At 35.3% G+C, this 144,179-nt stretch overlaps 3 protein-coding genes across 3 annotated transcripts; 2 read left to right on the forward strand and 1 right to left on the reverse strand.

Moving 5' to 3' along the window:
* Window positions 1–3,537: 3,537 nt before the first annotated feature.
* On the reverse strand, window positions 3,538–105,701 carry LOC126977194 (protein zerknuellt 1). The gene is made up of 4 exons (XM_050825911.1): window positions 105,486–105,701; window positions 93,357–94,123; window positions 68,933–69,174; window positions 3,538–5,196 (listed from the first exon to the last, which is right to left on the reverse strand). The coding sequence occupies exons 2-4, from the start codon at window positions 93,997–93,999 to the stop codon at window positions 4,777–4,779; spliced, it is 1,305 nt and encodes a 434-aa protein (XP_050681868.1). The 5' UTR covers window positions 94,000–94,123; window positions 105,486–105,701; the 3' UTR covers window positions 3,538–4,776.
* LOC126976946 (uncharacterized) lies at window positions 61,764–65,417 on the forward strand. The gene is made up of 2 exons (XM_050825548.1): window positions 61,764–62,023; window positions 63,020–65,417. The coding sequence occupies exons 1-2, from the start codon at window positions 62,021–62,023 to the stop codon at window positions 65,351–65,353; spliced, it is 2,337 nt and encodes a 778-aa protein (XP_050681505.1). The 5' UTR covers window positions 61,764–62,020; the 3' UTR covers window positions 65,354–65,417.
* Window positions 105,702–125,989: 20,288 nt separating the features above from the next.
* On the forward strand, window positions 125,990–139,721 carry LOC126977421 (homeobox protein Hox-B7a-like). The gene is made up of 3 exons (XM_050826225.1): window positions 125,990–126,397; window positions 137,159–137,328; window positions 137,884–139,721. The coding sequence occupies exons 1-3, from the start codon at window positions 125,995–125,997 to the stop codon at window positions 138,010–138,012; spliced, it is 702 nt and encodes a 233-aa protein (XP_050682182.1). The 5' UTR covers window positions 125,990–125,994; the 3' UTR covers window positions 138,013–139,721.
* Window positions 139,722–144,179: the final 4,458 nt, after the last annotated feature.

Below are 144,179 nucleotides of genomic sequence, written 5' to 3' on the forward strand. Positions count from 1 at the left end.
CCTTACCCGTCTTTTCCAGCTCTCCTACTCATCAGGCGTAGTCCCGAAATTATGGAAGGCGGCTTTAGTGCACCCGATCCCTAAGAAAGGTGTACGCTCAGATCCGTCCAACTACCGCCCCATTGCCATTACCTCCATTTTCTCCAAAGTAATGGAGTCAATCATCAACCGCCAGCTCTTGGGATACCTAGAGGGGCATCAGCTGATCAGCGACTGCCAGTACGGTTTCCGTCAGGGTCGCTCAGCTGGTGATCTTCTTGCGTATCTCACCCATAAATACGCGCAAGCGGTTGAGTCGAAGGGAGAGGCGTTGGCGGTGAGTTTGGACATAGCGAAGGCCTTTGATCGGGTGTGGCATAAAGCGCTTATAGCGAAACTGCCATCCTATGGGCTTCCCGAGAAGTTGTGCAAATGGGTCACTAGCTTTTTGGCTGATCGGAGCATCAAGGTTGTTATCAACGCTGCATGCTCCGACTTAAAACCCATTAACTCTGGTGTCCCGCAAGGCTGTGTGCTATCTCCTACGCTGTTTCTTCTGCATATCAATGATATGCTGCAAATCAGCAATATTCATTGCTATGCGGACGACAGCACGGGGTATGCTTTCTACACCGGCCGTGCCAACATGTCCTGGGATAGCGTCGACGAGAACCGGATCAAACTTGTGTCTGAAATCGAGACTATGCTTTGCAAAGTCTCGGAATGGGGTCGACAAAATTTAGTCCAATTCAACCCCAAGAAGACACAAGTTTGTGCGTTCACCACTAAAAAGTCTCCCTTTGTCGTATCCCCTCGATTCGAGATCACTCCTCTAACTGCCACAGCCTGTATTGGCATACTTGGCGTCGATATATCGAGCGACGTTCAGTTCCGTGGTCACTTGGAAGAGAAGGCCAAACTGGCCTCTAAAAAGCTTGGTGTACTCAGTAAGGCGAGACAGTACTTCACTAAAAGCCACCGCCTGCAACTTTATAAGGCGCAAATTCGGCCTCACATGGAGTACTGTTCTCACCTCTGGGCGGGTGCTCCCCAGTACCAGCTTCTTCCATTTGACCGCATACAACGAAGAGCGGCTCGAATCATCGACGATCAAGTCATCTCCGAGCGGCTTGAATCTCTAGCATTGCGTAGATATGTGGGTTCTCTCTGCATCTTTTACCGCATTTATCACGGGGAGTGCTCAGAGGAGCTGTTCGGGTTGATTCCAGCGGCCAAATTCCACCATCGGACATTACGTGCAAAGTACCATCCGCATCACGTAGACGTCTGGCATTCCACAACCGCGCGTTTTCTTCGAAATTTCTTGCCTCGCACAGTCACTTTGTGGAATCAACTACCGGCAGCGGTCTTCCCGAACAGATACGACTTAGGGACCTTCAAGAAAAAAGCATACTCCCACCTTAAAGGCCGGCAACGCATTTCTTGACACAGCTGTTGTTGCGGATGTCCATGGGCGTTTGCCTCACCTCTCCCCATCCCGTGAGCCTCTTGCCCGTTTGCCCCCTCTCATATAAAAAAAAAATCTGCGTTTGGAAGACATATTAACACTGAAAAAGTTTAGAACTGGCCAGTCAGAAACATTGCTAATGAGAACTTTTTTTGAATTTTAATTTTAGAACTCTTTGGTAACCTGATGTAGTTTAATGCGTTCATTTGTCATTTGTTTTTGTGAAAAGGCAGCAAATCTAAAACTCTTGTTACACGTGAAAATGAACCAAACGCGAGAAAATTTTCGTTCAATGATTTATTATGACCGTCGTTGTGGGCTTAGGTACTCAACAACAAAGCTATGATAGGGTGCGATTAGCATTTCTTAATAAAGCCTCATCTTGTTTATCATTTTCTTAAAATTTTCAGTGTTACCTAGGTATATTTCGAAATCTTTGGTTCATACACCGTATTAACACACTGAGATTCTTTAACACAAATTATGTTGCCCCAAACTAGACATAGCTTGTGCTTTGGCAAGACAATGATATATTATTTTATACGATAAGAAGGTTGCAACGTTTCAAAAAATACATATAACATTCGAAATTCAAATAGTTTCGATTAGCTAGAAGTGCAAAACTTTTAGTGTTCCTCATGTTACCAGATACGTATATACATATATACGCTAATATATTCTAAGTCTATGGTTCTATCTTTTTTAACTGAAATAAGGGACGAGACGAGCAGGATGTTCAGCTGCTGGTAATTGATACGCCCTGCCCATTACAATGCAGTGTCGCTCAGGAGTCAATTCAACCCAAACATTTTGAGCGGCACTACAATAATTGCGCTCGTCACCTTGAGAAATAAGATATTGACTTTCAGCTCGGTAATTTTACTAGCGACGACATCCTTCAGACCAAAACAATAATGCTTACACATTACATTACAAGCTTCACGGCAGATATAGGCGCCATTGTCGTATTCATAATATAGTCGACATCCTGTAGGAGCGTCCCACTGGTCAATCCATTTCACCACGGACGCTTTTGATAAAATTTGAGATGATATGTGAAGTTCATTCTAAAAAGGTCGCTATAAATAGTAATAAAACAAACTGTTTACATATATATGAAAAACTATTTAATATCTCCTTCTACATACAACAAAATGCACAAACCGCCAAATAACTAATAAATAATTTTACACATACAAAGCAATTTCCTACTTCTCATTGCGAGGACATCCGTTCAACTTGTGATTATTATTTACAAACGTTAATATTATTAAACCAATATAAACTAAAATAAAGGATGAACTTTAAAATACAATAACTAATACAGACTCAAACTGACATTTGAACGTAATTCAAGAAAAACGCTTCAAACCACAATCATGTCGAAATTGAGTTAGGAACACAAAACTGGTCACGTGATTCATCTTATCGGGCTGACAAAAAATGGCAGCCCTACTGTCACTCATTAAATGACAACTTGACTTAGTAGCCCAACCCACATGTATGGAATACACTAATATTTATTAAACTTTACGCACGAATTCCTTAAAATGTGATGTTTGTGGCTTCGAACGTTTTTCAGGAACTAAGTCCATTTAGAAGAAAGAACTTAGGAACTTAATACAAATTATATTAATAATAATTATAAAAACAAATTATTTTAAAACGCAGCTAGGATTACCTACCTAATAAATCTACTATTGTTAAAATATTTACAGGGTAAGTAATTGATTAAATTACATAGTTAAATTATTAATAATGCAACACTGTCGTTTTATCATTAATTAATTAATTAATATGACTTAGGGAAGCTTATACCCCTTAACATCGGCTGTGCCATATGGCCAATTTCCTTTTTGTTATTGGTATTAAATTTTATTCTTAAGAGTATTTAATTAATTATTATTACAGTTCGAATTTTCAACCGGAAACTTCGTGTGAGCCATTTAAAATAATTATAATGCTTGGCGCCCAAATATTTTGTTACTAAAATGTATATCAATAGTCTTAGCTTATATAACTTATGTATAATATATTCTATTATTTTTATAACCGAAATGCAATTTAAGATAAAAGAAACAAATACCATTAAAGAAACTGAGGGTATCTCAAAATAAATTATCTTGAGCGGTGTTATCCAATTCACAATACAAGTATCCGTGTCTTATTAACTGCCTATAAGTTTATTTTTTGAGCGAGTGTGCGTGACATTAACACAAAGTGACATACATATCGCGAGTGTGAAACATAGCTTGTTACAAAGTCATAAACCATGCCTGTTGACATCGGTTATCATGCAGTACATAGAGTGACGTGCCATTAAAAATAATTATATCTACTACTAGGCGAGGAAAAAACATATTGTGCTTTCCAAATATTTGGCTTTACATTGATTTATTTTTAAATGTTTTCCCCCACTATAGGGATAATAAATTAATATTTTTTTTGTACCAAAATTAATGTACGATTCGGTATCAGATGGTTGGCTTTAATAATAATGACTCTGTGAAGGTGCTCTCTATAAATAGAAAAACAGTTCAATAAAAGGCTCAATAAAAATTCTCTCAAAAGCAGATTCTGTCCGGATGAATGTGCTCCATACTAAATGATCTAGAATCTGGGATATGAAATTCGATCTGAATTCATGAAAGCCTAGCCCTCTAAAAGACAATATTAGCTTCACAGAGCTGATCTGGGAGAGAAGCTGTAACACGGATTGGCAAAGTAAACAATAAACTTGAAACTTGTCACAGTGATTGGGACAAGTATTTTCATCATCATCATCAGCCGGAAGACGTCCACTGCTGGACAAAGGCCTCCCCACGACGATCGTTTCTCCGCTGTCCTCATCCAACCTATTCCGGCGATCTTGACCAGATCGAAATGCTACCAACTTATAAGATGCTGCTTTACCATATTTGAACTTTATATATGAATATTTTAACTTTATATTCGTAAGAATGAAAAGTATACATATATTTACATTCTTACGAAATTACATTCGCCCCATCCCACCCATACATTTAGGTTATAAAAATAGTTTGTTAACTATTAAAGATGAAACTACAAATGTTTGAATATGCTGATGTTTAATAATAAACTAAATGATAATGATTCACTTACTATTTTAAGTAATCATCTACGAATTTGCCAAAACCTACCTCCTTATCATCAATCATGTTTTAATAATTTCCATCTGTACTCCCCAGAATACCATCAATGGAAAATACTACAAAAAATAAATTAAATTAAATTCACACATTTTCCACATTAACATTCCGTGAATTATCTATCTAATCGTATACTGCCTCAGACATTACATGTATAACCTACAATTCAACATCTCTACTAAATGAGTCAAGTTTAAGCTCGTTCATGTCTTCTGGACTAAAGCTCTTAACAGATACAGTTTCAGACAAGTCAGTACTCGATAATTTGTTCGTAATCTTAGTAATTGATATTCTACTTTCAATATCATTAGAATCACATATTGTTTCTAAAACAATTCCCTTCTCTACTCTCCTTGGTTTTGGTATTACATTCTGCACTGGTTTTGTCTTTAATTTCTCGCTCAGTATCTTATTGCAGTTTTTCCTCGACATGTCTAGAGCAAGTGGATCGTCTTTGCTTTCTTCTTTCTTCTCTTCTGGGCCCGGTTTGTTCTGCAGCTTCATCTCAGCCACTTCTGCGTTTGTGATGTTATCCTTTTTCTTCCATTTCGTTCGACGATTTTGGAACCAGATTTTTACCTGGAATGATAAATTGACTAATAAGTCTTGATATTTTTTACTATTTACTTTTTTTACTATTTTTTACTTTCTTTGAATACTACTCTGTTACATATATTACATCTATTTCTTGGAACAACTCGTTTAGTGAAAGATTATAGTAAAATTAATAATCATGATATCAATATAATATACTTTATCTTATTATTTTCTAGTTTAGTTTTAATGGAGCTAGAACCAGAGTTTGGTTGAGGAAATAAATTTTTTGTAAGCTGCACTGTGGGTGTTATATTCAAATTAGTATTATATGTTGTGATGGTTTATTTCGATGGCAGAGATAACGTTATTAGCTCTTCGGAGCAAGTCCAAGATAAAAGCAGTCTAAGACAATGAAGCGACGTTGATAGAGTTTCACTTGATTGTTGGCCGATTCTAAGTATTGTCTCGATCGATTGATGATCGCCATTTTAGCTTTGCGTTCCATATGGCAGCAGGCTCTACACAACATTCTTCAAGAGCAAGACCAGCCATCGTCCCCATGGAAGAGGGAGAAGAAGGAACCCGCCTCTTGCCACCGCCACAAGCAACAACAATTCAATGAGGTTTTTTTATGAACGTTACAATAAACATTTCTTAGTTAAGTATAGCATGCCATAAAATGAGAAATACAAAGATAAATAATTGTTAAAATAAACCAGCTTCAATAGAAAATCAAACTAAAATGGAGAAATTAATTTTCACTAAGCTTAAATTAGTAAAACATGATTAACAAAAAATATTTTTACTGTAAAAAAGCAAGTCAATTGCTATAATTAATAATCTATTGACAGATATTGGTAAAAATATATAATAGATAGACTCTTTTTTATAAATAGATTATAAATTTCTCATTTTGAAAATATCTTACAAAATATAACTTACAGACCCTAAAGTCCAGAAGGAAACTTCTTGGGCTAAAACATTATATGGATTATGTAACAACAAATATGACTGCAGTGATTTAGTACACAATCTAAACTTCCAGGTCTAAAGAGTTGTATGTCAGCGCAGTGTACGAAAGCGTCCCCTTTTTGCAGTTAGCCCAATTCGGACCAACTCCGGCAAACGCGCGCCTCTGCAGCGCCTATTTAGCACATACAATGAAATCTTTTCAGATATTGACATATTAGGTATATCGGAACTACAATTCAAATCAGCAATTAATAGCACATTGAAACAGCATCAACTTAATTAATGTTTTTAAATTAAATTAAAACTTGAATCTCATTGTTATTAAATTAAATATTCTCATTGGAGACTTATATCTAACCTCGTAATAATATTGCAAGCAACATCTGTTTGTAATAATCTCTTGATTACTGCGTTATTAGAGTCTGCTTTTCTTTCTTGTTATCTAACACTTATATAGTAACCCGTGGACATTGTCGTTGGTTATGCACTTAGTACTACTTATGTTATTTCTTCCTCTAATGTAATCATCTAGTGTGTAATTGTTTTGTGTCCCAAATAAAATAAAATAAAATATCTTCAAATATACCCCACGATAAAATTTTATTCTGATTCGTGTGCGTTTCTATTAAACCGTGTTTTATTAACTATTATTTATTTTTGATTTTGAATCTTAAAACGATGATAATTTCGTAGCAACAGTTCATCGACTTTATGGTGCGCACATGCGCATTGACTTTGGTTCCAAGACACTACCGGTTATTGAACATTAAACAAACGCCAATCCTGAAGATCCCGTAAGAAAAGTGAGACAGACTTTACTATAAATTATTTGGAATTGTTATCAGTGCTTGATAAGGATGCTTCACTTCAATTGGGATTTTGGAATAGTAAGAAGATAGATATAATGGAATGGGATAATTAATAGGATACCTAATCAAAGAATCCACTACATACATACCAAGCTGATAAAAGCGTGTTAAAATTCCAGACTGTACGTGTGTGTCTACTACTAGGACTCACTGAGCATATTTTTAACAAATATATTAAAGCTTTTTTGACAAATAAGGCTTACTATAGTATAGTAGATTATATAGAAGATAATGATGCATGGTTCTTGTCTAGTTCTGCGCAGGCCACATAAAATTGTATAATATTATAATATTGCCTGAGCCTGTTCTAAATAGTTGCTATATGATTTAAAAGATGGGCTGCGAGTATCTTATCAGTTCTTCTCTTCATGTCAAAGCCCTTTACGAACTATCTTGTCACTCCTATGATAATAGTTATTAATGCAACTGTTGTGTAATAAGGGGATATTAAAACACGAAACGATAATAGTATCACATGAATGTTTTAATACTAATATTCAACAGATGCATGCAAGACTTTATCTACACGCATAATATAAATCTTCTATAAAAGATTCTGAAACAGTAAGCTTACTCTTAATATTTCAAAAGCCAGTTCTAGTAACCATTACATCATCCAAACGAGTGTTGTTATAATGTACTGAATTTCATTACAACACTCGTTTGGATGATGTAATGGTTATTAGGACATGGGCTGTTATAATGTTGGCAATAAGCTAATTGCTTTAGAATCTTTAATAGAGGATTTAAAGCATGGGTGTAGATAAATAAATATAATTCTATTCTATATTTTTGCAGGTAGGACCTTTAACGAGGAGTATAGTTTATCGTCGAATCTCCGGTCGTATCCATGACAGTGTGTACGGCCTCGGGGTTCATCAACTAATTAGCTAACTGTTTGTTAACTGATACATCGCAGCCTTTAGCCCCCATTATCTATCTACATAATCTATCTATATGATATTAAAGTTTCTGATTCGGATATTATTTCGTTATTTTTTGAGGGTTGTCTCTGAAAATTCATTGAACATATTACGGTCATTTTTGGGGTCAGATAAAATATTTACGTGACCTATTTTCACGCCATTTTTTCAAAATGAGTTTTGCTTCATATTTATTTAATTGTCTTCCACTAAGCTGTAGTGTTTGAACACTACTTGTGAATCTACTGGACTGCTCAGGCTTGTAAGGACGTTGCTTTTTTATGATAATAAGGGACGAGACGAGCAGGACGTTCAGCTGATGGTAATTGATACGCCTTGCCCATTACATTGCAGAGCAGCTTAGTATTCTCAAAAAAGGATCTCAGGATTCTTGAAAAACCCCAAAAATTCAGGGCGGCATTAACATTGCGCTCGTCACCTTGAGACATAAGATATCAAGTCTCTTCTGACCAGTAATTACACTAGGTACGGCGTCCTTCAGACCGATACACAGTAATACTTATAAATTACAGGTTCACGGCAGAAATAGGCGCCGTTGTGCTACCCATAATCCGGCCGGCATCCTGTGCAAAGGAGATTCCCACTGATCAACTCTTAATTTAGAATTTTTAAGAATATATAGTATCGCTGTATTTTAGTGGACAGAAATGAATCGGCCCTTGCTCACTAGTGGGTCCCAAAAACAAATTAAGACTATTCAACACAACGCAGGAGCCAAGTGTTGCGTGCAGCGGCAACGTACAAAGGTCAATCATAATTGTTTTTCTCGAAACTTCTATTTGATTAAATCTAAGTTTAATAAAAGTTTGTTTATGTTAGTTGACTTCTTGACCCAGTTGATTTTCCTTTACAAACTCATACAACAGCCTTACAGACTAATTAAATGTCGAATACATACTTATTAAATTTAATACAAATAAATATCACTTAAAATCTCCCATTCAACTTATGTGTATTTTTAATAAAATATTTAAAGTAGGTCATAATAATTATATTTTTAAGTTTTATAAAAGAATATAGATTAGTAGTTAATTAATTGTATTTGTAAATTGATATTAGCATTCACTGTTGTGCATACCTTAAAGTTGGCTATATAAATAGTTATTATTGTAATTTTATTAGTTATATATATAAACTGAAATCATACCATTGAATGGTTTTATGCCAAATTTTTATGTTTTATTTTTGGATTTTATCAAAAAAGTATTAACTATTTAGTGACAGAATCGTTAGCGATAACACTTTCACTTTGTTGGTAAGTATCGCTTTGAATGTTATAAGAATAGGGTTGTCAACGATAATATTAAAATAGAATATTGAAAATTATGAAGTCTTTCAAAACAAACAAACCCTTAAAAGAATACACATAAAACGTAGTTTTATATTAGTCAGTTCACGATGACAAGCTCAATAGTAGCTATATAGTATTTAGTTTTAGGGCATACCTAAAGTTAAACAGATTTACCCAGTGTTTTTGTCAAAAGTAAAGTTTTAAAGTTAAGCAGAAATTTATTTATTTGCAGGGAGGGTCGTTAAAAAAAATATTTACATAATATATAACTAAAATTATTATCGACAATGAGTTCCATACAAGTTGTTAATAATTTTTGTAACACAAAGCATGCTATGATTACCTTTAATTGTAGGAAAAGTTAAATTTTATATAATGCAATGTAATTATTAAAACTGTGACTACTATTTCTTATGTAGGTGATCCATTAAATAAATAAATAAACAAAAAAAAAACTTCAAGTTAGTAGGTACCTATAGACCCAACTTATAACAATTACAATTTTGAAAATTATCTCAAAAGAGTACTATTTCCTTATTTGTATGTTAAATTTACCGATTTGTTTTAACAATGATAAAACAATGTAATAATATGATTAAAAAATAATCTATGTAAAGTAGTTGGTAGCCCTGTGTTGAATTGCAGTAACTAAATAACTATTGGCTGACTTATAGAGACATAAAGTGTAGACAGACCTCACGCTGAGTAATGTGTGATTACACTTAATGTATAGACGGAGCGTTTGATTGCAAGAATCAATTAAAGATGCAGTTAACCTTAATAGTTCGTATTAAGCTTTCATACTTTCATCGTTACGACTTAATACTTTATGGTTTTAGTTTTAATGTTTCTTATTTCTGTTTAGTACTCAGATGTCAGACCCCTAAGCAAGCGACTACCATAAATACGTACAGTCCATTAGTTTTGTTTTAGATACGGGTAAATTAATGAGATTATAAATAAAACTTTAATTCTTGGCATATTAATGAGTTTATTATTACCTATTACATAATTACTTGATGGGTCAATTATATTTTACAAACATAACAAGAACTTAAAGTTTACAACTCCGAAACCTTCTTAAGAATTTTTTTATGTAAATGTTAAGTGATCACCACCGCCCACATTCTCTTGCAACACTAAAGGAAACACTGGAGCGTTGCCGCCCTTTTAGAGAGGTGTACGCGCTTACAAAGGTACCTATGTCGTATATAGAGCTTGTTTGTACGTGGAAGAAAGTTTCTTGAAAACCACACTGTGCAGGAAATGTGTGGCATGCCAGATGGTGGGGATGATATCTTAATTTGTGGCGTTGTGCGAAGGTGGAATTCGGCGGCAGGGATCAGGTAAAACAGCTCTTCGGAATACTCTCCGTGATAAATGCGGTAGAAGACACACGCAAGCCAAGAAGCAACTTCCCTACGGAAAGCCAAGTGATCAGAATAACATGTAGGTAGGTACCCTTTATCCTTTTCTGTGTCAATGTTTGCAAAATTTTTTGATGACCGGTTCAGTAAAGGCATGAAACCCTCATATTAGCCTTGATAGACTAAGATCCCATTGCTCTTTACATAATTTACTTTAAATAGACGTAAAATTTATTAAAAAAAATGTATAGTTGCAATTTTTGTCAGAAAAGTATTTATACTCAAATTAATTAAAGTTGCGGCTTATTTTTATAGGTAACCAATCGCTAATACATGGCATACTCCCTCAACGTTCATTTAAAATTAGATTTATAAAAAAACACATACCTGCAGAATCAATCAGTGGGATCTTGTATTATGTATATGACACTTTTTAACTTTAACTATGCCAAGGAATACGACGGTGCAACACATTCCGCAGTCTATGTTAAGTTTAGAGTTACTGTTGACGTTAAATTTGACTTAAACATATATATACTATAACAACTAATATGATGCAACCTTAATCTCTCTTTGACTAGGGCTTGGCTGATATGTATGTATGTATGTATGTCAGTTCCTGTCGTTTCCCAGCTGGAGCCAACAGTCAGCATTGACCACAACGATACATCACGCACAGTCATGTCCGGTCCTCGTAATTGCCTCGCTAATTAATCCTGTTAATTTGTCACATTTGACTTGCATATATATAACTACGTATTGCGCACTATGGTGACCAAGTAATCACACTTTACGACAATTTAAAAACGATTTTTTTTTGAAGTGAAAACGTCTTTTGGCGCATACACAACATTTCCTAGGTTAGGCTGAGCCGTCTAGCTCTTAGGTAAAAGGCTAGATCGGGTGAACTCGGTAGCGCCGAGTGTACCCGAGCGAGAAAGATTCAGTCAGCTGCTCTTCGCTGTTATGTCGCTGTGTTTTTTTATGACAATAAGGGACGAGATGAACAGGACGTTAACAACTTTAATAGTAAAAAATATTTAGAGTTACAATATTTCTTTCTTTCTTCTTAATGTATGTATTACTTTCATTATTGTTAAAATTTCTTTTCTTTTTCTGTGTTTTAGTAGTGCCACTATAATATCAACACGTGGATAACGGTGCGGGTCTTAACTAGAAATTTAGTATTATACTATGCAATTGTAAAATGTACTGTGGGTACTGTTTGTTATTCCAAAGAAATTGAAATAAATAAATAAAATGAAATAAAAATATATTAATCACTCGTCTGCTTATTTTAGAGATGTTCATGGTTAAAATAGTTGCTCTATATTTGGAGTTAACTGTGCCGATGTAAGTTACGAAAGTTCGAGAAAAACTAGATCCAGATCTAGTGCTGCCAACTGCCAAACACAAACAAAGCAAGCTTTCGTTGTATATTTGTACGATCTTTTAGGTTTCTATATCAAAAAAAATATTGTATCCATCTCAATGTAGCGATTCATTTTGTTTTCAGAAGCACAAGACGGTATCGAGTTGAATTAACAGGAAATGTAAGATGCTTCTCATTCTTCTATTGACCAAGATTCATGAAAATTTAGAGAGTAGTGATAAAGTAATTATTAATTGATATCTATCCACATGAATGCTAAAGAAGCAAAGGGCGACATATAAAACGTTGGAGGGATGACCATATGAGAGTGGCTGGCACAGATTGGATAAGAATGGCGAGAGAGAGAGAAAGATGGAAGTCTTTGGAGGAGGCCTATGTAGAAGGACAAGCTGTTAAAACATCGTAAGATAGGATATAGTTAAGGATCTACATATATTTATAAACAATGTTATTATTAGTAACAGCAATAAAAGCTTATTTTATTTGATTTTTTTATCTATGAACACACAGTATGAACATCAGCCTACATTGAACCAATCACGAATATGATATATACATTTTTGTAAATATTAATTTAGAGTAATTTTCTTGCTATTTTTAGTACAGAGTGCTCAGTGGGCGAGTTAGGCTTGTATCTGTTTTTTTTTCATGAAAATAAGGGACGAGACGAGCAGGTCGTTCAGCTGATTTGATTGATACGCCCTGCCTATTACAACGCAGTGCCACTCAGGATTCTTGAAAAACCCCAAAAACTCTGAGCGGCACTATAAGTGCGCTTGTCACCTTGAGACATAAGATGTTAAGTCTCATTTGCCCAGTAATTTCACTAGCTACGGCACCCTTCAAACAGAAAACAGTAATGCTTACATATTACTGCTTCACAGCAGAAATAGGCGCCGTTGTGGTACCCTTAATCTAGCCGGCATCCTGTTTGGATCCGTCCTGGATAATACTAATCGCGTGGTCACCATACACCCACGAGTCACGACACTACAATACACTTGCTTGCAAACACACGGATAATTATTATTGATTGCGCTTAGTCCGGTGAGGGGCGCGGGGGCGGGGGACACTCTCGCGGGGGACGAGCGCGAGAGGAGGGCTTGATACAATATCGGTTATGTGTTACATGTCAAAGCCGCGCTAATTGTGTCTCGCTAGATATATAGTGTTGGGAAGCGATTATCGATATTATTACAAAATACGCGAAAGTTTTTTATTGATGAGAGTAAGTGACAAACATAAGATCCACCTGATGTTAGGCTGCATCATATGCGAAAAACAATAACAATTATATAATTCGAATCACATAATTCTTCGCAAATCTTCCTTAACAAGTAGTGTTACCCCTACGAACACAGCTCTAAATGTATCATGTGCCTGCTATCTAAAAATTAATAGAATGACCAGAGTAACTTCCAATAGTGGACATAATAAAGATAAGGTAAATACGACTCCGATAGATATGAAATAAAAAAGACCGTAGTTATAAGAAGCGGCTGGGATCTCTCAAATTGAGTAGTGTTAAGTATGAAGTATCAACCAAACCATGAGGGGTGATCATTACTTAAAATTATCAACTTCCAAACATAAATTATTTCAACAAGAACAACAGACGAACAATGTATGTATTTAAAAAAAATATCATGACTGAACACGTTCTTTAGATATTATCTACGATAGATATATTATTAATTGGACCAAAACCAATTGAAGGATAGATAAATGGTTGCACATTTCTAGATCAGACTTTGTTCCACCAAATAATTACATTAACATTGCAACAGTTAAACAATAACAATTACATTTAAACAAATTGTTCAGAGTCAGTCATTGGAGGATATCTTTTCAAACAACGCACAAAGATCAGATTTATAAACAGTTTTCCCTTTTGATGTTAGTGTACCGCTTACATGGCGATTCCCTTAGGCGGAAAACTTAATTTCCAATGAAAACTCGCTCGTATTCTCAAGTAGTTAAATATGTATTTGGCTGATGGCAACAAGAATTAAAGACACAACATGCTGTACAACTTAACGTATATGTTTGCACGCGGATAATATTCCAGCCTTTGTCTCGATATCGGATGAAATGCAAATGTTTTCATGTTTCAACGTACAAGGAATAACTCTTAGATTTTATTTCGTATAAGAATGTATTAATATAGATCATTTGAAAATATAATAGCAGATATAGATATTATAAATAAATAAATAAATTCTTTATTGGCATACAAAACATTACAAATATAAAATGTGATGAAACAATAGGCAAAAGGAAAAGGTCTTTATGTCTCAATCCAGCGCTGTTTTTCAGCCATCCCCTCCTCCGTAAGGTGTTGAGTGGGAGTGAATGTATATTTATCTTGAAATTTTTTTTTATAGTATGGGCATTCAGCCCCAACAGCTTTAGTCAGATTTGTTGATAAAAACAATATTATGTTTTGGGAGTGCGCATCCGGTGCTGTGTCAACTCTTAATAACGCACTTTGTGTCTTCAGATTGAAACTAGTCGTGTTTATTTTTAGCTCAATGTGCAATCTTTTATATTCATAAGATTTATAGCCAGATTATTTTTATGTCTTTCAAGTGTTTGTTTATAGACCCCAGAAGACCTTTCTATTTCTTATTTGATTGTTGGAATTTACAGGTAATCCTAAACTGTAAATACATTTCCTTGTTCTTTATAAACATGGCTCATTATTGTTTCGTTCCCTAGGGATAACCATCGGGCCCTATCAACTCTACTGTTCGTCTGTCTCTCTGGCAGCGGGCTGTTCTCAAAAGTCGCATAAGTAAGACAGAGGAAATTTTGACAAACCTCAATATCTCTTCCCCAAATTACTATATAATACGGCCTTATTCCGAGACTGAGCATCGTGGTCACTTGGACGAGAAAGCCAATATAGCTTCTAAAAAGCTTGATGTACACAGTAAGGCGAGATAGTGCTGCCATACTAAAAGCCACCGCCTTCAAACTATGCGTAAGGCGCAAAATCAGCCTCACATAAGCTGTTCTCACCTCTGGGTGGACACTCTCCAGTACCAGCTTCTTCCATTTGACCGTATACAACGAAGAGCGGCTCGAATGAATTTTATTTGATGATCAAGTCATCAAATAAAATTATATGTTAATAACACCATTGTTACAAGTCGAAAAACAAATAATTAAGATGATCTTATCTCAGATTGGCTTGATGTGGGTTTGAGGTGGGTCTCTGCATCTTCTACCGCATTTATTACGGGGAGATCTCAGAGGAGTTCTTGGGGTTGATACTATCAAACAAATTCCAGCACTGGACATTACGTCAAAATGCGTATCATATCGGCGTCTGGCATTCCAAAACCGCGCCTTTTGCAAGGACCTTCTTAGTTCGTACCTCAAACAGGCACGTATCTGTTGACCTGTTGCGGATGGCCATGGCTGCGTCACCACCATCACGTGAGTCTCTTGCCTGTTTGCCCCCTCTTACATACAAACGTATAGCTAAATCCAAATGTTTCCTTTGCAAAAGTATTTAAGTACATATTGCTTTTATGTAGTCCGGTAGCAGCCTTTGTATCCGAATCCGATTCGCACTTGACATAATATAAGTAAGCCTTTGACTTGATAGTGTGCACCCAATTTCACATTTCCATTGTGGCTCCGATGTCCTGCATGAATGATTCCACCGAAATGATCTATTTCATAAAATCAAGCGGTCAATTTACGTATCCACGCTCAGTCTATGTTTATATAGTTATATTATTGTGCCGTATATACATGGCTGGATATACTGCATGGTAGACTGAGAAAAGGGATATCTATAGAAATCTAACTGACATCTAAAGAAATGAAATAAACAACAACAAATAAAAATAAACTAACATCTATAGAAATGACACTTTAAAACGACATAGTACAATCAGAAAGATAACTTAGATAAGGCGAATATAATACCATCTTTGTGCTGCAAAAGACGGCTATGCGCGCTATTTATAACCTTGGTGCTAGAGAATCATTAAGAGAAAAATTTAAAGAAATCAACATTTTGACTGTAGTATCTTAAAATATTGTTGATAATGTTCTCTATGTTCATAAGCACATTAACGAATTTGCTAGAAACTGCGTCAATCATAATGTTAACATGAGGAACAAACATAAACTTGCTATGCCTACTTCTTAAGTCGAGGTAGTAAGACTTTTATTGGGTGATGTATATATGCTTTTATAACATGAATCCAGAAAATGTAAAAAACAACTATGTAATCAAATTCAAAAGAATTGCTAAGAAATGTTTGTGTGGTTACGATACTAAAAATGATTTTCTTAATGATACCACAAACTGAGAAGGCAGTGAACGCTGTCAGGCTATTTAATTAAAAAAATATTGTACCAGACTACATAATATATTGTAACTAAATTAAGAAAAAAAGCCCGCTTTCTTTCAAAGTTTCTTGCGCCCGTTTTTCTCAGGTCTGTGATAGGTACACTATTTGGAATGGGTGGTAATTTTTCACGTTCAATAAGTGGCCTTAAATCCTATTTTGAATAAAAATATTTGAATTTGAATATATATTATTAACAATATCCAAAATGTACATTTTTAATAGATGTGGAATAAACGGCCATATTATTACTATTATAGTGGCTATTTAGTTGGGAGCTAAGCGGTCGTATACTGAGAAAGACTTACATGCAATTAGTGAATGAGCACTAAATCATTTAAATACTCGTCATAAATATCTAGATCTAGGAAGTGAGGCCCAGCAAATAAAGCACACACAAGCCATTCATCGTGCTATTATATATAACAAATTATATACAACGATATTATGATGCCAAATCAAGAGCATTGCAACAGTAAATAGCGCGTCAATTGTGTTTCATGCTAAAATTAACAGTTGGCAATTGAACAGAACGGAATTAGGTTAGAAGAGACGAGCAGGTGCATGAGTGTGGACTGTGGACAGGGGCTGCAGGCTGATGACTGGCGGCTGGCGACTCCAAATAGTAATCAATATCAGTCGCTATCGCTGGTCGCTTTGTACTAGCTACGTACCTTACACGATCCTATTAGTGGTTTATTGTTTTAGGGATGGCAGCGGTGGTATCGATATAGTATTTTATTAAACAGATGTATAATGATTGTCAAAAAATGCGAGTGGTGTGGGTTGAGCTTTTATCGAGCTTTTTAACAACAATATTTTTTCTACAACCAGCAAATTTTAAATGAAAGAAATATTTAAAAAAAACAGTTACCATAATTTTTCACAATAGCCGTATTGTACGTACTTATACATAGATAGATACTTATCTCTTGTGAGTAGTTTCGTTTTTATTTCAAGGAATAGTAAGGTACAGCCAACGTGGGAAATGTAAAAATTACAGAAAATACCTAGCAGCATCTAGACAAATGATATTAAAAAGGTTTTTAACTTAAGTTGACATTAAAATATTTAGGCTTTTGATATAAATATGGAATTATTATGTTTGTAATATAGTATGTATTACGTATTACCTAATGTTTCTATGAACCTACCATACCTAACCAAGACTTAGTTGTACCAAAACAACTGTGCTTTTTTGGCCACATTATAGTACGTTAAATAATGTCTTTCTAGGCCATTGTGTGTAGACTTTTTCAGACTCAATAAAGTATCTACTTATATAACCGATGGTGGCTGACAAAAATAAATGACAGATAAAAGTAGCATGACAGATAAATTTTAATAAAAACGATACGAAAATTAATCACACTTTCAAAAGATAAAAAATAAAATTAATTATAGACATGTTTTATATCTGATCATATCTCTGTGGATTAAACGTATATTTTATTCATTTTTATTAACATCAAATATTTACTCATTATTTTTACAATTCCATTTAAACTAACTGGGGTTCCTTGATCAGCACCATTAATAATTTGTCAACAGCAATGAAGCGAAGATCGTGACATTTAATATATAAATATAGTATACATATGAGAAGCCCACTAAAAATTAAAATGGTTTTAAAATTGTAGAATTATTTAAGATATATTTAAAAACATATTATATAGAATAGGTAAGGCATAAACTGTACCTATTTGCATCATTTACAATTGTAATTCATACAATGATTTGCATACTATTATGACTATATAATTTGAGGTACTTTCAAAAAGCTTTCATTTGGTCGATAATTCTACAGGGACGTTAGTTAGTTGTCGATATGAGCGTAAGCCGCGCACATCACTACACTACTTATCCGAGCGATCAGGCGGGATGACTGACTCATTAATCTAACGATTATTCAACAGAGATTTAACAAACGGCATCTACGAACTGAATATCTCTCGACCCGATTTGTTTTACAGCCAAAATAGTAGCTTAAACTCAATACTATTGAAGATAAATTGTCTGTAGATTGAAAATTTTAAAGCATTAAGCTGAAGACGAAGGTTTTCAAAGAGTGTGTGTTGCCAGTGATGACTTACGGTACGCAGACGTATTCACTAAGGGCCTGATGAGAAAGCCTATGGTCGCTCAGAGGACAATCGAGAGGCTATGCTCGGAGTTTACCTACGAGATCGAGTCAGAAATTAGGAGATCCGTAAGAGAACTAAAGTTACTGACATAGCCCAGATGATTGAGATACTGAAGTGGCAGTGGGCAGGGCAGTGTGGCAGAAAAGTCCTCAAATGGCAACCACGTACTCGAAGACGCTGTGTTGGTAAGCCCCTCACAAGATGTACCGACGATCTGTCAAGATCGCCGGAATACGTTGGATGAGGGCAGTGCAGGACCGATCTTCGTGGAGATCTTTAGGGGAGGCCTTTGTCCAGCAGTAATGGTAAAATATGATGATAAACAAAAATATAGCAATGTGAAAATAAAATTAATTTATGAAATAAAAATCAACCGTATTACTCTGTGCGTAATGAATATAGGATACCTGTTGCTGCGCGATACTAACGAGAGCTCATAAAATTTTATCGCCATATACAGGAGGCGCTAGTAAATGTTAGGCGAAATATTTTCTTTCAATTGCTTAAGAATGATTTTTAAGTTTTGTAAAATAGAAACTAGCATACGCACTTATCAAAAAAAGACGCTTCGCCTGAAATCTTACTTTTACGGGAATTACAGTCCAGGATCCAGCGTCTATCTTTGTGATTCAATGCAATTGATGTTGAAGTCAAGCTAATTGTTTTGCGTGAGTAGCCTCATTTTTATTTGACGCCCAACTTTTTCTCTCACAATGATTTTCGATTATGGTCACAAACAGGAGTGGCATAGATGAATTATATCGATTTATATGAGTGACATTTTCTACTAACTGTTTTTATTTTGTTAAAAAATTATAAAATTTATTATCAAAAATTATTACTAACCAGCAGATCTCTTTCTGTTGCTTAGTTTATATTTATATAATTTTTGACATTTTAGTTAAAATTGCGTGGGGGTTCTGTTCACTACCGCAATCGAAAGTCGTTGGAATTGAACAAGTTGGGCATCTCATCAAAATTAAGGAACTCATTGAAAATTTGCTTGAAACTGATGAATTGCAAATATAGACCCTGGATCCTGGACTCGTATATCTCGCAGTTCCTTCAAAACATTCTGGCATTATAGTGCATCCGTAAGTTGGCTTTGCTTTGCTGTTTAGTTTATACCAGGGATCAAAAATTATTTTGGGCAGGAGATCCCTTTTCCAGAATGGACTAATTAATACCTTAGAGGCTTAGACTCCACAGCCAAATTACTATAAAAATTCCATCTCTAGTTTTTCCTATTTTCTTCCCGAGTTAATCTGTTGTACAAACTTATGCAACAGTTTTTTAGAGTACACCAATGATAGCTCCTGCTAATAAAATATTAGTCATTCTTATATAAGGCACGTAACACAACTTACACTGTATCTGAAAAGTTTCCAATAAGAACTTGTGTTAATAAATAGGAGCAAATTTCGTCGACCCTCATCTTCAGTTTTGTTTTATATCCACCCCTGGAAAACTGATATTTTTGTTTTATCACAGTAAGGGACGAGACGAGCAGGACGTTCAGCTGATGGTAATTGATACGCCCAGCCCATTACTTATACTAGAGAAACCCAAAAATTTTGAGCGGCACTACAATTATTTCGCTCGTCACCTTGAGACATAAGATGTCAAGTCTCAATTCCCCAGTAGTTTCACTAGCTACGGCACCCTTCAGACCGAGACCCAATAATGCTTATACATTAGTGCATCAAGGCAGAAATAGGCGCTATTGTGGTAACCATATACTAGCCGGCATCCGGTGCAAATTAGCCTCCCACTGGTATAGACCACTTTGGGGATACCTGGTCTATTCGAATGACAAATATGACAAATATTTATCAGAGCTCTTACTTCTGTGACTACTTCAAAAGAATACTAAGACCTTTTTCAGACTTAACAATTCTAAAACAACATACCGTCTCGCTAACGTGGTCGAGACAATCATAAATGTGGTAAGGACAACTACAGCTCCGACTAAAATCGTGAGTTAAAAACTCAAATTGCAAAAGGTTGTGCGCTCGGCAATTTCCTACTCCAGAAATTACTGTTTTGATTTTTTCATTAATTGTTGTCGACTGTTCGGCCATTTGGACCACTTTTTGATGTAAACTAGAACGATTATTTTTAAAGTGATATCCCTCACTTTTGGGATTAATTAAACAAATTAGATTTGTAACCAAAATTTATGAACGATGGGGAACTCGAACCCGCGACCACGCGGGTTCCATCCAAGCGCTCTTCCACTGAGCCAACTGTTCGAGTGACGTCTTGTTCAACTTAATAACAAAATTATCAATATAAGCAAAATAGATAATGATCATATCGATACGATTTGATAGTAATTTCGATCTTCAAAACCAAGGAGAAAAAGTCGACATCGTTTTTTTTTTGAAAAATGGCTATTTATATTTCCTTAAAACTAGATCGAAGCAGCGGGCACAAGCTAGTATAAAATATAATTGAGTAGCAGGTATTGCTTGTACAATGCAACAAGAGCCAATAATTACATACCTACATATTCAAACGCGTTATATTACGCATCTGTTAATTAGCAATAACACAGTTGATTAGGTTAAGTGGGGTGACAGGGGATCAAAGGCCTGAGACAGGTAAACACTTTCTAGAGAGCTCTCGATTATAATTAGAATTGCTATTGAGTGTTGTGCTGTTCAAATATACTTATGTTAAATTATCTGTGTTCTGTGTTTAGACCGATTATACTAAGTGTTATAATAATAATAATAAAACCTATTTATATCCCATCTACTATTAAATTACATTCTTACAGTTATATTACAGTTATATCTTTGATTACATCTATTATAATAAATATTACTTATTGTTACAATTATTTACATAGATAAGAAAAAATATAATTTTTATTTGTATTAATAATACCCCTTCTTGGGTATAGGCCTCCTCCAGCTTGTTGTATGCCTCTCTGTCTGTTTCCTGCTGTCGCTTGAAATTCTTCTATCCAGCTTTTCCTATGACGTCCTATTCTCCTTTTTCCTATTGGTCTTTCCCTCATAGTTACCTCTGAGGTCCATCTATTGTCTCTACATCTTGCTATATGTCCAGCCCACTTCCACTTCTGTTTCAGAGCGTAATGTAAGACATGTACAACCTTTGTTTTTCGTCGTATCCCTTCACTTTTTACTTTATGTATTATTTTTATTTTTAGTACCTACGCTTCATTGCTTTCTGGCATGAGACCAATTTCGTTTTAATTTTTGTACTACACGTCTTGATACGTATTGATTAAGTGTTAGTGATATTTTAATTAGAGTAATAACTAAAAGGAAACGGTATAAAATAGTTAAGGGAAACGAGTTGTTCCAAAATGGGCCATATGTTATAATGTTATGATTAATAAATAATTACATAAATGTTTGTTACAGACAATAGTTATGTGACAGTACAATAGTACCAGGTGGTTGTGAAGTTAGATTTTTAATAATACGTTTTTTTTTTAATTTGTTAAAAAATTTATTATAAATAATAAATATTGATACACTTTTACACAAATTATCTTGGCCCAAACTAGGCATAGCCTGTACTTATGGGTACAATTTAAAAAATACTCAATGTACATTCAAGTTTACTATATGTATAGATTGCATTAAAGGTTTAGTTAGAAGTAACAGAAGTGTTTCCGGTGCAGATAATTCGGCTCCCAATAGATACTTTATTTAATAATTTTGGGTTTCTGCCAACACGACAGGCAAGCTGACTGTTACGTAGGTACCCACTGCATTGTTCGACCTGCAGCCAAGCGCCAATTCGTTTCACTATAACAATTCTGTCTGTAAGTATCACTTGTGTTTTAATTATGTAGAGGTATTAATTTTGAAGAAGACGATCATAAGGTTTAACGTTTTAATAAAGCACTTTTTAAAGGATAAAGCGCATGTAAATGTAACTGTTTTTACATTCGATTTTGCGTAAAATTGCGTACTTTTTTATTATTATTTTAGATAACCCGACGTTTCACGAACTTTCCAGATCACGTTTTCAGGGGGACTGTCCCCCCTTGAACGCGAAATCTAATAAATGATAAGAAAACACTATACCTCTTCGTTCTCAATCTGAGTCTAGTTAGTAAGGCTTTAGTGGGGCGATGTATATATGCTTTTACAACAGCATCCCATAAAATGTTCAAAACAAATGTAGGCACCTATTACAAAATTCAAAACAATTATTACTATAACATAAACAACTTTCTTAATTATACCACAGATTGGGTATGGAGCGACCGCCCTCAGGCTATTAAATAATCAATTTTATTGTAAGTAGGTACCATTTTACATTGTAACTACGTTGCCTTGTGCGGTGTTTCCTGGACGATACGACATGGCCTTCAAAAAATGCGCGTACTCCTGTGATTCCTCTGGTGTTGCAAAAGAATGTGGGCGGCGGTGATCACTTAGCACCAGGTGAACCGTACGCTCGCTTGTCCTCCTTTTCCATACAAAAAATATTAATAAAATTTAGTTTAAAATAAGTTTGTTACGCCAGTTCTTCTCAGTTCTGAGGCATACCTTTTCGAATGGGTAGTTTTTGACTTCCAATAAGTGATATCATATCTAATACCTAATTTCACTAACTCCACATTGAAAGAAGTAAAAATAATGTTATATTATGTCTATTTGGAACGTATAGTTACAGTACACGTAAGTACTTAGATTAAATATTATATTAAATGAAAGAGAAAATACCTACTGTGGAATTAAAGGCATTTATTTTACCAAAATTAATTCCTTTAGAATTTTTTTTGATGTCATTTCTAAAACTACCACCGCTTCAGAAACAAATGGCGCTCTGAGAGAGAAGCGGCGCAAAAAACTATCCCAGCCTTCCTTTATGTTCTCTTTTTAATAAAAATATAATATGTTGTACCTACTGTCATTGCTATTGCTATAAAATAATCATAATCTAGTCCCAAGCTGTCGGATCACTTAGATAATCAGCTATGGAGTAGCCATGTGGCCATTTTTAATAAAATATTTAATTTCATAATTATGTATTAAGTTAAGTATGACCTTCTAGATCAAACAACAGATTGGGAATGGACCGACCGCCCTCAGGCTATCTATATAGGTAAATGAGAATGTACTGTGTATGGATGTTAACCCAATTGAAATGAAACATTGCACACAAATAAAGGGCAAAGTGAGAGAAACTGTTTTGGTTATCACTCCATGGTGTAATTCACTGCAGCTTCCTCATGAATAAGGACATTAGTATGATATACTGAATTTCTAACTTAACGGTAAAACTCGCAGTAACACATTGTTGGCGCACTAGGTTGAACCGTTGACTCTCACCATGGACCCCCGGTTCGATCCTCGCCCGCCACGTAAAATGCGTTTACAGTTTTCTAATTCACTTTTTTTTAATGGAGAAGGAGGACAAGCAAGCGTACGGGTCACCTGGTGATAAGTGATCACCGCCGCCCACAATCTCTTGCAACACCAGAGGAATCACAGGAGCGGCCTTTAAGGAAGGTGTACACGCTTTTTTTGAACGTACCCATGTCGTATCGTCCCGGAAACACCGCATAAGGAAGTTCATTCCACAGCTTTGTAGTTCGTGGAAGAAAGCTCCTTGAAAACTGCTCTGTGGACGACTGCCATACATCCAGATGGTGCTGTTGATATTTATAAGATCGGCAAAGTTCTTGAGATTTCTCTGGTGTTATAAGAGAGGCTGCGGTGATCACTTATCAACAGGTGACCCGTATTATGCTCGTTTGTTCTCCTCTTCCACAAAAAAAAAGACTTCCCCGGCTCGAAGCAAATTCTCACCATTATTTACCAGATCTAATTTTTTCCGCGATTTTAACAATTTTTACATGGAAGTATTACTTCTAAAGTAGCAATAAAAAATGCCTTAACAGAGTTTGTCGAGTCCGGGTCCCCATCGTTCTATTGCAATGCCTTCCCGAGGTTACCTTATATGTACTTCGATAAATTTTATCTACACCCATGCTTTAAATCCTCTATTAAAGATTCTAATAGGTACAGTTAGCTTATTGCCAACATTAAAACACCGTTTGTCCTAATAACCATTACATCATCCAAACGAGAGTTGTAATGAAATTCTGTACAACATTAAACCATCCGTTTTCATAAAAACACTCCTTTGGATGATATTATGGTAACTAGGACTGGCTTTTTTAATGTTAGCAGTAAGCTAACTATTTCAGAATCTTTTAAAGAGGATTCATGTTATGGGTGTAGATAAAGTCTTGCAACTTATTACACAGCAGTTGCATAAATATTACTATTACCTCAAAAAAATGTTTGAATTTTCCATTACTACACTCAATTACTAGGTGTATATTATAGTCTTTTCTTTTTATTTATTGAGAATTGAACCCCTAAATCATGCAATGGCAGCTACTCAATCCACAAACATAGCTGCGAGTAAAACAGATAGCCAATGCTATTAGATTTGATAAGGAAACTGTTACAAGGAACCTCTGAATAACAAACGATGCGCGTGCGCACGATACGAGCGCAGCGCTGATTGGTCGAGTGGCTGTGGCCGCGATAATACCGCCGCGGTATTGGTCAGTTAGATTACTTCAACTATTTGGCAGTGCGTCAAGTGGGCCGGGCTTCGTGGCCAAATTTCTTGACGCACGGCACGGTGTGAATGTAAATTGCTAAATTTGTCTTACTTACATAATGTTTGTACGATGATCAGATTATTGCCTATTTTATTCCAGATCTTTGAACAAAAGAGTCAATATTTAGGTATAATTCTTAAATCTATCAACACACAGAAATTGGTTTTAAATCCCGTCACATATTTGTTCCGTCATATTGAAAGTAGGTATAGAAAATACAAGATTACAGAAAATGTTCAAAACAAAAGTATTACGTTATTCAAAATAATTGTTAAAATCATTTGTGTCATAAAGGTTACTGTAACACAAATGACTTTCTTAATGATACCACAGATTGGGAATGGAGCGACCACCCTCTGGCTATTAAATAATAAGTTTAATTGTACAATATTACTTTGTAAACATACTTTTTTGATGACAAAAAGCCCGCTGAGTTTTTTGCGCCCATTCTTCTCAGGTCTGAGGCATTCGTTTTGAAATGGGTGGTAGCTTCAGACTTTCAATAAGTGATGTCACATCCTATTTTGAATAATATACAATATTTTAATTTAAACTTAAAAAAATCACAATACAATAATGAAATACGCTATCGAAGAAAATAAATGCTCTTAAGAAGACAAAATACAGTTAGTTAATGATTACACAGTGAGGCGAGCTCTCGAATATCTATATAATCTTGATGCCGTTGAGTTTTCCCATTTATAGTAAGTACCTTCTGGATTTGCTTGTGTTATTTACACCTAAGCTCACAAATTAACACTTACATCTCAATAACTGTCACTATATATTCTTCAACATCGTTACCTATCATCTTTAAACTATTTGTTAGAAGGTAAACTTTAATCCAATTCAATCAAGAATCGATAAAGTGTTATCGAAAAACTCTATCGATAACTCGGATCTGAATGGAGAGTCGAGACCACCGTGAAATGCATTTGAAAAAATAAGTAAATATGTTTTACTTAACAACAAACGCAAAGTCGATTAAATCTTTATCACCTTCCTACTAGATAAGATTCCGAATCTAATTGAAATGTGTAATCGAGTATCTTCGGTATTGACGTAGAATCGAGTTATATCGATAAAACGCAATCAATGAATAAGCAAATTTCATCCGGCAGACAACTAATGCAGATAAATTCAAATATGAAAAATCATGTTGGTATCAACGTAATAAGTAATCGAATTGTTATTCAAACCAAACTGCAGACAAATCTACTCAACAACGACCTATTTATTCTATTTAGGTACATTAAACAATTGATATTCGAATCGAAAAAAAGAATTAGCCTTATATTTTTATACAATATTTTAAGTTTTCGCAAAAACCATTCATCCCGCAACCTTTATTAACTGTTTTTCTGAACTCTATTTGAACCAAAACAGATGAATAGCGTAGATGTGACATAATATCAGAAATAGCAAAATGCCTACTATTCATTTCAGCTGTGAGGCAAATTAAATACAATAAAATAAATCGAGGATCGATCAGCCAGTTACTCGATTAGTTTGATGATTTATGCGGACAGAGAGTTTCAGGAGAATTTTACGTCCAAACAATATAGTTATTGTTAGTGTCACGCATAAGAACTCGAAGTGTCGCAATCCATATTGTCTGAATTTTTACAATCATAAGACCGACGCGCCAAAACTGTAATTAAACCATTGGAAAGAGTAGGTCATTTACCCCTGCTCCAAATGATTCGTATTCCAATTAAATCTTAATCGAGTATCCATTGATCGTTTAATCGAATTAAATCGGGAATCGATAAGGCGTTATTCGAGCATCTCCATAGATAACGCGATGTTTATCTGGACAGAGACCACCGGGAGAGACATTTGCATAAAAATGCACCGCGTGCGTTAATTGATTGTACATTCCAATTACTTGAGACGTTATTTAATTGATTTTGTTAGTTGTGCTGCTAGTCAGCTTGGGATTCATTTAGGTTATTGTCTTTTGTTGTCAGATAAAGGAGTTTCATCGGGCAAATCAGATGCTTAGTTAAGAAAAAAGATATTTTTCTGTATGGCGTGGAGTCGTTGAGAGAGGCAGAGGATTGATGCCTTGGAGATGTGGTGCTGGAGGCGTATGGTGAGGTGGATACCTTGGACGGCCAAGCGAACAAATGTTCTACTCAACTGTTCTCACAGTTCAAGATAAAAAGCCGTCTGATATACCACCGACGCATTCTTTCGTATTTTGGCCATATAATGCGAAGGTTGAGGCCGATCTCCTACCAGATGCACCGACCAAATAAAAAACTCCGTCGTCAGGGCCGCGATGGGCGGAAGCTTTTTTTTATGCAATAGGAGGGCAAACGAGCGTACAGGTCACCTGTTGTTAAGTGATCAGCGCCGCCCACAATCTCTTGCAACACCAGAGGAAGCACAGGAGCGTTTCCGGCCTTTAAGGAAGGTGTGCGCGCTTTTTTTGAAGGTACCCATGTCGTATCGTCCCGGAAACACCGCACAAGGAAGCTCATTCCACAGCTTTGTAGTACGTGGAAGAAAGCTCCTTGAAAACCGCACTGTGGAGGACCGCCACACATCCAGATGGTGAGGATGATATCCTAACTTGTGGCGTGTCGTGCGAAGGTGGAATTCGGCGGCAGGAATCGGGTTAATCAGCTCTTCGGAACACTCCCCGTGATAAATGCGGTAGAAGACACACAATGAAGCGACGTCTCTACGCAACGACCAGTGATCCAGCCGTTCACAGAGCACCCGGGTCCCCGACAATTCGAGCTGCTCTGCGTTGCACGCGGTCAAATGGATCGAGCTGATACTGGGGTGCGCCAGACCAGAGATGACAGCAATACTCCATGTATGGCGGGACCTGCGCTTTGTAGAGCGCTAGTATGTGGGACGGCTTGAAGTATTGCCGTGCTCTATTAATGACGCCCAGTTTCTTTGAAGCCATTTGGCTTTGCCTTCTAGATGACCACGAAATTGGCAATCGCTCGAGATTTCGAGACCCAGTATTCCGATACTAGGCGAGGCTTTAAGGGAAGTGTTGTGGAAGAGCGGTGATACGACAAATGGGGTTTTTTAGTGGTAAACGCGCAAACTTGAGTCTTCTGGGGGTTAAATTGGACAAGGTTCAATTTTCCCCATTCCGCGACCTTCTCAAGAGAGGACTCGATAGAAGACACAAGTTTCTCCCGGCACTGGTCGACGATTTCCCGAGAGAGACCTGCATGACCCATGTATACGGCATCACCAGTGCTGTCGTCTGCATAGCAATGAATGTTGGAGGTGTCCAACATATCATTGATATGCAGAAGAAACAGCGTGGGAGACAGCACACAGCCTTGGGGCACTCCAGCATTCACGGGCTTCGGGTTCGAGCAATATCCGTCGACAACGACCTGTATGCTGCGCCCAGTGAGGAAGCTGGAGGTCCACTTGCACAAGCTCTCGGGAAGCCCAAATGATGGAAGTTTTGAGAGGAGCGCCTACACGAAGCTGATGGAAATAAATAGTTGACTACAAATGTGGACCACTTGTTGATGACCACGATCCTCAGTCATGAGGGAACGACTAGAGAGAGAGAAGTGTTATATGTACTTTCTAAATTAGTTTACATGATAAATTATGAAGGAATCGAAAAAATATTTTGTATCGTAATTTAAATATATTTGTTTAAATAAGTAAATTGCAGTATTCTGTAATCCGATACCTAACATAAATACGTTTCTTTTTTTCTTAATAACTCTTAATAATAACCACTTAATTTTATATTGTACACATATCAAGTACGAGTCACCCGGCAATTCAATTTTCAACGACTGCGGTAAGCTACTCAGCTACCGGTAAATGCTAATAAGACGCTTTGCATAACAATCGATTTTCGAATAATCGAGCTGATTGCTCGACCGCTAATATCGAATCGCCGCGGTCTCCCTGCCGCTCGCCGCAACTCGAGATGTTCGACCCATCATTCCACACACTATGAGAGTGACAGCTAAGTTATGGGCGTTATACGTTGATGTGTTACGTAAATTCTATTCAAACTACGAGCAATGAATCGCGAGTATAAGCTTTGCATCATCAAAAAGATAAAAAAAATACGTTGAAAAACCTACTTCATAAACTAAAAAGTATAAAGTAACCTAATAGAAATTTATTTATATACATCTGTTATGCTAACCTAACCTTTAATATTAGCAACAATCGACCTAGTTACAAACAGTAGAATCAATATTGACCAACAAACAAATTGCACTTGGAGTCTTTATAGGTCTAAGAAAGGCTTTGACACTGTCAGCCACGAAAAGCTAATTAATAAATTATATGAAATCGGTGTTGGTGGCAGTGCACTCAACTTAGTAAAGTAAATACCTCTATGATAGGTACCAAGTAGTTAGAATAGGATAGAATGAAAGCAAACCTCAACCTATTACGTATGGAGTCCCTCAGGGTTCGATATTAGGACCTCTTTTCTTTTTAGTTTACATAAATAGCGTTAGTGCTTCGGGGCTAAAAGAAGATCTAAGTCTCCATGCCGACGACATATGTTTATTCTACGTTGTTTATTTTACAAAAATATAATAAGGAATTAACAGAGTTCCATGCAATATATATAATTAAAACAGATATAAGTATTAAATAATAAAATATCTGCTCTAGAAACAATGTTGCAAAACATTATTCAAAAATATAATTCAGCGCAGGAGCAAAGATCAGAACATATAAAGCAGAGCGATTGCTTAATTCAATTAGACAATGAAAACATGGAACGCTTTGAATCCTTTATAAACAATAATAATAATAATATGTGCCACTGCTCTAGCACAACTAATATACATTCATTAGAAAATTATGAAGACCTAAGTGTATCCCTATTAAAAACTAGTCAAAGTATGGATGTATCAAGCATGCATCAAGTAGGTTTATATTATTTTCAGACAAAATTGGCCAAGGGTTTGGAGCTTTATTAAATAATGCAGTTGCAAAGAATTGTGAGGTGATAAATATATGTAAACCCAATATAACTTTCAATAACCTCATAAATTCCATACCATAAATAAATCTAAAAGATAAAACGATCATAGGTATAAAGTTTGGTAATAACACTCGTAGTATTAGAAATAAGGACCTAATTAAAAATATAGAAAAAATAATTAATATTTGCAATAAAACCAAATCTTAGGTGATGATGTGTACATTCCCATATTCCTCGGATTTGACACAGCAGCATAATAGAAAAATATTTAAATTAAATACAACTTTGTATAATGCGACATTCCACAATAATGAAAATTTAATTTTATTTGACACAAATAAATTCATTAATTATAAACTGAAAATAACCAATGGTAACCTATACCTACCATTTAGATTTAAGCGACAGCTGGCTACTTTAGTAGCTTATAGTCTTAGTCAACCCACTACTTCCTCTGTAGTGTTATTTAATAAACATGCCTCTATTGGGCATAATTGTAAAATAATCGACATACAAGCCTCTATTGGGGAATGTATTAGTACAAATGTACAAAGATATAACAATGAAGATTTTTCTTTAATTAATTAAAATTATGTTATTTGACAAGGGAGGACAACTCTTGCAATATCATACAAAATAGACAACATTCACCAAATGTAACAGTTACTGCTAGGGATAATAATAATTTAAAGCTCATAGATATTGTTCACCAGAACACACAAGGTATCTGAAGTAAGGAATTAGAAATTGAACTGTTTTTGAGCTGCTGTAACATAGATATATTATGTATTACAGAACATTGGCGTAAGAATCATCAGCTCCAGTTTAGTTTTAGAAATTTTCAAATTCAAATTCAAATATTTTTATTAATAGGATGTGACATCACTTAAAAAAACACGTGAAAACTAAACTGGAAGCCACATATTAAGAAGATTTGTTCTACGTTACGATCTCTAACAGGTGCGTTAAATGTCTTCCAGCAAATGTAAGATACATAATTTACAATTCTGAATAGAAACAGATTTTCGTATCGTTCTGGAAACACCAGGCAACCTAACTCACTCCATAATTTGGTTGTTTACTATGTTGATATTATATACGACCCCTATAGCCCAGTGGTTAGTGACAATGCCTACTGAGCTAGAGGTCCCGGGTTCGAATTCCAGTAGGTGCAAACATTTATATTATGAATATGAATGTTTGATTCCGAGTCATGGATGTTTATATATATTTATGTGTGTTGAAGTAAGTATATTGTATTAAATATATCGTTGTCTTGCACCCAGGCTTATGCCTAGTTTGGGGAAAGATAATAATTTGTGTAAGAGTGCGTGTTTGGTCAATGAAAGGGTTGATGGGTAGATATTAATTCATCCTTTTCACTACCCTCGTCTTTCTTGCAATTACCGAACATATGTTCCTTCGAGCTGGATACCCTTTGTGTTAATTTTGTCCGTGACAATTGCGTGCCGTGCACCTCCGAGGAAACCAAAGCAGAGCAATTTAGAGGGAGTTCAGGGTAAGTGGATGAAAATTTCTATTTACTATTGCCTAGCTTTAACTGACAGGTTCTCGTTCGAATCATCTTTTTTTATAATTAACATTATCTACAGTCCACTCAGGTTATCGAACAGTGTGTCACTATTATTACTATTTAACTATAGTGAGCAATGCTCTTAATTATCTTATTGTACAGAATAATTAACATCCGTATAGCATTCTGAGCATACAATACATAGGTACCTAGTAATGTAATGGCTTCGCACGTACAGCGTTCCGTCTCACCACTAATATGATTGACGTGCGGTTAATAATACATACATACATACACATGTACATATATCTAACCGCTTCGTATGTTATGAATGTTATAATTAACTAGAGAATTACTTGACACGCGGCAACTGATGAGAATTTACTTATTCCAAAATCGTACTCATTGAATAAGAAAGAGATAAGTAGGTCGAAATGACGGTATTTAGATATTTCTTCATTCAATCGATATCCTTAAATGGCGACCCGAGGTTGATAACTTTATTCATTATATCAACTTATATTTTGAACATTTTTTTAAATGGTTAAAAAAACACTTCACACGTATTGCCTACCCCCAAATTAATAAATTTAAAATTAATAAATTGTACTTACAACCTGTATGTATGTATAATAATAATAATAATAATAATAATAATAATAATAATAATAATAATAATACTTTATTTTTGTTACTGTGTTATTTTTTTTATTGAATTATTTTGAATAAAAATATTTGAATTCTTTAATACAAGAAATATACTTATAATACCGAATCAGTTTTTACATTTTGTTTTTGTAAAAAAAATTATTTTAAACTTAATTAATACATTAATTCTAAAGTCAACTAAGTAAGTACAGTTCATTCTTGTTAATTAATTCGGGTAAAAGCCTCCTACAAAGCCAAAAGGATGGGTAGTCAAGATTACTAACCACTTGTATTAATGTAGCCCATTATAAGCCGACAAATTTTGATAATTTCTTTTCCATTCCTGAATCCATCTGTGGTGTTTTTGGATTGGTATTAAGTGTATGAATGTGATAGAAAACCGTTACCCACTATAAATAATAAGAAAATAAGATAGATATTTTGAAATACAATTTCTGGATGGAATGACATAAAAAGCTAGATTTGAAATAAATTATTATAGTATTTTCCGTTGACTTGTAACTATTAAATTTGGCAAGTAAAACCGTCTTATACTACAAGTATGGCGAAAAGTCTGAAAACTATATATAAGCCCATTAACAAAAAAACAACCGACTTCAAAAACACTATTCCAAAACAATTGATATAATATGCAATAAAAAGTATAAAAGTATTATTTGATTATTGTTATTTTTTGAATTGGTGTCCTCCCGCCGCGGCCCCGGTCTCAACTCTCGCCTCCTCACGTCGCTCGTGCGACACAAGCACATCTCATCTATAACTATATATGTAGTTAGAAACCTACCTTGGCTGACACCGACTTCTTAAACAAGTTAATTTAAATTAAATTAAACAAAACAAGTTATTTATGCAAGGAACGACGCGGACGGTGCAAATTATTAAGTTAAGGGGTATCGTATGAAAGGGCTTCATGAACACAAGCTTAAACAGATTTTTAAGAATTGAACAAACCATTTTCCCTAACCTATAAGTATAAGTAGGTACTTAATAATGTGTACGAAACCGAGGGGACGAATCCGACTCGCGTTTGTCCAGTTGTTGTATTCGGTAACTTTTGTTTGAAAAAAAAATGTACATTTATTGTAGTATGTATTTTATAGCTACCAATGAGAAGCTCCAAAAAAAATATAAAATGCTAGCTGCTGCTCATGAAATCTCTCACGTTTCATTTTTTAATCTCGAATTTTGTTGGGACAAAATATCATATACTTTTCTGTAGCCCGTAGGTGCAAAATTTCATGATGATCGGATTAGCAGTTACGGCTTGAAAGCATAAGGCGTTGAACAACCAGTTAAATTATTAAAACTTTTGTGAGACATTATTTAGTAGTTGTAGACTAGTTTCGGACCATTCGGAAGTCCTTCATCAGGGTGAGTTTCAGTGACTCCCTGTCTATAACTGATATGAATGGTACGTAAAGCGGATTTAAATAAATATAATAGAATGGAAATATATTGATTTTCCGTAGGGAGTGACAATAACATAACATATTACAACAACACTTGGTGAACATCATGTTCTTCAGCTACATTAGTTCGTAAAGGGGCTTTGACATGGGGAGAAGAACTGACAAGAAAGTCCCAGCCCATCTTTTAAATCAAATAAGCTTCTGTGTTAAAGAAGCATTTAAGTATATATTTTCAAGAAAGTTTCTTTCATGCACTATCAAACTAAGAAATGGGCTTCCTTGTGTGGTGTTTCTGGGATGGTACGACTTGGGTACCTTCTAAAAATCGAGTAAGCCTTCCTGATAGGCCGGCAACGCGTCTGTGATTCCTCTGGTGTTGCAAGAGAATGTGGGCTGCGGTGATCACTTAACACCAGATGACCCGTACGCTTGTATTTCCATAAAAAAAGCCACCATTTGAGTGCCAACGCGTATACGCGTAAACTGCCAAGAAATAAGAATAAATCTGAAACAATTGTTATTCATAATTGACAGCGTTCACTGAGTAGATAATGGACAATTAAAATGTCAAGTCATCGCAATAACTCCTGCGGGTACCAAGTATCATCGAGTCGCCCTTTTCCCCCCTCGCCGCCGGCTCACCCCCGACCGTGGCTCTTCCCCCCACGAACGTGCGTTATCAGGACGCGGCGGGACAATGCGATCAATTACGATTGGGGCTCAAATGAAACACAAAGCGTTGAATTGAGTACTTTTTGAAGCATTCGCTTGCTGTTTTTTTTTTATTCGCTAGAAAAGCGATAAGAGTTGCACAGTGAACGTTAAGTATACTTATTATTGTATTACTCATGCGGGAAAAGTTGGCTTTCGGGAAATCTTGGCGCTCGTTGTTGCGGTTGAAAAGGAACCGTTTGCCCATTTTACAATTACGCATAAGTTTTTTTGTAAATGAAAGTATTGTTTGAGTGCAATAAGTTTACTTGTTAGTAACAATTATTTAATTATTAGTAACATTGCTAAAATAAGTAAAATAATAACAAAATACATTATTTTACAACCAGTTGTTGCCCGCGATGCCGTTCGCGTAGAAGCTATCTTCGTCTTCATTTAGCATGAATATATAATTGGTGATAGACTTCATGTTGTCCTGACTATGAAAAAATTTAAACAACATGTGGTCATGTCAAAAATTACTTTTAGAAAGATGACTACTGCAAAATAAAGGATTGTTAGAATAATAATAATATTTAGACAGGCTGATGATCTGTATAGTTTAATTGTTTAAAAAAGGCTAAACGCTAAGTTTCTTGCGGTCCAACTACCTTGCTCAACAGGTACCTTAATTAACCTAATTATGTAAGTGGTAGTGGTCTGGTAGTGTAAAAAACTCACATGCCAATAATATTCTTGAAATCTAGACGCAATAAAGGAATCTGAATTTTGAATTATTCATGCAAAATTGGAAGTAAATCTATTGCATATTTTTTTTTCGTTTTATCCGGACATACAAAGAGACATAAATTTATTTAAACTACCTGTTTGGTTTCGTTATAACTTGTAGAATATAAACACATACAGTAAGTATTCCTCTAAAAATATTTCATGTGTAGTGTTTACATTGTTACCATTTTATTTTATGTATAGATTTGTCTCAAGCTTTTGATATAATTTGCAAAGAAGTAAGGAGCTAAGTTCTACCTACCACCAAAGAAAAAAGAACAGCAAGCCTACTGTGAAACCAGATATGTGGCTTATGGCTGCGTTGTTGGTCCTTGAGAAGGTCCCTAAGTGGTTGGTAAGTTCGGGAATGCTAAGATTGGCAGATGATTCCGAAAGTTGGGTGTGCTTGCCAAGAAGTGTTTTGTATGGCGTGGTTATGAAATGTCAGAATAGAACTGTAAAAGACTCACACCTCTACTCAATGCTAAAAAATCAAGCCGTTGGAGAAGACCAGATCGTCGAAGATTCTTCCCGGTCATCGTTGTATGCGGTCAAGTAGAAGGAGATAGTTATGGAGAGCAGAGACCAAAGATGAGAATAGCTAAAGTGTGCAAAACCTATGATAAGTGACGAAAAGGTAAAATTTTAAAACTTTGCATAGAAAAGCGAGATCATTTTTGTCAAAAACCCACGCCTTAATTGTGCATTTATATATAGTATTGTTTTGTAAATAAAAGGACAAGATGAATTTGCTCTCATTAAATTAATTGAAGGTCTGTTTTTAATAATTATTAATTACTAGCTGACCCGGCAAACGTTGTTTTGCCATGCCACGCGATAGTTTTATAAATTATAGCCTATGTGTTATTCTGGTGTGTAAGCTATATTATTGTAAAGTTTCATCAAAATCCATTCAGTAGTTTTTGTGTTAAAGAAGTTCAAACATACATCCAGACATACAAACTTTCACATTTATAATATTAATAGGATAATTTTGTTTATACACGACACTTAAATATTTATAAAATGATCTCTTTATTTATTAAAAAAAAACAGGCTTACACAAGCAATAAATTAAGTCACATTATTAATGTCTTTGGTTAAATATCACATGAATTAATAATTCTACACATATACCTACATTTAGATACCGCAGACTATTTCCATACTTAATAATATTATAAATGTGAATGTTAGTTTGGTTGCTACGCTTTCGCGGCTAAACCACTGAATCGATTTTGATGAAATTCAGTACAGAGACAGACTAGAGCTAGGAAAAGGACATTTACGACTTTTATTGCGAAAAATAGGCTTGGAGGGGTTGAAATAGGGGATGGAAGTATGTATGGAAGTTGGTCACTATCGAAGATGACACCATGAAATTTGTATTCAGAAGATATAAGAAAAAAAATGGTTCTAGAGTTTTTGAAATTTCGGAATGTGTGAGTTTGGAAAAGGTGAAAAGATGAAAGTTCGTTTATTCGTATTCTATTTTGATTATATTTAGTACAAAAATAGAACGCTTAAAAGCTACAGGAGTAATTAAAGAAAAAAATAATGTATTTAGTATAGGGAACTAATATCAAATCCGCAAAATCTTTATGTTTTAGCAAATGTTGGAAAAACAAAATAAAGTCGTTTAAAAAAATGTATTAAAATAAGCAAGTTATAGTTAACCACGGAAAGCTAGTAAATATATATAATCAATTCATTAGGAGTAATAATAAAATTGTGGGAATGAATGCTTAACCTGATTCCGTTGAAAATCAACTCGATTAGTTTCTGGTGACAATATTTTTGATGTTTCTCAGAACCACTGCGAGGATTACGACCGATGTTGTTCACAATTGTGATTTAGTGAACACTTTTGATGTTGTTTTGAAAACTAACAGTCTCGGGAATTCGGGATAATTTTATCTATACCCGAAAATATATTTATAAATCAGTTTGTCGACAGACGGCATATTTAAATTTGTTTTCAAATACTTACCTAAACATTTTTTGACTTACTCGTGTAAGGCAATTTGACGTTTGAGTATGTTTGATGCATCACTTTACATATTATATTGTAATTGAAATGATTTGTAACTTGTCTTTATCTAAAAGAGTGGCAATGAGTTTCTTGCTACTTCTTTACATTGGCTTACCCTTTACGAAGTAGCGGTAGATTCAATAAGAAAAAATATTTTTTTTGACATTCATAAGTGTCATTTCCGTGACCTACATGAATTAAGTGATTTTGATTTGATTTGATTTAAGTTTCGTGTAGAAAAAGATGTCCTACAGCGCAGTAAAATTTTCAATAAACTTATAGCGAGAACTGTTGTGACGACTTTTATTGCGAAAAAAAGGCTTGGAGTTCTAGAGTTTTTGAAATTTCGGAATGTGTGTGTGGTCTGAAATGTATGAAAAATCATGAACTACAGAACATTTTTGAAAGGTGCTAGTGAAAGAAGGAAGACAAGTTATGCTCACTAAAATGGCATTGCTTGCGGAAGCGTCGTGTGCCAGGTCCTCTCGTTCCCTCATATATGTGCGAAGGGAACGATGGCTGGGCCATACGTCAACGGGTGCTGCTTGTAATGCCAGGTTGACTTATTATAGTTAATAAAACATTGTACTTCTTAGATGCAATTACTAATTGTGACAGTATATCACGACCATTATGTTCACGAAGCATCCTTACACAAACTATGAATTCAAGCTTTATGGTTGAAGTATCTAATATACGATAATCTATATTTATTCAAGTTATTTGAAATATTTATAGTGACGATTGAAAAACGCTAAGTTTAAGCCGAATTAAATAAAGTTTATTTGTCTTTGACTTTGAAAGTATGTCGGGCTCATGACAAATGTGGTTATCTCTTAATTAATCTCTGTAGATAAAAATATTTTATTACGAATAGTCACAAATTTCTGCTTAATCGCTTGATAAATAATAATGTAGTAAAAATCCACCAGATCTAGAAGGATGATAAAATATTATCGGTATCGAAGAGATACAAAATGAAAAAGAGGAAAATCAAACAACAGGTGTAGAGATGAAAAGTTTCTTTTAAAGGAGCACTCTAGACCCGATCATGCGAAGGAAAAGTGGAGACCCATCTAGGGCTGCCAAGATTTTTTACACCGAATAAATATTTTTTTTGGATTAATATCCCAAATATAAAGAAGACAGGGAATTAATAAAAAACATCTATTTTAACACCTATTTTATGAATATTATTAACTGTTTTCAGCTTTTATTGATAGGCTTTTAATTTTAGGGAACCCTTTATACTATCATTAGGTATTATGTATCATATTTTAAGTTACAGTACACCATTAACTCTGCTTTTATCAGATCTGGGATCATCACAAAAAATATGCTGATAAAATACAATATTTTCACCTTTTCTAATATTATATTTATAAAATAATAGTAGGCTACTATATTATATAGTAGGCAACCCTAGGCCCGGCTATGGTATCGAATCAAGGACGGTAGCTATACTATATTTTTTTTATGAAAATAAGGGACGAGACGAGCAGGACGTTCAGCTTATAGTAATTGATACACATTGCCCATTGCAATGCAGTGCCGCTGTTGAAAACCGAAAAATTCTGAGCCACCGACGCTACAATTGCGCTCGTCACCTTGAGACATAAGATGTTAAGTCTCGTTTGCCCAGTAATTTCACTAGCTACGGCGCCCTTCAGACCGAAACACAGTAATGTTTACAAATTACTGCTTCACGGTGGAAATAGGCGCCGTTGTGGTACCCAAAACTATATATAACTTACCCTTATTTGAATAATTGAAAACTTACTTAATATAACATCCAAAAAAAACAACCTTATTCATTACAATATTTTCAGAAGCACTTCTAATTTAAAACCAGAAATCAAACTGTAGCAAAACATGCCGTGTAAGATTTAAGCTGTCACATGTTCCACGAACGAAGAATTAACGAACTAATCTTTGGTGTATTGGCTATCAGTTGAATATGTTTAGACTTGGTGACTGCTGAACGCTGAGTGTCAACACGCAACGTCTAATGTCATCTATAAACAAGACTTCTGCGAACTCAGACATGAATTTAGATTCTGTCTGCTACTAATTCATTTTTTAACCGATTTCATAAAGGAGGAGGTTTTCAATTCGATTGGTATTATTATTATTCGTTATTATTTCTTTTTGTGTGAACTATGTGTTTATTCGTGAACCAATTTACGTGATTCTTTAGTTTGATGCAGAATAGTGGCCATTTGGTCCCATATAAATTTCACATAGTTTCACCCAGTACTTTTCATTTTATGAACATTAATGTTTACGTGGATGATGTTATTGTTTAGGTGAACGATGTTTTCATAAAATACTAATATTTGTATGTGCTACCTATTGCCAGATTTTAAGTCGGTGCCAAGCTAAACGTAGTTTTTTTATATATGGATAGTCTCTTACTCTACGATAATTTACAAAAATAACGTTATATAATTCTGTTGATGTTTACTTCTGTATTATAATAGTTTGATTAAAAATATTTAATGCTTGAAAATTTATTACCACTGTTTTTAAGTGTAGCTGGAAATTATAAAACAGCCAAGAAACTGTAAGAAACAAAAATTAATGCTAACCAAATGTGCTGAGTTTACTTCCTCATCACTTTTGTACCACTCATTAAGTTGAATAAGTTATAGATGAAAAAGACAAAAATGAAATAAAGTTATTTCAGATCCATTATTGTATAAAATAGCATATTTACTAAAACATAGCCTTGCCAACCTAAGTTTCTGTTGATATAAATTGATATAAATAAAAAGCATAATTTATTCTTTGTAAAATAGTAATGTTAACTTTGTAAAATAGAGATGGACATGATAGGAGAACGAGACAAATGGAGCAAAATCGTAAAAAGAAAAAGAGAAGATAAACCCAGAGATTGTAAAAGGAAAAAAATAAACAACTTAAAGATGGGATAATGACACTAGTCAAGTGGCAGGAGTTATTCATGTATCTTAAACATAACCAAACCAAGAATCAAATCTTAAACACTTATACGGTATGGATAGGAAAGCTGTCACAGTAATTGTAGGCGGAAGAGGGTCCCAACTCCTAGAGGGCTCTAATTAACCTACCTCATATGTTTGCATAGGGTTGCCACTTGTAACATTATAATGGAAGATAAATTATAGCTTAAAAAAGACTATAAGAAGACACTTTCTTTAATTTTAGATATGAGTTCATTAGCGATATAGAGACCACTGATTTATTATAATAAAAAAGCTCAATTGACTTATAAATTTATTCGAATTTTTAAGGAGTGTTTTGTTATTTATAATATAAAACTAATATTTTGTAAAAAATACGACACAAAATAATTGTAACTTTTGAGTGTCCCAGAAAAAGATATATTATATTTCAATTGAAAGAATAAAAAACGGATTGCACTCAGGGAGTGCCAGCAGAAGTGAAAACTTGAACATTAACGTTGTGCATTTTTGAATAGTTAGGGAATAATTTCGCTCGAATTGCTTTATTTATCAGTATAAAAGTACTAGCATTTTTGTGGTAAAATACATTATTAATTTATTGCCCTATCGTACACAAAAATGACAACACTTAACACTTCAGAACTATTACATTTACTTTACATTAAAATGTTTATCTCTCAGAAAAATCACCTTTCATCCATAATTTCGACGACTCTTTCACCATCTTCATTACCAGCATCAACATCGCCAATGTCTAAAACTGATAAATAATAAGTAACAAAGAAATATAAGTTTAACCATCGCGTTAGGAAGATTCGCTAATGCTTTTAATGATTCGCAAAGCCTTCGCTAATGACAAAGCTTAAAAACCAAATAATTAAACTGTAAAAATATTTCACGGACATTCGATCCCTTGACCTCGCGGTGTTTCGGCTTCGCAATCACAATGATTCAACCACTGGTCCAGGATAAAGAAAAATGGAAAATAGATGCTCCTGGTCCACCTAATAATTCTTCTAAGATTGTATAATCGAATGTAGCATGAATATTATATATTCTTTTGGTTTATATAGAATCCACTGTGATTGCATTAAATAGAATCATTTGTGGGCTTGCTTTGTGAGCATTAATTTTGTAATTTTAGTTATCATGCGTAGGTATACTATAACATGTCGTCTCATTCCCTCAAATATTTGCGAGGGGAACGATGGCTGGTCCATGTGTCAACTCGTAAACGACTCCTGCTTGTGGTGCCAGGTCGACCGGTTATAGTTAATACATCATTGTTTTTGTTTGATGCAATTACTAATTGAGACAGTAATCACGACCATCATGTTCACGGAGCATCCTTACACAAACAATAAGTTCAAGCTCTAAAGGTTGACGCATCTAACATACGATAGTTTATATTTATGCAGTTAATTATTTATTACTTTTTATGAAATAATTTATATTATTTAAACACGGCTTATATATTGGATGCAGCACCTTACTATTTTATTATGTATAAAATTACAGCTATTGTAAAATACTCTATTTGATTGAAAAGAGTGGCCGTTGAGTTTCTTGTATGTTCTTCTCAAGAGCTCAACTTTTTGCGAACATAATATGGTAAATTCTGTAATTTAAAAGAAATATTTACAGTGACGATTCAAAAGCGCTTAGTTTAAGCCTAATTGAATAAAGTTTATTTGACTTTGACTTTAGTCATTAAGATGAAATAGCCGAATTAAAATTAGTAAGAAGTAATCTTTCGTCCACAATTTCAACGACTGTCTTACAAATTTTCGATGAGGCCACGTGTCCTGACGTGAGTTTAACATTTTATAGCCAGGCCAAGAAAAGTGCTCAATACCGCTAAAGAAGTCTTCACTTAAATAACGTTTATAGTAAATATTACTTAACAGTTCGTAGACTAGAATAGGTTCAGATTTTTGAAAGTGCTTGCCTTTTTTATTTTTAAACATCAATCAACGAACTACACAGTTTATTTTGCACAGGACTATCTTTATTCCATTTTTAATAGTTTTAAAGTACTTTTCTAAACATAAACATATCCACAATTTCGTATATTATCTCAAAAGCAAAAAACAAAACTATTCCTCTCATCACACGTTTGAAATTCAATAATCTAAATATAGAAATAAAAGATGATAAATATTTAAAAAAAAAAGATAGAAGATATTTAACTAATAGATTCGACACATCGATAAAATTAGAACAACACTATGAGCACTAATTATTGTTATGTTGCCAAACATTGTCCAACGCATTTCACAACGTGTCCGTTTTACAATTTACAACTCACTAGTTACACCGCATCTATTATAATATCTCATTGAAATATTGGTTTGTACTTTAAAATCGAAATTTGCTGCACATATTGAGCTGCCAATTATAGTAAGTATCCACCTCTACTCTGTGGTTATATCTCAGAGAAAAGACTAATTGGTTTGGCATTGTTTGTAAACAATTTTAATTGTAACTTGTGAAGTGTATAATGTTTATTTAAACCTAACTTGTCGACTTACAATTGTGACGACAATATAATGTAAAAGTTAATTAATAATTACAAGCATTTAAAATATTATGAAGTACATATTTGTATTTGAGTGTTACCCAAGTAAATCAAAGAAATTATTTGTTTTTTTCAGTAAGAAGAACTTATAACGGGCATATCAACAGATTTTTCTGTGCCAAATTTAGAAGAATTTAAATATCACTTTAAAAGCAGTGATAGAATAGAATATAATAGGAATATATTTAAAGGGAGAAGAAGTGATAAGGAACTCTTAGCCTATTATGATAAGTTAAATTTATTATCTAAAGTAAAAAAATTAAGTTTACTATGTCAATATTTGGGTTACGTAGCTGTTAATATGAGATTGTGTGTGACAGCCCTAGAAGTGAAATATACGTCATTACAGTAACGAGAGGAAGGGAGAGACTCGTTCAGTTAATCCGCGCTATCCCCATTTATACATCATATTATTACCACTGCAGGTTTTGTTCCGGTATTTCGTAAAAGAATCCAACAATGATATACGCTGTATTACAACCGCAGCGGTGGTAGTAAAAGAGTGGAAAATATGAAATAGACAATTAAACCTCCGGGTAATCTGATGGTATACTCGCATGGTGTATATCATATGAATGAAAGGAGGAGTGCCGATTCTTATAATACGTGTGTGCTTTTGAGGACAGCTCAAGAGCCGCGATAGATAGACAGTTGAAATTTTCATAGATGATGTACTTGTGTTGCCGCTATAACAACAAAAACTTTTAAAACAGAATAAAATTAATATTTACAATAAGTTTTTATAGATAATGGCACGGAACCCTTCATGCACGAGTCCGACTCGCACTTCGTGGGTTTTTTTTTTTTGGATTCCCGTTTGTATATGGAAGAGTTCCTTGAAGACGGCACTATTTTAGTGATATGACTCACATATCCACATATCTCACAGATGGTGAAATTAATACTAACCAGCTGAGAAACTAATATAGAAATAATACTTTTACACATTTTCGTTAAGGATCGTACACTTGCTGTATGTCTGATTTTTTCTAGTGCTGAATACCTTTTTGACTTTATTTATGACTAGCTGACCCGGCAAACGTTGTTTTGCCATATAAAGTATAATTCACGCGATAGTTTTATAAGTAATAAAATATTGCCTATATTATAGCCTGTACATCATTTTGTTCTATTGTCAATAGTTTTTGCAGCGCACGCAAAAATAGGTTTTCGATTTTACACCTTGTGTTACAAAATAGCAATTTTATTACGGATCCCTAATTTTGAAAAAAAAAAACATAGCCAATAGCCTTCCTCGATAAATGGACTACCCAACACTGAAAGAATCATTCAAATCGGACCAGTAGTACCAGAGATTAGCGCGTTCAAACAAACAAACAAACAAACAAACAAACACTGCAGCTTTATAATATTAGTATAGATAATAAGGGACGAGACAAGCAGGATATTCAGCGGATGGTAATTAATACGACCTGCCCTTACCTGATACTTGAAAACACAATAATTTTGAGCGACACTACAATAATTGCGCTCGTTACGTTTAGACATAAGATCTTAAGTCTCATTTGCCCAGTAATTTCACTAGCTACAGTGCCCTTCAGACTGAAACACAATATTGCTTACACATTACAGCCTTCGGCACAAAAAGGCCCCGTCGTGGTACCCATAATCTAGCCGCCACCCTGTGCAAAGGAACCTCCCACTTACGGCACCCATGAGCCTGGGACTTACCTATTCTTTTTATGCCCCAGGGAAGCGCAAAGCATTTAAGGAGATCAACGAAAATAATAAGTTTCAAAGCCATGTTTTTCATCAAGTTGCGTGAGAAAAAACAATAGGTAATATATAATTTGCAGATATCAAATTAACCTGTTTCAGATTATCTGTGGCAGTAATTTTGCTTGGACAGGAACGCCGGGTATATCTAGTGCTGTAAACGCTTTCATTAGATCTGCACTTGCTCACAATCGTGACAAATTGCACACTTAACTGCTTAAAACAAAATAAAACATATGTGTGTGTGTCTTTGTATGCATAGGATACTATTACGTTGTTAAGGGGAAGCTGTTCTTTCTATTTCAATATAAATAGCTGTTGCATCTGACACCTGCTACCGAAATCCACCTTTGCACGACACGCCAAATTATGATACCATCCCCACCATCTTGATGTGTGGTGTACCTCCACAGTGCAGTTTTCAAGGAGTTTTCTTCCACTTACTACAAAGCTGTAGAATAAACTTCCTTGTCCGGTGTTTCGGGGGCGATACGACCTTGCATTGCTGCCACTCCGCCATTTCATTTGACTTATTATTGTTGTATATAAAATTCAATAAAACCACTTACATTTTTAAAAATTTCACTCATTTAATAAAATAATTGGGAATATGAAATTGAAGGTCAGATTATTAGGACAATATAACGCTGTTATTGAATATTAACGAATATGGCTGTATGTATGGGCTCGAACGCTTTGGCCGTCCTAATAATAAAAGGCATAAAGGCATTAAAGGCATTTATTAACTCAAAATTGATTCTCTGATAGAATTATTTTTGATGTCATTTCTAATATACTAGATACTACTACTGCTTCGGAAACAAATGGCGCTCTGAGAGAGAAGAAGCTTTTTGCGCTCTTTTCAATAAAAATATATAATATTGTACAGTCATTTCTATCGCTAAAACGATCATAATCTAGGCCCAGGCTGTCCAATCACTTAGTTATTCAGCTGTGGATTTACGACAGAGCCATTTTTTAATAAAACATTTAAATTTATTTATAGATAATGCCTGAACAGTGGCTGGGACTTTATTATAAAAGTGTATACATTTATCCTTAAAGCTCTTATGTATCTTATGAAGCCTACTAGAATTAGTTACAAGCAATCCCTTATTTCTAGTGTTATAATAATGAAAATCACTATTAAGAGCAATAAGGTGACGATTTTTGTGAACATATATTAATTTTTATAAATGTACTGACAATGAACAGTCATAATATTTATTTCTTTAAATTTGTCTTTGAGAGACTGTCTATAACCAAGCTATATAGCACGAACAGCTCTCTTTTGCAGAGCAAACACTATCTCAATGTCAGCAACATGACATAATGCACGAAAAACAAAAAAAAAGATAACGAATATCGCAAACGTCTAAAAATTTCTGAAAGATTTAAAGTATTATTTATTCAAAAAGTAGTAATAAATAAATAAATACAATTGGAGATTTTCAAAACATATGAGTGAGCAATCTAAAACATTTTTTTAAACCGTTCAATTTTAACGATTAAAAAAATTGTTTAACTGACTTTTTGTCAGAAAAAGTTCTGAGTTACAAGTCGCGACTAATGAAGTTTTACTTAAAAAAAATACATAATTTATTTTAGCTTCTCCTTAAACTATTACGGAGACTCGTCTAAATATGCGAAATTCATCAAACAAGCATTAATCTCTTTGATGTTACCTCCTTTGTAAAAACCACTCTAAGTACAGAGACATAGAGCATTCAATAGCCTGACCGGGTTCAACGCTTGTTTTGTATCAGTTCTATTTGAAATTGCGGACATCAAAGTAACCTCGTCTTTATCTGGTTGCACTAAAGTTTATTTTGTTTTGATAGTACTGCAGGTAGTGTGTTAGACAGGCATAATTGGCGCGAAATGGAGTGAATATGAGAGGCGGCTTAAATCGCAACAGGACGTTTTATGCTTTCGGGTATCGGACAGCCGTACATCCGATGTTTCGAATAGTAATTATCTAATAGTCGATTCAGCATTCCCTAAGGGCGATTTTCCATTATACTAGTACCACCAGAGGCAGGCTGTTTGGTTAGGGCGCATTGGCTAGTGAAATTACTGGACTAAAGAAACTTGACTGTGCTACACTTTATCTTATGTCGCTAATGCAATCCATTGTTATGGCAGTATCACTAAAATAAAAATAAAACAACTCAACTACAATTATCGCGCGAGTTGAATACAAAGTGGGAGGCTCCTTTGCACAGGATGCCGGCTAGATTATGGGTACCGCAACGGCGCCTATTTTGGCGCCTTGTTGTGTTTCGGTCTGAAGGGCGCCGTAGCTAGTGAAATTACTGGGCAAATGAGATTTAACATGTTATGTCTCAAGGTGACGAGCGCAATTGTAGTGCCGCTAATAATCCTGAGCAGCACTGCATTGGAATGCAGGGCGTGTCAATTACCATAAGCTGAACGTCCTGCTCGTCTCATTTTCATAAAAAAGTCCGTTAATCCGTTTATAAATACCAAATCAAAAATGGCGCTAAGCTTGAACTCAGCTGAGTTTTAATAATATAATAATAATAATATTAACACACTTTTTACACAAATTATCTTGCCCCAAGTTAAGCATATATAGGCTGTGTTATGGGTTACAAGACAATGATATATTTAATACAATATACTTACTTAAACATACATAAATTCATATAAACATACATAAATACATTTAAACATCCATGACTCGGAAACAAACATCCATATTCAACATATAAATGCTTGCACCTACCGGGATTCGAACCCGGGACCTCTAGCTTAGTAGGTAGGATCGCTAACCACTCGGCTATACAGGTCGTCGTAAAGTTTAGTTAGCTCAGTTCTACGTAAGTAAAGTCTGAATTGAATACACAAAAAACGCTCAATTAAAAAAAAACTTAAATCGACAAGTACTCGTAATGAAAATATCTCGTAGAATGGAACGTGTCGCGTTCAAATATAGCGCGTCATATCTACGCGGATCAATTAATGTCATTATGTTATACTGTTCATGAAGCGTGCGTGTTTTGTTTTGTTTCTGTCTCGCTCGTTCCGTCGCTCTCTGTCTTGGGACACGTCGCGACTCGCGATGGGGTTCACGATAAGGAATGCTCGTAACTATAATTCTGTGTATCGATGGTCAAAAATATCATCAATATCTGTGCTTTCCTATTTTAAATTATCTTATATATTTTACAGATATGTCACATTTTCAAATTCTTAAAGTTAATTTGAAACAAAATGTTTATAAAAATACATAGTTATACAATATTTACTCATATTATACAGTTTAAAAGGTGTTTATATTAGCATGTTATTTATTTAATATTAAATGAATATAAGATATGGATAATCGTGAGTTACTTCGTGAGTTCTACCTAGGGTCTAAGGTATAGGGATGGTCAAAAATGCAATGTCCCAGTTGCATAAGATATGGAGAGACCGTAACATCACGCGAAAAACTAAAACCAAATTGGTGACTTCGCTAGTTCTCTCCAAATTCAGTCTGTATTCGTCAGTATTTGGAGCGGAGACCTGGACACTGAAAAAGGCCAACAGAGACCGAATAGACGCTTTTGAAATGTGGAGCTGGAGAAAAATGCTACAGATTCCATGGACCGCCTTTCGCACCAACTTGTCTATTCTGAGAGAGCTTAATGTCAAAACTAGACTTTCCACTGTATGCCTTCGTAGGGTGCTGGAATTCTTCGGACACATTGCTGGTAAAGAGGGTCATAATCTTGAACAGCTGATGGTGACAGGCAAATGGCAAACATCGCAGAGGACGCAGTCCCACGGGACGGTTGGACCAAATACGATCTTCTCTGAACATCAACTAGCACAATGCTCTTCATGAAGCTAAGGATCGCAACAGATGGAGGGAAAACGTATGGGAGAAACTGATGCAGCGGGGAGTCACGAGTCACGACCCTCAGTAATGAGGAAGGCGAAGCAAGGTACACCTTGCGTCGCGAAAGTATACATAAAATTGGTGATGATCAAAAGAATCTTCAAAGCATGAGTTCTAAACACTAGCTAGTAGAAAAATAACCCTAAGAAACCTCTCATTGTTACTTTTGCTAACCAACGATGAAGCTTCATGATGATGAAGATGGTAAAGAGTAGTTATGATTTCATCTTCTCTCGAACCAGAAAGTAAGCTCATTGTTTTTCACTCTAGATTTTAACTACTTTTATGCACGAGCACTTTTCAAATAAACTTTTAGCAGTGCGGTGTAAATATTCTAATAATATACTAATTAGATTTATTAAATGTAATAGCAGAGACCTCCAACCAGAGCACCTTGTAATTGTAGTATATTATTTAAAAAAACATGCACGGATATATTATAAAGTAGTATTTTATCGATAACAAAGAAACACTTTGTACAACACTAGTCTACCATAAAACGTAGATCACGTCATTCCAAACACATTTGTGCAATTAATAAAGCGATTGCAAATAAATATATAGACTGTGTTCTATTGTTTTAAATGTTAGTTCAATTTAATTGTTGCGTATAAAAGTTTTCCGTGATAATATATCAAGCAAGTTAGCAATTAGACGGAGCGCCACCTTTTATTAAATGATACAAATAGTATAAACGTAGTACATCTAGTAGAGTAGTTTATTGCTGAATATTTTGCTTTGTGAAAAACAACCTTCAAGGTTGATGCACATACGTCAGTCAATATTAATAATCGATGTATTAGTACGCGCCATACTCTTTGGCACAAAGACTACGGGGTATCTGAATACACTCGCAAGAAATATGACAGACTATATATATATTATTAAATTGACATCAGTTCTTGAATATTTCAACTTAATATGACGTTTCGACGAATTTAATTATGTTCATCTGGATGTGTGGCGGTCCTCCACAGTGCGGTTTTCAAGGAGCTTTCTTGCACGTACCACAAAGCTGTGGAATGAAATTCCTGGTGCGGTGTTTCCGGGACAATACGACACGGGTACCTTCCTTAAAGGCTGGCAACGCTCCTTTGATTCCTCTAGTGATACAAGATAATGTGGGCGGCGCGACGGTGATCACTTAACACCAGGTGACCCGTACGCTTGTTTGTCCTAAGAGTGGGTGTTGAAATTATTGTATTGTCATCAGTCCTACGTTTGTTTCAGTGTGCTACGTTTCAATTCAATCCGACATTTTGAAGTGAGTGAAAATCGTCCACAGATTCCGTTACATAGATATATAAAGGTCAAGATAATAATATGAAGTATGTAAAAAAAAGGTCTGATCTGCACAATATCGACTGAGAGACCGGTAATGGGTCTGATTTGTGGGTCCAATGTCCAACACCAACACAATTTTTGACGTCATATTTTGATGTTCACGTGACTAACGTGTGAGCATTTATTGAGTAAATAAAAGGGGTAAAGTTAATTTGTAACGGGTAAGGCCGAGGGACCCGTCTGAAATTACTGTACTACATTTTGTAATTCTACATGAATATAAAAAGTTTGGTGAAGAAAACAAATGAAAAAGACCCACGGAAACTTTTAAGTGTTATGAGAAGATAATAAAGCGACTATAAGCGACCAAATTTAAAGGATTCTAATGAAAATGGTACCATTAAACTGATCATGTCTCCCAGAGGCATTGAGTCTCCTTAATAATACCATATATAATAGCTATGTTTGGACTTAATGGAATAATCATAGTTAAAATTATATTAATAAACTAGCGGATCCCACAGACCTTGTCCTGTACACACGTGTTAAATTCGAAAAATCGGTCCAGACGTTAGGAGATCACTACCATACGCAGGAGAATTATATATGGACTGTATTGAGAATCTAAAAAATCATCAAAATCGGTCCAGCCATTTAGGAGGTAGTTCAATTGTGAATCTAAACCATACTCAATCAACTCGAATCCACTAGAACACACACAGAAAAATTCATTCAAATCGGTCCAGCTATTTAAGAGGCGTTCACTGTCAAAACACGTACAAAAGAATTATATATAAAAAGACTAGTTGACCCAGCAAACGTTGTATTAACCATATAAAGTAATTAAAATTTTTTGGGGTATAAAAAGTAGATACAACCGATTATCAGACCTACCAAATTTATTACAACAATAATCATTGAATTCAATTGCCATCTTGCAACCCTATAGTTGATTTATGGATGGAACAGAATACTATTAAAATCGCGATACAAAAATAGTTGTAGATCATAGAAGGGCGAAAATTTGAAGTTGTATCTATTTTTTGATGCTGAATAATAAAAACGTAATGTTGTCCAAAAAAATAAAAATAAAAATTTGGGGTTAACCACCACCCTTAACATTAAGGGGGATGAAAAATATATGTTGTCCGATTCTCAGACCTACCCAATATGCACACAAAATTTCATGAGAATCGGTCGAGCCGTTTCGGAGGAGTTCGATTACGTACACCGTGACACGAGAATTTTATAGATAATATATATGTTTGGAAATTGGTTGTACGGTTTATCACTTCTTTGCGGAGGTTGTCAACTAGATCGTAACCAAAGCGGCCCCTTTTTCGCCGTCAAGCAGCTGTAGTGTGTAAGGATTAACTGTGTTTTAGTTTCAAAGGGCGCGGATGCTAGTGAAATGACTGGGCAACATCTTATGTTTCATTCAAAGGCATAAATGCATTTATTTTCTCAAAATTTATTCCTTTAGAAATCTTTTAGATGAAATTTCTAATATACTAGATACTACTACCGCTTTGGAAACAAATGGCGCTCTAAGAGAGAAGAAATCGCGCAAAAAAAATAACGCGCCCAGCATTTGAGCTCTTTATAATAAAATAATTATATGTCTTACTCATATATTCTCATAAAAATATGCAAAACATAAATATTACTAATGGAGAGTACGGGATTATTTTGCGTTTGTATGAAGTACATACATAACTGAATATTTAACTTTTATTCAAATAACCATTAGATTGTTATTATTTGAAACGCTCTGTCTAGAGATTTATGAAGGCAAAATCGACAGCTAAGTTGTTGTCGTTCGTCGGAGTGTTCAGTGATTTTATTTGATTGTTTTGTGAATTGCACCCCTCCCACTCTCAATTCGCTTCAGCAATCGCCTCCACATCCGTAGGGAGAATATAACACGGTCGACCTGCATTACTTCTTGCAATCTCTTCTAAAGTGAACTGCATTGCATGTTTTAGTAGAGGACAATGCTTAACATCTATATAATAGATTAGAGTCCTGCATCGATTATAAATTTTGGAATAAATTAAATTTGTGTAATATATTATTGAATCCCAAAAGTGAGGGATATCACTTAAAATATAATATCCCATTTCCATTAAAATATAACTGCGTTAGTTTAGGGCTATTTAAATTAAAATACAAGGAATATCTCATTAATGTCCAAAAATCAAATAAAAAGATTTAAAAAATAAGATAGTGTCGTGTGGCAATGGCAAGTTTAAAAGTTTAATTCAAGTGTAATTGTATTGTTCCTGAAAAAATAAATTAATTGCTTTAGATTTAATTAGAGAATAAATAGTTTGTATACCTTCGTGTGATTGGACTTCGCATTAGTAGCGCTCTCTGGGTTTCCACGGAAGACCAGCGATGTTTGGGGGCCCATTGGCTTCATTAGACCATAATTAGAATAGTATAACTTTTAAGAACTATAATCAGAATGAATAATGACGTCAGTAAACATTTTTCCTTTCTTTTTTGAAATTATTTAGATTTGAAAGAGCGACATCTCAAGTCAATTTCTTAATATGCTAATAATAGCATGGGGTTGAGCAGGTTATGAAATGTATTGTAGATGAAGGCACAACCTGAGAGTTGAACAAAGCATATAAGATTTTATCAATGATACGTCGCTCGAACGGTTGGCTCAGTTGGAAAGAGCGCTCGCAAAGAACGCGTGAGGTCGCGGGTTCGAGTACCACATCGTTCATACAATTTTGTTTTCAGTTTTATTTTTGTAGGTTTGACTATGTTGTGGTGTTCCAACGCATACATTACTATCTGCAGCTAAAGTAGGTTTGACAACGAAAGAATATTGATTTAAAATTACGATTACATAATATCTATTAAGGTATAGTATATAATAAACTGAGCTATTTTTATAAGACGACTTTATTACGACCAACATATCAATGATATGCAGAAGAAACTGTGATATCTCCTATCACGGACTTCGGGTTCGAGCAATATCCGTCGACAACGACATGTATGCCCAGTGAGGAAGCTGGAGGTCCACTTGCATAAGCTCGCGGGAAGCCCAAATGATGGAAGTTTTGAGGGAAGCGCCTTGTGCCATGTACGATCAAAGGCCTTCGGTATATCCAGGCTAACTGCCAGGCCTTCCCCATGCTTTCGATAGCCGCCGCCCATCCACAGATGGGCGGCGGCGGGATGTTATGTATACCAGAAGATCGCCTGTCGACCGACCATGATGAAAGCTGTCGGTCGTTGATCAACTGATATCTAGGTATACCAAGAGGTGTGAGAATTATGATCATTTCTATGAATTTGTGATAAGCTAAGTTTTATATGCATTTCATTTGATATACTGGCACGAGTACACCCAAGCGGGCGTACTCGTACCAGTATATACGCAATACACACTACAATATAAAGTTGCCGTAATAAAAAAGCTGTTGTTCGTAGGTAGTACGGTATCTAATTGGAGCCAGGAGAGCAGCGGAGACCAATTCCTTAATCTAAGTACAAGTAATATTATAACCATTTTAAAATACTCTATTGATTGAAAAGAGTGACCGTTGAGTTTCTTGTATGTTCTTCTCACGAGCTCAACTTTTTCCGAACATAATATGGTAAATTCTGTAATTTAAAAGAAATATTTGTAGTGACGATTCAAAAGCGCTTAGTTTAAGACTAATTGAATAAAGTTTATTTAACTTTGACTTAATGAGTCATTACCCCAACCAAATATGTACATCTAGTACTAATAAAACAATAATAATAACCCATAGGTACAAAGCTCTTAATACTCCCATAGGATCGAAGCCCATAATCCAAACAGTGATATAAATTAAACTTCAAAGGAAGTGGAATGCCTTTAAAGTACAATAAAATCCATCCGCCGACGGAATAAAACTGTGACGTTATTATTGTCATCATTATTCTAAAGGATTAGCCATAAAACTTGTATAATATACGGCGAGTAATAAGTGACATATTTCTTAATCCGTCAAACAACATCGGGAGACAGAAAAAATACTTAATTTCGTCTGGAATAACAGTGCGTGGGTATGTAGTGACCATGATTTGAGGCAAACGCGGATTTAATTTTATTGTATGTGCCTTAAAGACATTATGTTTGTATTGTAATGGAATCCACTGATATCTAAAAATATAATTAGAAAACATTCTAAGTTCATCATAAGTATATTAATACTTATTTAGTAAAATTATGTCAGACTTTAAAAATCCTATACATATTTAATAATTATTATGTATATATATCTTAATATATATAAATCAAGTGTCCTGATGTCTGTTTCCAGTGAAATCCTAAACGACTGAACTGATTTTAATGGGGATTACTTCTTGGAGTGCGGTTGAGTCCAACTTGAGAGATAGGATAGTTTTTATTTCTATTTGTGACCAATATTTGATTTGTATGGACATATTTTCACTATTATAATCACACAATTATTACAATTATATTTGAAGGTATGTCGTATTTTACATCGCACTAAATTATTATTATTACCGTCCGGACCGTACCAAGTACGACGCCAGACTAATTTACTATTTAGGCTATTAATTTTAATTTTAACTAAGTCAGGAAATCATGGTATCTAACTGAATAATAGGGAGTAAATCAAAAGTGGAATCCGTGCGGATGGCTTCCTAAAATTAAAACGTTGCTTTTTGTGAACGGTGAGCACCCTGCCCTGCGCCCTCCCCGTTGCACGGCTAGGGTTGCCAAGCTTACTCTTAATACTCTATGTATTGTACTTTATATCATGTAGTCGTATAACCTATTTATGCAACTGTTGTGTAATAAGGGGTAATAAAAAATGAATGTGGGTTTAGTATCACATGATTGTTTTAATGCCTAATTATCAAAAGTTGCATACAAGACCTTATCGACACCCATAATATGAATCCTCTATAAAAGACTCTGAAACAATTAGCTTACTGCTAACATTAAAAATGCCAGTCCTAGTAACTATTATATCATCTTACTACACTAATGCCAGTCATGTAATATTGTGCAAACCCATTACCATAACATTACCATAACCATTACCATAACCGACTTCAAAAACTGAAAAGTATCAAATAACTAAAAATTTAATTTAATACACCTCTTATATCTCAAACCTTTACCTTTAATATTAATAAATTACTATTATTTATATGTGCTACCTATTGATAGGTTTTAAGTCGGTGCCAAGCCAAATGTAATAAGTAGGTAATATAATGTAATAGTAATTATATAATCAACGTAGACAATAATTTTCATAAATAATGTTCATAGAATGAAAACTACTGGGTCAAACTATGTAAAATTTTTATGGGACTAAATGGAAACTATTCCGCATCGAAGCAAAGAATAATTACGTAAATCAGATCACAAATCTCAGAGTAATCAGTGTACATACATAAAAAAATACCGATCGAATTGAGAACATCCTAATTCTGAAGTCGGTTAAAAAGAAATGATACTCTTTTTTAGAATTCTGTTCTCTTTATTTACCTCTTTTGAAATCAGATACACTCCATTTCTTCTAATGAAAGTTGGCAACCCTAGTAGCACCCCGCCTCGCCCCGCGCCGACCCCGAGTGGTTCACATTAATTATGTTTAGTTAATAGGCGAACATCAAGGGCTGCTCCGTAGCAATTTTAAGTAACTTAGCTGGAGATAATTTAATTTGACTTGAAGTTAGTGACGGTTAGTGTTGCTAATTGCAATTAACGGGGATTTTGAATGAGTTTTTTGTCAGCCGTGAATGGGATTCGTGTCAGAATAAATTTTGTAAATGTTGTCAATTTGTCTGCAAGGCGTTTGGACACATGATTTACTCATTTCAATGTGAGAGACATATAAATTTGACAATTAATGGATCACGAATCGATAATTCGTTAAAAAAAATATGATTGAAGTAAAATCAAATCATAATCGGTAACAAGACTAGAAGCAACTGGATAAGTCAGCCAATCTTTGGTGTCATTGGTAGAGAGAAAACCTGTAAGGTCCATATCTCTGATCAAGATCATAGACTACTTATTGAGTTGACTTTAAAATACAGCAATACCCTTGTGGATTGTTATCTCTTTTAAGCATATGCTGTTATTCCTGCTAAACCCAGAATTTACCGAAGTCCAATAAGAAAACAAACATTCCTTTTTTATGACAATAAAAGACGAGACCAGCAGGATATTAAGCTGATAGCAATTGATATATGCCGTCCACATAACAATGCAGTGCCGTACAGGATTCTTGAAAAACCCAAAAATTCTAAGCAGCACTACAACTGCGTTCGTCACTTTGAGACACTTTACTTTTACCCAGTAATTTTACTAGCTACGGCGGCCTTCAAACCGAAACATAGATTACTGTGTACATTAGCTTACAAATTGCTTGCTTGCTTATTGCTTCACAGCAGAAATATTATATTATAATATAATTGTCCGTAGTCGGCATCCTGTACAAAGGAGACTTCAACAAATTCTATCACTAGGATTCTTTCGCGTAACTCGGTGGTTATCGTTGATATTCTGGACATGCCCTCAATCAATCCTTACAGTTGAAGAGTGTTTCGATCAAAATACTTGATGTCTCCATACGCGGGTGAAAAGTACAGAAATATCCATTTCATCGGCGAAACATTTTTGTCAATTGAAGAGCGCTAGAGCAAGCAAAATAACAAAGTACCAAAATAGCAAAGTACGGAAGAAGCAGAGAAGAAAGAAAAACATTTATAACCTTGAACTTTCCAGCAAGATTCCAGAAGAGGAATATATTGATTATATTTCAAGAGCTTGACGATTTATAAAATCTAATAAAGCGGTTTGACTAAAGAATATTTATTAGATAATATTTTATTTAAAAAACCATCTCATCCGTAACGAAATCCACTGTCAAGAACATTAACACCTTTAAAACGAAGCTATTTATTCAGTGAAATGATTAAGTTATGTAAATAATCTGTTATGTATAGACGATAAAAAACGTTTGTATTACAGAGCGTTCCGTCATTCACTCGTGTTTTCTTTGCCTAATGAGTCGGCTAACGTTTGTCGTTAGGGTTGTCGCCACGCAAACGCCGCTCGTATTAATACATTAACTTTTATTGCGTTAGCAGGGACGAATCTTAATTTCGGATCTCTGTAGGTTTTATGATGATTTTTATTAACTTATATAACAAAAAACATTTAAGAGAAAAAGACGTTTTGGTACTTTGTAAATATTAAGTCGTAAGCGTGCAATATTTGTACAAATTAAATATTTTTTCAACAAACCAATATTTACACTAAGCACACTTTATTTTTCTACTTCTGCTATACAGTCAGTCGGGAACTCCACTGATTCTTGTAACATGTCGCCAGCCTTTAAGAAATACATTTTTTATAGATGGCAAAATTATTTGTAAGTATCAGAGTCACTGGGCAAATAAGACTTGACATCTTATGTCTCAAGGTGACGAGCGCAGTTCTAATGCCGCTAGATTTTTTGGGTTGTTCAATGATCTTGAGCGGCGCTGCATTGCAATAGGCAGGGCGTATCAATTACCATCATCTGAACGTCCTGCTCATCTCGTTCCTTATTTTCATAAAAAAAACAACCTAATTGTACTTTGAACACGTGTACACATGTAACCAGCTCATTGTTCCATATAATAAAAACATCTAAGTACTTAAAATAATACAAAGATAAAATCAGTTTAGGTTGATTCTCAAAAAATATGAAATTATTTATGTATTTTATTATTTGTACATATTTATTTCTTGATAAATATTATATTCTTTGATAAATATTATTTCGAAAAATTATCTATGTAAAAACATCATCTCATCAAAATAACATAGGGACTTATTACTGATAACTGCTAAAGCTGTGTACGATTATAGTCCGTGTCTGTTATATTTACATTTTTATTTATTTGGAGAAGAATCATCTTAAATCTAGGTAAATAATGCTAAAACAGTTGTTCCTTAGAAATTTCTCACTAATATTTAAAGTTTCTAATGTGACAAGGACAGTTTTAATAACTAATAATTACTGTAAAAGAACATTAAATAAAAAGTCGAATGTTACAGAATTTATGAGCTTCATTTTAGATCATGTATTGCAGTTTTAAATTGTGCTAATTTAATTGTATTGCAATCTTAATCAATATTTTAGTCACTACATATCGAATTATTCAATGTAGTAAAAAAATTTACTACTAAGGTTTGTTACATTGCTTCTCATACTCAGAAATTACATTGGAATGGAATTTATAGCTTCAAAACCTCATCTCATTCTCATCGTTTTTAACTCCACATGTATATGGTCAAGTATGTTGACCAATTTAAATATATTGATTCGTAATCAATGCTGTGTTTGATGAGGCATTCGTGCAACGTTACAGCTGATTGATTTATTTCCGTCTGAATGTTTTATTGTGCCATTAAATGTGCTACCTCACTTATCTCATCGATGGCTACTTAAGTTTATGTGTCCGCCCAACTTATATTTGTTTTACTGCTGCGGTGATAAGCTACACCTCACATTGTTATTAACCGATTTTTATAATACTTATGTTTAGTTTTATTTTATACTAAATAAAGTACCTATACAAGAAAATTTATTCAAAGTTGTACTATCTGGTATTATTTAGAAGAAATTATTTTATAAGATCTATATAATATAATAATTAAATTAATAGGATTTAACTGTATTGTTTCATTTCTATATTATGTTAAACTAGTTGTTCGTGGCTCTTATGCTACTAGTGAACGTAGAGCATATTTATCCCGCTGTTTACATAAATCATATTCACCCTAATAATGAAAAGCATAATATATTATTATCAATAATTATTATTAAATTACTAAATACAGTTAATCTCTAAAGATACATTTTATTCATGTCTGTTAAATGCAATTTAATTTGTGTTTGAGTCTTCCTTATAAATAGTACTCCTGAGGAGTACAACAGGAAATGAAAACTTCATAGAAATTGAGTTATATTGTAATACTTTACGACACAAACACGAAATGAATCTTATTCCAATTTAGAATCGAAATCAATATCCAATTTCGACAACCCTAGAACAAGTCTCTTTCTCATATTACCTATCTTCAAACATCAACATAATTTCATCTTTATCGCAAAACCTTAAGTTCCAAATTGCAATACACAATATGTAATGGATATTATTTCTAAAGTGATCGTTAGAAGTCGTATCTATTTGTATTCGCCGGTTATGAATACACATATCAAATTAAGTGCAGCCGCGGGATTCTATGATTTATTGCAATGTGATACGAGTCAAAATTGTTACAATAAACTTTTATTGATCAAGTATAACAAGCATACGTTTAATAGCTTTATAATTAAGGCCAAAAATATCAGGTTGAAATAGACCGTTTTAGGGAATTGATATTTTGTTCATTTTTATATTATCGTTAAAAATAGTTTAGATCATGGACGTACGAGTCAATTATTAATGGTTTATAGGGATTTGCTTATCATAAGGCTGTGTTATACAGCCTACTAATAACGACAACGAAAGAAAGGTTTCTTAGCTTTCTATCTTTTTTTCTTTGTGTGAAGCCCAGTGAGTGTGTGAAAAAAAAAACCTATTTGTCGTATCACCGCTCTTCGACAACACTATCCTTAAAGCCTGGCCTAGTATCGGAATACTGGGTCTCGAAATCTCGAGCGATTGCCAATTCCGTGGCCATCTGGAGGGCAAAGCCAAATTGGCTTCAAAGAAACTGGGCGTCATTAATAGAGCACGGCAATACTTCAAGCCGGCCCATATTCTAGCGCTGTACAAAGCGCAGGTCCGGCCACACATGGAGTATTGCTGTCATCTCTGGTCTGGCGCACCCCAGTATCAGCTCGATCCATTTGTGTACCCCAGTACTCTGTGAACGGCTGGATCACTTGGCGTTGCGTAGAGACGTCGCTTCATTGTGTGTCTTCTACCGCATTTATCACGGGGAATGTTCCGAAGAGCTGTTTGACCTAATTCCTGCCGCCGAATTCCACCTTCGCACGACACGCCACAAGTTAGGATATCATCCTCACCATCTCGATGTGTGGCGGTCCTCCACAGTGCGGTTTACAATGAGCTTTCTTCCACGTACTACAAAGCTGTGGAATGAACTTCCTTGTGCGGTGTTTCCGGGACGATACAACATGGGTACCTTCAAAAAAAGCGCGTACACCTTAAAGGCCGGCATCGCTCCTGTGATTCCTCTGGTGTTGCAAGAGAATGTGGGCGGCGGTGATCACTTAACACAATGTGACCCGTACGCTTGTTTGTCCTCCTATTCCATAAAAATATAAGCAAGGCGAATTTAAGAGAAGTGAGAACTTTCACTGTTTAGTCCGTACAGGAAACTACACTTACAGAAACCAGAAGATAAGTTTCGAAGAATATCTACATTCCAAATTTTGTAATCTAGACGACTTTTAATTTTAGTGTAACATATTCAAATTATAGACAATAAGTATATGTCAGCATATAATTAGATATTGCTTATGCTACATTACACCAATAATGTCCAATTGGAGAAACGCTAACCCGAGCGAAATAATTAACTACTATCAATTATTATTACTTAGTTTTTCCACTAAAAACTAACGCATGAATAACATTGGTAAAATTTGTCCTTTTTTTTATAAATTCAGTACTAAAATGGTTATTGTTTGTATAAGAAAGAAATTATAAAAATATATAATATTATGGTATAGGCATATCCGAAAATTAACAGCTTTATTATTACGCAGAACTAAATCATATTAAAACTATTTGTTATTTTAAAGTAAGGGAGGGTTCCCTCACTTTTGGGATTAATCATGCAAATCAAATTTGTAGCCAAAATTTATGAACGATGCGGGAATCGAAACCGCGCCTATCGATACAACAATCTGGGAGTTGGAAAAGACATACTTATCAATATTTACGTACCATATATCACTCTGACGATTGTCTCAATTAGTAAGAGCGCTCGAAAAGAACCCGAGAGGTGCGGTTTCGAGGCCCGCATCGTTCATAAATTTTTGTTACAATTTTAATTTATATAATTTTATGACAATATCCATGTTTTACAAAGACAATCATGAGGTGACAACGGACAGAGCATGGAAAATGCAATTAAGAGGAAAAGAACCGCATCTATTTTGCGCCGCATAAGAGACAGAACCAACAGCATCCCTAGTGTGATGTAAACTAGATAGCCCCATACTGCGGCACGCGCAAGTGTTGTTCACCGGCCCGAACAATCTTTTAAAAATGGAGAAACATTAAAAAGCAAAGCATTTTAATAATAATAAGTATTTATTAAAGGCAAAATTACCCAGTATAGGTAGATATTAGGAAACAAATAGGTACAGTGATATTCTGATACATTATATAAAGATAAAATAGAAAAATATACACAAAACTTATAAACTATCTGGAAAGGTTAATAAAACGCTTCCCAGGCGTCTTGGTCTAGGCACCGTCATTTATTTACTATTTTTGTTTTGATGCATAGACAGCCAATATGAAAAAATATTGCTAGGCATCCCGTTACAAACCGTTTGGAGAATAAAGCAACTCTTTTTCTCATTACAGCATAGACTTCAGGCACCCTTGATTCAGCAAACATACCCGAGGCACTGCAGCACCTAGGCAATCCCATCAATATGCGAAAAGCATCATTGTACTGCACGCGCATTGTCGTGTATGACTTTTTGAGAAATTTCGTCCAAAGTTGGCAAGTGTAGAAGCACTAGCAATACGCATCAAACAGTAAGCTAAGGGTCATTGCGATCCATATTTTAAAATTTTAGTTTCCTAAAGAACCTACAATAATCTAATTTATAGTTATTATTATTATTACCAATCACGATAGCTATGTAGATATTTATTTCCTACGCTAAGTAGGTATTACTATGTCGTGGTCTTCCAACGCATACTTATTATCTGCAACTAATGTTGGTTTGACAACAAAAGAATATTGTTTTAAAATTACGATTACATATCTATTTACATTATAGAAAAAATTAAGCAATTTTTAAAAGATGACCTTATACTAGGTAGGTACAGTTTTGGGTAAAGAAGACAACCCTATCGTCATCAGAATAGGTAAGAGTTACGCGATAGAAAGAGAGGCAATTTCTAGGTAGGGTGAATCGACCGGTTTACCGATCAGTGCCTGTTCACGATCACTTTTACGAAAATAGGGAAAAACAACTTTATTGTAGGCAAATAAGCATTAAAGATGGCTGGAATCGCATGTTCTATCTATTCATTTCTCTCAAAGTAGCCATGTCGCCTACAAAATGTGCTCGTTTTCGATCAGTGAGCCGATGAATCTGAGCCGGTGTGCTTGCGTAGATATTATATTAAAATCTTACCGAAAAATTAGTGGGAAGCAACTATTGAATGGTAAGTAAAACATGTTTTTATTACAGTTTATCAATCGGAGGTGTGTTTGTAGTGGTCACGTAATGTAATCTTTCATCTAATGTAACATTTTGCTTGAAAAATTTGTAAATATATTAAAATATAAGGTGATCGCCATGGGGTATAATAAAAAGGTCTTTTTTCGATTCACGATCACCTGATCGTAAACGGGCAGTTTTGGTCAAATCTTTATTAAGCTCTTCTACCTAAATATATGGTGTGGGTGGGATTATTGTCATATGTTCAGGTCTACTTAATGGTACTTTGTTTATATGTCAGATGGCGATCGGCTAAATACAATCACTAACCTGAAAAACCAATGCATTTTAGTTGAAAAATTCTAGTGATCGAGAAACGACCTTTTATCGACTATAGTTTTTCTGCCATATAAAAAACAACATATTATGTGATCGTGGATGAGCCAGTTAGCGTTCAAGTTTATATTTTTGTTATTTGACTATAATTATAGAGATCGGGAATTGATCACTTTACGATCACGTGTAAAGTGGTAAGATTAGAAAATGCTCGGATTGTAACTATGAATAATTTATTCATAATATGATCCTATTTAAATAAGACAGTGATGACGGTGATTGGATACGAGCACAGTCTCAAAATTTTTCGCAAATTTCTACCAATAATTTATTTTAATACCTTTTAATAACAACAGGCTTGACTATAACTAATCCTTTGGTATCTTGGTGTGCGCTGCATGTATTTATTTATGCTCTTTACAGATGGCTTCGACATCAAAAACACAAAAAGACAAGACTAAAAATATAAACAAAAAATTGGTATGCTTTTTATTGTACAAAATATATATTCTCCTTTATATTCCTTGCTATTTATGATTTTCTAATTGCAACTAACAAAATAATTGATTAATAAAATTTCAAAGTAAAAGTTCCATTTGGTTTTTTGTTCCTTTTTATAAACATAACACCTATTAAAAAAGTTTATAAATTTTCTATCCCACAGGTAGGGGTATCAAAAAGACCAATTAGACGACTTTTCTCATACAAGGAGGAAGACCTAAAAAATGCTATTGATTCAATTAAAAACCAATTAATGGGATACAGAGAAGCTTGCCGCTATTACGGTGTTCCATTTGCAACTGTGCATGACCGTCTGAGTGGTAAAGTAGCTGTCAACAAGAAACCGAAAGTAGGCCCGGATCCTGTTTTAGGTGTACAAGGGGAGGAAAAGCTAACTAAATGGATTATTGATATGGCAAAATGTGGCTTCCCTTTGAATAAGCAGGATTTATTAGAAAGCGTCTCAAAAATTATAGCAAAATCTGGTGCCAAAACGCCGTTCAAAGATGGGAAACCAGGAGATACTTGGTACCAAAAATTCTTAAAGCGGCATCCGCAAATTAGCATTCGCGAGCCAGAAGGGATCAATAATGCAAGGGCGGTTTTAACAGAAAAACGCATACGATGTTGGTTCAAGGACCTGCGAGAATTTATAGAATCTATAGATGCAATGGACATATTTCAAGACCCAGATAGAATATTTAATGGTGATGAAACCGGCTTTTCTCTTTCTCCAAAAAGTGGAAAAGTTTTGGGACCGAAAGGGTATAAAAATTTGTACGTCATCAAGAAAAATAATGAAAAAGAAAACATTACAGTTTTGCTGGTGTTTTCCGCAAGTGGACAATTGTGCCCGCCTTTGGTTATATTTCCATATGTGAGGCCGCCAAAGGCATTAGTTGATAATATGCCGGAATCGTGGGTCCTTGGCCGCTCAGAAAGTGGCTGGATGAAAAGTGACGTATTTTACGAGTACATAACCAACGACTTCAACGCTTGGCTAACGAAAAATAAAGTCAAAAGGCCAATTATATTATTTATTGATGGTCATAAATCACACATGACATTTCCCTTAAGTGAATTTTGCCAAGCAAATGGCATAATTCTTTATGCCTTGCCCCCAAATAGCACGCATATGCTACAACCAGCGGATGTGAGTGTATTTAGGCCTCTGAAACAAAACTGGAAAACAACTGTCAAAGAGTGGCAGTCAGATAATATAAACCAAGTGGTGACAAAATTGAACTTTTGTTCTGTTTTAAATAAAACGTTGACAGAAACTCACTTAGCAGATATTATAAGCAATGGGTTCCGAAGATGCGGCTTATATCCTCTCAATGAAGATGCTGTAGATTATACAAAATGTGTTAAAGACACGCAACAAAATGTCGGAAGAGAACGAGTACAACATCAAAATGCATCCGAAAAAACCGCAACTGCAAAAGAGTTTGACGCAGCTATAAAAGTCATCTCAATACTTAAGTCTGAATTGGCCGAACGCAGTATAGAATCAGGACACATTCTTGAAGAAATCGAAAAAGCCAAAACAAAATGCTTACAAAAACGGCGCTCTAAGTCTAAGACGCCTCGAAATTCTGCAGCGTCAAACCAAAGCACTTCTATTATTAATATTACCAACGAGATTTTGGCAGATATAACTCCAGATAACTTAAATTTCGACAACCCAAATACGGTCCTGGATGTTGCCCAACCTAGACAGAACATTCTAATTGATGCTTCAGAATTGTTAACCGACTCCTTGTGTGTCACTGATGAAACTATTACTGAAAATATAAGCTTACATCAGCCAGGCTCATTTATATCACTTAAAAATATATCGGTTATGCCTCTTGAAGAAATTCAGATATCACATATTTCACAGCCGACCCTTGCACAACAACAACAAAGTCCAATGGAATCTGCTGATGACCAATGCTACACGGTCACTGTATTAGCAGATGTCCATAGCCAAAACGATAACCACGCAACCGTCTTAATCAATCAACAGAATGAACCCGATGAAATATTATCTTTCGATGACATTTTCGAAAAACATTTACGCTTCCCGGAGCCACCAGAATGGAAAGATAAAAAACGTAATGCATCCAAATTACCCAGTGCAATATCCTCACAAGCTTGGCGGGAACATTATAAGAAAAAAGACGAAGAAAAAGAGAATCTCGTGTTAGAGAAAAAGAGAAGACAACAGTTGAGAGCAGAAGAAAAGGAAAAGAAAACTGTGGAGAAAAGAAAGAAGAAAAAGAAGACGGTACTGAAAAAAGGAACTAAAAAAGCTGCTGTGCAATGTAGCGAATGCTTGGAAGCATTAATAAGCGATGTTGAGGATGATGCAGAAAAAAACATAGGTTGCGACAACTGTATCCGTTGGTTTCATCTTAAATGTACAGAGATGTGTAACAAATCCTATGTAGAAGCGGCAATCTCAACATACACATGTCCATTTTGCAATAAGTGTGAAACGGAAACCAATCATTGATACAGTTTATTAATTTCAAGCTCTCTAAACTGACCAATTAATAAAGTTTTAGTGCTCAATCTTATATTTGATTTTTTATTAAAAAATATTATTATGTAATTCGACTATTTTTTCTTTCGACTTTTTTGACAATGCAACTTCAACTTTAATTAAATAGCTATAATGTTCTGTTTTCATTAGTTATCAGAGATCGTAAACAGGCGAAAACTTGTGATCGTAATGTAACGGAATCTGATCGTCAACTGAAAAAAACACACTTTTCGATATTTTGTCATTTAACAAATAAACCTACATAGAAACGTACGAAAAAATATATTAAATATGTAGGTTTAAGGTTTCTTTATCGTTAAAAAAATACAATAACGTATAAATGCCTATATTTTATGACTAACGTTAGTTTGAAGATGTCAAATTGACTAACTGATCGTGAACCAGTCGATTCACCCTAAATAAAAATGTAGGTTAGTAGCGCTGTGCGATCTGAATTACACCTTATTGTGTGGCTGCAAGAGTCCCTATTTCTTTAATCGATTTTGCATAGTGAGACTCCTGTACTTGTTCTATTACATTAAATTCTTTGATTTAGTTTTTAAGCCTGATTACTAACACAATATGGATGTATGTTATCTGTTATTTAATAAATTATCATTATATAACATGACGTCGCTCTAAAATTTCAATAACCTAAAAACACCTGAATAATCGAAGTACTAAAAACTTTTAAACGAACTATTAGTCATAATTAAAATGCGACATAACCTTTTGTACAGCGCCCAGCTGTTTTATCCCACGCCCTCATTAGAGGCCGTAATTGACTCCGTACTGAAAAGCGAACACGAGGCCCTGCTCCGACAAACTGTGGGGTGACAACCCTATTTTATCGTACGACCGTTCGATCAGAACACAATATGAGTTAGGGTGTTGTATTATATAGATTCGATGAGCAAAGAGTCTATTAAAATTGACATATTTTGCCTGAAAATATTAAGGTATTTTTACTGAATAATTAGTTACTTATATTATACATATTATATAAGACGAGCCCTTGCAATAGTTTTCAAAAATTCAAATAAGAAATACGAGTAATAATAAAAATACCTATTTTAGACTTACTTCACTCACTTAAACGTGTCTGATCATTTACAAAAAAAATGTATTAATATCTAAAACGAATGGGTATATCTAAAAGACGGACTAAAATTATCTAACATAATAAATCTCAAAAATAAAACCCAAAAACTGCACATACCAAAAAAGAAGAGGACACTGTCAGTAAATTTTCCCAATTTTTCGACCTTTTCAAAGCTGTCATAGTTCATCTAGACGTATAAATGTTCATAGATTTTTATTTGTATATTTAATTCAACAATCTAATGGAGCTTTTCGGTCCCTTTATGTTGACTTTATGGTGATTGATCACCGCGGTCCAGGCTCTCTTGGAACACCAGAGAAATTACAGACGAGTTTTTGGTACCTACCCATAATTATATACTTTAGATATTAATAGCTATTCAAGCGATTTAAATACAAGTTAAAATCGTTTCACTTCTCATAAAACCAATTAACCATTTTTTGAGGACAGTTAAATGGGATGGCAGTGACAGATGTGTGGATGTCACCAAATGTGGCCGGGGGCGGGTTGCTAAGTGTGAGGTTTAATGATTGCCGGGCGGAGAGCGGAGAGCTGAGAGCATGTGTCACGTGTTAGGAGAGTCGAGTCGAAAGTCGCGGGGGACAGCCACCGCGGCGATTGTAATTATCTCATTTTAAAATCTGTGTGGCACAAGTTGGCAGCGATAGCGATAATTTAGATAAATGTTACTTAATTCTACTATTAAGTATCGCTATAATTATTAATTCACTGTGTAAATTGCAAAAGGTCAGAAAAAAAGTGGTATAAAATATTTATATAAGTACTGTTCGATCCGAACGAGTATCAGATTTAATAAACTTGTAAGTGATTAGCCAGAAATTGACACGATTTTAACTAAGCCTAGTGCAATTAGGCTACTGATAACAAGATCATATTTTCTCCCCTAAGTATTATTTACTTTTAGTTATTAATTTTAAAATTAATTATATATCATTAACTATAATTATTATATTAAGTATATAAATGCACACTTCTTCTTGTTGTTTCTCGAAACACGTCTATATTCAAACAAAAATGTAGTATCTTAAAATAAATTCTAATATAGTAGAAATAATGCAATTGACTATAAAATCTTGTAACTATTTAGCTTTTTGTTAAGGAAATACATGTTAACATTGCTACAATTAGCTGCAAGTTTTCTTAATAAAAAATAAAAAACTATACAAGAATAAGATTGTCCGTAAAAACATAAATTTGAAGCTTTTCTCCCAAACGAGCATATATAGATACTAAAACGGCGACCACGGTAACCACTGATTATACTTTACGTCATTACTTAATTTTCAGTTTTAACTTATACTTAAACAGACATTTAACTCACGCGCGGTTTTATTTTGGACCACAGCCACAGCGCGTGCTTTAAGTGAGTGTTAAATTCGGTTATATTTCGAAGAAGAGCGAATGAGGTGACGAGCCATTAAGTAATTAATCTGCTGATGTTTTGTGTCGCTGTTGACGGATCACTGGATCATGTGCGGCACTCCGCATACGTCATTAGTGTCATTCGACTCTTAATTAATTTGTGATATAAAATCATCAAAGCTATTCTTCATGATAGTATTTATAAACTAAGGTAGAAACAATTTTTCGGACGGGTTAGCATAAGCGTATATGTATTATCCGAGTGTTAAACTAAGGTTTTGACATTATATTATGATATGGTAAATTTAACTAGGGCATAAATAGTAGCATTTGCTGGATGTGGAGTATTTTTTTATTTAAGAGGGGGCAAACGAAGAGAGGAAACCGCCCATGGACATTTGCAACTACAGGAGTCCAAAGATTTCCTGCCTTGAATTTGGGAGTTTGCTGTAATCTTGAAGGTCCCTTGATAGAAGTCGTATCTGTTCGAGAAAACTGAAGCCGGTTATTGACTCCACTAACGGATAGAATTTCACAATTTGACGTAATGTCCCGTGGTGGAATTTGGCTGCTGATATTGACCCGAACAACTCTTCCGAGCACTCTCCATTGTAAATGCCGTAGAAGATGCAGACGAGGGGATTATCCCTGCGCCGCGGTATGCCTTAGATCGGCGCGATTATGGCGCGCGCGCAGCGGCCTCTCCATGCGTTTTATTTTACGTGTATTTAAAGATTGCTTATAATTAGGGTGACATGAGAAAATGTATAAGAAAGCTATTGAAACATGCTATAAGACCATGCAAAATATACTATCTTATAAACAAAATGAGGGTCAGAACTTGTTCACGGCGTAGTGTGCCGTACGGCACTTTCGATTTTGGTGTATATAAAAGATCTAGTGCCAAAAGGCACTTCCCAATTTTGGAAAGTTATATTCAAGACATTCTCGGACCAGCGGTGTCGACAGAAAGATCTTCATGGGTTGCTAAGTCAATTATCTCGCGTCCTTTCAAGATGAAGGTCTATACCCTAGAGAATCATAGAATAACAAACTTTACCCACCTGAGTCTCGGTTACATTAAGGAGCTTCGCCATATCAGCTCTCTCTCCAGACGATAAGTACTTCTTCACTTCGAACAGCTTCTCCAGCTCAAAGATCTGCCGACCGGTGAACGTCGTCCTGGCCTTCTTCCGCCTGCCGACCGCAGAGTCCTCACCCTCCTCACTCGTCATGGATCCCTCACCCCCAAGGGGGGAGCGAACGTCATCAGTCGACTTCTTGCGTTTTATTGTTTTCGGGACATCTGTAATTAATAATAAAGATTATCAATGATGGACATTGGTTCCTGATAAGTATGGCAACAAGTAAATCATACAAAGTACGAGTTATTTAAAAAGAGACAAAATTTTTCAGATGATGTGTGCATTGTGCATTATATTAGACCTGTCAGTGGGTTGACTATACGCTTAAACAATACAGCGTTCGTACGGGTCCAGTATAATAATCAATTTTAGGTTATTTTGCGCCTGCCACGATTCTGTAGCGCATCGGGGAAGTTTGTCGAGGCACGGATTAATTGCTTTTATACAACAATGCGAAAACATTGTACGTCCTTGATCCGTAAAATTACAGACTAAACACATGATCGGATTTGGTACGGCCGGACCATCGGACGGTTTTGTGGGCGCCTCGTACCTATTGGTCCGACGCGTCATTCTCCTCTACCAGACTACGCCATAAGGGGCAGCCACATCAGTATTTTGAATTCAATCGCAAACCAATTATATTGTCCTACCATTGTAATAAGATTCAACTATTGATTCAAAGAAATATATAATTTTCATTTTTTTTTGCTGTTACTATTATTTAAATTGTTGTAATGTTTGTAGTTCCTTGTTGACTTTCGACTTGCTGCAATTGTGTAAACTTCTATGTCCGAGATTGGTCGAATAAATAATAAAAAAAATAATATCACACAAACTGTGGCGCAAACTCTCTCCAAATTTAAGCTGTGTACTATTTTATTAGTACTATTCTATGCGATAAGCCCCGTAACAGACAGACTTAAGCCCGAAGAACTCTCAGTACGTAATTATTGTAGTTATCTGCAGAATCGTCTCCAATGAAATGTAGCGTTAATTAATTTCTGTTTACGTGCACATTTCCACCAACCCTTCCTCAGCGCTCGTTAGATTCGATAATAACATTAAATAATCGCCATTAGCCAGCATTACTCTCAATACCAAAGAGTGTCTACCTCTTGGAAGCTGTAAATCAGTCGCTCTGTCGAGCTTCAGACATAACTTCGGCGCATTATAGCGAGTTCTCTTATTTGCGCATAACTAATGGTTTATTAAAATAGTAGTAATTAACGTAGAGTTATTGCTAACACACCTGTTTGTTAAATATAGTTAGGTGTTACTTTGTATTGCATTCAAATCAGAAAACCTCTAAACTGCATATGAAGTCCTGGTACATGTTGCTAGGATAACACATGATTTCAACCGCTATGAAAGGCATTACTATCACCTATCGCTACTATATTATGTACTCCTGGTGTTTATGTAGTAATAGGTCGTACGCATGACGTTACAATGTATTAAGGTATACTCGCGTCATACATAAGACAATCTCTTCTTAAACTATGATCGCCCGGTGCTAAAACACTGTATAATGCTTCCTTTCTCATTTTTTCCCACGTTAAATCTTATAAATTTATGTGCCTCGCTTTTTCCTTTCACTGACTTTAAAATCACAACGATGCTAAAAGAACTTTCCACTTCAAAAACTTACAATACAAAACGCATATTAATAACATTCGTTTATTTAATTTAATTTTTGCTTATACACCTTTGTATTTATAAGACCAAGTTGTGTTCGCCTATAATTGGATCTATATTACGATAGTGATAATTTAAATTATTTCTATGCTTAATTTTTGTATTTATTATGTATATATGTTGGTGAACCATACAAATTCCCAATAATATATATACTATATATATATTTATACTATCTACAGATAGAGATAAATTACTACCTTCTACTGTCAGTAATTAGCTGTCAATAGAATTAGTCTGAAGCTGTCCCAATATACCCAATAAGTCATTCTTATCGCCTTATATTGGGACGCGTGAATTGCAATTTCCATACAAACTTCTATCGCTGGTAAGCTATACGTCTTCCCATTGACAGACAGCGTGTACGGATAAGGTGAGTTCCGTCGCTAAGTTTATTGGGACAGAAAAGTCAACGATAGTTACGATTTTTATCTCAAGTAAGCGATAGACTCAATATTGGGAACGGCCGATGTAAGGACATGAAAATAGAGCTTGTAATATCTTTACGGTCCTTTGGGAGTGTAAATATAATATATATCAGAAATACTATAAATCCTTGCAAATATAGATATTACGTGCATAGTAATGTAATACACAATGTGATCTTGTTACGAACAATGGCGAGCTGATATGAGACAATGCAATTATCGATATGCCACTGTACGCTACGTGAGAATCAGGCTTTATCATACGCTATTATAATTGTAAGGGAGCGAACATATTGATAATGTGTTGAATATGCGTATAACCACATCAATCCCGATGTAGTGTTCAAGTAGATACTCTTGGGCGTCACGGGCTGTTCTGCCTAAAATCGGCGGGCTGTATCAGTCGTCACGCCAGCATTAATGAAGTCATCCGCAGGGCATTTGCCGCTCTTAATATACCAGCTGTTTTAGAGCCAATTACCCGCCGCGACAGCAAGCGTCCTGATGAAATGGCGCTGGTGGCTTGGGCACGGGGAAGGGCACTGGTGTGGAACGCGACTTGCGCCGACACTCAGGCTCCTTCTCATGTCCAATTTACGTCAGTAATACATATTGGTTTCAGGGAGTCTTACATCTTTGTGCCGATTGGTGTCGAAACTCTAGACCCGTGGGGTCCAGAGGAGCGGACAATGTACAAAATACTATCTTCAGCTTTAATACAGCTGCTAGGACCCAAGCACTGACAGCTATTTTGGGCATCAGATCCGCCTAGCTATCCAACACGGCAATGCTGCCAGTATTCTTATTTCTAAAGAGAAGCGTACGGGTCATCTGATCATAAATAGGGCCCTAAATTCTCTTGAAAGGACGGAGCAATCAGAGGATCGGTACCGGTCTTTAAGATGGGTGTTTCCGCTTTTACCCATGCAAGTAGCCGCATTGAAAACCGCACTTTGTATGAACTCCAAACATCTAGAATCTAGATGGTCATCTAGAATCGTGATATTTTAGTATTCCTAAGTCCTATTGCAGATGTCTCCTCTTCGATCAGATGTGCCGTTGCCATTTTAAGGGCGATGAGTCCAGAACGCTGTGAACAGGGTCTTATTGCACTACGCTATGAATGAAGTGGTTTCGTACCTATCTGTTATAATGATGCTTATGCATATCATGCCACTTATCATCAAACAGCTCAAACCGTCCTTCACTCCCATAAAATATTTAATGATTGTCTGTCTCAAATGGCGGTTTGTTACTTATAAATATTTGAGGGTTTCACTTTTTGTATATCAGCTTGTTTGACTTTGTGTTTCCAATATCAGTGAGCTTATATTTATTAAAACTACCCACGATGTATATGCTTTTACAACAAGACCCCAGAAAATGTTCAAAACAGAAGTATGTACTACGATATTCAAAAGAATTGTTAAAAAACGTTTGTGTAAAAAGGTTACTATAACATAAATGACTTTCTTAATGATTCCACAAATTGGGAATGGAACTCAGGCTATTAAATAATAAGTTAAATTGTACAATATTACTTTGTAAACATATTTTTTGATGAAATAAAAGCCCGCCGAGTTAGTTGCGCGCGTTCTTCTCAGGTCTGAGGCATTATTTTTGGAATGGGTGGTAGTTTTTGACTTTCAACAAGTGATGTCATATCCTATTTTGAATAAAAATATTTGAATTTGAAGTAATCTATTTGAAAAGGCATTGACAAGTTGTCTTTATCCAGAGACAAATTCTAAAAATCAATCAAATCAAATCAAAATCACGTTAGTGGTATTCCCTACACCTCGTGTAGGGAATCCAAAAATAATAAACCAAAGTTGTCGAACTTAAAATATACCAAGTTTCCCATATTATAATAGCGCCCTCTCTTGTTTTATTTACAAAAGTATTTAAGAAGTCCAATAGGAGGATAGTAAGTAACCCTTTGAGTGCGAGTTCGTCTTGCAATTTACTGCATTTTTTCTAGAAAACGGCGTATTGTCGACGATTGTGGTAGTTTATCAGATAATTTTCATACGATTATGATTAATAATATAAGATAAGAACAATCGCTACTCTCGCCGCTCCGCTCATGCCTGTGTCCGAGCCAGAAAGCTTACTCTGCTTTTTTGAGATTCACACGTCGCTTAGGGTATTAATTACATTTCCAAGAATATGCTGTAATTAATACCGTTTCTGAAACAGCATTTACATTTATAATTCTTCCGCAACTGTCGCTAGCACTTTTATAAAATTACGGCTTAGTAGCCATACGATATATTTATATTATCAATTAGATCACTTGAACGGATATTGTTGTATAAACGATGTGTTTATAAAATTTCCAATATTGACTACGAATATATTAGTTTGGATTATTTTGGTCATTTTCGATAGGTACGGTGTATTAACACTGACCTGTATAAATACCACAGGACAGGCTATTTCACATGTTTGACAGCAAATGTTTTGTGCCTTTTTGAAGCGCCACTCGCGAGCGTCCAGAGAACTAATTTTGACGTATAATACAAATGGTTGCGAGGGAACGTACAAAACTGTGAAGTATTTTTGCATTTTGAATTATTTTCGTTCGTTTTGCGTGTTATTTATACTTCAAGAATCAACGTATTAAAGTACACATTTTTTTTATAAATTGTTTCACACCATCTATCGATGTTTGCTGAGGTTGTCATCACTTGATTTAGTACCACAGTCTCTCAGACAGAGCCAAAATGGAGAATAGCAAACAGGAACAAAAGCACTTTGACAGCCGCCAATTCAGTGGTATATAGAAGAGGTTAGTGGTGTATTAAACTCATATATAATATTTATTTAGATTTAATAAACTGCACTACAGTTGAAACTAAAGAACAATGGCGAAGTTTCATACTACTAAATATTTGAAATTGAATGGTAGCGTCTCAAGAACTGACGTGTACTAATTAATTCTCTATAATTTTCTGCATCTACTGACATAATTCATTTTTAATTTAGAACCGGGATAATGGAGAAATAAATGATTATTTTGTTTGAGTTTTTAGGTTAGGTTTTTCTGTTTATTACTTTAGCGTTCTAACTATAGTATACTTATCTATTATATTCTAACTAACATGTTCCAACAACAATAACACTGAATAACACGAATTCCAAAAATCTTTAAGGATAGGAACTAGTAACCATAGGCAAATAGTTAATTAATACCTAATTACTAAACTGTCTACGGTCAACAACTCTGAGTATTATATTATGATAAAATGGAAACTTGTTACTTGATGCAATGGTAATAACAGTTTATTTTCAACAAACCAGAGTTGGTTGTCCATAGCTTTATAATTTTATAAGAGGGAAGTCAAATGCGCAATCCATAGTCGTAGGTAGGTACTTCTAAAGTATACCTAACCTACGCCCGATTTTAAGGCGCGGGTCGACTTTTAAACTAAGTACTTCCATGTTTATAATCTTAAAATACTGGTAAAATAAGCACCTAGTTTCCTAATGTATTTTTCTCAATCCAAGTTCTTATTTTGTAGAAGTAGGTAGCAGTAAATTAAACAAGCAAAATATTTTATTTTGTTCATTGTTATATAAACAGCGTACGTTAGACCAAATCGTGGGGCATATCATAGTCCGGTAATGGAGAGCAGAAGTAGTTCAAAATGAGGTTCAGAGTTTAAAACGAGAGAAAGATATTATTAAAGTCCAAAACCAAGCCAGGTAAAATAGAAACTACTTATTAATATACAGAAAGCACAAAACAACACAACAGCGGTATCTATAATTGATAGGTATTATTAGTATTAGGCATAGGTGACAGGTATAGATACTCATTGATCATTCGCTCATCGCTGTCAGTCATATTGACAGATAGCTTTCCTTGATGTAATCTAAAATGGATATGATTTCATAGTTGTGACAGCATATAATGTGAAAATGAAATAAATATTTTATTTATTTCCCCGGTTCCTTTTGCAATACAATTTTATCTAACAGTGAAGTTTTTTTTTGTAACTATCCTAACCTTAGACGGTTATTCCTATAATCAGGTAAAATTTCGCCATTGTTCTTTGATTGGGTATATGAGCAACAAAACCCTATATAAAAATATAAGAACCAAAAAAACTTAATATGTACCAAACAATGATACCCAACTAAACAAATTATAAGGGTTAAAATGTAAATCATGTTAAAACTTCAAATTGTATTCAATAACTTTGACACTTTCATTATCAAATGTCAACAAATATTATGCTGTTATCATATTATACTCAGCGTGCAAGACAGATCTGATGCAGAAAGTAGCTTCGTAGTTATATTTTTATTTAATCCAAAACTCCCTATCTCATACTATCAGTGCAAATTATTTGTTTATAATTTCATATTAAAATTTATTTATTTTTAACTCCTCTCCTCACTTCTGGGATAACATATACAAACTTAATTTGCTCCAGAATTTATGGACGATGCGGAAACCCGCGCCTCTCGACTTTCGTCCGAGCGCTCTTACCAAGTGAGCCAACCGCTCCATTGACGAATCGACCGAAATATTGGTATGTATTGTCCAACTCTCATTTGGCTTCATCTACAGGATCTACTTTACAGCCGATAATCTGCTCGATACCAATAATTGCATGTCAGGAAATTGAAAATGTCGCTCTTACGCTTCTTGTCGCTATAAACAGTTGTTAGTTTTGGGTGATATCTATATAATAAACCCGCGACTCTGAACCTTCGTTCGAATCCCGCATCGTCTCTGAATTTTGCTACAAATATATACACACCAAGACTCTGTGAACAATGATAGCCTACGACAAAACCAATATGACTTTCTCGATGAAAGTCTTTTAAATTTACGAAGTTATAATCACAAGGTACTAGTTGATATTTATGTCGACTAGACTCTTAAATACTTCAAACCCGAGCTTCCTAAACGATCTTAAAATCCTTCGCGGAAGCCATCAAACCCATATTGTTTATGCAACAACCGCGCTACTCAAGAAAGAGACGCTTGTATTTCCGCTGTTGCGCTAAAACCAGCTGTCATCTACCACGGAGGAGATTATCCGTCGATGTGTTTTTATTTCGTTGTTTTCTTAAAACCGCGCGTAAATTAAGTGTCGTTTTATTGACATTAACGTCTAGCCGTCTGTTAATTTTCGTGTTGATTGTCGAAAGAATGATTTGTTTATAGTTCTCTATCAAAGTGTTGGATAATCGTAAAGCTGGGTTTAAGTGTTTGGCGAGCTCTTTTCATTTCTATCGCAGTAAATTGTCTGTCGGTATGTCGGTGTATATAGAAAATAACGAGCTAACATTCAAAAAAGAATTAACTCAACGTCGAAATTATATAAGAATCGGTCGGCCGGTCAATTATATAACAAAACAGAATATAAATAATATTATAATAAGATAGAAAATTATAGAACCTACATTTATTTTATAGATTTAACTTTATTAATTAATTTATAATCATAACTAGCTGTTTGACATATAAATTTTTTTAGACCGTTTCTTGGACATTGCAACATTACTTTATTTTTATAAAAAAAGATTTTATCTAAAATAACGTAGCCTCAGTTACTCCTTATTACATCAGCTACCTACCAGTAAAAGTCCCGTCAAAATCGGTCCAGCCATTTCAGAGAAGAGCCGGAACAAACAGACAGACAGACAGACAGAAATTGCAAAAAATATTATTTTGGTGCATCTACCGTTTACATATTCATATAAATGTTATTTCAATATTACAAACACACACTCCAATTTTATTTATATGTGTAGAATAGATATCAATTGACACGCTTTAGTAGAAAAAAGTGGTAAATTATTGCAAAAGTTAGCAAATACATAAATAAGCTTATCTTTTTCTTTTTAACAAGAACCAAAAATAGTTGCTACGCAGAACTGATTGAAAATAAAAGCAGCTCTGCGTAGCACGCGGTCAAATGGTTCGAACTGATAAATCCATATGTAGCCGGCGTGAAGTATTGCCATGCTCTATTTATGACACCCAGATTCTTCTACATTTTTCGAAACCACTTGGCTTTGCTTTACAGTGTTAAGAATTCTTCGTCGGTACAACGATTGACAAAAACATAGTTGAAACAGAAAACAGTTTAAAATAAATCATGTGAGCCTTGAAAGGGCTGTACTCGGAGTATCCCTGCGAGATCTAATCAGTAATGAGGAGATCCGCAGGAGAACCAAAGTCACCGACATAGGCCAAATGATTGCGAAACTGAAGTGGCAGTGGGCAGGGCACATAGTTCGACGGACAGATGTCCGGTGAGGCAGAAAACTCCTCGAATAGCGATCACGTCCTGAAGACGCAGTGTTGGTAGGCCCCCCACAAGATGGACCGACGATCTGGTCAAGATCGCTGGAATACGTTGTACGAGGGCAGCGCAGGACCGGTCGTCGTGTAGACCTTTGGTTTGGAGGTCTTTTTCCAGCAGTGGACGTCTTCCGGCTGATGATGATGAGCCTTGAGCTCTTTCTTTGATTGAGGCGACACTAAATGCCAGTGAACCTTAAGGGATATGCGTTCATTGAACGGCTAAGTTCAAAATAATTCTGGACTGGCAACCAACAAGTAATACTTAAGGGTATGTGTCACAGGATAAAGTAGTGTTCATACCTCCAATTGCTATATTTTCACCATATAACTTGTCTAAAAAACCTTGTTTGTGTGTTTTCTGCTTAGCGTTCACCCTAACAAGAGTTGATATTAGAATCTTCTAGATCGGTACGACCTGTTAGTTCTAGATCAATCTTATTTATCATCGATCCATCACCCTTGATATAGCTCATTACATCGTTAACCGCTTCACTTAACAACGCGCCTCTCTCTATTCTTTTTATTTCAACCGCAACTTAATGTCGCTGTTAATTGCCAATGTTGCCTTTGATGTATTTAAATTTTAGTGTCGATGCTTCGTGAGTAAGTTATGCTTTTAGGGCTCCGAAGCACTAAAAAAGGAAACCTTTTTCGTTGTCTTATTTTCCATCTTATATGACCGTTGGCGTTCTCAGGAACTAAAATAAAATACTGTAGTCCCTTTTTGATCTAGAATCATATCATCAAACAACAGCGCGTTTTGCGAGAAATTGTTTGCCTCGCACATCACTTTGTGGAGTCAATCATCAACCGGTTGCAGTTTTTCTGAACCGATACAACGAGACGACCCCTGGTGTTATGAATGTCCATGTGCGGTTGCCTCATGACTTTTCATCATCCCCCTCTTATTAAGAAACATAAACGAGTAAGAAGGTCTCGCAGGAGTAGTGAAGGAAAAAATCCGAACATTGTTTTTGTAGAAACAACAACAATTTAGTAGAAATATTCAACGGTGAATGATATGATTATCTTTTCATAAAGCAGGAGATACTGAACACGAAGGTAGGTCGACGTATCAAAAAATATCAACTTACTCACCAGTAGGAGGCACTTTTGCACAGGAAGCCGCGTAGATTATGGGTACCACAACGACTTCTATTTCTGCCGGGAAGCAATCATGTGGAAACATTACTGTGTTTCGGTTTGAAAGGCACCGTAGCTAGTGAAATTACTGGGCAAATGAGCCTTAACACCTTATGTCTCAAGATGACGAGCGCAATTGTAGTGCCGCTCAGAATTTTTGGGTTTTTCAAGAACCCTGCACTGCATTGTAATGGGTACGGCGTACCATTTACCAACAGCTGAACGTCCTGCTCGTCTCGTACCTTATTTTAATAAAAAAAACTATTCCTTATAGTGTGGCTTTTTAATATCAACAGTCCGCTAGTAGGGCTTGCAAACCCGCAGTCTATGTCAAAATTGTCGATCCCACGAGATCTCAGAATTGACGGGCTCCCGCAAGTAGTAATCAATATAGTGTGAGAGATGTGGTCTCTGCCTACCTGACCGGCCTACCCCTATAATGATTATCATTATAATGTACGTATTCGAAAGTAAATATTATTGAGTAATAATATGTTTTATGTAAATTGTAAAGATGTTATGAGATCAAACTACTTAGAGATCAAATCAAATTAATGTAAGACATCAAAAGATTGGAATTAAAAAACTCAGTTAGTTTCATCACCAACATGCCACTGACAATGTTTACGCTGAACATAACATGTTCAGGCTTTCATCTGGCAAACTACTTCTTCTGTTTCTCTGTAATCCTGCAAATCCCGCGGGATCTTGCACTCGTAACGGAATTCCAATACCGAGATCCGCTATACCGAGATTGAAAGCTCTACTCGCTAATGACTTCCAGTAATTCCGTGATCCTGATGTTTGACACAACGTAAAAAATTATAAAATGAATAGTAAAATGTCAAATTCAATACTCAAATGTCAATAGTAAAAATCGTATGTCAGGACCATTATAGATATAGAATAGGTATACTAGCCTATAGACACAGTAGACATTTTATGTACTTCTGTGCTATAGACGTATAAAGCGTGTAATAGAGAACAGCTCTAACGGAGATTTTGTAAGTCTATTGTCAGGCTCAAAACCATGGCCAATGAAAATCCGTAATCTCTACCTACCCTACGAGACAGCAATTTTGTATGTATGTTTATATTATGATAAATATATTATACTTAACAAGTTATTATTTTTTAAAGTGATAACCCTAACTTCTGTGATTAATTACACAAATTAAATTTGAAACAAAAATTTATGCACGTTGCGGGATCTTCGAATGAAATGCAAATCGTTCTCAAAACTATGAAATTTTTTAAAGTTATAAATTAAGTTTCCTTGAATAATATGCTAGCGCTGTGGTTTACGATCTTTTCCTAGTGGGAACATTTTTACTAAAATTGAAGACAAACACATATGCAATTTGTTAGGATTCCGGGAATCATAAAAAGATTGGTACAAATAAAAATAGTATTTATTATCTATGTAAATAGCTGAACAACAGCAGTTCCATCGAATGCGAAAATCTAATAAATTATAATATCTAGCTTTATTTATCACAATCCAGAAATATTTTTTTTCTTTTATTTGGAAAATAAACAGCTATATATTTTACATAGTTTTAGCCTTAATTTAGAAAAATACAATAAGCCAGCAAAGTTTTCACAAACGTGTAGATTCATAATTGGTAGGAGATGTATTACTCGATCGGGTACAACTCGGCTCGCATACAACACTAAAGTTATAATTAAAGGTAAGGGTTGCAGCTGCAATCAGGGAACGAGTTAGACACATTTCCTGATTTCAGATACAAGCTTCCCGTACTTTTGAAAGAATATTGATATGTTGGTATTTATTGTTATACCTATCGCATGACCTTTGGAGAAATTTATTTCTGCAGTAGTTACGATTAACTTGTGGACGATGAAAGATGAAATGTAGGTATGTATCACACGGATGACAATATAGTCCTTTCAAGGCAAAATTGTCATTGAGTTGAGGTATATGTGGACATGAATGACGTCATAAGGTAAATACGGATAATATGAGAAGTGTTCAAGCTCGGTGAGTGTTTGGTGAGTGATGTATCATACACGGTACGGACGGCGCGGCCGGGGGACCAGAGGAAGATTAAAGCGATCGCGTGCGCTTCGTCGAGTGCCCACCAATATAGATTGAAGTAAGGCTGCGAGCTGAGAGCAGTGGAGAGTTAGAGGCAGCGATTTGAATTGGCGTAATCCAATGACTTCTATACATAAAGACAAATCATGTTGCATAAAAATCAATCCGAAATATGGAACATTCCGCAATCATAAAAGCTTCGATTGCTATATCTATACATTGCCGCATTTCCCCCAATTGTTTAAAATATTCTTAGTTAATAAGCAACCATGAAAAAAGAATGCAGTTGAGGTTACGTATGTTGAATTTAGAACCAGATTCAGACAATGACAGGTGACACACGACTAAGGAGAAAAGTGTGTTTACATTGTCTTTAAGCACACTTTTGCCGTTCCACTATCTGACTGCGAATGAAAAGTCCTTATACATAATTTGTGTAGAGAACGTCATTGGCGTAAACATAATATATCGATTATATAGCGCGATGTATAGATGCAATCGCTGCGTCTAGGTCTGATTCGGCCTGATCGGTTGGGCTTTTAACAAACATTTGAGTACTATGTAGGGTTGCATGGAGGCATAAGAGACGGCTGCACACATCATCTGGAGTACATTTTATGTTTACACACCCAACCAAACACCCCAGGTGTCACCGAGGACACTCACAGAGTCATCATTACAAAGTTAATGTGTGACAACAGAGATTTAATTCGTTACCTTGATGAGTAGTGGGGCCCAGAGTAATTAAAAAGGAGTTGTTTCGATTTTCAACGGAGAGAAGGACCAGACTGGGTGAGAGTAGCTAGTAACCGAATAACGTGGAAGTCCTTAGAGTGGAGGCCTTTGCCGAAAGATAAATTATTAGATAAGTTATTTTAAGTTTAATTTATAAGAAAAATTAGTAGTAATAATAAAGTCTTATTTTATTTTATTTTTTAATGGCTTAAGCTCTATTTCATATCTCTGTGTATTTCTGGTTCTGTGAATTCAGACTTCAAATAGGTCCGGGGACTGCTGTTATCGGAACTAAAATTGTCATCGCAACAAACCTGTTCATCACGAAAACGCGTTCTCATATTCTACTAAATGAAAAAGAACAGATATGGCATCCACCTAATGTCTGGACCTCGCAGCTTGGGTGTTTTGAATAAAGGAAGAGCGTTAAATGCGTTCCAGGAGGAAATTTAAAGCGTCCCTTAGGAAGACTGAAAAACTAGTTCCAAAGAATGCATAAGTGTGTAAATAGTGAACGAATATACTTTGAAAAAATATCAAAACCATAATATGTGCCCTTGCTAATGAGAATCAAGAAACTGTATGGCCTAAGTAAATTGAAGCAGCATATAGAATTAACTATGCGTGAATTAGGGCCCACATGTGACGCATACGTACCCGCTTCGCTTATGCAACATAGTGCAGGCCGAACTTGATTCGCATTAACACTAACATTTGATCCTCTTTAAGACAAGTAAGTATCTAAAAATATACTTAATGGATTGATTTCTTTATTGCATTTTCTTGTTAAATGTCATTGTATATATACTATGACTAATTATATTTTTATTTAGGTTTAATTTTGTCGTCACCAATTAGTGTAATAGTGTTACCCCCGACTTCGTCTGCGAATCTACATAAATGACTCAGCTAATAAAAATCTTTGTTTCTTAAAACTTTAAAAACTTTATATTAAATGAAGATATCGCAATATTTTTTAGATAACAATAACAATAACAATAACAGGCTCTTTTGCACAGGATGCCGGCTAGATTATGGGTACCACAATGGCGCGTATTTTTGCCGTGAAGCAGTAATGTGTAAGCATTATTGTGTTTCGGTCTGTAGGGCGCCGTAGCTAGTGAAATTACAGAGCAAATGAGACTTTACATCTTAGGTCTCAAGGTGACAAACGATATTGTGTTGCCGCTCGGATTTTCGGGTTTTTCAAGAATACTGAGCGGCATTTCATTGTAATGGGCAGGGCGTATCTATTACCATCAGCTGAACGTTCTGCTCGTCTCGTCTCTTATTGTCATAAAAGAAAAAGAAAAAAGGTAAAACTGAATAGACTCAATTTAAATCCATCCATTAGTTTTAACGTGATGTGCGCACAAATGAAATCTCTACCATTTTATTTAAATAGATATTTACATAGATTACGAGATATGGATTAATCATATTATTAATGGAGCATATCCTTTGTGTTAATCCAGCTATTAAACTATGTGTCTGTCTAATTTCATTGAGATTCATTTTGTCGTTTTGGTGTGATTGAGAAACAAAAACTTACTACTGTGTAGCTCTGAAGAGTTTACGGCCGCTTTCTATATTCAATAGCGACCTAAATTTGCGATCTGATATTGACGTTTTAATCCGTTTTCCGATCTTAGCATTTCAATATTATGTTATGTAGTGACCCATATTATATTATATAGCCAGGAGTTTGTGACCCTAGCTTCCGAGCTAGAGTTCTAGTGGATACAATAATTTATATGATGAATATGGATGTTTGATTCCGAGTCGTGGATGTTTAAGTAAGTATATTGTATTAAATACATCGTTGTCTATCTCTTTTGGGACAAGTAATTTGTATAAAAGTGTGGCAATCGGTGATCTATTTTCCAATCTATCTTATGTTGGACGGAATTTTACTTACTGATATTTGTATTTAAGTAGATAAGTGTTTAAGGATTTGGAAATAACATTAAATTGCAGGTTTAAATTAGATTATTTTAATTAGATGCATTATATTATATGTGCCGTAGTACATATTAAATAGTACGTATTCTAGAGAAGCTATTCCGTATAAATTATAGGGCACAAATTGATGAGAGCGGGCATTTTGAAATTTAAAATTACAAACAGCGATGACAACGTGACCGGTTAAATCGATAAAATATAATTTAACTCAGCATTTTGATAATTATATGCTGAGATTAGTGGTAAAAGGTTTTACTTTTGCTTGTATTTTGAGAGTTTTTAAACAGGTAATACACTCGAAAGTATGTTTAAAACAAAACAGAGCAATAAATACGTGTTATTGCTACAAACGCTTAGCATAGACTGAATGAGTTGATTACAACTGACCACAACTACAGTTACAATCAAGGTGAGACGTCTAGTACTACTAAATGGCGAAACACATGATTGGATTTGGTACGGCAGAACCATCAGCCGTGGTCTGATAACGGACCACATTCGATGGTTGTCGCATGGTCCATCGCCGCACAAATGTTATTATGATTATTAGAGATCCTTGTCCCAAAGAGCTGTTTCACCTAATTCCTGATACCGAATTCCACCTTCGCAGGACACGCAACAAATTAGTACATTATCCCCACCATCTGGAAGTGAGGCGGTCCTCCACAGTTCGGTTTCAAAAAACTATCTTGCACGTACTACAAAGCTGTGGAATGATCTTCCTAGTGCGGTGTATCCGGGATGTTATGACATGTGTACCTTCAAAAAAATGGCGTACGTCCTCCTTTTCCATAAAAAATAAGATGTGCCGAGTGTAGATTTAACCGAATACGAATGTTCGTGTATATGTAATACGTTTGGCCGAATCATTCGGTTGAATTCTGAACGGTAAACAGGGTTTTACGCGTCGTTACGGCGCTCTGCAAGAGCGGGGTGGCGTCTGCCACCGCCTCCTCCTGCAGACCATTGAACGAATTGAATTGAATTGAAACTCACACAATTACGTCACAATACAGTAAACTATAACTGCATAAAATAAAGAGTATTATTGATGTTGAATCTAGGTCGATATTAGAATGTGCTTTGTCAGTTATTTTGTCATACGCTCAACGAGTGATTGGTTCTCGGCATGACATATTGTCAATGTTCGTCAGATATGTGGACGATGTATGCGTTAAGTATGAGGGGATCAGTCATAATAAACAAAATGGATTTTTGAATTATACATATTAGCTAGATTAATGTATACCTTAAAAAAAAGACGTGCACTTTTCTAAAAGTACAGCAACGCTTTTGTAGCACCAGAGTAAATAATAAATTAATTGTCACTAGAATATTCATTAAGAATCACAAAAAATTGCACACAAAACTTAGAAACAAAATTGATATGGTTAAAAAGAAAAATGTAGAGAGACTTATTGTAAGAACACTGAATATAATTTTATGTATGAAATATTTATATGACGTACTTTATTACAAATTTATATTCCATGAAAAATCGTGGGTAAATTTAGTTTTTGACAAGATGAGTAAATCAAGCAGTCTTTTCTTGCATGCATACAAGTACTTACAAACTCTTGTTTTCTAATGAATCGTGTGTTTTTTAAGGAATTAAATGTCATCGAACAAAATCGTATTGCCATCGGGCCAAATAAATACTCCTGGTACAAATTAATACAACGCTTTTAAAATGCATCGTGAATTTCTAATTGGATAAACAGAAATCATAAATTTTAAAATTGAGGTGATCACATTTGAGATGTCTTGTTAGGTATCAGTAGTAATCATTTCCATGTCTCTAATTGAACAGCTTTTATCCATAATCTTTATGACTCTTGTCTTGTAGAAATCTAAATCAAAATAGCGTAGAATAAGAAAGGCACTAGCACGTACACATTTTTTATATAGGAAAAGTAGAAAGAGTCGAAAAATAAAGTGAACATTACCGAAAAACAAAAAAATACAGCAGAATACCATCCCACAAAGAGATAAAATGAAAATTTAAGTCTGTTTGTAACTTAATAAAATATTTTAGGTTTATAATAATATTATGTTAGTTAAACGTGCTACCCTGTATGCATAATGCCATCCCTCTTATAAATATGTTTTTTAGTATTTTTCAGTAATTAGTGTACTTACACGTGAAAAGTGATTCCACTACCCTTGGGATGATGATGCTTAGGATTCCTATACCACTTCACAACATAAATGAAGGCGTTTTTTATTGAAAAATCCTTGTAACGTTTGTTCTAAACATCTAGTCTGACAGGGATTCAATCGCGCTCACTCGCCTGAACCGAACTGACCCGCGTGCCGGGACAGTTTGTAAGCCCTGCCCACTACGGTATAGTTTTAATTGCACTATTTTAAAACGTCAGAAGTTGTTCCATGTTTTAAATGCCTTCACTGTTGCAGCCTTACAAATCAACCTTCAATTTCGGGTATATGTTACATATACATACAAATCAACCTTCAACTTCGGGTATACATACAAAACAAACACAGCAAACATTAGAGAACACGTTAACGACGAAATAGAATACTGAGTGTTCTTAAAATTGTTTTGTTATTTGTGAAAAATTGTAAAAGTTTATATGATTAAAATTTTATTTGAATTGTTATTAGATTTGGTATAAAACACAATGATTCCTTCATTTACAAAACATTATGTACTCATACAACTATCGGAATAACCACACATATTATAGTTATCCTGACTATTTAATAAAATGTTATATTTTGAAATATTAACAAAAATTTTAATATTCATGACAACATGAAAAATATTCGGCGAATCTCTAATTATTACCGCCCGTACCGAGGACGATGCTGGACCTATTGGTGTGAGCATCTACCGTACCGGCCCGGCGTACCAAATCCAACCATATGTTTAGGCTATTAGCCTAAATATTGTAGGCTTGTCAACTAAATAGGTATTGCCGTCGCGACAATCCGGACAGGCTCACGATGCCAACTTCAGCTGCAAGCTCAATTAATGTCGCGCCTTCAACAGCAGCTTAACCATGTCAGTGTAATTCGCGTGTCAACTTGACTCGGTAATACTGGGAGTTAGACGCGCCACTCTTACTTATAATCCGTCCATTTATTATATCTTGCATATACAAATTTATGTGTATTTAGGTTCGTGTTTAATGCGCCGGTATAGCATCGACTGAGATTATTATCGATTAAGATTCCGCTATGATTACTTACGATTTTAGCTGCCGAATAAGTTATAAATTAATCGCTCGGAGTTTCCCTGCGAGATAGTAGAATAGCCAAAGTGACCAACATAGCACGGATTATTGTGTCTGTTTCAGTGGCAGTGGGTAGGGCACATAGTTCGAAGTACAGAAGGCCGTTGGGGCAGTAAAATTCGCGAATGACGACCACGTACCGAAACGCGTTTTGTTGGTAGGCCCCCCACAAGGTGGATCGCCTGAATACAGTGGGAGGCTCTAGTGCCACTCAGAATTTTTGGGTATTTCAATAATCTTGTGCGGCACGGCATTGCCGCAAAAGCAATTACTGCTATTTATTTATTAAAGCAAATCTCTTTCTTCTTTCGCACTGCGGTCGTTTTGTCTCTTCTTCTCTCTCCCTCAAGTGGCTCTTGCTGATGTTTTTCTGTGATAGCTCGCAAGACGTTTGATCTCATTCCTAGGCTAAGTTCCCATCCCTACTCTATGTTTTAGGTACTTCATGGGACTGCCAATCTTTTCAATGAGGATTGATAAAGGTATGGACATATTTATTTTTTGTGGAATATGTAATTATATCTAATATATGAATAAATATGGATTATAAAACATGAATTTTCTCTATCTAAATAACTTAATTGATGTTTTTTTTTATTAACAAGAACTTCATAAAAGCTTGTTTTTAAATATTTTATTTTTCTTTTAATTTTATTTCGATTGTAGAAAGAACAATATTGCAATAAAGTAGGTATCAATTAAACAAAATTTATCTGTTTCGTTTCATAGCTTCGTTTCTCTGCCATTCGTTATATTTATTTGATCTATAGGTATATGTATGGTCTATATATTTGGTCTTACAGGTATGTACTTTAAAAAAAACTTAGTATAGAAATTTGCAAGTATTGCAACTAGTGAACATCTTACCTTATAACGGGCTTAATACAAAGATTTACATTGATATCCAATTAACAATATATTATGAACCTTAAAGATGATAATAATTCAGCACAAATTGAACTGTTACATCGAGTACTTATACGACCTTTTAATATTGTTGCAACTTGCTAATGGAACTGTTAAGCTGAATATACATAAGACATTTATTATTGAAATCTATTAGAGCGTTTGGGGCTATTCGAAGCTTGTGAGCTCATACTTGACAAGACCGTGTCGGTGATTTAATTCAATGTTACTTAATATTGAAATCCAAATATCAGAAATCCATAGCACTAACTATACAGGGTGTCCCGTAATCAGTGGACCAACGGGATACCCGTGATAGGGGTGGTCATCATCTCTCGAAAACACCAAATTTTACTGTTCTAGGGCCAGTAGTTCAAAAGATATGATTTTTTAAGCATTATTTTGAAAATTCTACCCTTATCAACACAAAAGTTGAAAAAAAATATTTTTTATTTTTATTTTGCCCTGTTTCTTAACTTAAGGTGGCTGAGGAAACATGTGTCTTCACAATTAAATCCATTTTTGTGAATAAATATTGCCAAATTAAAAATTAAAAACCAAAACATGCGCAAATATCAAATAACTAAATTTGCAACGTGATGTTTGAAGCAAGCTAGTGCAAAAAAAATGTATGACAGCCTTGCGGACCATTATTTAAAAAACATCTGCAGTTCATACTGATTCCAAAAAGGTATAACAATATTACATTTTACAAAAAAAATAACTTAATAACCAATTTTAGACTCCAATTGCGAGAAACATTTAAGCGCTATCTATTCTGAGAATTATTTTGTTATCGAGAGAGAGATAACACAATATGCTATCTCTTTCTCGCTCAGGTACCTTTTTCGTTTACGGGGTCCTATTGGCCGACGCCTATGATCCCCACACCCTAATTTTTCAAATTATTCTTAGTTTCATCAGAGACTTGCTCATAGCTCGTAGCTGCACACGTGTTTTTTACTTCGCTACCATTACGACTCTTTTTTTTGGTGACTGACGCTTGAATTGGACCTTGTTTGTCTTTGTGATTTGGATACTGTTTGCCCGGATTTTATAAAATGCCTAATACCTATACTCCTCGTGAATATGCTGAGATGTATTTTATTTACGGTCTGTGTAATGCAAACGCTCGGCAAGCAGCCCGTACGTATCGTGAGCGCTATCCTAATCGCGACCGCTATCCGGATCATCGAATTTTTCTCCGTGTAAATAACGCGTATTTAGAAGGCAGAATTCCCGGAGCTGCAAACAACGTGGGAAGACCTAGAAGAGTCGATGAACTTCAAATACTGGCCGAAGTGACAGAAGAACCTTCTACGAGTGTTCGTCGTATTTCAAGACGTACTGGTATAGCAAAAACAACAGTACATCGCATTTTAAAAAGAAACAGTTTATACCCTTATCATATTCAACGAGTGCAGGCACTATTACCTGCTGATTATCAACGGAGGATAGATTTTTGTGCAGAGATGCTTCGCCGATGCCGACAAGATCCACTATTTTTCAATTCAATATTATGGAGCGATGAATCGTGTTTTAAAAGAGTTGGAGTGTTTAACATTCATAATTTACATGAATGGGCTGTTGTGAATCCACGTATTGTACGAGAAGATAGATTCCAGCACCAGTTTGGAGTCAATTTGTGGGCTGGAATCTTAGATGGTAAACTTATTGGTCCATTTGAGCTCCCACCGAGGCTTAATGGTGCTCGGTACTTGCAATTTTTAAGAAATGACTTAAGTAATTTATTAGCAAATGTACCACAGGAGGTATGTGAGAGGATGTGGTTACAGCATGATGGCGCACCCGCTCATTATTGCAGACAAGTGAGGGAATATTTAAACGAGTCTTACCCAAGTAGGTGGATTGGACGAGGAGGTACAATCCCATGGCCAGCTCGATCACCTGATCTTAATCCATTGGATTATTTTTTATGGGGATATTTTAAAGAATCCGTATATGAAACCGTTAACGATAACGAAAGACAGCTAAGACAAAAACTGAATGTGGTGAGTGAAAAAGTCAAAAATAATGAAAGGGCGTTAAAAAGTTTAAAAAGAAATTTTATAAGAAGATGCCGGCTATGCCTTAGAGTAAGAGGAAGACATTTCGAACATTTATTATAAGAAATAAATAAAAAAATTCTAACTATTTACTTTTGTTTTATTGTAAATTCCGCCAAGAAATTGCTATCTAATGTTGATTTAAAATAATTATTGTCTTTTATTGTTTCACAATAATGATTAATTATACCTTTTTGGAATCAGTATGAACTGCAGATGTTTTTTAAATAATGGTCCGCAAGGCTGTCATACATTTTTTTTGCACTAGCTTGCTTCAAACATCACGTTGCAAATTTAGTTATTTGATATTTGCGCATGTTTTGGTTTTTAATTTTTAATTTGGCAATATTTATTCACAAAAATGGATTTAATTGTGAAGACACATGTTTCCTCAGCCACCTTAAGTTAAGAAACAGGGCAAAATAAAAATAAAAAATATTTTTTTTCAACTTTTGTGTTGATAAGGGTAGAATTTTCAAAATAATGCTTAAAAAATCATATCTTTTGAACTACTGGCCCTAGAACAGTAAAATTTGGTGTTTTCGATAGATGATGACCACCCCTATCACGGGTATCCCGTTGGTCCACTGATTACGGGACACCCTGTATAAGCCATACTGATCGTTTCTGTAGTCTGATAAGTAAGGACATAATGTATTAAACTTATGATTTTTTATTAAAATAAGGTCAATTCAATTGATTAATTCTTGAAAAACCCAAAAATTCTGAGCGACACTACAATTGAGCTCGTCACCTTGAGATATAAGATGTTAAGTCTCATTTGCCCAGTAATTTCACTAGCTACGGCGCCCTTCAGACTGTAATACAATAATTCTTACACACTACTGCTTCACGGCAGAATTATGCGCCATTGTAGTACCCATAATCTAGCCGGCATCCTGTGCAAAGGAGCCTTCCAAAGAAATTACGTTTTTTGCAAAATAAGCATGTGGGACATGTCGGAAATAAATAATACACGTCTAGTGTCTTCGCACAATGACATCTTAGGATTTTCGTTGTGGCTTTCGTAAGTAATTTAAATTATAAAGAGTTGCTAGGTATTTTAAATGACAACTTTCTTAGATTTTTGGACCAGATAAAAGAAAGAAAGAAAAAGCCAGAAATCTTGAAAGTATTTGTTAAACTTTTGGATCTTTTTCGGCATATCAGGACACTTACATTGACGCTAGAACGAAGATAAAACATCAGTGACTACAGATTGGTACATATTATACCTATCTAGGCTTAGGAGCGCAATTATTATAGTGCCACTCAGAAATAATGGTTTTTTCAAGATTCCTGATCGGCACTGCATTGTTATGGGCAGGGCGTATCAAATACCATCAGTGGAATGTCCTGTGTCCTCTCTGATTGTCATAAAAAAAGCCGAGGTGCAGGTCCAATTTTACGCAGACGGGGCCATTTTAATTAACCAAACAGCAATCCGAAACAAAAATCAATAGCTATTTTAAATTATAATAAAACATCTCTTAATTGCATCCAATAAAGCTAATTACGACGCATAAACGATCAAACAAAGCGAGCTTGCATTTAACGACTAATATAACCCGACCGAAAATATAAACACACACCAATGACCACTTCCCACTAATTGACTTTGATTTACAACTCCGCCGGCTTATATCGAAATGTACTTATTGTAAAAAGGTCATAAATCAAAAACATAACATTCTAAATCATTCGGTAATGTATTTAATGAGGTTACAATTTTGTTTGAATGTTTCGTAGTAGTAAACTGTAAACCACAAAGTTCGTGGAAGCGCTTGTTTATTTGTCAATGTGTGTGGGATAGCCATAATAAGGGTGGTGGTCGATTATCTAAACGCTTATTCAAACTATTCGTCGCAGTGCTACAATTCCAAAAAACTATGTTCCAGTTCTAATGATTGACTGAATGTATTTTTCAACTGCCAGAATTTGTATAACTTACAAATAATTTAAAAGAAAATGGATCTTACTGGAAAGAATCTTTAAATAGCATGTCCTGTGTTGTGTAGTATTTTATATTGAATTTTATTTGAAATATGGTCGTTTTAAAGCGATATATTATAGTATGAGAATTAGGTAAGTTATCAGGCTATCATTATTAGGCATTCGACTGTGTAGAACATAAAACCTTATTCAGCAAATTGCAACATTACGGCATGTCAATAATTACAATTAAAAGAATCATAAATTCAATCATACTCATAAGTAAAAATTAAGTCCATAAGTTGGGACAGTATTTCTAAATGTTTAATACGTAATAATTCTGTAGAAAACCGAAAACATAATATTTGTACGTGACGGGCGGGATTGAACCGGGGACCGTGGTGCAAGTCAACCATGTCTCTAAGCCTAATTAATGAAACTTTTAGTACATTTCATTTCAAATTCTATAAGTCAGGATCATAACGATAAAAAAAATTTGCCGCTATAGAGAGTGAGGATACGTCAGCTGTACCTATAAAGCTGACGTATTATTAGTACATATACTGCTATAAGCATTTCGGTGACGCGAACTCACGAGATTTAACACATCTAAAAAGTATCTAACAAATTTTTTTGTTTTTAATTATTTATTTATTGCAAGCGCGAGTCATGAGCATGTCAGTGACGCGAATCCATAAGATTTTCCCCAAATTTTTTTTGCAGCTACAGAAGTTTTCAATTAAAAAACGAAATTGCTGGACAGATCGACGCGTACCTTAACGAATCGATCACAATTGTCATACTATTTACACTTTAATGCGGCATCGTTTATAGGCCGGCGGGTAAACGATGAGCAATCGAGCCGGGAATTAATCGATCGACTTCAAACGATTACGTACTCGAACAGTCGATCATTCGGATATGCTTCACTCAACTCATTAATTGTTCGCCTTTGATCGATTCGAATAGAGATGTGGGTTTGAACGCTCAAGATACAGAAGCTTTTAGAAATATGGGTTATAACTTATTAGTTATAACTGGATTAATACTTTCATTGAACATAATTTAGCACTACTTCGTTTTTGGCACTAGAATTTATCTGTTCATGTGTAATACCTTCAGCTAACAACCCTTAATTCGGATACAGATGATTTATTTATTCCAGCGCTGTTACTTTTAAAGTGATAGCCCTCACTTCTGGGATTAATTTAATTAAATTTGCAAAAAAAATAAGTTCCACTGAACCAACCAATCGAGTGACGTATTGTTCGGTAATCTTCGTATGTCTTGTCAATGGATGGAGACACAACCTGAGAGTTCAAAGTCATAAACTTGGATTTCATCCTTACCATACCAACCAAACTAAAGAATGACCTTCCTTGCGCGGTGTATCCAGAACATGGGAACCCCCCAAAAAACGCGTACACCTTCACTAACGGCCGGAAACTTTCTTGAAATTTCTCTTGTCTCGCAGAAAAATGTGGGCTGCGGTGTAAGCCCGTAAGCCGTACCTACGCTCGATAAGTAAACAAAAACCCTCTACTTACACTTCCCGTTTTGTCGATTCGTCATTCGTTTTTTGAAAAATAAAGCAAATTCTGGTAGAAAATATTCCATATGAAGAAATCGATTGAATAATAAATTCCAATTTATTATTATTTTTATCTAATATAATTATTAATTATTCTTCCGTTGTACGTATTAATATACGAAATTACTCACGTGGTAATTGGTCATTTGCCTCTATTGTGTAAGTTCGAAGTAAATACATTTAAGTAATGTAGAGAAGTATTACATAAATACTAATGGTACTCTATACTACTACATACCTCTAAACTTATCTTCTTCCCCACTCCAACCATCTTTCGTTTTCGGCACGGACAAGTTCAACGGCTCATCAGATTTATGTCCATATTGCACTTCACTCTCACTATTCCTAACACCTCGCTGAAGTATCTGCTCCTGAAGCCTGTTCTTGTGCGCTTTTCTTTCCAAATCCCTCTGAACTTCACTTTTCTCCGAAAATTTCTCGAAGTTTCTCTTAACACTCATTAACTGGCTTACTGCCTTTTTAGAATCCTCCTTTATCCTATTCAATCCTAATATGTGCTCTATTGTATGTGGTGTTGGCATTTTCGGTGGTTTACCATAAACATGTGGATGCCAAGATAATTCGAAAGCGTTTTCACTTCTGCAGTTACCAAAATCAGATTCTATGGAATCATCGACTTCGTTAACAACATCAATGCTATCTTCTAGTTTATCATCGTTTTCTAAATCACCATCATCAACATTTATTTTATCATCACCACTGCACGCGTCTTCACTACGTTGATACTCCGTGTATTCATTAGGATAGTTGACATCAATATCCGTCTGTGCTATGATATCAGCGGGCCCGTAATTAGCGAGGACGGTTTGCATATCTGTGTGTTCGTTCGTGTCTTGTGCTGTGTCTTGTGTATCACTCATGTGTGTATCTGTGTGTTTTAGTGTGTCAACTCGTACATGTTTGTGTTTATTATTAAATTAGCGTTTAATAGCTACTCTCGATCTGGCTGTTTGATCTCGGCCGCTTTGATGATTTCACCGCTTCCTGTAACCAAACGATGAATTGCATTGAGTGTTTCCACTTAATTGAATACACATATGAGTTGCGTAACTACGATAATAATTTAAATATATTATATAGCCTGAAGCATCTCATCACACTCTCCTTTAAGAACTTAGCGAGTCAACTTCTTAGTTTAGGCAGAGTTTTACGTTGCCGAAAATTAACACGGTTGTTCTGTTGTGGGTTCAACAGGGGCCGATTCTTCTGCGAAGCATGCGGCCCCCTCTAGGCACAGCGGGCGGGCGTTAGGTACCTTCTGGATGTATACTTAGCAGAATTACATAATAAATAAGACTTCTCATAACTTAAGAAGATAACTCATAACTTTTAGATAATACCACTAATGCAAAGCCCTAATCTTTGTGCAAAATAATTTCATAAGAGTGTCAAAAATAACATAAAATAAAATATGAAATAAACTGTCCAATAAAATAAAAGTTATATTGAAATAGTTTAAGTGTAAACATAAAACAAGCACAAAACGCACTCGTTTAAGCCGTTAAACGACCAATGGTGAGCGTTGATTGATTTTTATTGGACCCGCTTTAGGGCTGCCAAGAGCTAGCTTTTTTGTTATTAATATTTAACTTTCATATTATCATTATTGCAGTAATATTAATATTATAATTATTGCAGCAGTGGTACCTATTTGATAAGGGTGGACTTTATGATGAATATAAGTGGTATGCATGTGTATGTATTATATGACTTAAATGTCATCTAATTTTTACATTATAATAAATGCATGTATCACTTCATTGGCTGGACAGCGCTGAGCAGGACTTACAGTACTTTGGAACCAGTAGATGGAAGCGATTAGCGAAGAATAGGACCGACTAGAGGTTCTCTTTAGACCCGGCTAATATCCAATGGTCTAGATATACTATATAGTCGTAGTAACTATATTAGAAATTGTTCACATACAATGAACTACGGTCGACGAAAGCCATATAAAGATCTGCTTCTATTTCACTCTACTCCCTAAAAATTCTCGCTCATTCCATAGCTATTTTCCGTCATTCATTGTATTAAGTGGATCCAAGCTTACATATTATTATGATAGGTAAATATTATATGGGTCCCGTTAATAATCAAACTTAAAATATTACGAGTTACATGGAAATAATTTAAAAAAAGCAGCCGTATTATGAAGTTAGTTGACTTAATCAAGTGATACTAATTTTGGAATAATCTCCAAGTATTATTAAGTTTTATAATAATGGTAAATCAATTTATCACAGACCGTCAGATATATTCCTTCAGATCTATATATATATATAATAATAATAATAATATTCATAATAAAATTATAAGTAAGTGTCAACCCTAACAGTATCAAATTGAAACAGGTCTGTGTGTCGAGAGTGAGGGCTTTTCGAAATATCTTTGTGCAGATTGTAGATATTATTATACTGACACGAATATATTGTGTTCATATATCTCTCGTGTATGACACTGTACTTGAGATTTAAGTCATTTAAAATCTACTAGTATAAGTAAGTGATAGGCATGCCTACAATACATAGTATTATTAAGTCTATCAAATATCGAAATTTGAGAAATACACTAGTTTTTGTTTCAATAAAATCAGGCGAGTAAATTTGAAATTACAATAATTTTAGTTTCTGTATTATTCAAACACATATTTCATACCGTGCGTGACGTCACAACATCGCGCTACGCTGTGAAGTGACGTCACAGTAATCAGCGACCCGCTCCGCAGTGCCTATATCATCATCATTTCAGCTGGAACACGTCCAATGCTGAACAAAGGCCTTCCCCAAAGATTGCCATGATGATCGGTCCAGCGCTGCCCTAATCCAACGTATTCGAGCGATCTTGACCAGATCGTGGGTCCAGCTTTTGGGGGGCCTACCAACAATACGTCTGTTCACCAGCCATCTTTCATCCATTCGTTGAGCTATATGATCTCCCCACTGCCACTTCAGTTTGCCGCTGAGCGACAATGAACTTCCTCATAAGGCACATAGGTAGCAACCACGTATGCGTTTCGTATGTCACAGCTAGCAACACAGTGCCTACAGATAACAAAATAATTTTTATCTATTTATTTCGTTGTTAATAGAGCATACTGTTAGGTAAAAATGTAAATTCGATAATATCCTCTATTTCATTGCGCTCAGGAATAATTATTCTATGATACCGAGATTGCGCTCATTACTTCGGGATCGTAAAATGTGAAATCTTAGTATTCCTATTATTTCAGAGCCACTCCGCCTCTCTAATTGATACAAAAGTGCTTTGTTGAAGTTTTACTTCTTTTGGAGCGTTCGAGAAAAATTATCAGAGTGAATTACGTAGCGCGCGCACACCGTCACGCAAATTCGACACCCTGACGTTAGCTGGTCAACTAGACCATTTGTATCACTTCAACTACCAAGCCTCTTGTAACTCATATGTCTACTGAACCACAACCAATGGACGAGAATGAAATACATTTCAATTTACTTACTAGTTTAAAAAAATAATAATTTCTCTCAAATTTTATAAAAACAATTTAATGATATTTAATTACACCGTAGTATAATATTTTCATTCGGTTGTATTTAATACCTTCTTTATTACAATAATTGTTTTTTCTATAAACGTGAAATAGCACGATGATTCTTTTTAGGATTTTTGTTTTATAAAGCCTAAGAAGAATATAACTTCTTGTAAGAGAGATACAATTTCATATTATGACGTAATGTCCGGTGGTAGAATTCGGCTGCTGGTATTACCTTCAACAACTCCTCTGAGCACAAAAGGTGGCAGAAAAAAAAAATTTGCGCTATTAAAACAAGTATTCGTCTCTTCTACAAAACATTCAATTCAATGTACAGTTTTGTTTTAGTAAAACAAAATCAAAACCGTAACAAAACAAATAAAAGGTGTTGATTTTGTTATAAATAGAGCACTGGTAACAATACCATCAGCTTAAACCAAAATACAAAAAAAGAAGGATATTTAAATAATATTTAAATAGACTCGATTAAAAGAAAAACCTCATTTTCAAAGCAAGCTGATGTGTGATCAAAGGATGACTATTGATAGCACTGATCTGTATAAATACCACTGGACAGGCTGTTCCATATGTTTGACTGCAAATTGTTTGTACCTATTTGAAGCGCCACTCGCGAGCGTCCAGAGAACTAATTTTGACGTAGGTATAATACAAATAGCTGCGAAGGAACCTACAATACTGTGAAGTATTTTTACATTTTGAATTAATTTCGTTCGTTTTCCGTGTTAGTATGTAGTTATACTTCTAGAATCAATGTAATAAAGTACACATTTTTTTTTTGTAAATAGTTACCCACCATCCACGTCGTCCAGGAAAACGACGCAGCGGGGGGGAGTCGTCAATAAAAATAGATTAAATGATTAAATACACACGTTAAAGAAATTTTCACGGCAAAAGTCACATAAGGCCGCACGTGTACAGATCAACGTCACAATATAACCCGAAACTCAAATCATAGATTCTAATCAATACAATATGTTATACCAATCCCTATAAAGGTTAAGGAAATCCTCGCCGTGTGTGGGCCCTTTGATATAACCGACCAATTTAATAATTCAACACCAAACGCCAAACGAAAACCACTTTTATCACAGCGCAATATAAATCAAAATGAAACTTCAAATGCGTCTAGATGTGATTATAATTTTAATAGTATGTCGGAAGTAGCGAATATGTCGTATGGCTGAAATCAAAAGAGATATTATAATTGTGACATTTCCCGCGTTTATATGAAACCTCTTTGATACAATGTTGCAGGATGTCCGTCTATCGTTTACGTAGTCTATGTTAACATAATGTTTCTTGTTTTGAAGTATTTTGATCGAATATAATCTGTGGAAATATATTTTTCAATTTATCTACGAAGTTTGACGTTATATAGGAAGCGAATCAAAGGAGTTTGTGCTCGTTCAATTATATATCACTATGTCATATATCTTATTTTGACGACCCATATAACCGAATGGTTAGTGACCCTGACTACTAAGCTAGAGGTCCCGGGTTCGAATCCCGGTAGGTGCATTCATTAATATGATGAATATGGATGTTTGTTTCCTAGTCATGGATGTTTATATGTATTTATGTATGTTTAAGTACGTATATTGTATTAAATATATCGTTGTCTTGTACCCATAGTACAGGCTATGCCTAGTTTGGGGCAAGTTAATTTGTGTAAAAGTGTGTCAATATTATAATATTATATTATATTTTGTGTTTTTACTTTGTAGTTTTGTGGGTATAATGCAATCCCGCATATTCGCCTTCTTTGGAGACGTATCGAGACGAGGCAGCCAGTCCATATAACGCCTTATCGTCCAGGAAACTGGAAGGCACTGGACCTCGTGGAAGGTCACCTATGCGATGGACCGATCAGATCAAATCTGCTGTGGGCCCCGAGCATTAGTGCACACAAATGACCTCTAACACAGAGTATCTCTCTGGTGAGACATTGTGAGGCGCGTAACATTTGTCCCTATTGAAACTTCTTGACAATCACGACAGCTCTGTCAAGAATTTATCGACCTAAAAGAAGATTGTGTGAACGCAATAACCTCCGCAATTCATCTTCAAATCTATACTTACAACAACTTTTTATAAAGGTTTTATAAAGAAATATTAATTGTGTAATGGTGTCTTATCGTCCTGGAAACACCACGACACACGAAATAAGACGAACCATATTGGAGCTTGCTCGGGTTAAACTAGTATTTCTATATTTGATAATAGTAATACGAACAGAAACTTATTTATTTATTTATAGGACAACCAGTAGTTGTTACATTCTAATCATCATCAGCCGGAAGACGTCCACTGCTGGACAAAGGTCTCCCCCAAAGATTTCCACTACGATCGGTCCTACGCTGCCTCATCCAACGTGTTCCGGCGATCTTGATTGCACTCGTCACCTTGAGACATAAGATGTCAAGTCTCATTTGCCCAGTAATTTTACTACTAGTCTAGTTACTTTGTCATTTATTTATCATTAAATTACTTATATACATATTTTATAAATAATGAATATTTTTTACAACTTATACATTTAGATATTTACTAGCTGGCAAACGTTGTTTTGCCATATAAATTATATATGTAAATCTTCCTAGAGCTTCAACGAATCTATAACAAAAGATTTCATTAAGATCAGTCGAATAGTTTAGGAGTTATTAGGAAACATATAAACATACATTCTCTTTTATATATATAGATTTATATATTATACATTGGTTGTGGTTCAGTAGACATAAGTTATAAGCTACAAGAGGCTTGGTAGTTGAAGTATGATATAAATTATAAATGGTCTAGTTTACCAGCTAACGTCAGGGTGTCGGACGCATCTTATAAATTAATTTTGATATTTTTTCTCTAACTAAAAAAAGTACAACTCGAATAATCTTTTAAATAAAAAAAAGTGTGTGTGTACTTATATCCTTAAAATTATTTATTGCTCCTGCAATTCTACGTTTGTAGAAAGAAAAATATTGAAAAGATGGCTTTGACAATTAATTATTAAATTACGAATACGAAGAAACCAAAAAAAAATAACGAATGTCGCAAACGCCAGAAATGATTAGGAACCAACATCACTATTACTTTTGTGTTACAGTGAAGCGCGCGCATCTTAAAATTTCACTCTCATCATTTTTTCATAACGCGCCGAATGAAGTATAACTTCAACAAATTGTTTAGAATGATTTCTGTTGATAAAGCCGTCATAGTCGGATCCTCAATCAAACAAGTACAACTAAGGGTATGTTCCGATATGCACTGCGAGCACTGCACAGTGCTATCACTGTAGAAAAATTTGTTCCATTATGACTGCCAGGATACTGCTGCAGTACCCTAGGGAAATACATGACGTCATAAATCACCGCCATATTCTACTGTGAGCACTGGCGTTTTCGAGGTAAGGTACTCGCAGTACTTTGATCACGTGATCAGTCAAAACCATTTGAGTGCCTATAATATATTGATTAAAATATTTTTAATTTGACAGTACTTCAACAAAAGTTTTTTTTAATGAACTAGAAAACTTTAATACACTCATTTGAATACTACGTCAAAAAATTCGGCTAACAGTATATGGGATTGCGTTCCGTTTTAAATAGTAATACTATAACTGGTTATAAAGGAACGGCTTCACAGTATACTAAATTGACGTCACACTGTACAGTGCTCGCAGTACATATCGGAACATACCCTAAGTCATACTTTCGCACCGTCTGCACTTGCATGTAACAGTTTCTTACTTATCTGCTTATTCATTCATTTCCATTGACGTCATACTTATGTCACATACTCAGTGCCAACTGGCGATTATCAAACTTATTTTCACCAGCTTATGTATCATAATCGATCGCTATTAATTGGTCTATTTAAATACCCCTTATTGTTATGTTATTGCATAGAACTAAAATAAGATAGACAGAACGCTGGAATCATTCATAATATTTTCTTAGGTCCTAATCTTATGAATTTACTATACCTATATTATGTATTATTATAACATGCGAATATATTGTTACAAATATAAAACTACGGACCCTTGTTGTGTATTTTATTCCCCATTGCGTTAATTTTATTTAAAGGTTTAAATAAAAGTATTTAACTCTTTATAACACGAGCTATCTAGCAGTCAAGTTGTACCTTATATTATTTAACAGATAGACATAAATATACAAAATGAAGTAGGTATTATTGACAGAAATCATAGAGTAGTCACTCCTATTATTTATGTGATTCATTGATCATTATTAGCTTACCAAACGAAATAATCGTAAAATTCTACACAGCCACGTTCCAAGATGGTGGATGCTCACGCTAACATTAAATAACTCATTTTAAAAAATTTAAACGTTGGTTGCGCAATAAGTGTTAATCCTTACCACGTAAACATCGGTTTGATTCGCGCCCGCGAATTTGTGTTCGCTTTTCAAATTCATATGTGCCTACGTGTATTCCCTTTAAGCTCTGCAATGCTCTTGTGATTCCACTGGTGTTACAAGAGAGGAGGAGGAGATCAGGAGACCCGTATGCATTACCCGTTAGTACTCCACTTTCTTAAAAGTTTATCACATTTATAACGCGATACAGACATACGTACCTTTAAATTTCATAATTAAGATTCAACTCTGTCTATACAAATGTGTAGCTCTGGGATGAATCGTCAAAACAAATAAACGAATGCGCTTACACGAACGATTTTATATTGTTTATGAATGAAGAAACCTTTAATTAGTTTTATAATCTTTCATCTTAATTAAGTGCCGCTGTCATTATATTTGACGCGCGGGAAATAATAAAGGGATTGTACTTTAAAATAATAGTTTTTTAATGTAATACTTCTTATACTAGACCATTTGTATCATACTTCAGCTACCATAAGGCTCTTGTAACTCATATGTCTACTGAACCACAACCAATTGATGAGAATCAAATTAATTTTACAAATATGTAATAATTTCCTTCTAATTGCATAAAAAATATTTAATGATATTTAAAAAAAACGTTATATAACTAGATTATTATTTTGCGATATAATAATATTTTCATTGGTTATATTTAATACCTTCTTTTTTACAATATTTTTCTTTCCACAAACGTAGAATGGCATGAGTAATAAATATTATAACCACTTGTTTTGTTGCGCCAAGTATTCTTAATTTGCTTTCTTTTACTTTCCAAATATCTCCACGATGAACGGTCCTGCACTGCCCTCATCCAACGTATCATCGTATATACCACTGCGTCTTCCGGTACGTGGTCGTCATTCAAAGACTTTACTGCTCTAATTTATTGAACTACGTGCCCTGACCATTGCTGCTTCAGTTTCGCAATCACTGGGCTATTGACTTTGGTTCTCCTATGGATCTCTGGTCATTTCTGATTCGATCCGCTGGGGAACTTTGAGCAAAACCCTCTCCATTGCCCTCTGCGCGACCATTAGCTTCCTCATCAGGCCCATAATTACGAACCACGTCTGCATTCCGTATATCATCACTGGCAACACAATGTTTAAGACTTTTCGTATTGAGACTCTGTGGTATTTGGTCGATTAGATTTTACGAAGCTTCCCGAATATTGCCCATTCGAGTTGACCTCTTTCCCGAAACAACCTGACATACTCGTCAACAATTCTAAGAATACAGTTTCCAACTGTTACTAAAATTACATAGCATACGAGTACAAAGTACGCCTTAGCCGAGGCCTTTTCTAGATTTAGCAATTCTAAAACAATATACCGTCTCGCTAACATGGGCGAGTCCATCATAAGTGTGATAAAGACAACTACAGCTCTGACTCAAGAGTAAAGAAACTCAAATATCAAAATAATAAAAAAAATCCTCCCCAAAAATTCTTCTCAATCTGTCACTGTGTGGTTGCTGATGATGTATCAGTAGTCGTCGTTGGTCTCCTTATTATTGGGTCACACTGCCTTCCGCGCGATGCTCCTCCACTTTTGGCGGTTTGTTTGTTTGTTTGCATTGCGGGAACACTCCGCCACAGTTTTCTGGGTCACTGCTTTGATCAGATCCGTCCATTGCATGGGTGAGCGTCCTCTCTTTTCCTCCCCACCTGGACCTGCACTACCAACCGCTCAATCGATCCTTAATTTCTGGAGATGGGCCAAACAACTTCAGAATTCGTAGTTGCACAGTCAACGATAGCCTTTCTTTTATCTTCAGTTCTTTCAAGATGGAATTGTTGGTTCGGAAAGTCGTTCAAGGGATCTTCAGGATCCTCAATGTTAATAAAATAGCTCATACCCTCTTGTAACACCAGAGGAATCATAAAAGAATTGAAAACCTTACAAAGCATCGAATAAGAAAGAGAACATAAGAATATATACATAAGAATTAGAAAACTGAAAACACATTAGTAAGTGGCGGGCGAGGTTCGAACCGGGGGTCGTGGTGAAAGTCAACGGTTATACCAATTGAGCTTCTGACGCTCTTTAGATTACCTTTTTTTATGAAAATAAGGGACGAGATGAGCAGGACGTTCAGTTGATGGTAATTGATACGCCCTGCCCGTTACAATGCAATGCCGCTAGGATTCTTGAAAATCCCCAAAAATTCTGAACCGCACTATAATTGCGCTGGTCACTTTGAGACAAGATATATGAAGTCTCATTTACCCAGTAATTTCACTAGCTACGGCCCGCTTCAGACCGAAACACAATAATACTTAGACATTACTGTTTCATGGCAGAAATAGGCGCCGTTGTGCTACCCATAATCTAGCCGGCATCCTGTGCAAAGGAGCCTGCCAGTGGTGCCTACTCAAATGTAAATAAATATAGCGTAGTAAAAGGCTATATTTTTAATTTTTTCATTACTTAAATAATTTTAAAAATCTTATCTTTAAAACAAATTTAAACATATTATATATATACGCGTGCGGTTAGTCTGAGTCTAACAAGACTACAAATTTATTAAAATTTCAATCAGAAATTTTAAACAGATTTTTTTGCATGTGCCTATGCCACAGAGATGTGATGAAATTATTTAAATTTTTATATAAGGTTTATTTATAAAACAAAATTAGGGTGCAGATTACTAATATTGACTGATCTGTTCAATAACTGACGTTTTGACCTAACGTTTGAATAATTAGAAATGTATCATACTTCCCACTGGTGTCTAATTTCTCTCATTTATAATATAATATATATACCTACATGTTCTTTTAAGTAATTACTAGGGGCCGGATGAGCCGAACTTCGTTTTACACTTAGATAACTTACTTATACATCCAGATAGAGCCTCTTGCTTGACAACCAATGAAAACAGGTCAGGTTTATTACTTTAGTGTGCGTCTTACAGTCGCGACATTTATGTCACTTTGTGTTAGTGTGCGTGCATTGCTCAAAATAGAGATTAACAGGCAACCTCAATTTTTAGAGTTTAACCGTATTTCGGCAGCTTGAACCGAAGTCCCATTAAGCCGAAATTCGTTTCATATTCCAACATTCAGTAGATATGAGAAAGAAGTAAAATACCTACGTGCACTATTTTGATTAAAATTAACAGAAAATAAAATCTGGCGTAACTAATTAATGGAATAAGCATTTTAGTTACCTAATTCATGGTAATTAGTTTGTTAATCAAGTTAGTCATTTTTAATTTGCTATTTTCACATTTTAATCTTAAATTTTTAGAATAAAAAATCAAAATCTATTTCTAAGGATTAAAACGCGTGTAATATTAACTATAAATACACGAGTAGGTACAAAATAATAAGAATTGTAATGCGTGCTTTGTTTTTTTTTTTAAATTATATTTGAGTAAACGTTACACCTTTATTATTATTTAGTTGAATGCCAAAAAAAACATCTGTCTACACCATCTCCGAGGCAACAAATGAATTAAATGAAAACGTGCTCTGGAAAGGTCACGAAACGTCGGGATTATCTAAAATAATAATAAAAATGTAAATTTTACGCAGAATCTATTGTAAAAACAGTTATAATACTCGCGGTTTATTCCTTTAAAAAAGTATTTTATTTAATGTTGTAACACTCGCGTTATTCAAAGAAAATACTAGGTACTTATAAAAATCAGATTCAATGAGTTCTAACAAGAAGCCTTATGATAATTAAATCTCTAGTTCGAAAATTCTATATATGGTATGTAATAATGTAGATAAGTAACTATTTATCGTTTAGTTTTTAAGTCTTAGTTTATTTCTTTAATTATTATTTCATTAACTTTTTAAGAGATCTAGAGTAGTAGGATCTTTATAGTAGAACTAGTAGAGTGCTCGGTATTATACTATTTTTTGAATACGAAGTGATTTACAGAAAAATATATGCTTAAAACTCGAATGTTGGAGCACCTCCACTCTTTACAAAAGCAGACAATAATACCTAATTATCAGCCATATCGCACAAAAATTACAAGTGTTATCAGGTTAAAAAACAGTCTAGAACTTTGTCTTTTCAGTTACGAATTATGGTCAATAATATAGTATAAAATTACCAAAAATCCAATCAATTATTCGATACTAACTCATTTTTATTATATTTACTGCTACGAGTTCTAAAATTACACGAAAGTAAATACATTTGAAGAAATTAGGTACCTAAACTACCCGTACACTTGGACATAATATTAAAAGAAATAAAAGCTAATTTACCTACTTGCAACAAAATAGGTAGCTAGAAACTTTTTTAAGTGGTGTTCTTTAACATTTGCTGATATTATAACATAAATGTTCATTTTGAAATCAATTTAAGAAATATTATGCTCCCACACAATCAAAACAAACTCAAGATAAGTAGGTAAATAAAAAATATAAGTAATAAAGCTTTAATATCCTCACCTAACAGGTCCAGTATCCGTAACAATCACAACACAAAACTCAATAATTAAAGACTAAAAACAATTGCCATCAATTATAGCTTTTCCGAACGCATTGCGATTCATTATGGCGGGAACAATAATTCAACAATGAAGGAATCCCGAGTGTCGACTGTCGAGTATTTGCGAGTTCGGCGAGTATGAGAGGGACAGACAATAACGATGCTCCCACAACGATCCTCGCAGTTAGACTAACAGCTAACAGCTCACAGTCACAACCAAATCGCTTAATTTTATGAGTTGCTGCCTTCTCCACCCCCTCGATGGAGCTTGCATGTGATTTTTGTAAGACGTCGAGTTATAAAACTGATCTTGTTATTTATCGAAGCGTTAAATAATGTTCATAAGTAATAATTCTTTCTGTATTTATACATATTAACAATCTAATGCGAGCTAGATTTTTAATCCGTTATAATGATATTTATCGCATTATTTTATTGGAATTGAATTAATTTATTGATTTAGAACACACACATCCCACATGAAAAATTTTAACTTTCACCGATCCTTCAGCATAATATATTGACCCGAAACTTACATTTAAAAAAGGGATTTTCGTCGTAATTATTAACAATATCTATCAAAACTACTTGATGGTTAATGATTACGAAACTATTCAAAAAACTACGCATTTATAATTATAATTTACATAGAAAAGTAAACTTTTTGTATTTGAATGAAAAATATCTATAAGTCAAAAATGCTGAGTGACATAAACAAATGTATTTCTCGTCAGGGCAATATATCAAATTTCGTAATTCACGTAAGACAGCAGCGTGCTTTGTTTTAAAAGATGAAGGGCGTTGACTTAATCTTTTGTTGCTTGAAATATCCTTTAACTTTATTGGCTATAAAAATTTCGTAACTAACGAATCCTACTGATAATATTCAAACTTCTTCAATGAAAGCAGTGGTTCAAAATGAAAATAATCATAATAAGAAAATAATCCAAACTAAAGAGTAGATAATAATGTAATTGTCTATTAATTACTCATTTCACTCTAACTGATTGCACTTGAGCTGACTTTTTCCGAATGACAATTAAAATATTCAAAAAATATATTGCACAGTGCACCCGAAGAAAACGTTCAATAAATGAACACTTTAAGGGTACACTGACAATGATAGTCTTTGAAAAAGCAAGAAAATAACATTATCATAATAATGAGATCATCTGGGAAGAGGTAGTATTATTTGGAAAGTTATAAGACATATAAAACAGTATAACCAAAAAAAACGTCTCTTCATTTATTATTAAAGATATACTATAATATTATAAGGTTTATGTGAATAAAATCATTTCATGCTATAGTTTTTGTGTATGTGTGGACTATAAATTCGTCCTCCATGATACCTGCCCAGTTTCGCTGATAAAGCGCTTGATCTACCAGCATAGAAGAAGTTTTCAGTCAGTAGGGAATGCTAAACTCGATATAGGGGCCCTGTTTCAGCGCCTAAATACGATAATGTATTTACCTCCTTTCAAAGAAAAAAAGGCATCTACACATATCCGCTGAAACCGTTGACCAGTTAGGCCGTTACCCTGTCTGAATACTACTTATGTTGTCATTATTCGTAACTCATTCTTATAAGCTTATCAAATTGATAAAAATTAGCTTTGTAACATTTTTCTATTTAATTTTACAGTTAATTATTTAGATTTTAGCTTGTTTGTGGATTTTTTGGTAGTTGTTATTATTTTTTTGTATAATAAATAAATTTTGATCTTCATCCTATAATATATAATATTATAATGAATGAATATTATACAATAATGGCCTGCATGAGCCATAAGGAGCTACATGATTAGTACCTACTGGACAGGGGTGACCAATAGCTTACTCTTAATGTATAGAAACATACCCCCAAAGGTTTTCTTAAATAACTCACTGGTCAGGACTTTTTTACAAGTGGAAAATATTTGTTGGTGATGATCACTTATTAAGATCATAACCCGTACATACGTTTGTCTTCTTTCTGCAAAATCTTGCAGTTCCCTGCGCAGAGCTTGTATGAGAGAAGAGACGGCTGCACGCATCGTTTTTGAGTGTGCCCACATCCAGGCCACATGCAACCCGCGAGTATATAGTTATGATGGAGAAATAAGCCACCACACCCACTACGTAAAATAGACGCATAGTAGACGTCGAGTTGTTCAAAATACCCCGTGATTACTAAGATAAAATCACTGACAATGTGATTTCACTGCATCATTTTAGGAACTAAGACTATGTATGTGAAATATGATTTAGAGTGTAATCGATTAAATTAATCGCCAACAATATAATATATTATCTAGTAGTGATAGTCATTATCTTTAGTATCAAATATTGTTTGTCAAGTAATAAATATAACGGCAATAAATTATTTTTATCAGCAAGAACTTTTGAAAATTATAATATCAACGAATGTCTTACATAATAATATAATACTTACTTTTAACTTAATTATACATTTATATCAGAAAACAGTGTGTTTAATTTTTATTATAATTATTACATTAACGATATTTCTTGTAAAACCTATAATTAAATTTAATTAATCTATTTAAAATGATACAACCAGGAAAACAGAGAATATAGAAATATTATACAATATTAAATAATTAAACCTTAAAATAATCACTTATACTTAGTTTAGGCATCGAGGTGAAATAACAAATTATATGTTTTTTCTTTGTTTTATGTATCCACAATTATATTATCAGACATTTTGTAATAAAGTAGTTTCAATACAACCTATTTTACTGATTTCATATTTTCTGAGACTTTACAAAATTAGTTAACTGTCGTATAAATATAACCTACTTTATGTTTTATTTAACTATTGAGAAAATTATTTTTATACCAAAAATTTTAGACTTATACTTCTAAGTATTTTCTTATTAACGATGTTTCAAGGTAGCATATTATTAAAAGTTGAAAGTATAACACACAAAAGATAAAAATTGATGTCTCAATGTTATCCATTCCACTGTAAATATGTAAAGAAGAGTCAATTTCAATCAAAATCCACAATGTCCATAAATAAGACATAATGACTAATTTCACTTACCAATTGGCCTTGAATATGCAAAATAAAATAAACATTTATAAATATTCAAAACACAACCAAAATTGCAATGTCTGATCTATTTATTTAATTAAAATTAATTTTTTCTATCCAATTAACGTAATATGATTTTTATGGCATCATTAGGTAACTTATCCACTTCTATTTTCTAGCACCGCAATCACCATAGAATATAGTCCATAAAATAAAAAATATATAAGTTTAGTTAGGCCAAAAAAAGGCAACTGCATTTAGCATTCAAAGTGCATGTTATGAAATATTCAAATGACGCGTTTGGTAATTATAGTTCAAAAAATATTATGTTTGATATTCGTCTACAATAGACGTCGTTACAAAGTCACTCAGTAAAACGTTTAGCGCCCCATACAGTAGCAATAACTCAGCGCAGGAAATCACGTCATCGCTCTATTACAGAACGCACACAGAATTTTTGGTGCACACATCTATGACAAGGTTGTGTACGATTCATGTACAATACAGTCACAAGCAAAGGGTGCATGGGTGGAATTGTTTTTCCTTATAACTTATGATTTCTAGTTTCTACCGTAATGTTAGGCGTACAATGAAATTTTCATCATTAAACGAAGAATTATTATAGTGTTATTGTAAATAAGTATTTAAGAAATTGATTTAAATAAAATTCTTTTGATTTTTAGTATCAATAAGATCTTTGATTAGCGGTCTTGATTCCAATAAAAATTCAGAATCGATAAATAATTTTGATACTACCAAAATGTAAAGATGATTTTGTAATTTATGATAACACGCGTTAAAAGTGTTTTAATACGTGGTTCTTCGTTTAATAAAAGAAAATCCATAGCTATACCAAAAATTTATTTTTTGAGTAATGTTATCAATTTATACCTATTATTTTCAAAATTAGATAATTCATTTGCGCCAGAACAAAAGATTTCTTGGTTTTATGAACAAAACACCCTTAATACAAAATTTCTTTATTTTACGATCCACATGCGAAATTGAATATTTTACAAGCTTGCACTTATGCAAAGCGAACGTACTATAGAATGAAGAGCGCTTGTAAAGTTGTTACCTACTTCACAGTTCACACAGAAAAGATCAATAACAATTATAATTGAGATTAACTACTTAATAATATGTACTTTTATAATAATTAAATACAAAGTAGGATAAACTGCTTGATACCTCCATCATCACAACGGATAATATCAAAAACACTTTATTCATGTAGGTCACAGAAATGACACATATGAATGTCAAAAAACATATTTTTCTTATTGAATCTACTGCTACTTCGTAAAAGGTTGAGCTAATGAGAAGAAGTAGCAAGAAACTCATTGCCACTCTTTTAAATAAAGATTTTACATTTTCATCGTTTTACAAATCATTTCAATTACAATTTAATATGTAAAGTGATGCAACAAACATACACAAACATCAAATAGTCATTGCACTAAACTTAAGCACTTCAAATTATTATCCTAAATACCTCGGTGTGGCCCGTTTCCCAGACTTACCAGACTTTTCACAAATACCAATTTCACAGTCTCAAATAAACTCATCCAAGGTATTCATATGTATGTGTATGAATGTAAATATTAACTTATACTTACGGCTGAGAGCATACTTAGACTTTGCTCAGAATTTACTAACTTAACTGAGTGTCAGCTTAGCGTAATATTTTATTTCTTTTATACAGTCATAAGACAAATTATGCTGAGTTTGAGCTAAGACAGCCCAATGCTCAAGTTTGCGTTTTACCACACTCGGCTAAGTTTTACGTAAGTAAAGTCTGAGCAAAAACTTAGAAATAAACTCATGCTCATAATTTCATACATAATGGCAACGAATGCGAAAAAAGATGGAAGTTGTTATCAATAGCTTAAATAGAAGGAAAGCTGTGTACTTTGGCCACATCTACAGAAGCCAGAAACTATATAATTATAATAAAATATTTTATACTCACCTAAAAATCACTAGAAATAAACATAGCATACAAATTTAAGTGACTTATTTGGTACGTTATCCGCAAATGAACTCAAGCTCGGCATATGCTGGCACACATATTATGCATGTTCAGCGCCGATCTTCCGCTTCTGCCATTGTGATCTCGCAACTGTCCCAACACTTATACGCTTTTTTTTATGAAAATACGGGAGCAGACGAGCAGGACGTTCATGTAATGGTAATTGATACGCCCTGCCCATTACAATGCAGTGCCGCTCAGGATTCTTGAAAAGCCTAAATTCTGAGCGGCACTACAATTGCGCTCGTTAGAAAGGAGACAACATCTTATGTCTCAAGGTGAGACATAAGATGTTAAGGCTGAGACATAAGATGTTAAGTCTCCTTTGGGCCAAGTAATTTCACTAGCTACTGCGCCGTTCAGACCGAAACACCGATGTTTACACATTACTGCTTCACGGCAGAAATAGGCACGCCGTTGTGGTACCCATAATATAGCTGGCATCCTGTGCAAAGGAGCCTCCTCTGCTTTACACAAATTATACAAATATAATAAATACGAGTATACAAATTTTTACACGCTTTTTATTAGCTTCACCTGTATGTATGTTTGTTTGTAACAAAACAAATGTTGTTTTGTTTAGTCATGTCGCCTAGTATCAGAATATGGAAGCTGAGTCTTTCGAGCGATTGCCAACTAAGGTTTCAACTGGAAGGCCAAGCCGTCATAATCATATAGAGCTCGGCAATACTTCAAGCCGACTTACATTCTAGCGTTGTACAAAGCGCAGGTCCGGCCACATATGGAGTATAGCTGTCATCTCTGGTCTGGTGCACCCCAGTATCAGCTTCATCCATTTGACCGCGTGCAACACAGGGCTGCTCGAATAATTGCTGGAGATTCGCTGCTCTGTGAACGGCTGGATCACTTGGCGTTGCGTAGACGTCACTTCATTGTGTGTCTTCTACCGCATTTATCACGGAGAGTGTTCCGAAGTGCTTTTTGACCTGATTTGCACGACACGCCACACATTATCAATTATTGCGGTTTTCAAAGAACTTTCTACCACGTACAACCAAGCTGTAGAACGAGCTTCCTTGAGCGGTAGGGGCGATACGACATGAGTATCTTCAAAAAACGCGCGTATCCCTTTCTAAAAGGCCAGCAACGCTACTATGATTTCTCTGGCGTTGCTGCAGAATGTGGGCAGAGGTGATCACTTAACATCAGGTGACCTGTACGCTTGTTTTTAATACTCTTCCATAAAAAGAAAATATAACAATACATTTGATCATGGATATTGAGATGCGATGCATACGGATTTAAAAACAGGCGCTTCCACGGTGACTTACAGGACGAGTATAACCTTTATTTATTTGCAGTGTGTAGATTGAGGTAGCTATCTGTTACTCGCGACTTCGTCCGCATTTACCATTGCTACCATATTAGTTGCTGTTCCAATGCAGTCATTTTGCATATAAGTATACAAAACAATCGTTCGACCATTTTTTCTTCTACTTACTTTGCGAATTCGACTATCACGATAAAGTGTTTTCATTTTTCGGGTTAATATATAGCTTATGACACTGACAAGTAATGGGGCTTTCTATTGATATCAGAATATTCAAAACCTATTCAGTATTTCCTGAGTTTACCCCCTACATCCCCACAAACCTTATCTCTTTCTTATTAGTACAGATTCACATTTTTTTTGATGGAAGGCATTGTGTATTTGACGTTTAAGTAATTTTGTTGCATCACTTTACATAAAAAATTGAAATAAAATTAATTTGTTAACGATGAAGCTGTAAATATTGGTTTTCTTTTTACTTCTTCTCATTAAAACTCAACTTGCACAGTGGTAAATATAAAAAGAAAAAACTTTTGACATTCATCATTGTAAACATATCTTGACCTAGACGAATAAAATGATTTTGATGTAATGTGCGGAGAACACTGATCGCCGCTAAGTCGTCACTTTTGGTTTAATTCTTACGCTTTGAAGACGTTCATATGGGTCACTCCAATCTAAGCCTTATTCAAACGAGATAAAATGTCTTATCACGCCCGTCTACCAATTATTGAGGAACGCAGGTAGCTTCTATTAAGGACCCCTATGACATTTGGGATCATTAATATTTGTATTTTAAGACCACTTTAAGTTTTTTTTTCGTTGATGTGTTTATGGTAGTTCAGTTTTAATATAATTGACAGTTGTATTGGTGTAGGGTTGCCATACGTAACATATTAATGAATATTTATAAGATGCCAAACTAGGTTCTTACTAAGGCGCAGCATATGAATTTGAAAATATGCCAGACAGCTATGGAAGAAGACTGAGTTCTATCAGATGATGGACAGCGCGCAGATGGTCAGAATGAGTTTGATCTTAAAACGATCATAAGGGCTAAACTACACCGCGACGCGTAACTGTGATGTCCGTAAGCTGCCAAACTAGACACCATACAGACAGTCAAGAAACTACACTGAGACAGTATCAAAATTACCCTCGAAGAGATAGCACGACTGTTGTATGAAAATAGGAAAATAAAGTTCGAGCTGGTCGCGCCGCCAAATTGGTTACGTAACCAAACGGACACCAGGTGAGAAACTCTCTATAGAGCTGTATATACTTTGTTGGTAGCCCGATTGGTTGCGCTACCGTGGTGTCCCAGTGTATTAATATTTTTTTGGTAAAGGAGGACAAACGAGCGTACGGGTCACCTGGTGTTAAATGATCACCGCCGCCCACATTCTCTAACAACACCAGAGGAATCACAGGAGCGTTGCCGGCCTTTAAGGAAGGTGAACGCGCTTTTTTTGAAGGTACCCATGTCGTATCGTCCCGGAAACACGGCACAAGGAAGCTTATTCCACAGCTTGTATATAGCCCTAAGACGTAGCTTGTAACGAAAAAGTAATAAACCTGGCATGTTTTCATCGGTTGTTACCACTGACCTGTATAAATACCACTGAACAAGCTGTTCCATATGTTTGACAGAAAAAGCGCCACTCGCGAGCGGCCAGACATCTAATTTTGACGTATAATGCAAATGGCTGCGAAGGAACGTACAATACTCTCAATTATTTTTACATTTTGAATTAATTTCGTTTGTTTTCGGTGTTATTTATACTTCAAGAATCAACATAATAAAGTACACAATTTTTTTTAAATAGTTTCCCACCATCTATGTTATCCACTTGGTTGTCATCACTAGCTTTAGTACCGCAGACTCTCGCTACAGCGAAACAGCGCCAAAATGGCGAATATCAAACAGGCACAACAGTACTTTGACAGCCGCAAGTCCAGTGGCACATAGTTATAGAGGTCAGTGGTTGTCTAGCAGCAAGACGATCTATTCAGACATAAATTATCTAAGGTGTGATGAATATAAGGACTTACTCAAATAGCCTAAGTAGGATCTTAGGCTCAGGTTCGTGTTTTTTTGTTAAAACTAATTTTAAATGAATGTTTTTGGAGTAAGCAATGTAAATGAGCAAGCCTTAGGTTGCTTATGAAAGTTTGGCCACATATACCTGTTATTAATTTTCTGATTTAAATTGCACCTATGTATTATTGCATTATTGCACATATTACATTTGTAATAAATGTTTCGTCATTTTAAAGGAAATTTTATATAGAACTAGCTGACCCAGCAAACGTTGTCTTGCCGATATTAAAATCGCGATACAAAAGTAACTGTTGATCCTAGATGGGTGAAAATTTTAAGTTGTTTGTATTTTTTAATGCTGACTCATAATCAAACAAATTTAAAAAAAAATGTCAAAAAAATTAAAAAAAAAACCTTTAGCGGTATGAAAAATAGATGTTGGCCGATTCTCAGACCTACTCAATATGCTCACAAAATTTCATGAGAATCGGTCAAGCCGTTTCGGAGGAGTACGAGAACGAACATTGTGACACGAGAATTTTATATATAAGATTAAAAAAGATATGGTTGCCAGCTCTCAATCAGCCGGAACATAAAGATTGCCAGGTGTAAAAAGGTACATTTTTATTTATAAATTGTCTTATAAATCTACTTATCTTTCTTTTTTTATAATTTTAATAGAAAACTGAAGTTGGACCCAGAAAAGACCAAACAGTCTTTTCTTCTGGGCCCATTCTTTCAGGCGAAATATCTACTTAAATTGTGCCAAAGATATCGAGTAGGTACTTTTCCGGAAGTAAACACTCATAAAATAAACAAAAATGGGATAGATGTTTTTTATCAGTCAACTTTGTGATAGTATTAATAGTTCTAGTAACGTTACGAACAACTTTTAACGTTATCTGTTAATATAAGATCAATATTAAACAATTTTTACTATCTAGAATATTTAATAAAAAATAGCCAACGTACTATAGACCTTATTATCCTATGTGAAGTTAACATCAGAGACTCAACTAAAAATCTATTTGAATTACCTTACTATAATATGTATACTTGTTAGCTTAAACACCGAAGAGGGGAAGGTGTCATTGTTCATTTACATAAAAAAAAAATTTACTCCTTTCACTGACACAGTATTTCAAAACCGTGACGGGATATATTCAATACAGCTATAACTATAAACTTTGTGTGTGCGCTGTGTACAGGCCGCCGGACTCATGCAAAAATTGTTTCATAAATGAAATCTCAGCGCACATCAAGAGGGTTGCGAATAAAAGTGATATACTCGTTGTGGGAGACATTAATATAGATTTGTGCGACCTATTTGAACACAATGTCAGAATTAGGACTTAGTAGTGGTATTTCCCAATATACTAGGATCGAAACGAAAGGTCAGTGTCTAACTAAAACTTGCATAGATCACGTGTTTACTCGCTTAGCCTGTGCGCGACCTGTGTACACCGCTACTATTAACGATTCTATAGCCGATCACAATATAATAGGATGCGCGCTCACCTTGCAAGCGCGTTATCAGCAGGCACAAGGTCACGGTCACTGCACGAATACAGTGATGAATGCATCAAGAGTTTGCACTGTACTATGTAGTAGGGAAGTTTTAAAAGAATTGCGTGAACTAGACTGGAGTGAAGCGCTCCCACTTCACTGCCCAAGTGAAGTATACGACTTTATAACAAGTCAGTTTAATGGTATTTATAGTAAATGTTCGCGAGTTAAAATGGCTAAGTCAAACAAAAGAAGTTCTTGTATTTGGGTAAATAATACAATGTTAAAAATATGTGCTCAGAAGAAAAAAATATACTAAATATATTAAAATATCTCATTACAGTAGGGCTGCCATTTCTTGCCAGTCCGTTAAGATGAATCACGTGACCAGTTTTGTGTTCTTAGCTCAATTTCAACATGATTGTGGTTTGGAACGTTTTTCTGGAATTACTTCCAATTCAAACTCTAATAACTACATTATATTACAAAAAGTAGGTAAAACAATAATTGTTGTATTTATTTTTATTGCTTATATCGATTTAATACAGGCACTAATGGGTTTTTAATCTGTTAAGCTTGCAGATAAATTAAATTAATCCGTATTAGAACAAAAGTAATTATGTCAGTATTTTATTTTTAAATTGTTTACATATCTTATCTTATTTTAAATATTTGCAATGCGTTTTATCAGACAATTTTCTTTTCTTAGTGAAAACTCAGAATTTAATGGTATGTGCGATAGACCGTACACCATATGAAAATAAATCAAACCAAAACTGTTTTAATCATTAAAGTAAAAAATGTAACTAATGAATCAATTAAAAAATGGCAGCTTTGAGCAAATTATAGTAGTAATTTTATGCGACAGTTGTATAATGAGGGTCAAAAAACCCGAGTGGTGTGGGTTGCTTGGTGGGCCAACTTGTGATATTTGTTTGTTTTACGAGGGCTTCACTAAAAATATCGGGAATGGAATATTTCCACTGTTCCTGTCATATTCAAATCTTTTTAGTTGAAAACTCCTTGGTTTTAAAAATCGAATACCATTTATTTATTTAAAAAAAGATTCTCGGTCTTGCCACAAGGTCTTGTCAAACTTGTTTAGTCGTTGAGAAAATGGAATTGACTCGAGAAAATTCTAGAGCGATCTTTTATTATGACTTTCGAAGTGCTTTAACACAAAAACAGTGTGTTGACCGGATGATTACAGCATTTGGTAATGAAGCCCCATCCAAAACCCCATCCAAAACCCCATCCAAAACCCCATCCAAAACCGCAATTTATCGCTGGTTTGCTGAATTTCAACGTGGACGTGTCAAGCTCAGTGATGATCCCCGTCAAGGTCGTGCAAAAACTGCATTCACCAAAGAAAACGTTTATGCTGTGCGTAAGCTGATTGAAGAAGACCGACATGTGACATACCGCGAAATTCAGGCAACTTTAGACATTGGCGTGAGTCATACGAATAATCTTGCATGAACATTAGGTGTAAAAAAGTTGTTTTCCCTAATGCGGTATGCATTTGCTCTGTGAAGAGCAAAAAGCTGCTCGCGTTACTTGGTGCGTCAGAACTCTCGAAAGATTACACGCCGGATCCAAAAATGCTGTATACAACATCGTATCAGGTGACGAATCCTGAATATACGCGTACGAACCCGAAACAAAAAACCAGTCACGAGTTTGGGTATTCGAAAATGAGTTAAAGCCAACAAAAATTGTTCGTTCACGGAGTGTTGCAAAAAAAATGGTGGCCGCGTTTGTCTCCAAAACCGGCCATGTTGCGACTATTCCTCTTGAGGGACAAAGAACGGTTAATGCAGAATGGTATGCTAGCATTTGTTTGCCACAGGTCGTTTCTGAACTCCGTAAAGAGAACTGCAACCGCCACATCATCCTCCATCACGACAATGCGAGTTCTCACACCGCGCACAGAATAAAAGAGTTTTTAGAGCAAGAAAACATAGAATTATTAGACCATCCGCCGTACCCCCGACCTAAGCCCCGACCTAAGCCCACATGATTTCTATACTTTCCCTAAAATAAATTGCGTGGTCAGAGATTTTCATCGCCTGAAAAAGCTGTGGACGCCTATAAAACGGCCATTTTGGAGACCTCAACTTCCGAATGGAATGGTTGTTTCAATGATTGGTTCCATCGTATGTAATCATCGCATCATATTGTAAAATGTAATTAAAATTAAAAAAATATATTACATGGATCATTTTAACGTTCTTATTAATAAATTCAAACAAAACAATGCCAGATAAATGGCGGATGGTGAAATTTTGTACGAATGAAGAGGGCTTTCCACAGACACATAAAATTTAAATAAATTTCAGCAACTTGTTATTTTTTAGTGATTTCACTTACTGCTGCTGGGATTAAATATATACAAATTTAATTAATATTCAACGACTTTCAGATTAAAATTTCATTAAGATTCTTTTGAAAACAACTCAGTGTTGGAAGGTTCCCCGTAAGATAGACCGATGATCTGGTCAAGATAACCGGAATACGTTGGATGACTAATCGTCGTTAAGGCCTTTCTCACACAACATTCATAGTTGCTGCTGTGACAATTAACATTACTTATTATTAATAACTATTAATTAATACTATTATCTAAACTAAAATAAAAAAAAATAAGGTTGATTATAGCCTTTAACTTATATATTTATGAATTCAATTTTTAAATGAAAATATTATAAAACATAATATATATAAATATTTTTATTAAATGGGATGTTACCGTATGTTACGTTTAAGTTCCTGCAGTCTAGTGAAAAATATTTCTAACTTGTTTATTTTTCTATTCATATCATTGTATTGCCTGAGCAGTCTAGGTAGTGGTGAAAACGACACTAAGTTTGTTCGGAAGCTTGGTATATAGTGGAAACTTTTAAATTCAAATGAAACAACAATTAAAGTACAAGAAATCAAATCACATGAAACAATCCAATGTTAAACTTTTTAAAAGTCTCTAGAATGTTCTATCTTCTAACTGTCATATGAAAATATGTAGTTTCGATCTCTAAATTCGTACCAAGGAGGTTTTTTCTAGAGTAGCCTGTACGCCGAAAAGAAAATTTCATACTTAAACCCCAACCATTAATTATATTGTAGTGTGCATTCAAAATACATTTGCTGTTATTTGTGTCGAACGGCAAATATCATTAAATGAAAAATTTATGAAAATGACTGTGACAGAATTTTTATTTATGAATAAACATTTAAGCTCAGAAATTTTTTCTTATCTTAAAAAATGAGCAATAAATAATATATCGATTAATTTATTTAAATAAATTAACAGCAAGCTTTCGACTGGATAACTACAGGACTTCCTTTAAAAATTAACATATATCTACCTACATAATCCCACTGCATGTTATGTTTCCTTACCCCAATGGCAGATCGTTTTTAAGTGATGCTTCATACTCATCAGTCCCTCTAGATTCTAGAAGTTGCCGAGAAGGGGTACTTCAGGGCACGGTGCTAGGGCCAATACTCTACAAGATCTTCACTCGCGCCCTCCCCAGTTCTCCCAAAGTTGCCATCCAAAGCCTTAAGCTAGTCATCAACGTCATAAACGTGTTAATTCTTGATAAAGGTCCTAAAAATCAATTTGTTTCGAAAATTGTATCTCGCACGTAAAAACTGTTATTAACAAATTCATACATACTGCTCAAACAAATAAATATTGAACAAAAAAAATAATCAAACACCTAAGCACTCCTAATAATACACATTTAACAGTTAGTTGTTTTTTTACATTAAGTACATTACAAACTCACACGAATAATCCTCAAAAAAAATAAAAGGCGTTTATAATGTTTGATTACATTCAGTATGTGTAATTAATACATTCGTATTTCTCACTTTAAATGGGAAAATCTATTCATTTCACTTCTTTAAAGTTGAAATTTACAAAATTCCAATGTTAGTATGTAACATTCTTAGTGGGAATTCCTAAAATACTTATAACTTTCTAGACTTAAATTTGTTAACTTTAATGTTAATCAGGACGAAAATTTCAGCCACTGGAATTTTCTGCCATTTGTCACATTTTTTTATGAAAATAAGGAATGCGACGAGCAGGACGTTCAGTTGATGGTAATTGATACGCCCCGCCCGTGAGAATGCAGTGCCGCTCAGGATTCTTGAAAACCCAGAAATTGAGCGGCACTACAATTGCGCTCGTCACCTTGAAACATAAGATGTTAAGTCTCATTTGCCCAGAAATTTCACTAGCTACGGCGCCCTTCAGACCGAAACACAGTAATGCTTACATATTATTGCTTCACGGCAGAAAAAGGTGCCGTTGTAGTACCCGTAATCTAGCCAGCAATCGTGCAAAGAAGCCTCCGGTAAGGATGATTGATTGGAATTAACTAAGTATTTTTAGTTTTGTGTAAATACCTCAGTATCAGCAAAGAACTTTTTACAGCCAAACTATGCATTGCCCTTTTTTTCACTGGGTCTCTATAAACAATAGCCCACGTTAATACGATATTCGAGTATAAACGGGTGCTTCAAGTCTGGTAACTGGTCCGCTCCTTTGAATCCTCTGCTGCTCCTGTGCTGCAAGCATGGGCAGTGGTTTGGCACTCCTCACCAGGTGACACTTTCGCTTCTTTATCCTTCAGATCCATGAAACATCTATTTTGTTTCTTTTTAAGTTTCTTTAATACCTTGTTCAGCTATTTGATCCTATTGCATACAAACTTAGATCAGAGATTGCTCTCCGCTGCGCTCCAACTAGATACCGCACTACCTAAGAACAATAGCATTTTTATTTCGGCAACTATGAGATGCTTGCTTGTGGCATCTTGACACTCAATGGCATCGTTCAAATTTTGTAACAAACGCTTCGTTTTATTTTATATTGAAATTAATAAAATACAAAATACTTATTGGTGATAAGTATGTTATCCCAGTGTCTTTCTTTATTCTTGTAGTATTTTTTTTACAAAGTTTTACTTCGCAACCCGGCATTTTAGTTTCAATTATAAGCAAAGCTTAACAAAACATGTGGCACATCAACATGACACATTGTTCGAGACTGGCTCGAGTACGCCCATTTGGGCGTAGTATTAGTTGCCGCAGTTTGCGACTACGTCTGCGGTATCTAGTTGGAGCGCAGCGGAGACGAATCCTTAATCTAAGCATACAAATATCCATAAAATGCAAGTTGTCTCTTGGTGTCTATCATATTTATATGAATTTATGAATTTTCATGGTAAAAATTATCCGGTACGTAAATGTTATTAGATTTAAAGCATACAATACACGCGCCAGATTATTTTTATATTTTTCTCAGCTTGGTAAAAATAAATTTAGAAAACCGAATAACAACAACGCCTTTAGGTATTATAATACTCCCGATATAAATCATAAATTGACAAGCGAAGCTATTAATTATTTTCAAGAAATTCAAAGAAATTCAACTCTATTAAAATGTGGAAATAGAAATCAAATTTGCAAAAGACTTGTTAACAAACTCACTTTGTTCATCCTCAAAGAATTATAATGGGCTTAAAAATACTGGCTCAATTAATTAGGGACAATTAGCAGGGGTTGAGGAACAAAAGGTGGAAAAAACTCTCGCCATTAATTACGCGGATGGCGGAGGGTTCGGTCTAACCGGCCTTTGTTTTTCGGGAACCCATTAGATAGCACGTAGTGTTTGTATAGATCAGTAAACAATGATTTAATTGACGAACTACAAAAGAATATATTCAATATTTAGCTTCTAATGTCCGGCAACATATTATCTCTATATTTTGTGCATTCAGCTTTTCCTAAATTTGTTTTTTATGTGAATAAATTTACGTTCAGCTGATGGTAATTGATGTCCTTCCCATTACAATACAGTGCTACACCGGATTCTTGAAAAACCCAAAAATTCTGAGCGGCACTACAACTGCGCTCGTCACCGTGAGACATAGGATGTTAAGTCTCATTTGCCCATTAATTTCACTAGCTACGGCGCCCTTCTGACTGAACCACAGTAATGCTTATACATTACTGCTTCACAGCAGAAATAGGCGCCGTTTTGGTACCCATAATCTAGCCGACATCCTGTGCAAAGATGCCTCCCACTGGTACATACTACGCGGTGCGACTAGTTTACTTTAGTTTTTTTTCATAGTATTATTATTTCATTGTACTATTATATATTCTTTGGTATTATGTATTCTGGTATGTATGGTAACGAGGCAGTTTGTGTGGTAAAGGTTGCTACAACGTAAATAACTTTCTGGATGATACCACGGATTGGGAATGCAGCGACCGCCTTCAGCCAATAAATTTTATTGTACGATATTACATTGTAACGAAATTTTATTAAAAAAAGAAGCTCGCTGAGTTTTTTTTCCCTCGTAGTAATGTGTAAGCATTACTGTGATTCGGTCTGATGGGTGCTGTAGCTAGTGATGTTACTGAGCAAAGACTTAACATGTAATGTATCAAGGTGACGAGCGGTGATGAATAGTAGTGCCGCTCAGAATATTTGGGTATTTTCAAGATTCCTGAGCGGAACTTGCATTGTAATGGGCAGAGCGCAGCAATTTCCATCAACTGAACGTCCTGCTCGTCTCTTCCCTAATTGCCATAAGAAATAATAATAATATGGTCCATGATATTAAATCCTACTATTTTGTGCTGATAGCCAAAGCTATTTCTATTGCCAATATAAAAAAGAAGTCGTTTCCTTGTCGATAAAACCTATAGATATAAAAGATTATCGGTATTAAATCCACAATAACTCCGATGTAGAACAAAAGAACCTGATAAACAATGTTATATTGATTAATAATTAGGTATTAATATTATGTAAAGGAAAGATTTTTATTATTATAAGCGATTAAAGTATGAACTGTACCATTTTATATTGAAAAATTTAAACATATTTTTGTATGGTAAAATTAATTGATTTAATTTGTAGATAATATCATATGCTTACAATATTTTTTAATGGAAAAAGGAGGACAACGAGCGTACGGGACACCTGGTGTTAAGTGCACATTCTGTTGCAGCACGAGAGGAATCACAGGAGCATTGCCGGCCTTTAGGCCGGAAGGTGTAAGGTGTGTTTTTTTGAAGGTACCCATGTCGTATCGTCCCGGAAACACCGCAAGGAAGTTCATTCCATAGCTTTGCAGTACGTGGAAGAAAGCAAATAACAAAAACATACCCTAATTTCTGGCGTGTCATGCGAAGCAATATACTAGTGTATAGTCTATAGTCGTGACGACATAAGCGTGCGAGACACAAAAATCACAAGGTGAGGATGACACTTTACTCATATTGAAAGTGAAAAGAAGCCAAGTTTTATATGACGAAGTAAACAATGCTCTATCTGACATCGTGTACTGGTTTAGCGACAACATCTTATTGTTAAATATAATAAAACGGAGAGGTGGTCAAACCGGTGGAATTTGCTAAATTTCTTAGCATTACTATTGATTCCAAATTGCAATGGGGCCCCCATATTGAAGGATTTGTAAATAGGCTTAGTTCTGCGGCATATGCGGTTAAAATAAGGCTGTGGAATGAGCTTCCTTGTGCGGTGTTTCCGGGACGATACGACATGGGTACCTTCAAAAAAAGCGCGTACACCTTCCTTAAAGGCCGGCAACGCTCCTGTGATTCCTCTGGTGTTGCAAGAGATTGTGGGCGGCGGTGATCACTTAACAACAGGTGACCCGTATGCTCGTTTGTCCTCCTATTCCATAAAAAAAAAATAAGACAGTTAACTGACATAGATACGGTGCGATTAGTTTACTTTAGTTATTTTCATAGAATTATGTCCTATGGTATTGTTATAGGGCAGTGCAGCCGATATTAATACCATATTTGAGCTGCTGAAGAGGGCTATTCTCGCTAGTTATAACCTAGGTCCTAAAGAATCATTGAGAGAAAAATTTACAGAAGTCAAGATTTTGACTGTTGCAACTCAATATTATATTCTTGATAATGTTCTGTGAGTTCATAAGCACATTAATGAATTTGCTAGAAACTGCGACAAACAATGTTAATACCAGGATCAAACATAACCGCCTAACAAGTTTGAGTCGAGTTTGCAAGGCTTTTACTGGGCGATGTATATGTTTATACCACATGACCCCAGAAAATGTACAAAACAAATGTATTACGAAAAATAAAAGAATTGTTAAAAAACGTTTGTGTGGTAAAGGTTAATAATAAACTAATTGAAAGAACACCCCAAGGCTCTTTCATTATATTTTTTTATTGTACGATATTACATTATAATGCATAATTTATAAAAAAAGCCTCCTGAGTTTCTTGCGCCCGTTCTTCTCAGATCTGAGGCACACTATTTTGAATGCGTGGTAGTTTTATGACGATTAATGAGTGATTTTTAATCTGTTTTAAATCCTATTTAGAAGAAGACCATATCTAACTGTAACATAACAAGATAGGAAAGGTTTTTTTTTTTTTTTGTTTTTTTTTCGCTTCATTGTGTGTCTTCTACCGCATTTATCACGGGGAGTGTTCCGAAGAGCTGTTTAACCTGATTCCTTCCGCCGAATTTCACCATCGCACGACACGCCACAAGTTAGGATATCATCCCCACCATCTGGATGTGTGGCGGTCCTCCACAGTGCGGTTTTCAAGAAGCTTTCTCCCTCCTACTACAAAGCTGTGGAACGAGCTTCCTTGTGCGGTGTTTCCGGGACGATACGACATGGGTACCTTCAAAAAAAGCGCGTACACCTTCCTTAAAGGCCGGCAACGCTCTTGTGATTCCTCTGGTGTTGCAAGAGAATGTGGGCGGCGGTGATCACTTAACACCAGGTGACCCGTACGCTCGTTTGTCCTCCTATTTCATAAAAAAAAAGGGAAACGAATCTTTTGTTACTGTAACCGATTATGTTTGAGAAGTTGTAAACAATGAGCAACATAAGGAATTAGTTGCATTTATTTTGAATAAACTGATACCCGTGACTTAATAATAATATTTTTTTTTTAAATGAATTCTTAGAAACACAAGAAAATTTTCAAGACGTGACGTCACCTCTTCCCACTTACAGCCGACAGTCCGCTATATAAGCGGTAGCAGAACAGTTGGTGACGATTACTTCGTTTGTCGTCGGACTGTGTACATCTCACCGAAACTCTGTCCGTTTTCGTTGTTTTATTTAAATTGTATTGACAGTGACAGGTGGACAGGGTGAAGACGTCTATAAAAGGCGACGTCTCCCTAGCGTCGACACATTTTCGCTGTAACCGTTAGGACAATTAGGACGTTACTCTGCCCGATTTCTATTCGAAAATTAGTCTTTGTGTTGTTTGAAATTTATTCTTAGAAGTTTAAAAACCCTTTTTGATCTTATTTCCTAATTGTATAATAATATGGGACCGGTACTCGAAACCGGGACCTCTAGCCCAGTAGGCAGGGTCACTAACCGCTGGGCTATATACATCATCAATTGATAGTCAAATAATCCAATATTGTATTCTTTTTCAAATCTATCTATACTATTAAATGGAAAGTCGGTGTTTTCCTTCGGTTATACAGCGAAAACTACTGAACCGATCGGAATAATACTTATATCATGCAGATGTGTTTCGGAGAATGTTTTTGTCTATGATTGAATAGTTGTCATAGCAGTACTGCCAAGACGAACACTTCACATACTGGTAGTTCTACTGCTTTGAGAAAATTTTAGCGACTGCTAACAATAGTTACTACTTTCCAGTTAAGTGTGACATGGTGTCCAATCTGACAAATGGTTAAAATAAGTCATTCAGCAAACAAGCGACTAAAGCAGTTCAAGCCTTTATTCTCAGTCGTCGTTGAAGCATACATATTAAGTGTACGGACTTGTAAACCATCCTAGTTTGAATTTCCACCTTTTTGCTTCTTTCCTATTACCTACCAGTGGCGCCGCCTGGTGAACATTTTTCTACTAGTCTAAAACTGTAATGTCGGTCGAGCGAGATTAAATGACGGCGGTCCTGCACATGATATGTACCTACTTCCATTTTCCTTCTCATTATCACGTGTTTGCAAGTCAAGAGTTTTCACCCTTTCCTTTTAGGGTTCGAGTAGTTTTAGCAAAGGCTTGAATCTTTTCATTCCCACAAAAACATAATATGGGATATACTCGTACTCTCAATAAAATTGATTAAAGTAACGCATTTCAATCTAAAAACATTCTATTTAATCATGCACTGATAAGATTGATAAGCTCAAACCCTAAATCAATAAGCCTTCAATAACTATTAATGCAGAGTTGTGTGATGCCAATCAGCCACTTTATGGCGCTCCAAATACTAATGGTCTAACTAATCTCTGGCCTGTCACCACAAAGTACGATGCACTAGCCAACAAACCAACCGTCACTTTGCAAAGAGTATCACAACATAAAATCACGCGATTCTCGTCCATTATCGCGTGTAATATATTTTTCTATAACGCGGTATCAATTATCGGATACAGCTAGATTAAGCCCATTAAACAAGCTATCAATTATGAAGCACCTATCTATAGCAGATAATGATTTCGGCAGTGCCCGGTACGCTGACTCGAAATGTGCGCGTGTCGACAGAAAAAGGCATCGTTTCTTATAGAAGATATACTAGAAAATAAAAAAGTGATTAAAGAAAATGAAAGAGAAATCAGTAAAACTAGAACTGATGATGTACTTCAAACGAAATTCAACGTTATGACAGAAGTAAAAAATGATCTAGATGCGGTTAAGTTGAGGGTTAATCTCGAACAGAGAAGAAATACATACCCGTTGTATCCGATGCCGGTAAAGGCCAATATGCCGTGGCCGATGTACAGAATGAAAGGGTATGAGGTTCCGCAGCAGTCTATGAATTTCTATAGCGAACCAGTATTAAATTCTGACCATATTTTGCGGAGTCAGTTGTCGGTGAACAGATTTCTGACACCATATAGTGTTCGGCATCCATACAACTTCGATCGGGGTGAGTAAAGTGTTATGCTATAATCACTTTAATTTTTATTCAAGGCTCAGAAGTTAAATTATTTTTTAACAAATAATCATCATCAGATATCAGATTTTAACGTAAGAAAATTGTTAATCACTATTGATATGAGTTATTTCAAAATATGAACTTAGAAATTGATTGGCACATTTAATAAATTTCCTTTCTTGCCTTTATATTTACTGAATTTGTCATATTTTTTGTAGTATCTAAAAATCTTATTATTTTTACCGGAAATACTATTGCAACTTTGTATCAGTTATATTTGTATGTCCACATTATATTTGTTACTTTACTCAGAGAACATGATTTTCCGCTTTTTCTTTGTATTACTTGAATGAGCAATAATAATAATATTGACACACTTTTACACAATTTATCTTGCCCCAAACTAGGTAAATCCTGTGATATGGGTTGCAAGACAACGAATTACTACTATACTACTTACTTAAACTTTCATGACTCGGAAACAAAGTTAACATCCATATTCATCATATAAATATTTGACATGACCGGAATTAAAAAATGAAAGACTGGAAACCAATAACGAACGTACTAATGATTAAACTGTATCATGAAAATTTGATTAATAACAAAACCAACAATCAGAGGGAGGCTCTTTTTCACAGGATGCCGGCTAGATTATGGGTATCAAAACGGCGCCTATCTCTGCCGTGAAGCAGTAATGTGTAAGCGTTTTTGGGTTTCGGTCCGAAGGGCGACGTAGCTAGTGAAATTACTGGGCAAATGAGATGTCTCAAGGTGAAGAGCTGTGAACTGCTTTGAAATGGGCAGGGCGTATTAATTACCATCAGCTGAACGTCCTACTGGTGTCATACCCTATTGTTATAAAACAAAAGATTATGATACAGTACATTAAAGAACTCATTTTCATCAGCCCCCTGGTGACGCAGGGAGTACTTAACTTCTACTTTTAATTACATTACAAACAAAAATATAAAACTTCAGCTTTGGTCCTACTAATATAATAGTTTTATTGTTACCTTAGTTTTAAGTAAATAATTATATAGAAAATAAGTATGTAGGTAGAAATAGATAGCAATAGCAGAATACAAAATTCAAGTTGAGTACATTATCATGCTCATTGTGTGTATTGTTATATGTAATGAAATGTCTTTGATAAAATTATTTGTATTGCAAATAGGGATTTCTAAATCAAACAAATTTAAGTTTCGGATAGTACCAATAAACATAATATATACTAAAACATCCTCCGAAACACGCCGCATCTTATCGTATATGTATTAATATAAGTAAGTATATATAAAGAACTGCTCTTCATTTACTAGTAGTTATAATATGTAGATAGTTTTTCTACAGTGCTGTAGTAGAATTAGCGCATTTCTTAGCGCAGTGTTCCCAGCACGATACGATATGGGATCTTAAGAAAAGCGTGTGCACTTTTCTACTATCGCTTCTGTGATGGCTCTGGTGTTGCAGGAGAATTATCTCATGCAACATGCGGCGGTGATAACTTCATACATCCACATCATAAAAAAAGTGTGTGTATATTTTTGTATGCACGCAAGAAGTTATAATTCTTTGGCCTAGCGAAGCAAAAATCACTAAAATGTTTTATTACTCGTGCTAATCTACGTTTTTAGAAAGAACAATTTTGTAAAAATCTTGCAAAGATGGCTTTGACAATTAATTATTAAATATTGAATATGGCTGTATCGGCTTGAACTCTTTGCCTGTCCTAATAATGGACAAAGAAACCAAAAAAAATAACAAATGATGCAAAGGTCAGAAAATTTTAGAAACCAACTTGAACCTGTTACTTTTGTGTTACAGTGATGCACGCGCATCTTAAAATTTCACTCTCATCATTTTTTCATAACGCGCCTGAAGAAGTACAAATTCAATAATCTAATATTAGATATATGTACAGTACAACTGATACTTCTCTCTGATCGGTCCCTCATGTTTGAGGATCGTGGTCAGCATTATGTTGGATCTGGAGCGGATGATCTGCCTCCACCGGATTCAGTCCCTCTCTAACAATCATAGAGAATTTAATAATCTTTTTGGAGAACGACCACGCATTTTTCAAAACACAATTAGTTTTTCCAAACTTCTGCGCATTGTGTGGCCAAAATATGAAAGAATACGTTGTCTGAAGAAGCAGTTTTTATTCGGAGCTGAATCAGGAAGATACTGGTAATATCCATAAGTATAAAGTTTTAACATGTGTAAGTATGTAAGTGTTTACAACTGATATCATATAAGGAAGGTAGAGCCAATAGAGATTTCGAATGTAATATTTATCAAATTAATGTTCAATAATTCATATAATCCAGCGGTTATCAGCAACCACTGCAAATAAAAAACAACATTCGCTTATCATTTCAATTGGGACAGTGTGGTTTATTATAGCTAAATTCATACGGCTTTGTCTAGATAGGGACATTCTTATCAAATTTATTTTTCTTTAATAAGTTTTAATTTAATATGCTCTCACAACATGATCCTAGAAAATATACAAAGTATATCTGTTACGAAAGTCAAAAAAATCCTTAATAGCGTTGTGTATGGTTAATGTTACTGTAATATAAATGACTTTCTTACGGCCGTTCTCAATATACTATCTACAGATAGAGATGAATTACTACCTTCTACTGTCAGTAATTAGCTGTCAATAATCTGAAGCTGTCCCAATATACCGGATAAGTCATTCTTATCGTCGTATATTGGGACGCGTGAATTGCAAATCCATACAAACTTGTATCGCTGGTAAGCTATTCGTCCTCCCATTGACAGACAGCGTGTACGGGTAAAGTGAGTTACCGTCAATAAGTATATTGGTACAGAAAAGTCAACGATAGTTACGTTAATGATACCATAGATAAATGGAATGGAGCGAACGCCCTGTATTGTAACAAATTTAAAAAAAAAGCCCGCTGAGTTTGTTGTGCCCGTTATTCTAAGGTCTGAGGCGTACTACTTCGAATTTGTGGTAGTTTTAGACGTTCAATAAGTAACTTTAAATCCAACTTTGAATAAAAATGGTTGAATTTTATATTATGAAATATGATTTAAATAAGCTTGTTAGTATATATTGTAAGAGAACCCATTATAAACTATATTATAAAAAGCACTGCTAGTGTTTTTTAAGCTTGTATATCAATCGCGTTTTGCGAAAAACTTCTTGCACCGCACAGCCACTTAGTGGGAGCTGATATCTATAGATCGTACTTAGACATTACTTACGTAAAACTTAGCTGAGTGTTATAAAACGCTAACTTGACTTTTGCATTCTGCTGTTCTTGCTTATGCTCAGCATAATTTCAGCTGTCAAATGATTATAAAAACGAAATGAAAGAATATCCTAAGCTAACACTCAGCTAAGTTTTACTTAAGTGAAGTCTGAGCAAAGTCTAAGTACAATTTATTGATGTCAGTCTAACGGCCGTTTTCAATAACCTATCTATCCTTGGTTTAACTTACTAGAGGTAGAGGTAGACAATCTATCCCTTTTACGCTTACTTACATTTCAATAACCTATCGACAAATAGCATTGGACTATAACTGTATTGCACATGACTATGGCCGTTAGAGCATAATCTTAACAAGGCCGGCAACGCATCTCGGGGCCCCTTGTGTTGCGAATGTTAATGTTCACTTCCCATGGGGTAAGCCTCTTGCCCGATAGATTACCTTATAAAAAATGATTATGTATGTATGTATACTTCAAAATTAATTTTAGATAAACATGTTTATTTCCATAAAAGTTAGTTTTTAAGTAAAATAATGGGTATTAATTGATGTCTCAAAAAACTGCCCACGATAATATATATGTATTGTTAAAATATCATCAGACACAATATTGACTTAATATTATCTTTACAACTCAATTCGTAAACTAAGAATTTAGATAGGTTGTGTGATTGATTGATCATTGTAATTATTGAGATAATAATAATCCGAATAGTGATCGAAATATCATTTAAAATACGAAATAATGCAACGCTATAACATTATGTTATGTTAAATTTTATGAATATATAATTATTAATTAATTTAACCAGCAATGCTTTATGCTTTTAGGCCGCAGTTTTATTTAGTTATTAGCTATTAGTATCACATTATGATTAAAATAATCTAATAATATTTAAAAAAAGTTTTAAGAAAATAACATCTTAACTGTTGCCTCTCAATATATTCTTGATAATGTGATACATATATACATAAGCACTGCATAAGCGAATTTTCTACAAACTGTGTATAATATATAATAACCATAACACCAGGAAAACACCGATGTATGCTTTTAGAAAATGATCTCAGATAAAACTTTTTAAGACAAAAATTAAAACGCCGAAAAAACTGAAATGCAAAAAATATACCTTTTTGAAGTGAAATCAGATGCTTATAGCAGTATATCTGTACCTATACAGCTGACGTATTGTGGAACATTAGTGCTATATCTTATAAGTGAAATTGAATGGATTTAGTGAAAAGTTCAATGTGTATATTATACAGTGCATTATTGAAATAATGATTTTGTTTCATTAATGTCTAATTGAAAATAAGTTAATTTTTTTAAGGTTCTGAAATTAATAGTATAATTGTTTTTAAACATTATAAAATTTATATAAAAATATTTAATACTAAAAGTTATAAGTTTTCACTTCTATCGGCAGTCTCTACGACAGCCAATTTTTTAATTAACCTTAAATAACAGTTGTCGAAGTAATATAAATATACCAAAGTAATATTGAGTCACGCCGTCAGTATAATTATTATTAATAAACGAGTTGAATGGTGGAAGTTGAGCCATCGAACTGTATGTACTTATACGACAATGATAAGCTGATACACATAATCCAATCATGGACAAAGAAATGGACAGTCTAACTGATTGTTTAATAATTTATATAAGAATAAAAGTTATCATATTGAACAATTTAAAACTCTTTGTAACTTATAATAGTGTAATTACACATTTTTTCAATCCTTGTGATGTACTTTGTTCAAAAGTTGAAATAATTCTGGGTTACATAATATATTGATATTGATATCAAATGACCCTTAAGAACGAGGATATTTCCAATATAAAGTCCCGAAAATGTTCCTTAACTATTTATAATTTTAAATGAACGCATTCAACGAAAATAGGTCGCGTGTGACAGTACCGCTACGGTATGGGTGCACTTTCAGATTTTAATTGGAATTTGAAAATTTTAATTTGACAAAACTGCCCCCTAATAAAATACAGTGAAAAAAAGAAATTTTTATTTGAATAAGATATATTAATTTAAAAGATTTAGTAAATTATTGACATAATATATATCATGTAGACACTTGAAAGAAAGAACCCACGACAAAAATCAGGTTTAAGTTAGTTTTTCAATATTTTCAAAATTTATTCTACTGTTGTCCCTGACCAGTACAATGGAGTGCTGGTCCACTTGCTATAAAGCTGTTTTTTATATATAAGTAACCCTAAGTACTGAGACGTATCAAGTGAAGGATTATACACTTAACAATTAAGTTCGAGAACCAATCTACATAGTCCGTAAATGCCGATATGATTTTGTTAAGATTCTTGATAATTATGCAAATCGTAAACCACTCAATTAGTGATTGATAACTTGAGCGAAATCTTACGCGCGTGGCTATCTTATCGATAGATTAATAACATAATTGCGTCAGTTAAATGTTTATTATCTCAGCACTCACTTTGTCACTTAAAAAGCTTTACTGGTAACTTATCATCGGTATCACGAGAAAATAAAATCACAAATGTTAAATATATGATTTTTTTTGCCGACATATCCGTAAAATTACACAATTAATACAAATAAAATATTGTGCCTATATTCTGGACGGTAGCATCAAAATTCCATTTTCATCTTTTTTACAAAAAAACAATGGAAAGTTTTAATAACATTTCTCTTTTCAAACAACTCAATTCATTTCTCATCTCTCTTTTAATAACAAAACTACTACACAGTTTTTTTGATGAAAATAAGGGACGAGACGAGCAGGACGTTCAGCTGATGGTAATTGATACGCCCTGCCCGTTACAAAGCAATGCAGCTCAGGATTCTTTTTTTTTATGGAATAGGAGGACAAACGAGCGTACAGGTCACCTGGTGTTAAGTGATCACCGCCGCCCACATTCTCTTGCAACACCAGAGGAATCACAAGAGCGTTGCCTGCCTTTAAGAAAGGTGTACGCGCTTTTCTTGAAGGTACCCATGTCGTATCGTCCCGGAAACACCGCACAAGGAAGCTCATCCCACAGCTTCGTAGTACGAGGAAGAAAGCTCCTTGAAAACCGCACTGTGGAGGACCGCCACACATCCAGATGGTGGGGTTGATATCCTAACTTGTGGCGTGTCGTGCGGATGTGAAATTCGGCGGAAGGAATCAGGTTAAACAGCTCTTCGGAACACTCCCCGTGATAAATGCGGTAGAAGACACACAATGAAGCGACGTCTCTACGCAACGCCAAGTGATCCAGCCGTTCACAGAGCGCTAAGTCCCCGACAATTCCAGCTGCTCTGCGTTGCACGCGGTCAAATGGATCGAGCTGTTACTGGGGTGCGCCAGACCAGAGATGACAGCAATACTCCATGTGTGGCCGGACCTGCGCTTTGTAGAGCGCTAAAATTTGGGCCGGCTTGAAGTATTGCCGTGCTCTCTTTATGACGCCCAGTTTCTTCGAAGCCAATTTGGCTTTGCCCTCCAGATGGCCACGGAATCGGCAATCGCTCGAGATTTCGAGACCCAGTATTCCGATACTAGGCGAGGCTTTAAGGGAAGTGTTCTCGAAGAGCGGTGATACGGCAAATGGGGTTTTTTTAGTGGTAAACTCGCAATTTTGAGTCTTCTGGGGGTTAAATTGGACAAGGTTCAACTTAGCCCATTCCGCGACCTTCTCGAGAGAGGAGTCGATAGAAGACACAAGTTTCTCCCGGCACTGGTCGACGTTTTCTCAAGAGAGACCTGCATGGCCCGTGTATACGGCATCACCCGTGCTGTCGTCCGCATAGCAATGTATGTTGGCGTTGGCCAACATATCATTGATATGCAGAAGAAACAGCGTGGGAGATAGCACACAGCCTTGGGGCACTCCAGCGTTCACGGGCTTGGGATTCGAGCAATAACCGTCGACAACGACCTGTATGCTGCGCCCAGTGAGGATGCTGGAGGTCCAATTGCTTAAGCTCTCGGGAAGCCCAAATGATGGAAGTTTTGCGAGGAGCGCCTTGTGCCATACACGATCAAAGGCCTTCGCTATATCCAGGCTAACTGCCAGGCCTTCCCCCTTCTTTCAATAGCCGCCGCTCATCTATGTGTTAGGTATACCAGAAGATTGCCAGTCGACCGACCATGGAGAAAGCCGAACTGCCGGTCGTTGATCAACTGGTGACCCTCAAGGTATACCAAGAGCTGGTGGTTAATTATGCTCTCCATGATTTTGGAGAGCATAATTAATCACCAGTTTGCCGGATCCGAACTGTCTCCTTTTTTTGGGATCGGATGGACAAGGGCTGACTTCCATGAATCAGGGACTACGCCTTTTGAATAAGAGTGCCAGAATAAACGCGTTAGCACCGGTTAGTCAACTCAGGGGCACACGTTCTAAGCACGATTGGAGAAATGCCATCCGGCCCGCTCGATTTCCTGACGTCCAACGAAAACAGAGCTCCCCTAACAGTTTTCTGTCTGAACTGTACTTCAGGCATATAGCTCTGACACCGCGGGATGGTCGGCGGTGTTTTTCCGTTGTCGTCAAGAGTCGAGTTGGAGGCAAAAGAGTGCACAGGAGATCGGCTTTCTCTTTTGCCGTATGGGCCATGGTGTCATTCCTCATGTGCAACGGCGTCATGGACGGCTGGTTGAAGTTACCAAGAGCAGCTTTTGACAACGACCAGAACTTGCGTGTTCCGGTCGGGTAACTGGAAAGCTGCTCGCCAATTTTGACGACGTGCTTCGATTTCGTACGGGCGTTTTGCCGCTAAAAAAATCTGGAGGCACGGTTATATTTCCTCTTCAGAACTTTGCAGTTCGGATCCTTTGAGCCCAGCGCCGCAACCCAAGTTCGATACGCCTGTTTTTTGCAGTCAGATGCTGCTTTAACTGACGCATCGAACCAGGGCTGTGATCTGCCACCGATCGGTACTACACAGCTTGGTATAAAAATATCCATGCCCTGCAGTATCACACCGGCTACTGCAACGGCGCAGGCACTAGGATCATCCGAAGGGAAAGAAACCCTGCCCCAAGGGTAGGATGCAAAAAAGGAACGCATCCTATCCCAATCTGCTGACTTGTAGTGCCAAACGCGGTGGGTCGCTGGTGGTCTGCGACGTTGGCGTCGGATAGGCACTACACTCCTGACCAGGCAATGGTCGGACGTTCCGAGAGGGGCATCGATAGAGACCTGGTAACCATCGGGATGTGTATTCAGCAGAAGATCTAATAAGGACGGCATGTGGCTATCCACATCCGGGAACCGCGTTGGCGACTCAACCAATTGGGACAGACTATGGTCTAAACGCCAATGCAAAATTATACACAGATCGCCCTGCGTAGTCTGTAGTACGTGATCCAAGCCATTCGGCATTGTGCCCGTTGATATCACCCAAGACTACGATTTCAGCGGAGGGGATCTGAGCAAGCAAGTCATTAAATGCCGCTTGAACGCAGCCCATGAGGTGATCCGTTTCTGCGTTACCACTATGGGACCTGTAGACACACGCATAAATGCGGACGCGGTCCTCTAAATCTACGCGGAGCCAGAGAGTAGACAGGTCCCTACCCTCAAAATTGCCGAGACGGCGACAGCAGATATCCTCCCTAACGTACACACATACCCCGGCATGAGGCACAAAATTGTGCTCAATTTTGTACCCGGGGTTAACCGTTAAATATGACGTATCGCTAGGTCGAGATATCTGCGTCTCCGTAAGGAAACACAAGGCCGTCTGCGCCGTCTCAAGGTGGTGGTGGACGACGTTTAAATTGGAGTGAATTTCCCTTATACTACAAAAGTCCACATTAAGCGTGGAGCGGGGTGCCGTGGTGTTGCTGCCCTGTCCTTAGATACGCGCGGTACTGTGCCCTCCCCAGGATACGAGGGGCAGCCCGAGCGAGAATGCTCGGGGAGGGACTCTCCGACTCTGGTAGAGCCGGTACCCTCCTGGGGTAATATCTTTTTAAGGACCGCTCTCATATTTTTGTTGGGGGGTGATGGGGAGGGGGAAGGGATGGCCTCCGGTCCTCGACACTAACCTATGCGAAACATAGCGGCACTAGGCCGCTACTTTACGCCGGTATTCTGTGCGAGTGTGGTAGGTAACCCGGACGAATCTGTCCCGATTGTGCTGACGTCATAAGACCGCAGCGTGACTCTCCCACTTTCAAAAAGCCCGTAGTCGCCTATTACGACACCCTTGGACTACCCTATTCTTTTTACGCCCCGGGGCAGCACAGGGTAAACTCCAAAATTTTTAAGCGGCACTACCACCTTGAGACATTAAGATGTTAAGTCTCATTTGCCCAGTAATTTCTCTATCTACGGCGCCCTACAGACCGAAACACAATAATGCTTACACATTACTGCTTCACGGCAGAAATAGGCGCCGTTATGGTACCCATAATCAAGCTGGTATCCTGTGCAAAAAAACACACCAAAATAAACACGAAGATATAATACATTTCCATAATTTTTATTATTATAAAATTTATTTTAAGTGATAGTTTTTTAATATCGCCTTAAATTTTTTCGTCCATCTTCATCATATATTGGTTGAATAATTGAAGTTTAAAAAAATTGCATGATTTAAATATTGTAGTCATACTTTAATATTCGTATTTATTGTTTATTCTGTACTCTAATACGTAGATATATATATTATAATTTATAGTTGGATGTCTTCTCTACTATTGAAAAGTCATTATCAATCCCATCTTTCACATATTAAATTAAGATAAAAAACGCGATTTTATTACCCAAAATCGAATACGAAAATGTTCAGTTAAATACTATATAATATATATATCGATACCTACGATCCGAGTAAAGTTTCTCTTGCATACACGATGCATCACATAAAATCACGCAATTTTCATCTCAGATTTTTTCAAGTTCATCAGCAGCATCGTCATCATTTCAGCCGGAAGACGTCCACTGCTGGACAAAGGCCTCCCCCAAAGATCTCCATGATTTTCGGTCCTGCGCTGCCCTCATCCAACCTATTCCGGTGGTCTTGATCAGATAATCGGTCAATCTTGTAGCCTACCAACACTTCGTCTTCCGGTACGTGTTCGCCATTCGAGGAATTGAATGCCCGAATGGCCATCTATCCGTCAAACTATATGCCCTGCCCACTGCCACTTTAGTTTTGCAATCATCTGAGCTATGTCAGTGACTTTGGTTGTCCTCCGAGCATAGCCCTGTGAACGACCCTGAGCTTCCTCATAAGGCCCATAGTTCACCACGTCTGCGTTTCGTATGTTATACTGGCAACACACACTGATTCAAAACCTTCGTCTGGAGTCACTATGGTATTTAGGGCGAGAAGATTTCACGGAGCTTCCCGAACCCTTTCAAGTTGGATTCGATTCGGATTATTAGGGATCAGGTTACTTTGAACAATACAATCTTTCTTTTCAATTTTACAATCTGGTCTGCAATATAGCTATTGCTGGCAAGGATCTGTCCCATTCTGATTCCGCGCGATCTAAACTAGTTATTTTTTACAGGAGTTTGTTGTAACGGTTGGTGGGGCGTTGGCGGCAGACGGAAGGGGGGGCAGGTGAGGTTCAGTGCTGCGCAAACCGGAGCCCTGGAGCGCCGGTTCAGTGCCAGCAAATATCTCAGTCCGGATGAGAGGAGAGCGCTTGCAGCCTCACTCAGATTGAGTGACAGGCAGGTTAGTTTCAGAAAATTATTCAGAAACTGCACACATTTAGGCTGAGATCTATAGAGCGTACTTACCCCCTTACTTATAATAGTCTGCTAACTTAAAGCATTGCTAATTCTCACTTTGTCTTCTTCTATTGACCTAAGTCAAAATGAGAAAAAATACTCCTAAGCGGCTGTTTATTTTTGCTAAATGTATATTGCAGGGTCTTTTAGGTGTGGCTTTACGTTGATCAACTTGAATGTATTAGTAATTATTGATTTATGTTACTTTATAATAATAATTATAAAACGTTACCACTGGAATATTTGCAAGTCTGTCAAGACGAAACATGCGCCTCGTCTTAAGTATATAACAACTTTAGCTGTAAATGTCTCTTGCAAATAAAGAAATTTGACTTTGAAGTTTTCGCTAATAATTATGAATAAAACAGGACATGATAATATCAATTCTCTAGTTCGACAACATCGCGATGACACACCTTAAAATATATTATTACTTATCAATACTGATAGCGAAATAATCCAATTTTAGTGATTTCTTACAATCCTTATCTTTCCCCAGGTGAAAACATGGTTTCAAAATCGTCGCGCAAAATGGAGGAGGACCACATCCGAATGCAATGACCCTGGCAGTCCACCTTCACCAGATGAAGGTTCAGATGATGATGTGCAAGTCTCGGAAGAGGTCTGACTCTATTAAAGGACTTTCAGATATGAAGAAAACGTATTAACTTTAATGTAACCTTTTTCCGCGAGGACGCAGTTTCTTGGTTGAAATTTACTTGCACAATAATATGTTGAACAACTGCAAGCATAACAAAAGAAGACGAGATCACGAATTATAAAATCCCTAAGAGATACAAGAATAGAAATGATTTGCAAATGTTAGACTAGCGGAAAACTCGGGGTAGTAAAATAAACATAAAAACCAGCCTACCAAAACTCTTTAAGAAAAAAGCGATTCACTCGATTGTATGAAACGTCTTGTAAAAAACACATTAATCCGTTACGTTTTAAGCAACTGTTCGCTTACAAACTTAGCCGGATTATACTTTGTCGCCAATCGCCATACTGTAATTACTTCTATTAATTCAAAGTTATGTCAAATGACTGCACGTTTCATACTATTTACCTACTTTGCACACATAATCTATCCTGCCGGTTAAATTATGGGGGCAAAGAAGCCACTGAACATCTGTAAAGACACAGCAGGATAGAAAAGAAAAGCGAATCTATTGTTACTGTAACTGATTTTAATTGACAAGTCGTAAACAGTCACACACGCTTCTAATTAGGTCCATAGTATTTTGAATATTATACCACTGGCTAACGCTCACATTGACAAAATTTGTCACGCACTATCGGGCTGCCGAGTAGTGTATACGATAGAAACAATTACATGGTATACGGGGGAAGCTTATCACTGACGATGATGATTAAGGATTGGTCTCCTATTTTATGCCGTACGCGACGTCTAGCGTTAGCGTCAACGTTCAATTCCGTGGCTTCCAACGTCTGGACGCAACGCACAGCGTCGGCGGTCAATACGTCTGGCGTGACGCAGGTGGCTCAGTGGCTACTCGCGAGCGGTCGCGATGATTTTTATGATTATATCACTTTTATCATACACTGCATTATAAGATTTTACTGATTCAATCAACAACTCTTATTTGCCTTTATCAAACCTCATCAATTTGTGTGACGCAAGCGACGACCTTCACGCTGCTGGTTCGAAATGACTAGAGACGCGGCGCACGGTGTTCGGATGCCGCGTACGGCGTCAACAATTCAACACGCAAGCGTCGACGTGTGAAAGAGACAATAAAGTACATTTATATAGTAAGCATGGTGACGCAGCGTACGGCGTGACGAGACGTCGCGTACGTAATAGGAGACCATAGCCTAAGTGAACCACTACAACTTTTGATCTCCTATTCTTTAAATATAATAAGAAATATTTTTTTAGGATGTGAGTAAATGAGCACATGATATCTGTACGGTACCACCATGAGTAACAAGGTTTTATTTACTCATATGACGGTACGGCATGTAATATGATGTAAGTCGTTACGCATCATAAAAAGACCGGAGGCGTATCATACAACCTTGCTTGCTTCCAACCTAGCTTGGCCATCCTAGACTTTAAATGTACTTAATGGTAATTAATATTTCGTCGCAAACCGTTAAAATCAATGCCGAAATAAAAAGAATTATACATTTGTAGGTAATAGGTAAATAATAAGTGGACCATGTTCTATGTTTTTAGATTATAAGAACATATTATATTATATTGTTGTATAATTTTCATTTTCTAATGTATAATAATGTTTGTTTATGAATGTTACGTATGATGTGTTCGTTAGACAAATCCGACTACCTACTTTGTAAATAAACTGCCTACTTAAAGTTAATATTAGTTTAAGGACTTAGTATTATATATTAAATATATGGGTCATTATATGTTATTTCATTTTCTTGCAAGTTTCCGATAAGTCATAATCAGCATATAAATTTATGTAACCTTCTTTATTTTATGACCATGTCGTAATTGTGTAAAAAATAGGCTATTTTGGCTATAGGCTATTGGCTTAGTAAATAATACGTGTAGATAGAGCCTCTTGCTGCTAGACAACCGATGAAAACAAGCCAGGTTTATAACCTCAGTGTGCTTGCATTGCTCAATACAGAGGTTAACAGTTTTAACAGCTGTCACAGTCTATATATAATCTAGACGTACTTACTTATAACGGCCGTTTTCAATAAGCTATCTATCCTTAGTTTAACTTACTAGAGGTAAATCCTTTTACGCTTACTTACATTTCATTAACCTGTCGACACAGCATTGGACTATCGGCCGTTTTCAGTAAAGTATCTCTAGATACGGATACATTTCTGTCACCGTTTAATGACAAGATCTTATGTATCCATAGTTTTGTCCAATGCTTTTTTTTATGGAATAGGAGGACAAACGGGCGTACGGGTCACTTGGTGTTAAGTGATCACTGCCGCCTACAATCTCTTGCAACACCAGAGAAATCACAGGAGCGTTGCCGGCCTTTAAGGAAGTACTTTACACCAGTGGGAGTTTCCTTTGCACAGGATGCCGGCTAGATTATGGGTACCACAACGGCGCCTATTTCTGCCGTGAAGCAGTAATGTGTAAGCATTACTGTGTTTCGGTCTGAAGGGCGCCGTAGCTAGTGAAATTACTGGGCAAATGAGACTGAACATCTTATGTCTCAAGGTGACGAGCGCAATTGTAGTGCCGCTCAGAATTTTTGAGTTTTTCAAGAATCCTGAGCGGCACTGCAATGTAATTGGCAGGGCGTATCAATTAGCATCAGCTGAACGTCCTGCTCGTCTCGTCCCTTATTATCATAAAAAAAAAGGAGTACGTGCTTTTTTGAAGGTACCCATGTCGTATCGTCCCGGAAACACCGCACAAGGAAGCGCATTCCACAGCTTTGTAGTACGTGGAAGAAGCTGTGAAAACCGCACTGTGGAGGACCGCCACAGGTCCAGATGGTGGGGATGATATCCTAACTTGTGGCGCGTCGTGCGAATGTGGAATTCGGCGGCAGGAATCAGGTTAAACAGCTCTTCGGAACACTCCCAGTGATAAATGTGGTAGAAGACACACAATAAAGCGACGTTAGTTCATTGAAATGTAAGTAAGCTTGAAAAGATAAAATTATCTACCTCAAGTAAGTTAAACTAAGGATAGATAGGTTATTGAAAACGGCCGTAAAACTATATTGGACATAACTATGGACACATAATATCTTGTCATTAAAACCGTTTAGTTACGGATACATTGCTATCACCGGATAGCAATGTATCCGTAACTAGAGATACGAGATATATAGAGATATTATTGGAAACGGCCGTAAATGACGTAAGGCTATATGCTTCATATTATAAAAAATCTATTCTAATCTATTAACAATAGTGGTAAATAAGATTTTAAATTAGTAATCTTATGGAAATTGTGTCGTTATGTTTATGTAATTATACTGCCTAGGTTAATATGTAGGTACCTACTACCTATGTATAATACCAAAAAATTGCTTAAAAATAATTTAATCTATCGATTTGAATGTAGAATGAGACACTAATAAAAAGAAGAAAAAATACAAATATAAATTACAAATATAATATTCATTTTCAATTTATGTGATTATATATACCTATATTCAGTATGGTATATGTCGATATAACAATTTGTACTTAACTTACCTAACGATACCTTTTTAAGAAAAATATACTTACTGTTGGCTAAATCTTTAGTTTGTTTTTATTATTTCTGTATATAGTATGATTTGATGTTATTCAATGCGGCATATTTAATTAAATTATTTGCTTTTTAAATTTTGTTGAGGACGAATATATCTGTTGGTAAGAACTTTTTACTATAGCAACTAAGGGTACGGTAGACTACCGAATTCTGGGCATAGATAGATCGAGTAATTTTTACATTAAAAAGGGTATCTGCCTTATACCTACGCTTTTTCGGGACTATAATTGCATGAATAAAGATGTAAGATCAAGGCAGTCAATTTTGTTGATGCGCACGTCATACAGAATTAACATATCGAGTAAAGTTCGCCGGTCTTTTAATTGCATTAATATATGGTGGCTACAGGATTTCCCATAACTAGAAGCATAATGCCGAAGGCGATATTGTAACACCTTTACAAATTTTGATTGTTTATTCTCTATTTCGTCATTATAATATTATATCCTATAATATAGGTTCCAGATTTTACAGTAGTATTCTAAGACACTACGAAAAAGGGTTGACTTACACGTATAACGAAACCTAGATTCCTGTAAGCTTTTAGTTATCGCAGCAATGTGCTATGTGTGTCCTTTATGCTAATTGTGCATGTTAAAGGAACGTCAAGTAATTTGTATTGATTTTCTATGTTGTTTCCTTTTCGCGTAAATATGATTTGAAAACATTTAGATAAATTGACAACAATACGATTTTCATGATAGTAGTCACACATTCTGATTAAATCGCTCTGAAGGTTTATTGAAGTCTTAATGTGACCGTAAATTTAAGTGTCGTCAGCATACATAAGAAACTTGGCAAACTGGAAACAATCCCCAATATCATATGTATAGGATAAATATAATAATGGTCCCAAAATTGATCCTTGCGGAACTCCAGAAGTAACATCAACCAGGTCAAAACGATGCCCAGCCAAGACCACAGCTTGCGATCGATTATACAGGTAAGACTCCATCCATCGAAGATCACCACGAATTTGTAGTTCCTGCAACTTGCGTACAAATATATGGTCGACTCGATCAAACGCCTTTGCAAAATCAGTATAAATTACGTCAATTAACATAAAAAAATACCGACCAATTCAGAACCTCCTTTTTTGAAGTGGGTACTGTCCAAATAACTGCATATCAAAACTTATAAAGGATAGAATAAAGTATTTCATGTAAGTGTTCCTAAATTAACAAAATTGTAAAACTAACATGACGTTTTTAATAATTTTGCTAAATAATTATATTTCAATTGCTAAAACAAAATATTCTTGCCTCGTGTTCGCTTTCCAGGTTGTTATGAGCGAATACAATAGACTTTGAACATTAATTCCACGAAACAAGGTTTATGATGATGATTTGAAAGAATGTTTTAATGTTGTCTATATTAGTTAACGGACAAGTATATGCAACGCCGCTCGGACATTTTTTGACGACCTTTTAATAAGCGATTGGGAGTCTAGTTGTTTACGTCAATGTTATATACCGGTGCGTGCTATATAGTTCCCTAATATTTATATGTATTTTTTTACAGTTAACATCCGCCATCATAAACCAACTTTCGATCCATTGCTTGGAAAAAGTCCGTCTCACAAACGGGATAATTGAACAGCCATCCGTGATAACAGTTATTAAGATAATGTATCTCAAATTACAACGTGAATAAGAATGATATCAGCTGAATTAATAAGGATTAAGTATTGTATCAACCATTCGTATCTTAAACACCATTCTGCTAATTGTTTTATCATTATCAATATTACTGATATTTACACATAATTAATGTACCCAATAATTGAACATATATCTGATTATTTTTATTATTTACAATTTTAATCAAAAGTGCAGCTGGTTTCATACCAGTGCAAAACTAAAACATTTGATATAATTTTACAATAATCTTAATCCGCTTAGCCTGCCATTGAATATGTATTTGTAACACAAAGGCAAAAATAATTGGAATAATTATGACTATGAATAACTCAATGACACCACGACCATCTAAAATTCCGTCACTTGTAGAACGAGTTTAAATCCTAAGCTATGAGTAGGTATTTCTAAAAAAGACTTCGACGTATCTAAAGTCAAATTAGAGAAAATAATCCGTTAGTGGACTGGTGATATGAAAGGGAAGCTCAGAAATCATTATCAATCAGCATTCAGCAATCAACAGCACAAAAACGCATACAAGATAGCAAAAAGCTGCTAAATCTGATACCATTCCCAAATTCTCAGCCAATTAGACTGATTTACCGACTAGAAAAGGCAGAAATGGAAATATTCAAAATAGCCGATGATCGCAACTAACAAGAGCAGGACTTCAAACAAAATAACGAGTTCTAGGATGCGTAGGTAAGAATAGACGGCATGACAATTTCCAGTATCTTATATTTGAGCAATTCCCACATGAGACCGGTTGGGTGATTGGATCCCCTTCATTAGCCTTTTCAGATTTAAGACTACCAAAATAACATACCGTCGCGCAAACTCGGGTGAGCCAATCAGTATGGACAACTGCAGGTCCGACTAAAAATTGTGCGTAAATACTCAAAAATCTGAGTTACATTCTCAGCAATT

The sequence above is a fragment of the Leptidea sinapis genome, chromosome 2 (genome assembly GCF_905404315.1).
Source record: "Leptidea sinapis chromosome 2, ilLepSina1.1, whole genome shotgun sequence".
Lineage (NCBI taxonomy): Eukaryota > Metazoa > Arthropoda > Insecta > Lepidoptera > Pieridae > Leptidea > Leptidea sinapis.

Coding starts and splice junctions, on each gene's coding strand:
- LOC126977194 (XM_050825911.1), bottom strand. CDS start 93,999: ATGAGTGATACACAAGACACAGCACAAGACACGAACGAACACACAGAT. Junction 69,175..93,356: donor GGAAGAAGATAAGTTTAGAG/GTATGTAGTAGT, acceptor TATTAATTACAG/ATGTCCCGAAAACAATAAAA. Junction 5,197..68,932: donor TTAATGTAACCGAGACTCAG/GTGGGTAAAGTT, acceptor TTATCATTCCAG/GTAAAAATCTGGTTCCAAAA.
- LOC126977421 (XM_050826225.1), top strand. CDS start 125,995: ATGTGCGCGTGTCGACAGAAAAAGGCATCGTTTCTTATAGAAGATATA. Junction 126,398..137,158: donor TCCATACAACTTCGATCGGG/GTGAGTAAAGTG, acceptor TATTTTTTACAG/GAGTTTGTTGTAACGGTTGG. Junction 137,329..137,883: donor TCAGATTGAGTGACAGGCAG/GTTAGTTTCAGA, acceptor ATCTTTCCCCAG/GTGAAAACATGGTTTCAAAA.